At 39.0% G+C, this 144,179-nt stretch overlaps 3 protein-coding genes across 4 annotated transcripts; all 3 read left to right on the forward strand.

The window, feature by feature from the left end:
- The first annotated feature begins 231 nt into the window (after nt 1-231).
- enah (ENAH actin regulator) lies at nt 232-76,254 on the forward strand. Of its 2 annotated transcripts, XM_066676957.1 has the most exons (14): nt 232-487; nt 16,980-17,145; nt 25,400-25,577; nt 42,663-42,735; nt 56,159-56,520; nt 63,906-64,007; nt 65,655-65,989; nt 66,986-67,122; nt 67,339-67,387; nt 67,809-67,860; nt 68,031-68,097; nt 72,530-72,614; nt 73,016-73,073; nt 73,446-76,254. In XM_066676957.1, exons 1-14 carry the CDS (start codon nt 399-401, stop codon nt 73,481-73,483), a joined length of 1,791 nt encoding a protein of 596 aa, XP_066533054.1. In that variant the 5' UTR covers nt 232-398; the 3' UTR covers nt 73,484-76,254. The 2 variants fall into 2 exon arrangements, with proteins under 2 accessions (XP_066533054.1, XP_066533053.1); XM_066676956.1 differs by lacking the exon at nt 63,906-64,007 and having other exon boundaries at nt 299-487.
- A 3,583-nt stretch (nt 76,255-79,837) lies between these two features.
- Nucleotides 79,838-91,391, forward strand: lbr (lamin B receptor). Its single transcript, XM_066676825.1, has 14 exons — nt 79,838-79,982; nt 82,172-82,343; nt 82,472-82,657; nt 83,855-83,932; nt 85,187-85,361; nt 85,654-85,850; nt 87,458-87,512; nt 87,664-87,858; nt 88,273-88,376; nt 88,597-88,722; nt 88,828-88,996; nt 89,365-89,445; nt 89,546-89,668; nt 89,758-91,391. The coding sequence occupies exons 2-14, from the start codon at nt 82,179-82,181 to the stop codon at nt 89,916-89,918; spliced, it is 1,815 nt and encodes a 604-aa protein (XP_066532922.1). The 5' UTR covers nt 79,838-79,982; nt 82,172-82,178; the 3' UTR covers nt 89,919-91,391.
- A 16,698-nt stretch (nt 91,392-108,089) lies between these two features.
- si:dkey-1j5.4 (leucine-rich repeat-containing protein 15) lies at nt 108,090-110,304 on the forward strand. Its single transcript, XM_066677873.1, has 2 exons — nt 108,090-108,660; nt 110,114-110,304. Exons 1-2 carry the CDS (start codon nt 108,090-108,092, stop codon nt 110,302-110,304), a joined length of 762 nt encoding a protein of 253 aa, XP_066533970.1.
- The last annotated feature ends 33,875 nt before the right edge of the window (nt 110,305-144,179 follow it).

Below are 144,179 nucleotides of genomic sequence, written 5' to 3' on the forward strand. Positions count from 1 at the left end.
AGCGGGGGTGGGAAGGAAAAAGAGCAAGGGAGAGGGAGGGAGTGCTTGGAGGGAGAGAGAAGAAATATAAAAAAAAGAAAAGAAGAATGGGGGGGGGGTAACTTGCTCAGTTGAGCAGTAATAACACAGCGTAGCGATTTCATCTTCCCCAAACGTGATCTTCCTCAACAACTGGGAGAGCTCAAATGCCTGTTGCCAGGTTACCATCCGACACTGTGAAAAGCGGGATTGTGTGTGCGAGCAGCATGGAGAAGCGCCATTGACTCGCGCCCTTCTCTAAATAATGAATCACCGATGCGTTGGGAGCGGGCGAAGGCGATGAATAGGCGAGCGTGATCAGGATAGAATCTGCAGCGTCCGAGGAGTCACCCTGGGGGGGTTTCTTGGGGGAGAGAGCCATGCAGCTCCAGTCTGCGACGCACTGCAAGTTGTCTGGCTTCATCCTGGGTGAAAGATGCACCGCATCTTCGAAAATGGAAGTGCACCGGTACGTAGGCGCTGGGTTTCCGTGGGCTTCCGTCTGGCTGGGGGGGGAGGTGTGCGTGGATCAAAGCAATCTGTTGCATATTTGGAAGGGGAGCATCTGGCTCATTGCATCCTTAATGCTGCTCCAGTGCTGGAGCTCTAATGTTGCGTAATGTGCTTGCAAAACACATCCATATGATACAGGGCTGCAGGAACAGCAGCACTGCCATTAACACTGGTTTCATTGTAGCTGTGGATTTGTTTAATAGTGCCACCATTCTGTCGTAAATATGGTTTATGGAGGACGAGATTGCTAATGGAACTGCAGCTGATGATTTTCCTCAGTGAGATTATTATTGCATTTTCTCTAATAGCTCCCCATGGTGTGATCGTAATTGGCCTTCGAACCATTAGGCGAGCTATAAACATTTGTGTGCTGCGGAATCCTCTCGTCAAACATTGATCAACATTTGAACAATTTTCAACCACCTACTCGGCAGAACACTCTGCAATATCAGTTGTCATATTCGTTTCACTGCACAAGAATGAAGTGGGAATAAAAAGAAACACAGGTCAAAACACCAAGCAAAATAACAACAAATGTTACTAAGTCCTATATGAGTCCTATATAAAAACCTTCATCCAGCAGCAACAATGCTGCCACTTGCAGGCTTGATCAACAGGAAACATTTAGGATTTTCCTCAAGGGGAACCTTCAGTAACGAGTGTTAAATGTGATGGATGTCTATGGGAGAATCATGAAAACGTATGTCTATATGTGTGTGTATGTTGGTGGGGGTGTGAATGGGTGCTCAATGGAGGCTTCAGTAAAGCGCCTGCTCAGGGGGGGCTGGTCTCAGTCAGCACTCAACTGCCACTTTCTCATTGCCCTGCCACTCTGTAAAAGTGGAAATTGGGCTGACTTCCACAAACAAGGTAGCACTGTCAAACCATTCCCAACGTCAGTTGTTTGCCTCAGGCCGTGTCCACTGCTGCCGCTTTGAGTGGTCATCTTGATGAGGGCACTTTAAATGTGTGTGAAGGACTGTAGTTCTTCGGTACCTAAGTATATGTGGCATTTCATATTTCAGTTGAGAACTGGTAAACTAGTATGTTTTCTTGAGAATGGAATATTTTGTGTCTTCCAGTGTTGGCTGAAGATGACACTACAGCCTGGTGTTACAACAGATTATTTCAGTTATATAATAAACTGACTGATATTCTTAATCGGTAAACTAAAAACTTGATAATAAACCAAAATGTTTGCTACTACATCATAAATTAAACACCTGCGTAAATCATGTGCAAATTATTAGAGCTAACCAGTATTAGCTTATGGTTAATAAAACACTTGTTTTGCTGTAAATACCTTGTTGCTACATAATATTTGCTGTGATTATGGAGATTACAAATGCTTAAATTAAATTATGCAAGCTTGTAGCAAGTTACAGTTGAGCAAGCCCAGATTATCTGATAAAGGCATTGCTGTTAGTCCTCTTTATGACTTGTAACTATAGTGTCTGCAATAAACTTTGCCAGAGATAGTAAATGTAAAAGCTTATCTTCAGTGATGCAAGTGAAATTATAAATCAGAAGTGGTTTTGTTCAGATTTGCTGTTTGAATCTAAGCGCTTATAACTAAGCATACAATAACATTGTTACTCCTCATTGGCTTAGTGTCTGCACTGATAAATATACAATTGAAACAAAAGTTTACAAAATGAAGTATTCGCACTAGGGTTGGATGATATGGCTCTAAAATAATATCACGATGTTTCAGGGTTTTTTGGCAATAACGAGATTCCTGGCGATATGAAAAAACAATTTTATTAATTTCAATAACACACTATTTCAACAAAATAAATGTTATTTTATTTATATTAATTGAAAAATACATAATAATAATTTACACATTTAAATTAAGGGCGGCACGGTGGCGCAGCAGGTAGTGTCGCAGTCACACAGCTCCAGGGACCTGGAGGTTGTGGGTTCAATTCCCGCTCCGGGTGACTGTCTGTGAGGAGTTGGTGTGTTCTCCCCGTGTCCGCGTGGGTTTCCTCCGGGTGCTCCGGTTTCCTCCCACAGTCTAAAAACACACATTGGTAGGTGGTTTGGCAGCTCAAAAGTGTCCGTAGGTGTGAGTGCATGTGTGTGTGTGTGTGTGTGTGTGTGTGTGTGTGTGTCTGTGTTGCCCTGTGAAGGACTGGCGCCCCCTCCAGGGTGTATTCCCACCTTGCGCCTGGAGCCACCGCGACCCTGAACTGGATAAGCGCTTACAGATAATGAATGAAAATGAATGAACATTTAAATTATATGTATTTACATTTTATTGTAGTACAAATCTAACAGTTTAAAAAAATTGAAACATTTAAACCACACTTGGGGAACAATCACACCAGGGTCTATTTCAATTGCACCATATTAGCAGTTTCTCTTGATGAAAATATTCCATTCCCGTAGTGGTGTTATGAAAGAATGCTGTTCTGTTAGACTACTATGTAAAAACAAAATCAAATGTCTTTTTCGAACCAGCAGTTGTGCTACAAAAGCACTTTTGCATTTGACGACTCATTGCTTGTGAACGTTCTCATTGTTTCAGTTTTACAGTGCTGCTGAAGCATAATTGCAGGCCCTGCCGCAGAGACCTCCATCTTTTATATCTGTTTTTTAGTCAAGAGAATGTGAGACGTAACCTGATGGTTTAATTCGTTAAAGGTTTGAGGCTGTTTACTGCTAATTTGAGGGTGCTTCTGTTGTGGTGATGATGCTTGTCAAATGGCTGCCTTCTCTAGTCTTTAAGGCTGTACACAGTAACAACAGCATGTTGTTTGCTAATGAACCGAAGAAAAGTGTGCACGTGCACACATGCTGACTGGCAGCAGCAGTGGCTTGAGGCAGGTGAGACAGCAAGGTGCTTCTCTCAAGGGGGTTTGTGGTTGCCATGCTAGTGTGTTAGGTCAGGCTAATTACTGTCAGTTGTGGAAAGGGGACCCTCCTTTTTATATATAGCTGCTTTAAGAAATGTTAAATTCAATGCAGCACAATGAAAGCCTTCCAGAGTGTATGTTGCAATATCAATGTGTTTAAAAATCATATCATTGTTATTGAAACATTTTAAATTGCTCTACACACATAAATTTGCCTAATGCTTACTTCCTTTTTAGACCCCTTCTTTGTGAATTGTTCATACTTCAGTTCATTTTGCAGGGAGAGAGCGTTATATAGTGTTTGTGACTGTGTCTGAATGAAAATAATACCATGGTAGTATCTGGGATAACAAAATGTTGTCTCTGCATTATTATTATTATTATTATTATTATTATGTCCAAAATGTTAACTTCAGCTGAGACCTTTGTGACTGTGTCTGAGCTTTTGGTCGTAAGAAGGCGAATCATAATTTCAAACATATTAGCTCTTGGTTCATTTAGTCTGTGGCCCATTTAAGGGCGTTCTTGTCTCCTTGCCAAGAGCCGAGAGCCGGCAGGTCTCACAAATGGCAGAGGATGTCACCAGAGCTGTTTTCACAGCAGTGATGTATCACATTGTCCTGCAAAGCATGGCATGAATGAATGTGTGCTAGGCTTCTACCAGATCGGCACTTGTGTGTGACTCATGGTCTGTGAGTGGAGTGTATTTTTGAGCCCTATTTGCTGTTGCTGTGGAGGAGGTGAGGTGCTTGCAGCACAGGGGACCCTCCGTAACTGTAATTATCGCAGACGACCAGCTCCTAATGTAGTCTTCTGATCTGGCCCAGTGCAGGGTTCTCCAAGATTGAGTGGAAAACTCAATGCCCAGTCTGAGACTGAGTTTGCAGCCAGTAGAAATAAGGATATTCTTTGGTGTGATATTGGAATTTTACTCCTGATTTACTCCTTATCAGTTTTTCTTCAGAGCTTTAAAATCTTATGAGTGTTAAAATTGATACTCACAATTTAAAATTCAATACACATGAAATTTCGCGATTGTTTCCTCAACATTTGCTAGTTCTCAGGTCTATTTGCAGCCTGGTAAAAAGGTCCAGTGTTTGTACGCATCAGTGGCTTTGTAAATGGGGAAATAAGCATCTCGGTGTGAAATGGCTCAGACGTTCTCTCTGTGCGTTGCTGGAATCTTGAGGTCGTAAGAACTCAGAACGTTGAAAAACATTAAAAGAAATGAGGATGATGCTCTATTTCTGCTCTATAGGTGGGTAAAATTAACATTTTTTTTCTGTTACAGGTTACTTAAAACGGAACTAACTCCAGCTTCAGGAGCCCACTAATAGCCTGAAAGTAAACACACATTGAAAATGCTGTAACTGAACAGCTCGAGTTACAAATGAGTTTTTGTGGTAATTCAAACAGTGAATTAATATCTTATAGAAAAATTAAAGCTTCAGCTTAAGACAAATTAAACTTCATGAACAAGCACAAGAAGTGCACGGCAACATCAACATCCACGCATCCCACATTGAGTGTGTGCTGTTTGTCACAGGATTGGATCAGTTTCATTTATGGTTTGGTCCCTCTGGTATTTAATTGGTATTATCTTCTGATCTATAATAACTCATCTGCAACCCATTGCATTGCAACCCGTGATGATAAAGGTCATTAGAGTGCTAAATGTGGTTCCCTGCTTTTGTTTGATTGTTTGCTAGTGCATGCTGTACACACATGCAATCACTTGTCTTAGGAATTTCCATTTTATACAGTTAATTATGAAATATGCCACAGTGGATCTAATGTCCAGCCTGCAAGCAATTTAGTCTAGGCAGAATCATCCACGCTTTAACGCTGGGCAACGCTAATGATACTATTACCTGTGACAGCAAGTAGACATGTTGAAGAGGGTCTGCTTAAGTTTTGGAGAAATAAAAATGTACTATTCATACTAATGTTAATCAGTGACCTACCACTAGTGGTGGGTCGATATGGACCTAAAATAATATTGTGATATTTTAGGGTATTTTGTTGGTATGGCAAAATGTTGAATAATAATTTTATTAAGTCCAAGACCACACAATTAATAATGTTAAATCTTACTGTACAGTAATAATGTTAAAACTTTGTTAAGTTTTATTTTACTACAAATGTAACATTCAATCATTCAGAAGTGACATTTGCTTATTTTGTAAGCAGTAATATACCAAGATTTTAATTTGTAATATTAATTTGTTAATATACCAAGAGTTTAATTTTTTTTCTGTACAAAAGTAGCGTATAAATCTAACACACAACCAAAGTGTAGAAAATATAGTGTGCATATAAACAGCAAACACAAACAATTATAAAAAAGTAACCTTAATGCTTCACAGTAAATAATAAAACTAAATACAGAATAGTTGCTGAGTCAGTGTAGTTTACCTGATTGGGTCCGAGCTAATTGGCTATTGGACGATTCTAACGGCATTCAGGTGCTTCTGTTTGAGGTGGTGAAATGGATTACTGGTGTTTCCCCATTTTGTTTTTTTTACATAAAACCATGGTTTATTTTACATCTAATATTTTGTAACCAAACAACTTCCACACAGCTGAAGCCACCCCCTCTTTTTTGTTTTGTTTTTATTTATTTATTTTTTTATTTTTTTATTTTTTGAGCAAATTCCTCCTCCTCAGAGCCACTTTCCACCGTACTTCACTGTGTCTAAATTACTCTTGTGAAGACCATATGCCGTGTTATTGGTAACTGCATGACGTCATTACGTTAAAAAGTTTGAATATCACTATTATCACAATTGTTTTAAAAATGATGATGATTAACACTAAAGATATATCGCACAGCCCTACCTACCACTTCAGTTCATATTTTTTTAAATCATGAACTTGTTTTAAATTGCAATAATGTTATTTAAGCCTTAATTATTGTGATATTTAGATTTTCTGAGGCTTGAAACATGAGTCGATGCTATGAATACATTGATCATTTAATGTTTCACATACTGCTATGTATACTATATCTAATCAAGCGGGGCCTAATAATGCAGTCTGTGTAGTGAAACCTACAGTTTGGTCAGTGTTTCTTAATTAGAGAGTATATCTATATATCGATATTGTGATTATATTTAGATTTGGATGTAATCTAACACAGTTTACTATAATAAAAATAGTCATACAGCCCACTCTTACATTTTCACACCAGCTGCCAACTCTGATTGGACTTGGATGCTCTTCCAGGCCTCCTCTGACCCTGGTTGAAGCTTGAGGTCTCAAGAAGTACATATGCCATTTGGATGTCTGCATTCTCAGTATGTGTTAGAGGTGAGGATGGTGGACAGAAGAGGGGGTGAAGGGCGATTGTTTGTTGTTGTTGATGTTTTTTTTTTTGGTCCTCATGCAATATCTCTCTCCCAGTATTACGGAGGAGCCCCACACAAAACCTGCCCACGCACACAGTGTTGCTAAGGTGATGGCTGTAATTCCTCAGCCTATAAAAAGACTGGAGGAGAGCGAGGACTCTCCACTTGAAGGCTTGTGACTTCTGAGGAAGCATCTCATGGCCTTCGTGTCGCAAATCAATTCTTGGCATTGTCAAACTGCTACTAGCATAATTATCCTGCAGGGCTAATTCCAGGACTGTGCCGTAGCGTGTATGATGTTTAATGAATTTTCTGGGTCTGTTTTAAGGTACCACCTCTCCCACCCTCTAGATGAGCTATGTATGTTGTCTCTGCGGTCTTATCCAAGCCTTATCATGGCTAATCTAATGCAATATTCATACATTCCAGCCTTTTCCAGTTTCCGTCCCCAGTGCGCCTGCACATTCAATGTATTAAACGTCTTTAAATTACAGTTTAAACAGTTTGGGAGCTGTTTGAGGGTCGTGTCACATGAAAATGCACCTCAAGGGTTTTTTTTATGGTCAAACTTTGTGTGTACAGCAAGAGCTGTGTATTTGAGCCATATATAATGGAGCAGTTGTGGATCGGCATGTATCTCACAGTGGGAGTCTGAGCCTATTTCAAGCTGCATGCAACACCTACACCATACCCCATACCCTCCCTGTGAGCAGTCATCATTCTGCTGGAGCCATCTCTGTGTTACAGGAGTGTGGTTTTAAAATAGCTCTCGTCTGCTTTCTCACGCTCCCGTGGCTAGTGGAGTAGGTAAAAAAGCCTCACAAGTGTTCATTCAGAAGGTCCAAATCTCTGCTTCAAGCGTTCACAGAACATTTCAAATGGAGGAAAACACGTTTGACCCACCACTCGAGTTCTGCTGCTTGCTAATCCTCTGTCTTAAAGCAAGATGAAAGTAATTTTTTGTAAACGTTTGTCTCCCCCATGTAATTTCTGGGCCATGACGTGTCCTGCAGAAGTTCTGTGACAACGTGTGACTGAGCTGCTTGCCGAGTTGCCGCCTTTCCTCTGATTTTTGTTTTATCTCCTCCAGTTTTTAATGAATGCCTTGTGCCATGTTGGTCTTCACAAACATGTGCTTAACATGTAATTGTGTCAACTGGAGTAATGAGTAAGAAAATCCATAATTCATTATGAAGACTATTATTAGAGCTTGTATTTTCAGCAAGGGCTTGGATGCGAATTATTATTATTATTATTATCACATGCCTGGTTTATTACTCATGTTATATCAGCTAATTTATGACTTTTTCTTATGAAATGATTTAGCATGTAATGTCTTGGGTTGGGTCTGCCATGGAAGTAGCTAGAGGTGTATGATACTCTTAGCCAATGATTCGTGTTTTGATATTGGGTTCATGGATATATTTCTTGAACTAAAATCAAATTAATAAAAATAATAACAGTAACTGAGACTGTTTCACTGAAACCAAAAGACCTGAGGAGTGCAGCCAATCGAATGGCCATTGTTCATAACACTTCACAACACTGTTCATTCTCTGTGCAGAAGGTCAAAGTTCACTGTCAGTTTCCTTATGCTATTTCACAGTGTTACTGTACATTGATAAACCACTAGAAATAACCCTATATTTCTAAGCAGTTTAACTAACTCTTTTGAAGAGGGCCTTTATCCCAAATTCTATCCCTGTTATGTTTATATTGAAGCTTTTGCAGTGAATAATAGAAGTGTGGAGATGTAGGCACAAAATTCAAACTTTTAATTCATCACATTTCAGCTTTATTTATTGATTTAGAGTGAAAATGGAAGCAAGTATATTTGTTTTTTATTTTGCATTTCAGCCATTCGCTGAAATAAGAATTGATCATCAACCTGGACTGACTAGTTTAGGAATTCTAAACTTAAGATTATACCTCTGTTCACTATGAATTTCCAAGTTCCTGTTAAATGACTAGTTAATGTTTTGATCTGTGGTTGAAATGTGATGTCTTGATCTAAACAGACTCTACTTCAATCATTGCAGTCTTCTACCCCTCCAAAAGCTTGCATTTTTTTTACCCTGCACTACATTTTGGGTTGTAAATCTATTAAAGGGGATGGAGAAGACGTGGGTGGTTTTGGCTCTGTCCCTGCTCTCCACACCCTAAAACACGCAGAGGGTAGGATTGATGCGGTCCTCAAGGCTTCCTCCGTCAAACCCAGGCTCTTGCCGATATCCCACATTGTCGTCCATGGAAATACCATCTCCTCCACAGTGCTGATTCATCGACTTAATTGACCATGTTCTTCACGGACCTTGCAAACAGGGGTTTGCAGGAATGCTGAGCCGGAGCCCATTTCTGCTTATATGTTTCTATCAGAGTTTAGAAAGCGGCTTGGCTTGCGGTGATAAAACCCAACCCATAAAGGTTAAGAATAGCTTCAGCTTGACCTATTTGTTTTTATTCTCCCAAGGGTCAATTTCCATAGTTACCTTTGTTTTGTGAACAACAGCCATGTGGAATATTGAGCTGGAGCTGCAAGCTCCTCTCTGGTCGGCCCACAAGAACACTGTGAAGGGCTGAGACAAATGTGTTTTTAGGAAGAAAACTGATCAGTGAATTCATATTCTTCTGTTGTAGTAGCATTGTTCTGCTTTTGTTCCTGCTGACACTGATACTCTACTCTTCTGGGAAGGATTTGTGCTGGATATGGGGGAATTTTCTGTGCAGATTTGATTGCATGCTGTCACAAAGTCATTAGCGGCATCAGCTACTGATGTTGATGGATTAGTCCTGGATCAGAAAAGTCACACCATCTCATCCCAGAGACTTTGGATGTAGTTCTGTCCCTTCACAGAATACAGTTCCACTCCTCACAGCCCAGTGCTAGGTGGCTATATACCCCTCTGAGGCTGGTTGTTGTGCATGAATGGTTTTAGGCTCATTTTTCAAAGCACACCATTGTTGAAATTTAGATTTAATATATAAAAAGACTCCTGAGTCTGTAATGCATGTATTACTAAAGTAGCTGGGCTCATTAATTAAAGGCGGTCTTTGGACATAGTGTATTTTTAAGTTCTACACTTCCAGCCTGTGATTTTGCTTGGCTTGTGGATTTATTCTTCAGTAGTGGAGGAGAAACGTGTGTGGATGTACTTTTGTGTGCAATGACATTCAGGTGTTTTTGAGTATAAACACAGCCTAAACCGAAGGGCATTGCTTTTCCTGCCTCTGCCAGCTAGAGCATGACTTATGTTAAAAATAATAATAATAATAAATTCCTTATGTTTGCTTAAGCTTTGTAAATCGCGTTTAATGAATCCTAAATCTGAATGTTGATTTAGTGAATCTTTCATGAAGTCTGGTGTCTTTTTTTTTTTTTTTCCGCTCCAGATTTCATGTGCAAATCCATGTTTGTTTGAGGCTTTAATTGTTCTTGGAAAAGTCCATAGAAAACTTGCATGACGTATATGTATATAATGTAGTACAGCACATGTCAAAATAATCCTTTTTCCTGTCTTAGTTTTCCATGTCAGAGAGAGAATTGAGAGGTTTTCTAGCAGTGGCAGGGAAACTGTCATGGAGAACAGACGCATAAAGAAGATATTCCCCACAATGTTCCTGCGCTGGATTGCATAACAATACGCTGCTTTTCTGTGCTTTCCCTGCAGCATTTTGCATTCAGAAAGCTCCTAAATGCTGCTAAATTTTGAATGTTAGTCTTATGATTATTATTATTATTATTATTATCAAGATCTGTGTAATAAATCAGGGAATGTCCTATTCATCCACAGCAATAATTTTCTCAGTGTGTGAAACTGTCCGATATTGAGAATTATTTAATTTGTGAAGTCCTCTAAACAATAAGCAAGGCCAGTCGGTGGTCACCTGCTGCTTTTAACCTCATGGGCAAAGCAAGCAAGGAGTTGATTTTCATGAGCATTATGGAATATACAATAACTGCTTAGGTACATTGAATGCTGTTCATTTCCTCATAGTAAGCCTATGGTTAGCATTTAGCTAATGATGTAGCTTTGATTTTTATTAGAAACTTTCCCTGTGTTTCTCTGTGCACTGTAGAGGTGCTATCTATAAGATTAACAACAATTTCCAGTGGCTTGACACCATTTTAATATTAAAATGCTTTTGAGAAAGGAGTGTTTTAATTGTTCAGAATGCAGGAATAGCATTAGCAAATACTGTTGTTTCATTGCACCATTTCATATTGTTGCTGCTTGTACTAAACCTTGTACCTATTATAAAGGAGCTTTGCAATGTCCACTTCAGTACATTCACCTTTATTGTCCTTAAGCCATTTTGTCACACCTTTGTAGGAGTGTTTTGGATTAATGTCCTGCTAGAAGAAGTTCTCAAGGTGTCTCAAGATTTTGGCTGATGCCTCCAGACGTTGCTTCAGTATATCACTTTGCCTAGCGCCATCCTTGCACTAGGGCCATCTATCATGCAACTTTTCAGGCTATAGCAATATAAAACTCTTGTGTATGTAGACACCTTGGTACCTGATGCCTACGGTTATGTTAAATCAGAGACATCCAGTGCTAGTCATGGAAGGACAGTCCTGCTTCCCTTGTAAAACACTCCTGTTAATTGTAATCAGCAGAGATATCTCCAAACTCGGTTTGACTAACGCCTTCCAGAGTCAGAGCTGGAATTGTTGGGTACAATGGGATCGTGGATCTGGGAATCTTTATTCATCTGGGAAATTTGCCACATGTATTTGTGTTTAAATAAACGAGAAAAAACAATTGCAGAGCATCACTTTTGTGATGCAGGTAGTGCATTGGCTATTGGGGTCATGGATATAGTCCTCACTGCCTGTGAGGAGTGGGTTTTCATCCAAGTGCTCTAATTTCTTTCCATAGCCCAAAAACACATGTCAGAAGGTGGCTTGGCTATGCAGGATTGTCCTCGGGTGCGTTTTAGTGTGTGACTGACTGGGCAAGTGTGAGATGCCTGGTGATCGACTGGCACCCTGTCCAGGTTGTTTTCCTGCCCTTGTGTCTAAATATTCTAGGCAGAATTCTAGGTAGAGTTTCTATAGAAATCTCACACTAAATAACATATGACAAGGAAGGAATAATGCACGCATTATGAAGATGAACACTGGATTTTATTCAGTCTCTGTGTGGTTGTCTTTTTGGTCATGATTCATTTGGACTGATCACCCTTGTCATGTGTCGATGAAGTACGGCTCATAACAGGCATCAGCATCCAGGGGGCATTTAATATTCATGAACTCCTACTGATGTGTCCGTTTTTTTTTTTGCTGATGTCACTCTCCATGGTAATGCCATGGAAACCTTATCCGCTGTCTGTGATTGTCTCTGCTTTCTGCTGAGACAGATGAGGAAATGATGCTTCTTCTGAAGTTTAGCCCTTGGTTTTTACTCGGAGGATGAGCTTATGTGTCATATTTTAGATATTGGCCATTGCCTTGCTTCATTAATGTAAACCACAAATGTTAGAAACCACTTTTGTTTCGAATAACTCATTTCTAAAAATTAGTTTGTTTGTTTCAGTAATGAAAATACTGTTATTTGATATGCAATGAATAAAACAGTCTGGATTGGGAAATATGACGCTAGACTATAAAATGTATGTTAAATATTTTCAAGAATTTCAATAATTCTTGGAAATTCTGACTTTAATCAATAACAGCATTTCCATATTTTTTTTTCAGAATGCATCCCAAATCTTTGTATAAAAAATTAAATTGTTTGTTAAAAAATTTAACAAATTTTTATGCACTGTTGACATGAATGTGTCTAGTTTATTTAAAAAAGCTTAATACTAGTACAGTCCAAAATGCACACATTGTTTTTGGCAGTGCTTGCTGAGCTGTCAGATTCCTTTGCTAAGCTAATAATAATTTCCAATCCATTTCTTGAAAATACATTTAATCATTTTCATTGCACATTTATTCCTCCTTCTCTGTGCAGGAGAACAAGTACCCACTGTACCAGCAATCTCATGATGATTGAATGCCTCAGCACTGGGACATCATGCATATTCAGCATCATAATCAGCATAGTCTTCTGATTTATACCGCATATTTATCTCTGGTACAATCATATATTTGATCTTACCTCCAGTGTCACAGCGCTTTGTCGTTCTGTATTAAATCTATTTTTCATGGGCTCAACCATCAGGAGGGATGCAGTGGCTCAGATGTGCTGGCAGAAGGCTTAAGCGTATAGAATTGTAAATGTTGATTAGGTTTAGTAGTTATACAACAGAAAATGGCATCGGACTTGATACAGTAGGTTTTGCTTCTAACGTCTCTGATATATTGCGTAACATTTCAGCTTTTCTTTTTCAAAGTTATTGTTGGTATCTTGTGTTTGTAGTGGGTGTGTATTTTGATTGCAGAAAAGTGTCAAAGAGAACGGGAGAGGCTAGATATCAGTTTGTTTTGAATCTTAGTGTGGAGAAACATACTATCTTCAAGGACGTTTTAGAAAAGTTTATTTTCTGTTATATTTTTGTTACATTTTGACTAAACCCAGAATTTGTCTACGTTGTTAAGATTGTAATGTAACTAATATCATCCTTGGGGCCACACTTTGGAGCGTCCTTCTAGTCATGCTTTAATGATGTCAAAATCATATCAATATCTGCAAGGGATGGGCAGTATCCACATATTTCATACTGTCATACTGTATCGAAATGTTGTTGCGGTATATGGTGTTACCGTGGTGGGTGCACTGGGCCTCATATCTGTGAGCACAAAGTTGAGTGAAGGGCTTTCTAAGTGTTTGTGCTGGGCAGTTTAGCTCAGCACAGCCAGATAGTGCACACCAACACACGTTTTGACAATAAAATACCCTTTCTGGGAGAGCAAATTTCAGCCACTGGTGCTGGAAAGTTAGAAAATAAGCAAAATAAGGCAGGTTCTACATTGTTTAGGAGCATATCTGCCCAGCTTACAGGCACTTGTGGTTTAGCACACCACAGCAGATGATTTTCCAGCCAACTGAGGCTCAAAACAAACATATATTGAGGATGTATCTGTGAGCACAAAGTCAACTGAAGGGTTTTTTGAGTATTTTGTCCGTTTTCAGCTTCCTTCCTCTCTTTTAACCCAAAATCAGTGATAAACCAACAACTGCGGTGGGCTACTGGGCCACCCATTTTTAGACTGTGACATCAGAAGTCATTGAGCTCTCACAGCGCCCCCTCCTTGTAGCTTTCTTAAATGCACATTAATGAACTTTTTAGCAGTGTTGTTAGTCACAGAACAGAAATTTGACTCAAAACACACACACACACGTGATAAATGTCCCTCTCGTGCTGTGTTTTATTGGGGCTTAACACAGCAGTATGCGATATTACCATCCCACATTACTTAATTCATCCTGATTCTAGTGTCAAGTGGAACTGGCCTGCTCCATGACTTGGTGCTGGAGGAGGCAGTTAGGCTTCAAAACTACATTTGGTTCTGCCAAATTGGGATTGCTGCCATTATGTCCATTTTATAAAACAGAGTGACACCCAGCCGTTCAGCTGCAGTTTAGATGCCAACAGTTGGGAAAAATTACACTCTTAATCTCATTCATTCATTCATTATCTGTTAGCGCTTATCCAGTTCAGGGTCGCGGTGGGTCCAGAGCCTACCTGGAATAATTGGGCGCAAGGCGGGAATACACCCTGGAGGGGGCGCCAGTCCTTCACAGGGCAACACAGACACACACACATTCACTCACACACACACCTACGGACACTTTTGAGTCGCCAATCCACCTACCAACGTGTGTTTTTGGACTGTGGGAGGAAACCGGAGCACCCGGAGGAAACCCACGCGGACACGGGGAGAACACACCAACTCCTCACAGATAGTCACCTGAAGCGGGAATTGAACCAACAACGTCCAGGCCCCTGGAGCTGTGTGACTGCGACACTACCTGCTGCGCCACCGTGCCGCCCACACTCTTAAACTATAAACTATTTTACGATTTTTTTATTTATTTTTTAAACATTTATTTAACATTCATTCCACCCAAAAATATAAAATGAGAAAGACCATGCAAAAAAAGGGAAAACATGTATACAATGCGGTGTAGGTTCTTGCCGTTCTTTACTGTTGGATGGTCAATAGCGCGGTAATACCATGTTGCGGTTATTGCGACAGCCCTATAATGCGGTATGCGGCATTATTGTGGTTTGCTTTAAAACCAAGGTCTATTGTTTAGATATAACTAATTTTAGTTATTAGAGCTCTGTTTAGGCTGTGCTGCTTTTTACAGTAAAATGTCTATTTAATTTACTTTACCATATTTGTAACCATAGGAAAATAAATTGTTTCTCTGTAATGCTAGACTATGCAAATACTATTTTTTTTTTTTTGTTGTTTTTTGTAAACATTCATTTTACCATCAATACAGACTTTGACAGATATTTACATGGAAAAAGAACCCATATTTTATGTTTCTTGTATGTGTTGTTTTGTTTCTAAGATATCCCCACACACATTTTGTGGGTTTATGTATCTATAACGATCCTATTTACATGAGGATTTTTCTTCTGACTTTTAAAGAGGTTGAGTTTTGTGATGAGGCTGAATAAACCTGCAGTGTTATGTTATGTAAATGTCCAGCTTTTAGTGACATGACAAACACAAGGAAATCAGTTTCTCTATATGTAGTGTATGGACAGGGGAATGTTTGGAAATATCTAATTTTAACATGGTTAGCATTACTCTGTATTTCAGTGTTATTTATCTGTGATGTGGGTCGTTAACATTTATTTCTGTGGCCATCCTGCCTCTGTTTATTTTTAATACTGAGATGCATGAGAACCCTGCTTTGAACTTTGCTGAGTCAGGGCCCTCCCCTCTTCTCAACACAAGGTTGTTTAAGAGAAATAGCTTTACTCAGTGACTGTGGCAGGGGGTCTCCTTTTGCAGTTTAATGGAGAGAGCAGATTCCAGAGCTCATGTTTATACAAAACTGTGGGAGCGATTTCACTTGTGAAAAAAGAAGGCATGTTTGCTTTAATGGGTGTCAGTATAGTAGTTATATCAGGAGAAAATCATGAGTGATGTTACCGTAGCTGTGCTTTATTAGTATCAGCAAATGTAAAAGTAAAACAAAAAGTCATGTTGTTGATACTTGTGAACACTTAAACTCTGTATGGTGTGTTTGTTCTAAGGAAACTCATTTGCGTCTTCAGCCACTGAACAAAATAGTCTGAGTGACAAGCTCTGATATATTTTTTTCTGATATATGACGGCTTGACAGGGATGGTTCCTCTCTCTGTGTGTCTGCTCTTTAATTAAAGTGCAGAGATTGGTCTCGGTGGACAATCCCGTTAGATTGGCCCTTATCTGCCAGGCGGCTGTTCTTAAGATCTCATCAGTGTCTGATTGATTTTTACTGAAAAGTGGAACAAAACAAAGCCCTCAGATTGATACAAGTCTAGAATGCTTTGTCATCACAGTGTGTTATGTATCTAGACTTGTGAACGTAGTTTTGCGTACGTGAATATTTGAAAATTACACTGTACCCCAGTTCTCTTTGATATATTAATGCCTTGTGACATTGGGTAATAAATTATATCACAGCTAATGGTCTGTAGTGAAGAACTGCTGCATGTCAGTCTGAATCTAACTGCAGATATTTCAAATTCTTACTCCTTGAGAATGAGTCAGCCTTTTGTCTTGAACAGCAACAAGGCCAAACAGTAATTACAGAGTGACACATTTATCAAAGCTGGTCAAGGTGACACATTACTGTGGTACGTGACGGTACCTTCCTGGGTTTCTGCAGCCTCCCTTTTCTTCTGCTTTACATTCAAGTAACAACAAAACAGAAAAACTAAAATGGTATTTACAATGGTTATGGTTCTAAATTTAGCCAGACTTACTGAGCCTAACAAACCAATAATGGTTACTGGTAGCAGGACAGTATCAGCTGGACAATTCCACTTTTGTATTGTAGGAGGGGGAAAAAGAATGAATCTGGTTCATTCCTTACTAGGAATGAAGTAGACACCATCAAACAAAGCAGTGTCATGTTAGCAGTTTATTTCTTGGCCACTAGCTTATTGCTTGTCACCTGAAGGTTTCTCTATTGTTATTGGAAAAAAGTGCCAGATGTGACAGTGTTATTTTCTATGAAACATATGAATACAGTATGGAAAATATTTGTGTTCACTAGTGTTTTTTAAAAGAAAATAAGTTTTCCATTTGCTGATTTTCCTTTCTTTATTTGTTGTTGTCTTTCAGTGAGCAGAGCATCTGTCAGGCGCGGGCTGCTGTCATGGTGTACGATGACGCCAACAAGAAATGGGTCCCGGCTGGTGGTTCCACGGGTTTCAGCAGAGTCCACATCTATCACCACACCGGCAACAACGCTTTCCGGGTGGTGGGCCGTAAAATTCAGGACCACCAAGTAAGCAAGACTTTTTTTTTTTTTAAACTCCCCCTTCCCTGCGTTATTTGGAAACTATTTTTAAATGCTTATCACTCAAATTCAAAGCAGTTCCATTGATTTCAGTTCCCCTTCTGTTGGGCTACATTAACAGATGGGTTTCACACCTACTTGACAGAGCCATTGACTATTTTTGCCACTGCAGGCCAGATCACCTTGTCACGTTCATATGACATTTCAGAATGTGCTGCTACTAAGGTCAAAGTGGAGAGAAAGTCTTTCCCGAAAGCCGAATGCTGTGTGTATACAAATACAGTGAAACCTTGACTTACATGTGAATCAATTTTTACATTATCCGAGATCCGAACCCTTGCCCGGTCGATATTTTAAAAAATGTTTTGGTTTATGGTGCGAACCTAGATCTGAGTTACGATCTTGCGAGCTTACACCACCTGTTACTAGGTAGCCCACTTGGTTATGTTGCCTTGCAAGCATCTCTGTCGTATCGTTTTTTATGTAGCATTAAATGTATAGCGAGTAAGCTAAGTGATAGAGCCTGAAAAGAAAAACTCCCCCAACCTCCTCCTCCAATCTCCTCCACCTCCGCCAGCGTCTTTGTCTGATCTTCAAGATAAATACACTTGATAGAACTAGTTTATTCCTTTACATTCACTTTTATTACGTATAATAACATTTTTGTTATTTAAAAAGTACATTTTTCTTATTTAAAAACACATAAAATAAAAAAAAATTGGTGTGGTTTTTGGGGGCTGGAACGGATTAATAGCATTTCAAATCATTTTAATCGGGAAATTTAATTTGATATGTGAGGAAATTGAGTTACGAGCTTGGTCACAGAACGAATTAAGTCAAGGTATTACTGTAATTTAATCTCAGTGGACAATATAAATTGTCTGTAGAAGAAGTGGAGTGGTGTTTGTGGAAGTATTAGGACCAGGGTTTTGTCACAGGTCACTTGTTTTGCCTGCAGAATTTTTTGTTTTGAAAGTCAACCGCTGCCTTCAGTTGAGCATTGCCATTGGCATGTTAAAACAATGATCCGATCAGACGATATGCCGACATTCTTGTGATTGGTGTCTTTGAATTCTTGGCAGCTTGTCACCCTCGTTACACTCTCTTTAGAAGGGTACTTTGATGCAGACGACTAAATAATGATGATGTTTGCCTTTGTTGCAGTGTCTAGATCTTGTTTGTTGTCACTTTGAACTTGGGTTCTCAGCCAGAATGTTTGAAATGACCCCACGTAAAGCGGCATTTCTCATTAAAAACCTTAGCCCCAAAAATTTAATTGATCCATGTTCACTTTTTATTTTTTCCCCCTCCCTCTACTTCTTAGTGTGTCAATTAAAAGTGTCTTGAAGACGCTTTCTTTATTTAAGCTGTCACAGGTCTATGTTATGGGTGCATTCCCTCCTCAATATCCCAAAAATAGGCTCCTTAAAGCCATGGAAAAAATAGGTTTTTGATCCTCCGTATCCAGTCTGTTACGGGCCTAGTCAGGAAAAGCCCACTTAAAAACGGTGCTGTTGATTTGCACCTCTCTAGGCACAGAAGCAATCAGCAGTGCTGCTCTTTGCTTTCTCTGCAGCAAAGGCTCATATTGCACTGCGATTCTGGTGACGATGCATTGGCACAGACACTCTGTAGGACAGTTTGGCACATAAACAGGTAAATAGAAAAGTTGACAAAACATAAACAGATGAACAGATACAGGAGTTTAACTATAGATAAGGTGTCGGCAAATGAAAGATCAGAAACTAAGCATTTTCAGAATTATACTGACATTTGTGTTAAAACCCTGTATTAAAAGCATTATATACTATAATGTTTAATACATTAATAGCCACGTTCCTACATGCATTCTGGTTATTATTCTTCTCTTAAACCCTGCTAGTGAAACATCAGCTTGGTTAAATATAATGCCTTTTCCATGAAGCCAGTATTGTGTGATGTGACTTGCACGGTATCACTGAAATGTTTCTTTAATAATTGCGTATCTTGTGGATGAGTGATGGCTTTTTTGCCCTTCTCTTGAAAGTGCTTTTATATCACTAGGTTTTTTTTTTTTTTTTTTAAGTGGAAATCTGGCACATAAGCGCTGACAAGGGCTTTATCTGTTGGACCTGGCAAATGTTTTAGTGGATGTCACACTTTGTTTAAATAAAAATCTTCATAACACAGTCTGTAAATACATTTCATAACATAAATATGTCAAATAAATCACACAGCGAAAGTACCTTGCGTCTACTTGCACATTTAGTGTTTGTATAGCGCTGGATATTATAATTAATAGTCTGCCCATCCTCCTCGATGCATTGTCATTCTCCAACATCAGTGCTGTATTTATCACTTTGGGATGCTTACACTGCTGATATGGTTGTTTGTTTCAGTCATTCCTTTAAGTTTAAATGTCTCAGAGAAAAAGCACTTAGTACATGCATATACTGTGCAAAAGGGCAGCATTACTGGTAAATATATGCATCATATATTTATATTTTTAACTAAATCTGTCGATCCTTGTTGCTCTGGAGTAACATAGTTTTCATTTGTTTGTTCATTTGTTGTCCGTATTTGTTTCAGGTGACTCCTGTAACTCCTGTACAGGATTGTATTGGACGCAAAGCAGAAACACACCCTAGGCAGGGCCCCAGTCCATTATAGGGCATCACACACTCTCACACACATAGTTAAAGACCATTTTGAATAGCCAGCCCACCTACCAGCCTGCATTAGAGCACCAGGAGGAAACACACAGGGACAGTCACCCGAGGCAGGGTTTGAACCCAGAACACTGGTGCTGTGACACTGACCCTACTTGTAACACAACTGTGTAGCCCACCTCATAGTTTTACATATTTCAGTTTGTTTGTGTTTTTAAGCTCTTAAAGATCTGCAGTACTGTGGTTTGTCTTATCTGAGACATCTCATAATGAGTGGGCTTAAGCTCAAAGCGTTCCGATGTCAAACATTACCCTTTGCAGTGCCTCTGTTGTATGAATTAATTGATGAATGACTGTGTATAGCATATAAGACTGAATTAATATTTGCATGTAAAACATTAACACAAGGCAACCCATGCAATCTGTTTAGCCCACCTGTTCTTTCCTCTTCTCAGATGTCTGAATAATTGCTTCTGGCACTGAGGAACGAGGGGAAAGACCCTGCATATAATTATCATGGAGCTTTGGTTATCTTTTGGTTACCTAAGTAAGTGTGTGTGTATGTATGTATGTAGGTATATATTAGCGCTTTGAGGGTTGTTTGAAATATAAAGTGCATTACAAATGTATTTTATATGGTGAGAATGGGTTAGATTTTACCTGGGACTGGAGGAAAAATCCTTCTTTAATTGAAAGAACATGTAAAATTATTTCAAACCATTTCATTACGTCCATCATGAGTTAGTCACATAATGTATGTATTTGCCTATGTAAATTGCACAGAAGCATTGTTCATAACTGGATCCATTAAAGTTTTAAAGAGTCTATGTTGAGGCACAGAAGTGATAAAAAAAATTGCAGGGAGACTAATATTCCAGAATTTCTCCAAAACCAATTTCTTCTAAAATTAAGTGTAAGGCTATTCCATCAAAGCTTGTCATGATAATAATTTTTGTGGTCGATATACAGTCCTAGAAATGATTGAGACAAACAATATTATTGCCAGGTTAAGGCCATTTTATGCCACTGATATAATGATAATAGCCTAATAATGCAATTACACACCTTTAAAGACTAATGAATTAGAGCAAAATTGTAGTTATTAAGAATAGTCAGACACTAGAATAGGAAATTAAATATAGAATATAAAGTTTTGCCCTGTGAAGGACTGGCGCCCCTTCTAGGGTGTATTCCTTCCTTACGCCCAATGATTCCAGGTAGACCCTGGACCCACCGCGACCCTGAACTGGATAAGCGGTTACAGATGAATGAATGAATGAATATAAAATTTTTAAATATCCTCAAAAAAAAAAAAAATAAATCCACATAACTGCCCCAGATTAGAGACAAAAGTGAACCTGAGGACAGAACGGCACAACAGGCTAAAGTGCTGGAGATATTAATTTTTATGTAAACAAACATGCCAGTAAACACAATTTCAAAAAGCAATATTTAGGTAAACAAAAATTGAGGAAATATCCATATAATTTGTGATAAGTAAATATAAAATTTTTGTGACAGGCCTAATTGCAACTTCTGAGAAAGCAGTTCCACTGTTTTCCAGCTCAACAGAGGCCTTTCTACTCCAGCTAATTGGACATTGGGCAGTACAGAAATGTAGGGATTTCTTTTATACCAACATTTTTGTGTTGCTTTATTTGCCTTAGAATAGGAGGGATGTGCTTTACATTAGTGAAAATGTGAGGGAGTGCGGTAGTGTGTAGCATGTGATTTTTTTATTTTTTTTTTTTTCCCTTCCCCCCTCTCTCCAAAGTCCTGTCTTGTTTATATGCTCCCTTTTTATGGAGGAGGGGCGTTCATTAGCTATGTGTGCACTTCACACCCTCTTTATAGCACATTTTAATGTTGTGAGTGAGACCCTTTAGATTAAAAAGGCCAGTTTTTTAACAAGCTTAACTTGTGTTATTGTCATTTCACTGAGATGCCTCATTAGGCTTTCCACTCAGTGAATCCACAGCTGATTGACAGCATTGCGTTAGCACTAGATTAATTTAGTCTCACATCCTCTGTGCAGATCTAAAATCTACAGAGATTTTATTTGGAGTAGTATTGTTTATTTATTTTCTTTTTTAAAAAATCCAGATTTTTAGAACTTAAGGTCTTGAATATTTGGGTTATTCAAATCTAATTAATTCAGCTTAGTTTCCAAGATGTTAAGGTGTCGCTGTAGCTTTTTTTCTGTCTTTTTTTTTTGTCTTAATTTTTTTTTTTTTACTTTCTTTTTTTTTCCCCTATTATTTCTTTTTGAAATAGTCTGTCTAGCCGGTAGCTTTCCAGACAGGTCTTACACAGTGAGAAAGACTGAGCGTCTCTGCTCTTCTTGGCAGAGATTGTGTTGACTACTGTTGGAAGTGGATTACCAATTTTTATGTTTATACCCCTTTCTACCTCTTAGCTGCACACATGAGAGCTTTAGTTTGCTTTCATTTCATGAATTAACCCTGGCATTAATTGAATGGATGTTCACTCATTAATGGTGAGACAGATCGTGAAATATTACTATAAATGATTGGCCTAATGCCAGAACTGTGGAATTTTGGATGCCCTCTTGATCAAGTTTCTTAAGATTTACACAGTTTAAAATCAAGGACAAAAATGCACCATCTCAGAGTCTGCAGTGTGTCGATGTAATTGACAGTTGAGAATCCAGAGACTATTTTAATGGGATATGAAGTAAAATGTCTGAAGCCACAGAAGGTGGCTTGGTTTACCAACTGTGTCTTAAAATTTTATTGCTCTTTAAAGGCCTGGAGTTGCATTATTGTGCTCTTAATCATTACATCAGTGGAATAAAATGGTTTTAAAATTACTATATTATTTAACGCAATTAGTTCTGAGACCATATATTGATCACCAGACAATGGCTATCGTGACAACCCTAGAAATGATTTGGTGCTCTTTAGTATAATAATTTTGTGCCAAAACTTTGAAGGTTTACGTCAACACAACATTCCTAACGAAATTCAGCTAGATGTCACCAGGTAAAATTGTCAAAAAGTCTTTATGACGCAGCATTGCCCTTAAAACAACATATTTCAGCATTGTCTAGCATTACTGTAACGTCAACACAGTCCGTGACTCATTTGCTTTTTTTTTTTTTTTTTTTTGGAGTGTTCAGTACTTTAACTATCTTGGTTTACAAAAGTCCATTTGTTTCCATTTTTCTTTGCTGTTCTTGCACTCCTGGCCTGATAGTATGTCAATGACATGCACATTCATTCTGATTGCTACTAGATAAGGCGTGCTAAGTCTAGTTTATTAGCCAAAAACAGCGAAGTGTTGAAACACAGCCAAGCATGCGTGTACACACGCCAGATGGTGACACATATTTCATGTTTGACACTATGACGAGAGTAGTCAGTTGACTGATAAACGACCTGACGTTCATACTTACATTGTGAGTTGATACAGAAATGATGTATTTGCAGATATCACCTGACATCTGAACAACTAGTCTTTATGGCTGAGATCATAGACCAAAATCCATGGATCCTGCTTTAAAAAAAAACAATCGATAAGTTAATTGGACTGTCCTTTGGGGGGCAAATGCAGTTGGGATTTAGCTCCCAAAGAAAATGCTTATAGCTTTGGAGGCCTAAACGAAGGAAAATGTGCTCACATTAAGAGAAGCGCTCTGCTCTTGTGATAGCATGGCACTGTGTCCAGTGTCTCATTAATAATATGTGATAATCACTTGCACCGCTCTTGTCAAAGGCTAGGGAAATTGGAATGGCTGGGATAGAAGCCAAGTACTGAAAGAGGTTCATAATGATGTTGGTCGGAAGCATGGGGAAAGTTCATAAAGTATTCCTGGATGTTTCATCCAGGGCCTCTAGCTACATTGCATTGCTACCAAATATAGAATTGATGAAGTTGTTATTCTAAAGAGAACCAGCTCTACTCTTGTATCGGTTACTGAGAACAAACTTGAGTCATCGCTGTCTCTAAAGATCCTTCCTAGAGGTGGAATACCGCTGAATGCAATGGGGTTTTTATTTGTAGCCAGTAGCTTTTAATCTATAGCTCCTAAGGGAGTTCTTCGGAGGCTCACATAAAGGATAAAGGGAGGCGTGGTGTGCGCGCATTGCAGACTGCACAGTGCTTTGTTTCTCTCAATGAAATGCGGAGTCATCTTTCATCGCTTGTTCTCTTCTGACCCTTCTACTCTTACGGTCACAAAATCCACACTGACCGTGAGGGCCCTCAGAGGCTTTAGCGAATAAATAAGCCTCTCTTACTCAGAGTACACTTCAACTTTTTGTGGTCTGAAGCCTTTGCTCCAAAGATGTTTTTGTTTGGACTTGAAGGTTAAACAGAAGGAGGACAGATGGAACAAACCCATTTTTTAATTCTGAAACTAGCCTAATGCTTTTCTATAAAATATTTTTCCTTCCCCAAGGACAATGCAAGCAATAAATCCTATCCAATCTTCTTCTTGTTTTTGTGTTATAAGAGCCTAATTTTGCATCTTAATTATAATAAGAAATTTTAAGATACTCCTGCTTTGTCATATTATTTAAATAAATAAAGCCTAGAAATGAACTATTAAAGGCAACTTGGATCAATTTGGGGAACTGCTCCTCTATCTGGTTTGTTAACATTCAGAAGCTCTGCATGTTTTAAGCTGGTGTGGTATGTTTGAGGAGAGAAACGACTGTCTGTACGTGGCTTAAGTTTAAGTTGTCTATGTTTTTCTTCTTCCCCCTCATTCTTTGAATTACCACAGAAGTTCCTTTGTAATTCCAGTTGTTCAATTTTGCAACACTTTTGGTCTGCGTTTACTTTCATGTCGTTAGTCAGTTCCACCTTAGGTTATCTGAAACAACACAGGCAATATTGCCCAAATTTGGAGGAAGAATGAAAATTTGGAGGTCTCTCCCTGCCGTCTAAACACCTCCAGATGCCAATTGTCTGCTGTGAGCAGAGAAAGAGAAAGACTAGCATACCAGACCCTAGCATACCCTTTTTTTTTTTTAAAGAACACTTTACTGAGAAGATGCCTTTGTAGGTATATATATATATATATATATATATATATATATATATATATATATATATATAGCACACAAACAGACAGTAGAGCTTGCCAATTGTGAGGAATATAGTGATATACTGATTTTAATATAGTGTTATTTGATTAATTGTAATTGTTTATTTCTATCAGGGAACTTATACTGAATGCAGTGACAAACTCTTCTCACTTGCCATTTTCAAACTGCTTTCAAAATGTCATTTTTTTGTATAAATTAACAATTGTCATATTTAATACTGCACAAGTTACAGTGATATGTCAAAAGAGCAAGAGAATGAATGAAGTAAAATTATACACTACAAAAAACCTAATTGTACAACTAATATTTTTAGTTTTGTGTCCATCTTCCTTTCAAAGAAATGGAAATGACTGTTGGGTGGTGTTGCCAAGTAAGCCTCAGAGTGGACAGGCTTTCATATATGAACCTTTTTGAACTGTGGCATCTCTAAAGAGTTATAAAAATATATTTCTGGGCATTTTCTGTCTGATCTTTTAAACCATGTCTGCAGTGTTCCTCATGTTCTCCTCCTGTTATCCACAGGTGGTGATAAACTGTGCCATTCCCAAGGGGCTGAAATATAACCAGGCCACTCAGACCTTCCACCAGTGGCGCGATGCACGGCAAGTGTACGGCCTTAACTTCGGCAGCAAGGAGGATGCTAATGTGTTTGCCAGTGCCATGATGCACGCCCTGGAGGTTCTCAACTCTCAGGATGCAGGTGAGCTGGGGGTTTTCAGCCCTCTCAATAGCTACAGGATCCATACTGTTTGTTATACTCCTCCCAGCGTAAGGGCTCCTCAAGCCTAGAGGAGGCTCTTAAAATGCGTACGAAAAGGGAATTACTCAAATTACCATGCAGTTCTTAATCCGTGAAAGGCTTCAAATTTGGGGGCGGTATAATAGAGGGTAGGCCTATTTATTATTTTTGTCATATTTGCACATTTATCATACAGGAAAGTAATTTGTTTACCTAGGAAATAATTTGCAACTGTTTGTGTTCTGCGCTGGTGCACCGTGCAGAGCAGAATTGCGCTTTTGTCTTCAATCAGTTTGTGAGGTCATGTGTTTAGTTTGAGCTTGGCTCAGCCTGTTGTGCTCAATTAACTGTAATTAGGCTGACTGGGCCTGGTCGCTGGGGATTTGCTGTGTATTTGTGTGTGTGTGGGCTACTTGTGCCAGTTTTGCATATGTGTAGAAGTCCTGTGTGTGTGTTTGTGCATGTGTTGCTGTTGTCTGTCCATCCAGTCTGAAACAGTGCAGTGGTCACAGCAGGGAATCGCAGCCATACTGGGCCCACTGTTCTCACCAGGCCAGTGGAGATCATTGCTGAAACTGCTGCTCTATCCGGAACAGATGAGGCTTTGTTTTGGTTCAGGGCACTTCCTCTCTGACAAGATGTGCTTCATCAGTGACTCCAGAGCTGATGAAACTGCTCATTTCTGTGTCTCCTACATCCCCAAACTAGCAACAATATGCAACTACTTCACACCACCATATGCTTCTGAACTTTGTGTGGTGGTGGTCAATAAAAGCACATCGTGTTGAGATTAGAGCCGAGCTGTGGGTGTTAACTAGCGCTCTTATTACCATCAACAGCTGTAGCAAGGGAAATATCAGAACCAGTGATTAATGTTATAGTAGGACTATACAAAATTAAACATTTGCCTTGCGTTTGTTTATTTCTTTGGCCAAAGGAAAAAAACAACATCCATGTCCTGGTTTAAATAGGTATAAATATGCAACACATTTTATTCCTTAAGTTTTCTTCAGTAATTGCTTTTAAAAATAGGGTTGGAATTTCTGTTGTTAAAATAATATTTAGATAGAGACAGTTCTTAAAGGAAACTTCTACGATTCCAGAGAACTGCTGTTGTCTCATTTGTTTATATTCAGAAGCTCTGTGTATTTTAAGGTGGAACGGTACATTTGAGAAAAGAAACTTTCGGTCTGTGTTTAAATTCATACGAGCGAAAGTAGAGTCAGTTCCACTTAAGTAATCTGAAGCAGCAACAATAATTCAGTAGTGCCCATTTATGGAGCAGGAATTAAGGAATATTTAAAATAATACTCAACATTTGGAGGTCTCTTAATCACCTTAACACATCCTGATGAGAAAAAAATAAAGGCTTATTCCTATAAATAATCAATCTCATAATTTGGATTTGAATTATTTGAAGTTGATTTTGAACTTGTTAAGCATTGAAGTGTGGCACGGTGGTGCAGCAGGTAGTGTCGCAGTCACACAGCTCCCGGGACCTGGAGGTTGTGGGTTTGATTCCCGCTCCGGGTGACTGAGGAGATTGTGTTCTCCCTGTGTACGCGTGGGTTTCCTCTGGGTGCTCCGGTTTCCTCCCACAGTCCAAAAACACACGTTGGTAGGTGGATTGGCCACTCAAGTGTCCTTAGGTGTGAATGTGTGAGTGTGTGTTGCCCTGTTAAGGACTGGCGCCCCCTCCAGGGTGTGTTGCCGCCTTGCGCCCAGTGATTCCGGGTAGGCTCTGGACCCACAGTGACCCTGAACTGGATAAGCGGTTACAGATAATGAATGAATGAATAAATAATCATTGAAGTCCAGCTATTAAAAATCTCAGTTTCTAATGTAAATGAATAATAGCTTAAGGTTTAGATTTCAGTAAAGTGCCTTGGCTTTGGCTAAAATATGGGTTCTGGGAACATACCAAACTCTTCTAACCATGATGAGTATCAAACCTGTAGGGCCTGGAGCTATGTGGCAGCAACACTACCTGCAGTACCACTGTGTATTAATGGTCAAACTTTTAATTTTGGCTGGAGTGGCCCTTTAACTTGGAAAACAACAGTGAAAATCGGACTGAACACAGTCTCAGTGCATTTCGGAATAAGGCGAGAAGACGCCATCATTTTTGTCATTTTTATCTGTTTAACAAGTACACAAGAGCTCTGATTTGTCAGTGTTAAACTTTTGGGTCTGTCATATGGGCATCCACAGGCAGCATCACGTACCCTTCTCTGTGCCCTTTAGCTCTTTGTCACTGTTCTCCGCTCAGAGTGATCCGCTCACACTGCTGGGCTTCTGTTATCGCCCCAGGATGCTGCTGATCCACACTCTTTATTGCCATCTATTAATTACCTGATAGTGATGTGCTTAATTATGCAAAGTGGTGTTAATTATGCCTTCTTCACTGATGTGCTGATTATCACACAATTGAAGCCCATAGGCATAAGACATCTCGGCTGGTTTAGAACGATCCGAGGTGCTTAGCTGTGGCCTTCTCTTATCTACAGCTGTCACATAATGAGAAGTGCAACTCTGTATCTCAGTGAGAACTTCAGCAATGTGTTGTTTTAATCTCGCCTTCTAAATCCCTCTGGGAAAGTGGGCGCTTGTCACGTCTCCCTTCCTTAAGGACATCTCTGCAGAAGTCTTTTTATTTTTTTATTCCCCCCCCCCTGGAGCTGTTTTCTCCTGGTCTTTCCATCTCAGTGGAACATACAACGTTGTTCCTCATTTCTCTCACTCTGTTTTTAGGTTTTAATGGCCTTAGTTTTAGAGCGTGTGGTGTGCTAGCAGTGCTGAGTTAGCGTAATGCCTTTGGGTTTCTGGAATGAAGAGGGTTTTTTTTTTTTTTTCCGGAAAGCATTGTTAAACTGGCCTAACCAGGCAGCAGGACGCTCCCAGCCTGTGTTGGACGACCTAATTGGCTCTCTCTCCTGCTTGCGCACCATTGTCTGCATTAAGCTGTGTACAGGCAGCAGTGGAGTTGGATGAATCCCAGTGCTGGAACCTTCCAAATGATTTCGGAAGTTAGGGAGTCAGTATGGAACCATGCCTAAGTTCCAAAAAGTTCCTTTTGATTAGCTCTTAGGCCTACAGGTTTTAGAAACCCACACACACCTTACATTTTCTAGAGATTATTATGCAGACCTGTATTTCTTAGAATTAGCTTTCTGGTTTAGACCATGACACACTGATGTAATGTTAAACAACTTAAAGAAAAAATGTAAACATGCTTGTATTATCATTGTACACAGTACAACGAAATTTGACTTGAAATAGTTTGACAGTGAAAACAAACAAACACATACACATACACCATTAGGGACTTTGCATACACACACTCCCAGTTTCAGCAGGTAGCTATTCCAGTGCCTAGCTCAAGAGAAGTTGAGGGAGGAGAATGCTGTTTCTTCACTCCTCCTGCCTCTAATTTTCCTACTGGTTGAGGGGATTAAACTGGTGACCATCCGGTACGAAGCCTTCTTCTCTAACCTTCAGGTTATGGCGGCTAGAAGTAAGATTAAATTATTTTAACAAGACGTGTTTATTTTTAGATTGATGATGTTACGCAAAATGGATATTTAGGCTTAAAACTTGTCTTTAACATGCTATTTCACATGTAAAATTAATATTGCATCCCACTGTCTGTTTAGTTTAACTAAATTTAATTTTATAACCTTATTAACCCCTACAATATCCAGCGTGTACCATGAAAACACATCGTTCAATTACTGGCAAATGCAGTGTCGTGTCACTGCAAGTTGCAGCGCAAGCATAGGTTGCAAAAGCTGTTTTAAGTATACTTATAAGCTTGTTCAGCTAGTTTGATTTTGTGTAGTTCCTTTATTAAATGAAGTACACTGCCAAGTTTATATGTTCAGGCATGATGTACACATTCATAGCAGTAACAGTGCCTCCCTGACTGACTTCTGCATTTGCTAGTGGGGTAAAATAAAAATGGCATGTCTAAACAAAACCACCTTATTTATCAGCCTCATAGCACTTTTAGGTTTTCAAAAGTTCCTCCCAGCTTCAAGATAAAACATCAAGTCAAGTCCTTTAACCTGTAGGTCATGCTCTTAATTATGGTACCATTGTTGGATGATTACACATGTGTAGCAATGGTTCTGTTTTTCGTTTAGACTGGGCTGCCTCTTTAATACAAAGATATTTTTTTGAGCAAGATTATGGCTCTCAAAACACTCGTTCACCGTGAATATGTACTTATGATGCCTTTTATAGACCAGTAATATAGCAAAGATGCCCTCAGAAACTATAAAAATATACAGGAGGGAGGTAAAAAATAAACATAGCAGAACAGATGCACTTTATATCATGGTGCATAATTGTTGACTGGATAATTGGTCCACAGTCTAAAGCCAGGGATGTTTTTTGAAGTCAGTCACCTGAGGTAGAGCCCTGAAAGGCTTTCATGAAGGAAACAACAAGAAGATATTTTTATTCTAGCATGTTTATACACTGACACAACAACAATGTGGTCAGTCACTGTTTTAAGGATGTAATCAGGTGGATGTATTTTGGTTTGTTGTGCCCTTTTCTCAGTGCCCTGTAGTCATGTGCTGATATATGTTTGGCTGCAGCTTGGCTAATGCTTGTAATCCTTTTTGTAGTGGTCCTCTGACTCTGGGCTATCTCTGGAGTGTAACACAGAAGGGGAGGGGAAGGAAAAAGAATGTTACCTTCATGTGTTGTATCTATGCAGCGTTTATGAATTTGTCATTCTTCCCATGTAGAGGACACGTGTGTCAGATGGGAGCTTGGAAGGGACGTCGTGCTGCTCATTTCCAAATCCTGTGTGTGTTTGTGTAACTAAGTTTAGTGGAGTTGAATGCTCAAAATACAGTCACATGTGTGGTGGTGTTGGTCTGACACCAGAGACACCAGCAGACTGGGATTTAAAGGAGTATTTAAAATAAATGCTGTTGCCAGGATGACACAAGACCTTTCTCACAACCTCTAGTTGTTGATGACAAGGCTCTTCTTGCGGTTGTAAATTACTGCTGGAGGGAGTAGAAGTCAGATGAAGCTCACCCTTAGGTCTCACTTGTGTACGTGTATTTTTTTTTTTTTTTTTTTAATGACCACACCTTGTTCTCAGGTAACCTGAATCAAACTATTGTTAGCTTTGTGTTTCCCCCAACCGTCCCAACCTTTCTTCCTCTGAATCAGGTGATAAAAATGTGTGAACAAAGGGCAATCTGTTAGTTGTCACAGAAGAGCAGGTGTTTGTGGTCTGCCACTGGGATGAGAAATACTGATGGCTGGTTTCAGTGTAACCCTTTGGCACCTGAACTTAACCATAGTTGTATGATTTCTCACAATGAGGACCTGGATTTGCATAAAATTGAACTGCGACACAAACCCACTTTTTTTTTAATTGTTGCTATTTTTTAATAAGGGAATGAGATTTTAAAATGTAGAGAAAGTATCTGAAAAAACAAAGAGGAAATATATTGTTAGGGTCTAAATATAATAACGTTCCTAAAATGAAATCACTACATGTGCTGTAAACACGGCTATATGTATACAACAGCGGTGCAGTAGTACTCCCCAGAGTGAGAATGAAAAGAAGGAAAATTGGCTTCAGAAGAAACTTTAAAAATGCTTTAGGGTGGGCTGTTTTTGGGGAATGGGCTGTTTTGCAGAAAAGCAGAAAACTAATGTTACTTCTGGGAAGTTGAATATCTAACGTTGCAAATAACACTGTAACTGTCCTCAAATCTTCGTTATAATGCAGAGAAGGGATTACGCAATCGGAATAACAAACTAGAAGCTAGGTGAACAAGGTAGTTACATGGTTATATACATCAACTAGTTTTACTTCCCTGACTAAAAGGGTAAAGCCTAGTTCTGTATCCATTTTGTGCCCAATGCTGTTTTCTTTTTTTTATGTATGAATGATATGCAAAACATAACACTAATATAGTTGCATTTATTAGCCTTAAGGGCTCCAGTAGTTGATGGATTTGTGTAATGCATGATGGCAGTTGTGCAGCACGGTAGCGCAGCAGGTAGTGTCGCAGACAGACAGCTCCAGGGACCTGGAGATTGTGGGTTTAAGTCCCAGTGTGTTCTCCCTGTGTCCAAGTGGGTTTCCTTCGGGTGATCCATTTTCCTCCCATGGTCCACGTGTTGGTAGGTGACTGACTGGTAGCTCAAAAGTGTCCATAGGTGTGAGTGGTGAAGCTCAGGGATATAACGTTGTACTAAAGCAGTTTTACCCACTTTTTCTGCAGCACCTCCTATGTTGCATTCAGACAACACTGGAATTTTTTAAAACATTGAAAGTCATAGAAAATTGCGACTTCTTTTGGAACAAACAAAATAAAGTCACAAATCACCTTCAAAGAGAATGATTAAACACGGCAGGCACTGTGTCTACTAAAGATTGCAACATAACACAAATGATATATTTAAAAGGTCACTTTAGGCTGCAATGCCCCAGTGAAACAACATTCAGTGATATCTGCTTGTGAGGCTAAAAGGCCCAGAGCTGAACTCATCATCTCACTGAGATTCTTATTTTTAGGAATCGGTCACTGGCTTTTGTCTATAGGCTTCTGCCTCGTGCGGATGGCTTGCCGCAGCTAATACATGCCATGTGTCAAGAGTTAGATTTATGTGCCACCTTTTGAGGTATAAATACACTGTTGTGATGGCCTGTTGACAGAAGAGAATAAGGGTCAAATATGTGAAATGGCATGACCTCATCTTGGAGGTGTTGAGACAAAGCAGTATGTCACTGTGGGCCGCTGTGGTGCTTGAGCCCTGCTGCGTCTAGAGGTCTGAGTGAATGTCATATTGCGATTTGAGACTTTTTACGGCATCTGGAGACAGGAGTTTGTTGAGTTTCCCTCTGAAGGGATACTTAGAAGTACCTATTCTTCAAAAACGATTGTATGTTGTTGTTTTGGTTTTTTTGGAGTGGGGGGGTGCTTAATCTGGGTGGTAAATAGATGGTGTAGGATACCCACTGTCTGGCATGTGTTTTTCTTGACTTGGGACACCACATGATCTCTACTGCAGCAACAAGCCATTTTGAGACTCTGATGGAGGGGAAGTGACGTCCTGCTGCAAGCTTTTTATTCATGAGATCATGCTCCTTGGACCCAGAGTCTCTCATTGCAGGGAGTTGCCCGGTTCTCCCCCCATGTGTCAAAACAGTTGAGAGAAGTTCAGAGAAGCTTGATATCGACACAGAGCTGGAGGTGTTCTTGTTTTTTGAAAGGACCGGCCTTAATTATAGTAGTCTTCAGCTCTGATTGAGGTGGTCTCCTGTGAAGCCACCTATTTTCTGTCTTATTTCTCTAAGAAGGACTGAAGGCAGGTAGTGTTGAGGAGGAGAATCAAAGCAGAGGCCACTGCCCATCATGCCATCGCCCAGAGTGAGCCGCTTCCAACAGCAGAAGATCAGCCATGCTAAGATCATCTTGAGGAGTGAGTCTGAGAAGGGAGCGGGGATTTAGCCTGTCACAATTATTACTTTATGGATCATAGTACAGTTATAGAGATGTTTCTTTAAATCATTTTTGCTGACCTCAGCATCTCCCATTGTGTTTGTGTGGTTGTGTATATAGCAATGTATGTCACCAGTATTTCAGCCTCCCACATTGTTTGATTCTCTGGATTTCCTTGGTCTCTCTTCTGGTGAGGTTATGTGGATTCATTTGAAAACAATAGTAAAAATAAATTATGTTCAGATTCCAATCTCTGAATATTCTCAACGTTTGTAAAAATAAAAAAAAAAAAACAACAAAAACTTATTTTAAAGGGTTGTAATTTGCATTACTATGGTATTATATTGTCATTGTATCAGTGGAATAGAATTGTCTTAAAATGACAATAATATCGTTTGTCAATTTTTGTGGGACGATATATCGGAAAATATATGGGACAATGTATCAACCGCGGCAGCTTGTTTCTGGAGTGTGACGTTAATTTTACCAGCAAATGTACCACAGATGTGGTCATTCTGAGTAGCAGGTCTCACTGAGTGATACTTAAATAACTTCTTAATGAGTGACCTTTCATGGATTTGATTGGCTGTTGAATCTGTGTGGTGTTTTTTTTTTTTTTTTTTTCCTCTCCCCCCAAACTTCTTTCTGTCTCTGTATCTCATCTTCGGTGGATGTTTGTTTGATTTAACTGTGTGCTGAGTCAGACGTCCTGCTTTTCGGAGCATGGACATTCTCTCACAGAATCTTGCTTATGCCTTGCATTTTCGTCCCTGTTGAAATTCTGTTTTTCAAATTCTCAACTACCCATTGCCAGAAAAAGTATACTGTGCACTTTCGGTCCAATTTTTTTTTCTCTCTCTCTTCTCTCCTCAGAAGCACAAACTTTTATTGATGAATTTATTGTAGCACTTCTGTCTAGAACTAACTTTGTGGACTGCTGCTATTGTAAAAACGTATCTTCATTTTTGTGGATTTTTGTTTACAATATCATTTAAACACTGCAGCTCTCTTTCACATTGTGTGAAACTGTCATTATGAATGGATCAATAGAATGCTCCAAAATTACTTGGAATAAAATTATTCTAATCAAACTACTGATTTCCGTAGTGGAAAGTTAAGAAGGTTTTTACTTTTTTCTTTTTTTCTTTCTCCGGTACAGTTACTATTTTGGAGATTTTTTCTTTAGACACTGACGATATGTAAATTGCTGATGTTGATGTAGACCAAGTTCAGAAATTTGAGAGTAACTGTGATTTATTATCCAGTCTCTGTTGACAGCCTGCCATGGGGCACCTTTGACCCACAAAATGACACGTTTTCTCATCTTGGGGGCAGTTTTCAGCCGCATTGTATCTAAGCAGATCTTCTTTTATTAGGTGACTTTGCATCAGCACCCCTCCTCCCTTCCTTTTACTCTCAGTGGGGCTGAGGCAGGATCAGGTGGTGCCTTGTTTACAGAGGTGGAAAATTCAGAACCAGAAAGTAAAGATCCTCCCCAGAATTTTTGTTCAAAATTCCCCCCAAAAAACAAAAATTACGTATCAAAAACTTAAGACTGGGTTTTTTTTTTTGTTAACTTCTCTTTTGTTGAGTGATCAAGATCTCTCATCCAGTAACTGGAACCTTACCCGCTTTGTAGAGGGTGACCTTAGTCCTGATACTTGCCCGACTCTGTGTCTCCCCTTGTAGCCCAGAAAAAGACCTGAGGTATGTGAGTTGTTACGGTGTAGAATGTGTATCCTGGGGTTCTGTCTCTGTTAGTAGAGATTTTCGAGATGCTTATGCTTCTGGTTGTCTCAAAAGTGAGACATGCTGTCTCCATATGCATAGTTGCATCCATCACACATGTTGACAAACAAATATATGGGAAATATTTTGGGTACATATTTGGTCTGAAAAAAAAAATAGGAAGGCAGGACATAAGATAGTTTATGATAGCTGACTTAGATGTAAATATCAGTCTTATATCAGTTTTTTTAAAAAAAAGTTTGTCTCGATTTGCTGCAATAACAGTCTGTACTCTTCTGGGAAATTCCTGTTGCTTTTCTGTGAGGATTTAATGACAGTCAACTGTGATAACATTAGAGAGACCATGCACAGATGCTGAACCATAAGTTTTGGCCCACAAAAGCCCTCCAATTCACCCCAAATCTGTTCAATAAGGCTCGATCAGACCAGAGAAGATATTCACTGCTTCATGTCCTAAAGCTAAGGGATTGACATTGGGCTTTTTTTTCGTTTTCCCCGCAGTAGCAGAGCATTTCATTTCATTCTTAACTATTGGGATTGTTCAATTCACCATATGCACACTTCAATTAAATATATGCGTTTACAAACGTTTGTTCATGTAGAGTAAAATGTCCTTGGCATGCAGGCACAGTAGTCTCATCAAGATAAGATCAAATTGGAATAAAATGTGCAAAATTGCAGCCCTGGTTATATGCTTGATGTTTGTTTGGATGTGAATTATTAAAGAAATCTCTAATTATTAAGCATTTAAGATTCTGAGCTTTGCAGTGAGTTCTCTTTAGTTGAAGTGACTGTAAATAAGCTAATTGCTCTACCTTGGATAAGAACCTGAAACATTTTCACACTGTTGTTTTGACAAACTTACAAATTTTATCTGCTGAGGAGATGAGAATGTGTGTTGAAGGCCATAAACGTTTACAATGTAGCGCTGCAGCTTTTCTATTAACATTTGCAGAAGAGGCAGACATCTTTACTCTGTTTTAATCTGACATTGCTATCTACTGGGTTTGAATAATGAAAGGTTTTCCAATGCAGTTTATCATGTTAGAGTAGGGTCTCACTTTCACGTTAATCAATACTGACCAATCTGTTTTTATACATAATTGCACAGCAAAACGTATCTAAAATGGCTTTAGACTTTAGGTTTCTACTGTTTTAATTAAGTTGAAGTGAATGGAATAGGGCGGCATGGTGGCGCAGCAGGTAGTGTCGCAGTGGCACAGCTCCAGGGACCTGGAGGTTGTAGGTTCTGGTTTGGTGTGTTCTCCTTGTGTCCGTGTGGGTTTCCTCCCACAGTCCAAAAATACACGTTGGTAGGTGGATTGGTGACTCCAAACTGTCTGTAGGTGTGTGTGTGTTGCCCTGTGAAGAACTGGCGCCCCCTCCAGGGTGTATTCCTGCCTTGCGCCCAATGATTCCAGGTAGGCTCTGGACCTGCTGCGGCCCTGAACCGGATAAGCGCTTACAGATAATGAATGAATGGAATAGAAAAGGCTATTTATTAATTTAACACACTTTCTTTCCTTTTCCAGTTTTTGTTAAAATACAAAAATGTCTTTATATTATGAAAAGGGCTTATTAATTTGGGTGTATATAGATGTTTGACTCACTATATCAGAGAAAGTATAGATATAATAACTGTATCATATATTTATCAAATCTAATACACTGAGCAAGAAATGCAGTCAGAAATCCGACCATGGTGACACTGCCCAAACTGCGTCGTCGCCCTGAAATTGCACTCTTTCCACATCCCAGTCACTGAATTCATGGGGGGAGTTATTCAGAAGACACATCGGCATCTTCTAAGTGCCAAGATATGAGATTCATGCGAGCAATACAGGACTCATTTGCATGTAGTTCTTGCTGTGTGACAGCCTAAGGGTGTGGTAATGAGACAGTGTGCCAGAAGGTGTTACTGTCTCCCTGATTTGTTGTGTAACACTTGGGAGAATTAACACTTTCTCTGTGATTGTCATAAATCAGTCTGTCACTGCCCACTGCATGAGGCTTAGAAGCAAGTTTCAGACCACAGATCAAATCGTCACTCACGCTAATCGTTGTCTCATCAAGCGGAACAAGACCCATACTGCGTCAGGTGCAGGAATTTTACCATCATTTTTACGGTATGTTGTTGGATAGTCATTTTTTAAATTCCTTAGGCTCCTATTAACCGAAATAGCCTGCCATTTCAGAGGTTGTATACGCTGAGTAATGGATCCTTTTTGTTTGAACTATGGTCTCTCATAGCAGGTCTGGAATATAGGCGAAGTGCTCTTTCAGGACTTGACTTTTAAAATCATTGTGATCTTGCATATCGTGGACTTGTAATGGGCCATTTGTGAACAATATGTTTACAGAATAACCCCCTGTCGTTTTCTTCCCTGTCAACACCCACCTGTGAGTGAGGCCTTGCGGAGGGGAAAGTTAATGGATTGAAGGACTTCACTTGGTCCTTTCACTTCATTCTTTTCCCCAGAGACAAGAATCCTGACTCTCTACATATGGTTAAATTGCTCGATTTAACATCCATCTAGTGGTTGTGTTTTAGTTTTCAGTGTTTACCCTGGGCTAGCTTTGGCTGGAAGACGTTGAGATCCTCATGGAAAGGGGTCTGTTTCATTTTGCTGAAAGATTCAATATTTATCTTCATGGATCTTTAGTGATTTAATTCCCTGAAACTATTGCTGTTGATTATAGAACAATTATCCACAGTCTGGCCAAAACAAATAAAATACAGTGTATATATATATAATTTTACACAGAAATATTGTTCCTACATCTGTTGTCCTGCATATACATGATTGAAATGACAGGCAAATTAAAAAGCACAACAAGCTAAAATGCATAGTTAGCAATCTGGTGTTTTAGGGATCTAACTGAGGAACATGTTATTAGTTATTAGCTTAGAAATCAGTAAATAGCTTAACATTTTATGATTAGTTGACCCCACTGGGACTTCCTGTGGTTAATGTATGCGCATGATGGGAATTGTAGTAAATGTACATTGACCCCCCCCCCAAAAAAAAAAAAAAAAAACTTAAAACGAGACCTATATATTTTTATGCCATAATGCATCTTTAAGAAACCAGTTTGAATGTGTGTAGTATTGTCGTATGTCTCTCTCTTTCTACGTCTTCATCTGTCTGTCTCTGGACATGAATGAGTTAACCTCTCCAACAAGCACAAGCCCTACCAATGGAAAAAAGGCAGCATGGCTGATCTGATTTGAAGGGCGGCAGTATTTTGCCCTTCGCCCATCAAGCCATGAATAATTGATCAGGGCCGGAAAACGCAATGAGCAGTCCGCATCCTGCTCAGTAAACTCTGAACGTCACAGCACAGAAACCTGCCCATCAGCCTCGCGTTTCCAAGACGGGACAGTTTGGACACAATGCTGCTCTCCCTGAGGTCGCTTGGTGCCATAGAGGGTGGTCTGGGGGCTAGTGCTCGTGGTGCTAACGCGCTTGCTAATGGAGCTCCCAAAGACTGTCAGAATGGACTGCTACGCTACGTCTGCTGTCAGAAGAGGCTTGGTGTCTCCTTCCTCTCATGTAGGACTTGATTCCAGTTACAGAGCACTGAATGCATCCTATTGTTTTGTGATTGTTGTTGTTGCTGTGTTTTCTCTCAATCTACTGATTTTAAAGCAGCTGTAGGTTCGTTTTGGGATTTAATATTGTGAATGGCTTTGGTGTTTTATCTTAATACAATTTCTATATTCTAGGCTTTTTCATATTGCTTTTCTAAGCTGTAATATAAAGATACATATAAAGATTTATTTTGATATGCATGTGATCTAATAGAGGTGGGCTACCACACTGATGAGAAAAGCAGTGCCCCTAAGACTTGAAGCTGAGTGCTTTTTGGATTTGTGCCATTCTCAGAGTGCTCTTATCTCATTTGTCTGTGCTGAGCAGGTCAATTAAATAGCGCAGCAGTGTATATGAACATTACAACCTCATTGGACCTATAAAATGGTTAAAATACCAAGATGTTACTACTCGTTCTAGAGCGACCGGCCTGTATTAAGCGATTCTGCCGACTCATTAGTTGACTGCCATTTCCGAATGAGCTCTGTAATTAGTGGTTACCTTGTGACGTGGGTGTAATGTTTGTTTCTGGGCCGCAGAAGGATGAAAAATGCATAGCGGTTTGCTTGTAAGGCACAACAATTTAGACATAAAAGTTTACAAGTGTGTTTTAAATTCACAAACCATTACTGTAGGCCATAGTTTGCATAGTGAGTTGTGACAGTCGCCTGCTTCACATGAAAACTCAAAGAGGAGTACTCATGGGATTCAAGGGACCTAGGGCTGAACTGAGCATGCTCGGGTCAGACTTGACAGCTGACTTGATTAGTGTGTGGCTTATCCAGATGGCTCAGTTCTAACCTAATATTCTCATGTGGAGTCTATAGAGCTTGAGAATGGATTTGATGTCCAAGCCCGATTAATCCAATAAATGTATGCATCTCTGTGCTAGCACTACATTATGGGGATTATATGTGCATTTTATTTAAAGCTCTGCATTTTGAAAAACAGCGAGATGTGTATATATAATAATAATAAAAAAAAAAGTGTGTCACTTTACATGGGTTTGTAGAAATAGTGGGCACAGAGTTTTGTACCTTGAACTGCATTCTGTGAACAAATAGTTGTACTTGTGATTCAACAAATCATCCAACATCAGCTCCCCATCTCACAAAACCAATTGTGGCTGAATGCAATCAAATCTCACAAAGTATGTTCAAATATATTAGTGTAAACACATACCAGAAGAGTAGAGGGATTAGGCGGGCATCTATTTTTTATTAATACGTTTCCGTTCAAAAGAAAGGTTGCACTATTGCTTGGTCATATTGTGTAACGGGCCACTTTTTGTAGTTCTGGTTCTGTGTTCTAGCACAGTGGAGTTTCAAAACTTCTGCACGATCCCCCTCCCTGAAATTTTGAGGAAAACAGAAGTAATTGTGAAATAGGATAGTGACATTTTCCTGGCCTGCTGTCGCTTTCCATCATTATGCTAAAATAATGACAGTAAGTCAGGTCAAGTAAATCTTTATTTCTAAAGCATATATAAAATACCACAGATGCCAGCCAAGGTGCTGTATTATTAAATAACATATAGAAATAAATGCAATCAAAGGATCAAAAAGTAAAATACATTAAAATATACATTTCCAGTACATAGAACTAAATGCTATACAACATTGTCAGAGGAAAACCCTCAGAATATAAATACATTTTTATGTTTTATCCTGTGACCTCCTTATATAGCGTGGCAGGCCATTCCACAGTAATGGGGCAGCTACAGAGTCAGCTCTGTCACCTTTAGATTTTAGTCAAGAGTGAGGAGTGGTCAACAGCAACTGATTTGAGGATCTTGAAGTTGAATATGGGCTCAAAATGTCAGAGATGTGAGTCAGAGAGACACCATTTAGAGCTTTAAAAACCATCAAGAAAATCTTATTTAACCGGTGGCCAAGACAGGTGTTGAATCTTTCCCTTTTCCAGGTTCCTCTTAAAAGCCTTCTGGACAAACTGCAAGCATGACAGGACTATTAGAACGTTTCAAGATTATTGCAGTGAAACATGATATAAAGGGAAGAGCACAAAGTCATATAGACACAAAATAATCATGAAATGCCCATGTTAAACGTTATTGATTGTATATGTCTGAGGAAATGGGCCATTTCAATAATAAATAATTGTTTTAACGGTACAAAGGCACAAATTATTGCATTAGCATCTATGTAGGGCCAGACGTGGTGATATCTGATTACACTGCCATATTGCCCAAGGCTGAATCTTTACTGATAATGAGAAGCAGGACACTCATGCATCTTAACTGCTGAGATTGAACCAAAAGCCTTCACCTTGCATCAGGGCACCGCCCCTGAAACTGCTGTTAAAGCAACTGTGGAGTTTTTCAAGGCTGGAAAGTGGAATTTTCTTGACTGCCAATGAGTCACCCGAACTGAACCTCTATTGAGCATGCTTTTCACGTATTGAAGACTGAAGGCAGCAAGCCCCTAAAGCAATCAGTAACTGAAATTGGCATAACAGGCCTGGCAGAGCTTCGCCAGGGTAGATATCTGGAGCCTGATGATGTCTGTAGACCACAAATGTCAGGCAGTATGCAATTGAAATGGATTTTTAACCAAGTATTAATCGTGAATGTGATCTATTGCATGTGTTGTTTAATAATTCGTCAAATCACTCAATGTCCCTCAAAACTTAGGTTGGCGGTGTTGGGGGCTGTTTATGAAAATGAATGTAGTGCCTACATTTTATTTCCTACATGAACAGCTCTCTCTGGTCTAGTTATAACTGCAGTCAAGTGATCAAAGACTGACTTGTTGTGCTGGTGGTGTTTGGCCATGTTTGTGTGTTTTTTGACAGGAACAAGTCAAATAGGCCTTAGAGGTCATAGAGGTCTTGTTCTCACCAAGGCCTTGTCCCCTCATTGTGAAGAGTCCAAATTGGAAGTGGCAGAGGTTGCTGGTAGTCTGGTAATGAAGTGTGGAAGGAGCCTCACCTCCAGACTCCATAAACAGACCTCTCTCACCTGTTCAATACGGCATTGATCTTGTGTTTGGGTACAAGGCCGCCCTGTGGCCGTGTTCAGCTTTTATTAGCCCCGCTAGCACTCACGTCTCCGGCTCTGCTTTCCAACATGCAAGGTCAATAGTAGAACTGTGGATGAGAAATAGAAACACAATTATTTCAAATTTGTTTAATAGCAATGGGTGTTCGTTATCATGAATATACAAGATAAATATTTCTCTTAAACTGTGCCCCACCTGCACATTTAATATTAATTCTAACTTATGTTTGAGCGTGTAGTATATTTACAGGTGTCAAAGTTGAGTATACTAAAAAGATCCACAGTTCGTACCTGGAACCAGTGGATTTTTGAGTATGGTGATGGACGTTATTGTCCCACAATTCAGTGGGAAACAGAAAAGGAGGAGGTTTTCATGTTTGGAAAATTGGAGGCAACGTTACAGCTGCAGCTTGCTATAATGGGCGTAGTCATAGAAACAGTTTTATCACGTCTTGCTAGTGAGAAACAGTGTACTATGTTAATGTTTTGTGTACTAGCCTGCCGAATTTTTTTAGGGTTATTACATAGTATATACTCTTATGTTATGTTGTAGTACACAATTGGGACACAGCCTGAGAGTATTAGTATTTCTACAACACTGAACTACTACATATATATTATAGATTGGTTTAAAGAGGCCGTAACCAACGGTACCAGATATGAACAAATAAATGATCAGTATTCTGATTAGTTTTTCATAACATATGGTGTTTCATAGAGAAACCTCTCTTCCATCATTATCGTGTTGTCTTTTGGCTGTTTCACTCAAACCTGCAGAATACATTCCTATAGTTAGAAATGTGTTCTGGGCACAGCAGGCTTCACAGGTTGGTGTGATAAATTATTTCTCTGCGACTCTCAGCTTTATTCAGTTTCTTTCTTAACACTAACTCTTGTGTCAAGTCTGAACAAGCTTTGGCAATTCTCTTCATAAATAAATGCTCGACCACTTCCTCAAATCGAATGACCTCTTGCACTCTGCCAGTCTTGGAGCCACATTTTTGTTTCGTTATGAACTCTGAAACTAGCCGCTCTGCATAAATCATGTGTAAAATTGTTTTAGTTCTTAAGGTACTGTTGAATTTTTAAATATATATATATATATATATATATATATATATATATATATATATATATATATATATATATATATAATGTATGTATTTATGTATATGAATAATTTTTATTTCCTCCATTTCTCTTTGTGCAGGCCCCACGTTGCCAAGACAGAACCCTCAGGTGCAGAATGGTCCTTCACCAGAGGAGTTGGAAATGCAGAGAAGGTGAGTGTCAAATTTGTTTTTTATTGAAAAAGTTCATTTAAAGACTGCTAATATAGCAAAAGGCTTCAGTATGGAATTGAGCTCTGAACGATCAGTTTCTCAAAGTGTTTGCTTTGAAAATTTTCCAAAAAATCATAGTTATAGATGTGCATTTCTGGGTTTTGTTGAGTCAAGCATAGGCATAGGAAGACCAGACAGACCCACTACCACACACATACTTGTTTACTAATATAAATGTGTGTAATTATACAAAATTGTCTTGGCCATAAGCACTTGCTTACCACTGACATGTAGCTTTTAGCTTCTCAAAAAAAATTGTTGTAATTATTATTAGAAAACTTCTTTTATTATCAGTTTTAAATGCAAACTAGTATTTTTATTGTTTCAACAGCAGCCTTATTTGCCCGAATACAGAAAAGTTAACTGTTTATACTCCCAAGCTAAAATGCACATTGCATACAGATCTTAGGTTTCACCCACTAATGTCATTAATATATCCTCAGTACTCTACTACACCTTCAGCTTTCACCTGTTTTGCATTCTATACTGTTGATTTAAGAATTATTTTGTACAATAAGATGTTACACATAGGTCTTCTATTCCTTGAAATCACCTAACTGCTCTCATCTGTAACATGGAACCAAACAAGGGAAGCACCATTGGTGAGAACATGATCCAGCTGGAGTCTTTAAAAGTAAAATAAAAGAAGCTGTTTCCCTGATTATTACTGAAGCTGAGAATTCATGCACACTGGCCTTCGTTCAAAAGTACCACCTCTTTGAAGGCAATAACTTGTTTTTTTTTTTTCCTCTTTGGACTTCAAAGTAAAGGAAAGACTGATACTCACTAAGGTCTTGTTAACGAAAAGCCTTTCTGCAATGAGCTCCCTAAGGAGACCACAGTAAAAGGCTGGTGCTGAATCCCTAAATCGTGCAACTGAAGCTGATTACATTATTGCGTCCCCATTCACACAGAGCTGACGTGCATTCCTGCCCAAAAAAATTTGTTATTGCACTTGAAATGGTTATTTTTCCATTAGGCTGTTTTGAACCATGTTCAAAAGCCCAGTTAGAAAAGAGGTTCTTGATTCCTTTTTTCCTCTTCTTCCCCTTATTTCATCAGAAAGCATATTTACAGGAGGTTTTAGGGGGTTTTCATCTCTTCGCTCAGGTTAATGCCCACAGGTATTTTTTGTTTTGTTTTGTTTCCCCCACCCCTTTGCACTCTCCATGTTCCCAATTGTTTTTCATGATGTTCCATCATGGTACATTCTCATCAATGTATCCAGAACAATAATGGATTCATCCATGCCCTTTCTATGTGGCTTGGTAGCATGCTTGCCCTTCTTCCTCATCATGGAATAGAGGTCGGAACTCTTCACTCATTTCACCAACAGCACTTCAGAGCTGAGCTTGATTGAAGGGGAGGGAGAATGTGCACATTTACCGAGCTCTCAGCTGAGAGGCAGGGAAGGGCAGCCTCGGGCTGGAAGCTGTGTGGTGTGCACAACAAATGTGGGACCAGGGTTATCATCTTCATATGCAGTAGAGGTGCTCTAGCAGAAGAGCACTTAGCACCCAAATCCTCCCACTTGCATGAGACTCAATCACGCTAATTGACCTCTGTGCATTTACCGATTACTCACTGCACTGACCTTGTTGTGGATGGGCTTGCAATTGCATACAGGAGGGAAATAGTAGCCCATGTCCTTCATAGTGAGATCATGTGGAAAACTGAAAAGCCTTAGCATCGCTTTCCTGGAGCTGTTTTCAACATGACTATGCCTTCCATAATCCCTTTGTTTGTCCTCTTCTGTTCTATATTTTTAATGGTCTGGACAGAGCTGTCTTTTATCTAGGAGCCATCATGGCACTGATGGCTGGTTGCAGAAAAGAGGAGAGGAGTATTTGAGTGGTTTCTACTAAATGGGATTTAGGTTTATTACATGTCATAGTTACATTTAGCTTAACCCAGATGCAGTTTTTCTCTGCTTAGAAAAACCTATTATGATGGACATATACAAACTTTTGCCAGCAATAATTGTATGTTTTATAAGATTCAAATGAACTCTGTTTCTATATGCATTGTACTGTCTAGTTTTGCAGGTATTTATTTAGGTGGTCGATGATTTTTAGCACTGCGGTAGCACAAATGTGGTGTTATTAGGTGTTGTGCAGACACAGCAATGCACCTGGAGTTTTAAAGCACACCTGCCTCTCTGGTTGCCCTTGTTGGTTGGATATTTTTGGTTAGTAGATTATTCTCAGTCCAGCAGTGACCCTGAGGGCTTTTTAAAACTCCAGCAGAACTGCCGTATCTGATCCACCCGTACCAGCACAGCACACACTAACACAAAACCAGCACGTCAGCGTCACTGCAGTGCTGAGAATTGTCCACCACCCAAGTCATACCTGCTCCTTTGTGGCTCTTAGGGGTGGTCCTGACCGTTTGAAGAACAGGGTGAAAAGTGGCTAACAAGGTATGCAGAGCAACATAGAATACATCTATAGTTGTAAAACTACAAGGTGGAGCTGATAATACGGATAGGGACTGTAGAAACTAGGTCAGTTTAATGTTAAGGCTGATTGGTGTTTTAATAAATGAAAAAATATCTGACAAATGGCTACTTTTTATTTTTAATACATATATATGCCTACTAGCTAATGTAATCCACCTAGATTTGTGAAATTTGTGATACATACATGTGAATAGAGCTAAGATGTAATTGAAAGAAAATATGCTCTTATAGAAGTCTCCTCGTCAAGTATACAAGCATACACACCGGGTCCTCATAGACACCAAGCCATAAAACAAGGCCCTATCCCTGCATGGTGGATTTAATCGAAACTTATGGAATTGAGCGTCTAACTCTATTTTTGTGGATTTTTAGTTCATCATTTGAACCCAGTAGCTGTCTTTTACATTATGTAAAAATTCAATCATGAATGGAAATGGAATAAAGTTACTATTTTGGAGATTTCTTTCTTTGGACAATGACATTTTATAAGATAATATAATAAGATAATATCATAAAGTAACACTACATCATATATTTACCCTTGAAATTACAGCTTTGAAATCTTTGTGATGCTCCACTGATGGCTAATATTGAGAATAGAGCCTCTGTTGTTCCTACTCTGGGCTCAGCACAGCAGAAACTGCACTATGTAACATTTGGAGGAGGGTAGGAAACCATGACCCTCTCCTTGATTTCAGTGCGGTGCTTTAAAATGAATTGCAATCTACAACTGTAGGGGGAGCCCAGGAGTCAAGTTTAAAATCTTATCTAGTGTTTCTTTAAAAAAAGTAATAATGAACACTCACAATTGGAGGAGTTACTTTTTTCTTTTCTTCAAACTGCCCCCCCCCCCTTCAAACACACACTTTTTTTTTTTTTTTACTTTTCTTTTACTTTTCTTTGAAGTCTTATAAATCTCAGCTCAGAAAAACAATGTATAAAAGTTATCTGTTGAATATAAAGACAATTACATGTAATCCCAGTGTCACTTTGCAAATGATGTTATTTCATTAGAATGCTGATTACAGTCCTTAGGCTGTATGGGAAGTGCTTGTAAGACACTCTCCTGTTATGGAAGCAAAATGTTCCTTGCAGACTCCAGCAACAGCTTGTGCTCATCAGCCATGTCATGTTCTGCAGTGTAAACGTTCCGAAAAAGGATCCCTCGCCTAATCTACGGAGCATCTCCAAAAATGTGGCCAGCCTGAATTCTCTAAAAGAATGTCTTTGAGTGTGTGTAATGGAGCTGGCTTGAGCCTCCCACTCAGCCACACTCCCCCACGGCCCACTGCCATATTTAGCTATTGCAGTCAATGGAACCGGCTGAATGCTTGAGGCCTGATGTCATTCCGTGATGCAAACCCGATACAATGCCGGTGGAGAGGAGCGGAAAGGAATGGTAAGCAGGTTGCACACGTGGTTATAAATGGCCGTCAAGGGCCCTGCTTACTATCAAGGAATGCCTGAGTGTGGCTGCTACTTTGAGGATTCCTGGCTCTAATGACTGTGCTATAACTAGATGACAGACAAAGGCAGAAGGTCGCCTCTTACTTTAGTGTAATGTCAGAGAGGTTTTCAAAATATATTAACTTTTTAGAAACAAGGTACAAATATATGGTTCATCTTTATCTCTCAAATTCACTCTATTCTCAATCCCAAGGGATAGAGTGTTAATGTTTATGACGGCTAAAAATGAAGTTGCTGTCTGAGGGTATTAACTTATTTCACATGAGGAGTTGCTATACATTCTTCCACCAAAGTGTGAAAGGTCTCCAACATCCAGCAATGATAGATGCTACTGCAGTGGTTCCCAAACCTAATTCTGGAATATCCCTGCCTTTTATATTGTAAGGTGATACAACAACAGCTGCTCTGATATCTGGTTCCCATTTTTACTCAACATTTAGTTTTACATAAATTGTATTAGACAGACGTGTTGTGGTTAGGGTGACAAAGGGTGCAATTCTATATGATTCTGTATCATCACTCTCAGAAAAAAAAAGATACGGAGCAAGTTCATTGTCATCACTGAAGGTACAACAATGGTTTTAAAGTTCAGTTTTGTTCCCTAAAGGTACATTTTCTTTTTTTGTAAGATTTCATTATAGAACTCTGTAAAATGAAAGAAAAAAAGTCCTTGAGATGAAATGAGGTGCATCAAACCAACACAATTTTAATTTCTTTAATTATTATAGCGTCCTGAAAATACCTTTGAGGGCACCACAACAATGAGGTTTTTTTTTTTTGACAACAATGTAGGATTGCTTTATGGTTTATCATTTAGTTGCTGTATTTATTGATAGAGGATGAGGGGTGGGGGCGTAGGGGGAACACTCAGCAGACCAGAGAAAACTACACTACTTGGATGCCGGGCTGTCTGCTGACTCATTCTTTCATCTGTTCAAGTCAACAATGTTCTCACCGTTAAGCTATGGACACAGTCATCATGGTGGGGGGGCACTTTCTTTATAGAAGAGCGCTGAATTACAGTCCTTACTATGATGACCTTTGGGCTGCTGCTAGACGTTTGGGGAGTCAATGCACACTTTCTATTTCAAGTAGAAACTCACAGCACCCCCTAAGTGTGCTGTGAGAGGGGAGGGCATTTGTATTTCCATTCCTGGGTTATTACTGATCTTGCTATGCAGAGGATTATGGGGACAAAAGCAAGGATTTCAGTTTTTAGCATTCATTCTCCCTGCCTCTTCTCTGCTTTCCCAAATCCCTCTCTCTCTCCCTCTCCCTCCCTGCCTCCCTCCATATCCTTACAGGGCAGCCACAGCTCAGAAGACAGCTTGGGGATAGTCTATTTTTCAGTGAGCCAAAAATACCGTATTAGTGTTTGATTAAAAAGACATGAAGCGGCATAATGGGAAGGTAAAAATAGCTGGTTGGACGCTGATACAGGTTTGCTGCCCCGCTTGCCTCCAGCACATCTGTCAGGTGGAGAGACCAAAGCCCATTTCCCAATCATTTTTCTAGAGCAGGCACAGAATGGAGACACAGTCTGCCAACTTATCATTTAAAGATCATTGCTGTGTTTTTGAAGGTATTTCTTCGCACTCTAGCACACTAATGCCTCACTCTGCAACTCTGACCACCTGTCTCTAACACACTTTTGCTTTTAACAAAAGAGCTTTTATCATGTTAGGAGAATTCCTTTGGAACATTGGGAAATTGTCCTTTTTTTCCTCCCTCTCAAATATCAGCCCATACTTCTCTGATATATATTTTTAACAACGATAATATTGCCTGACATTTTATTTTATTTTCACTCATTCATTCATTGCCTGTAACCATTTATCCAGTTCAGGGTCCCTGTGGCACACTTCGTAGGGCGATACACACTCACACATTCACTCACTCACTGACACTTTTTATTTGTTTATTATTTTCTGGATCTCTCTGATGATTTGGCCATCAGGCACATTCTTGTGTTTCATTCTTACAATCTCATATTCAAAGCCCTTTTAATATTCTTGGTAATACACCACAATTAGATATTGCTCTAATATGCACACAGTAGCCGCCTCCTTTCTCTCAGTTCTTAGTAGAAAGCCAGAAGCAATATAACATATGGTGATGCACAGTAAAGCAGAACAATTTCCTAAATACATTCAATTTCTTTCCAGTTGCACCTCCTGTTTTGAAGTGAGCCAGCTTGTGCATTTTCAACAGTGCTGTGGTTAAAATAAGTCAGTATTTATTTTCTTATTGGAAGTAGTTCAACTCTAAAGATATTAGGACCACTTTGACAGCCTCAGAAAATTGTGCTTGAATGCTGCAGGTTGTGGATGATGTCAATTGGCACCACTAAGGAGGAAGTGTAAATGGAGTGCAAAAAAAAGCAGAGGATTGAAAAGAGGATGGGTCTTAATATAGGCAGTTGCCAGTCTATTAAAATATGCATGGATCAGCTCCTGAGAAAGGCACATAATGTCAAAACTCCTTTTTTCTATTCTTTTTTTTATTTTATTTTTTATTTTTTTTAAATTTTTTATGCAGTTCTGTTTTCCATGGAAGGGGAAGACAGCAAGCTGGGTCTGAAATCTGCTAGGATTCAAAGTCAGAAAGGCTCCATATGGGCCATCTTGGCTGGCATTCACGCAGACAGAAGCACTGGGCTTTTATGGCTGAGAGGAAAAGTGCATTGACCAAATGAGCCTTAAGTCACCACTCGGCAGCAGTCACCATTTTCACTTGTTCAGGCTCGACTACAGTTTTTAGTCAACACAATAAATTTGGTGTAGACACCCTGTAAAAAAAAAAAGGAATTAAATTAAATTAACCATGACTTTGCAGCTCCAAGTTTAATGTGATATTAACATGTACCTGTCACAGCATTGTCTGAGCTCATAGAACTTTGTCGTTTAGCTCACATTAGAAGACTGTTTTTGTGTTAAAGGAAGACACATTTACTTCAGGTAGTACACTTTTCCAAAACAAAATAAAGTAATTTTGTCTGTGTTGTAGTAAGTTGTTGGAAAGACGTTGTGATTCAGGCTCTGCGCCACCCCCACACTCCCATAGCTACTGTTTCCTTGGCAACGGATGTCAGGAACTGAGACGCCAGCAAATGGATCTGCTGCATGTTTCACATATTTGAAGTCCTTTCTCCTGGTGGGGAAAAATGATACATAAGCATATTCCTTATTTTTTTATGTCCTGTATACTTTAGTATAGTTTAGAAAAGGCTGTTCGTAAGTGCTTGAATCTAGCACTCCATGTTGCATTTGCCCAGTGTAACAGTGGACAGAATATAATTGACTTATTATGCTGTCCCTTTTCATTTTTATGAGAGGTTCAGTATTCAGATGAAACCAGAGTTTAAAGCTATGGCCTGAAATCAGAGTCTGGATCTAAACCCTGCAGGATTTAATAGGGCATAATTAAATAATTTAGTGACTGTTTTTGTTTTTCCATTTACAAATCCCAGCTTTGTAGGGAGCAGCAGTCGTCTGTTAATTGGTGGGGGAATCATTTAGCTAATTGCCTAATGTTACTGATGTTTGTTATATTTTATTTATTTATTTATATTTTGCACCTGAATACCAGACCTTTTTGTGTAGAGTTTGATAACAAATAAATGTTATGTAAAATTTGGAAGTTAAATCATTTGCAGTAGACCTCCTGAAGTTACCTCTATTAATTAATTCTACGTTAGCTCTCATTTTAACATTAAATTGTGTTTGGCGTGTGGCTCAGCCTGCTGTTATTTAAGTGTCAGACTGCATTGTACATACAAAATTGAGTCTACACTGTGCAGAATAGATTGCTTTTTAAATCTCACTTGGTCCTATCTTTGGACAGATCTTTTGTACATTTAACATGCATTGCTATGTTTATACTGTAACGGGTGAGTCTACAGTAACTCTTGCATTCATTTGGTCATATTAATGTGACAATTTCACGTTCACCCTTGGATCATTTTGCTTATTTGCTGTTGCATGAATAGGAGGATTGCACACAGATTGCATCATAACCCTCTACCCTTCCTTGACCCGGATGGAGGGGGCCACCCAAGCACTCCATCAGTGTTCAACACCATCCATCTAAAATTAAACAAGGGCCCACTAATATCAAATGTCTCTTCTGCCTCATGCAAGGTTTTTTATTCCAGTCTTCTGTCAGCACTCTCCCCTGTGGTTAGCAAGCTCTAATACCCAAATAAGAATGACTTATGGCTGGCTCCACCATGGCTGCCTTACTCTTTGCAGTAGCACATTTGTTGCTGATATCTACAAAGCTTCCTCTTCTGTTTAATTACTTCTCTGAGCATGTCTTTGAATTAGCAGATATCTGGGACTACGAGGCCCTTTTTTCAGCATTGCTTGTTGTAACAGTTTCAGAAAAAGAGCATCTCAGGAACAAGGATGTCCTCTGGGAGCCCAGGTACTGGGACAGCTCTAGCAGAAGGCAGCTGGATTGTGTGAATGTGGAGAAATGGGGCAGTAGACTAGGCTAAGGGAAGCCTGCTCGTATGGGGCTGGTGTCCACCTGTCCTGCACAGTTTAGGGTGTTTCTGTTTTAACACACACACTTCACATCATTAGGTGGGTCAGGTCTGTTGGAAAATATGCAAAACCAGGAGTACACTCACTGTGTTTGAAATGAGTCAGTTTGTAAGCAGGAATAAGCTTTTTCATCTAAAAAGTGTAATCTTCATTAAGCCTTTGATTTTTTTTTAATTGGCACTAGATTCTTCTTAAAGGGATTGACCAAATTATTTTTTTTATTATTATTAAAAATCTCTTTTACAAGTAAGCCCTGTCCAAGACAGCAGCACATAAACAAAAATTACACCCTAAACAACAACACAAAAATAAAATAAGTCAGAAAAGCTGTCACTGTTGTGATACCTATTGCTGTCTCTGAAATACCCTCATGTATTCATCTTCATTACCTTTAGTTCGGGAACAAAAATGTACCAAACTCTATTGCCGTTTTACACTGTGGTGTACTTGCACAACTCAACTCAACTCTACTTGCTTTTTGTTAATTGGTACCGTGGGCTTTGGAAAGCACAACGACAACATTCTTAAAATTAAGGGTTGTTTATTCATTTTGTATTCATCAGTTGTTTTCATGAGTGTGAACGCAGCATAGCAATGCATCAGTTAAATCAAGTTACATTCATTTCATAAATCCCATTTCAACTCCATGATTTTCTTTATGGTTTTCTGTTTAAAACAGCTCTATTATGAAAAGTTAAACATGTTCACCTTTCCACCTGGAGAAGGGAGTGTGATGTACCTTTAGGAAAGACAGCTGGACTCTAAGACCACAGCTCTACCATTTATAGGGACATTAACATTGTCTGTACCTTTAGGGAACAATACTGCACCAGTACAAGACCTTTTTTCCCCCTGAGAGAGTAGCATTCACTCTTCCAGTTTGGTGGCATTGTGGGGCTAGGGAAGGCCTAAATATTGGGTGGATTTGGACAGGCCTAGATTCCTGACCAAACCTGTCGTCTTTTTACGGCAGGTGCTTTTGTATTTAGGAAATATATCAGATCTTTGTGGTAGTTTGTTTGAAGTGAGATAAGGTGAAGATAAGGGAAGCAATTGTTTATTTGTAGCAGGTGACTTGCAAAGCATAACTGCCTCGGGCCTCATGAGCTCATTCTTCTACAGGGAGCTTTGACGTAGGAGGGCGTGTTTTTCCCATCTTTCTCAGTTCCTGAGAGCATGTGGCTGCATGGTGGTGTATCAACACCTCACCTGGGAAAGTTGTTTTGAATGGGTGGTGATGAATGGGAGTGATAATGCAGCGGTGGGTGTGCCTGGCAAGATCCCTGGATAAGACGCCCTATGCATCATGTTTTTTCACATAAACACTTGTTTCACAGATGTGTAATGCATTGTGATTTCCTCTGAATACACTTTGATGAATCTACATGTCTACAGATCATCTATCATATAACCACACGAGGCTAAATAAATATTGCACAATTTTACATTGCCTGAGATATAGATTGAGTGATATAATCAAGTTATCCTGATTTATTTTTCCAGGTATTATGCTATTTTTATTATGTATATTTCCTTACACATGTAAAATTTTAACTCCATATATGCAACACTGAGAATTACTGACTGGCTAATGTCCATATCACAGATTTGGCTACTCCCATTACATAGAGAGTAAAATGTACACATTGCCACCTAGTGTACAATTTGTTCTGGCCTTTGGTGTAATATTGTATTTAGGAAAGGAATAACGGTCATTTTAGCCATTTCCAGAGAAGTTGGTACATGTTATAAATGGCAATAAACACAAGAACTAGCTGTCAAAACTGTCAAAAGAAAAATATTTCTGAAGAACTTGATTGTATTTTGTAAATATAAACCCATTCATAAATTCATGTTTGCATCACACTCTGGAAAAAGTTAGGACAGAGGCATGTTTACCACTGTTACCTCACCTTTCCTATTAATTACAGGATTTAATAATTTTGGGCCTGCTGATGGCTGAATTTTTACCCATTCTTGATACTAGATTTTAACTGCTCAACAGTGTGTGGACGCCGTTGCCTGATTCTCCTCTTCGTGATGTATCATTTGAGACAGTTCTGGACTACAGAGGAGCCTGTGATGTAGGGGTGGGCGATATGGCCCTAAAATAATATCAGGATAGTTCAGAGTATTTTGGTAATAATGATATTCTTAGCGATATGACAAAACACTGAAAAATTATAACTAAATTATATTAAATATATTTATTATATATTAGTAATACTAAAGGCTTCTTTAATTTCTAACATTACACCATGTTTTTTTGTGCATCTGATATTTTGTACCCCAAACCCACCCCCACAAGTCAATCCAGTTTTTTGGAGCAAACCATTTTTCCACCCTACTAAACTTTGCCTAAAAGACTCATGAATGTATGCTGTGTTATGGGTAACTGCATGACGTCATTATGTAAACAAGTCAGAATATTTATTGCCAAAAAAAAAAAAAAAAAGTATGACAATATTATTGCGAACGATACAAAATGGCACAGCCCTACTGTGAAGCACATGCACTCTATGGGGGTTTTCACACTTGTCCCGAAAACTTGAGTCCGCACCCAGGACTGATTCTGGGCTCGTTTGTGGGAGGGGGCTCATTATCTCGGGTTTGCTTCCACAAACACGAATTTCACCCGATCCGTGAAAAGATTGCGCAGATTGTGCTTTCCTGTGTGTAGGCTCGCAAAACGTCGATAAGGACCTGCATCCATTTGCTGCTTTTGTTTATTTTTACTGTGCTGTAGCCCCTGCACATCTTAAAAGGGAAGTAAGCCGAGAAGTCGAAGCAGTCATGTTTGAAATGAACCAATCATGTAGCAGACCACACTGGTCAGTGCTCTGGACCACTCGTGGACTCAAACAGGTTTCACACTTGACCAAATGTACCAAACCTGCAGAGCAAGCGGACCTGAGTATGTAAGAAAAGTCTAGTATGAAAGCACCCTATATCTACGAAGCCATGTTTTTGTAACATACAGAATGAGACCTGGCATTGTCTTGCTTAAATAACTATGAACTTGCCAGGAATCTATGGCATTTTGATAGTAGATTAAGTCACTATAATAACCTAATGTTTGCGTCCATGTTGATGGACACTTTTCACTAGTCACCCATTGCTGTAGTCACGTATGCACCCCCCTTAACAAGAGATGTTGGCTTTTGCCACCTTTCTATGATAACAGTCTGGATGGTCACCTTTGTCGTTACCATGTAAAAACACTATGTTAATTGTTCATGAAAAAAGCTGAAACATGGAATCCTCTGACCACAGCATACTTTCTACTGTCTTTTGCCACCATCTAAGAGGAGCATTTTTCCTGACTAAAAACAAATGCTCAATTCATGGAAAATATTCCCCAAATTGTTTAACCATTGACGATATGCAGTTAAGGACAACTTGGCAACCATTTTGGTGCAGATTTAACCAAGAATTGGTCATTTTATAGCAGTTCAAATACAGAATTACTTATTGCAGAAAGATTACATAGTACCCTGTGCAGGCTTTTTCCCTATAAACTACTTCCCATGTACAGGTGTTAGAAAAAGGGATTTTCTTTGCCATTTAATGTTGAAATTAACTTTCTAGGTGAACGTATAAGCCTTTTGTTGTGCTGTAAACTCTTCAGGCACTCTTCATGCAGCTGGCTTCCGTGTGTGATGACCTCACACAGTCTGTGCTCCTCATAGAGAATACATGCAGGACAGGAAATGGTCATAAAGATGATCCGGTTCTGACCAAGTGAATATTTGTGGCTTAAAAAATTGACCAAATTAGAGCCGTTTGAAATTTTAGGTTAAATGATTACAGACACATTTCAATGCAGGCCGATTTGGGGTTTTGTCCCAAAAGAAATTCACTATAAAAATTGTTGCTGTATCCCAGCCAATGTCTCCTCAATAAACTGCAATAAAAAGTCAAAGTCGGAACAGCATCGGTCTCAAAACTTGCGAGCAGATTTAACCAAATGGTTTGCAAACATTTTAAAGCACAACTGTATTTGTCGGTAGCTTCAGAAAAATTGGTTCATAAGCCTCACCATTTTTACACAGATTAAGGTTTCATGATCAATGCTTCTTGCATTCTTTAACTCTGTTGTGCCTTCGATCCACTGTACACCCCAGACTTACACATCGCAGCTAATGATATTTCTGCAGATAAAGTCTTATCTGCAGATAGAGTCCTCAGTGTTACTGCACACTTGATAGTAATTTGTCATGAGGATACACTGATGTGGCTTTAGGATCAGGAGTACTGACGGGCTAATGCAGCCCTTTCAGGAGTCACATACAAAGCCAGTTATCCTCAGATGCTGAAGTGGGTAGTTTCTACTTGGTTATATTCACATGAGTATGCTGCCCTCTAGTGTATACACTTAACAACTGCAGTCATTATTTGCCAGAGCTTAATTTGCTCTTTGGCTCTTTTCAGCAAAAAATATAATTGAGTATCAGAATGTGTAGCACTTTTATATTTGCAAGAATGGTAACATTTTGTGTACAAGTGTTTGAAAGAAAAGAAAGCAAGACATTGGAAAAGAATGTACCTCTGACAATACAGTGTGCACAGTATTACTGAATAACTCCAAATTATTCTTTCTCAGACTACGTAACTGATGTGAACATTGCACTTGACAGCCTATATTTCACTACAGTAAACTATAATTTGAGATGACATTCGTATGGAGAAACAGAAATGTTGTTTGCTTCTATAATACTTAGCTATTTAGTTTGTGTAAATACTGATTACATAAGTTGATTATATAATAACAGTGGCTCACCTGCCTGCCTGTGCGGTGAGTGGTTATGGCACCATCTGCTTTTGTCTATGTGTGTGCTTTTGTACTGTTTTATTGCTGATGCTCATGAGTGCACTGTTTTGTGGTCCTCAGGCAGCTGCAGGAGCTGCAGCGTCAGAAAGAGCTGGAGCGCGAGCGTCTGGAACGTGAGCGTCAGGAACGAGAGCGTCTGGAGCACGAGATGCTAGAGCGCGAGCGTTTGGAGCGCGAGAGGCAAGAGCGTGAAAGGCTGGAGCGGGAGAGACAGGAGCGTGAGCGGCTGGAGAGGGAGCGCGCCGAGCAAGAGCGGCTGGAGCGAGAGAGACAGGAACAGGAGCAGCTGGAGCGCGAGAGGCAGGAACGTGAGCTGCTGGAGCGAGAGCGTGCCGAGAGGGACAAGCAAGAGCGAGAGCATCAGGAGCAGCTGGAGAGAGAGCAGATGGACTGGGAGAGAGGGCGACGAGTCTCCAACGCTGGTGAGCATCTCCGTAGAATCCTTTTCACCATCTTAGGTCAGTCAGGACAGGACACACTGGACCCAACAGGTAAAAGAGGCTTTAATGCTGAAACAGTGCAGGTTAACGTACGCTTTAGAGCAGAGAGAAGGGCATGAGGCTCAGAAGACCTGTTGTTATGCTGCTGTTTCCAAATTATGGACCAAAATACAGATCAAATTCAGCCACTATAGATGTTAGCTATGTCATTTTACCTATTTTTATACATATATTTAGTAGCATATGTTAGATACTTATTGATAGAACACTGTAAACAGAATTTGATTTGGCCATGCAGTTTGTATAATATTAAATGAGTAAATCATCAGTTTTCATTATTTGTAACGTTCAAGCTTGGTTGCTCTTTCACAATCTAGAGAAGCGTGTTTTGGGCACCAAATATCTTGCCTGATGGATTTAATTTGACTAAAGAAATTTATTTAATATATGTATATATGTATTCCCTTATTTATTTTTACATACAGCATTTTCTTGCTGTATTTGTTACACAGTTCTTTGAAGGAGCGGGTCATAATATAACAGACAGTCTCCTCCCGATATTCCCATCTGCTCATATGTTGGAACAGCTCACTCAAACAGCTTGAAACATGACAGAGCTTGGAGAATATGGAGCAGTCTGACCACATTTTTATTTATTTATTTATTTATTTATTTATTTATTTATTTATTTATTGTTTCCCCCCTCCCCAAGCTGTGCTGTTTTGACCCACTCAAACTAAGTGGTCTGCCAGACCTGTATCACATATAGTAAGGTTAGGTGGTCATTAGTTAAAGCCTCTAGTGACTGGAGCGCATGAGTGCCACATTCATCACATTAGATTGCCCAGCATTATGCCCTGGTTAAAAATATATCCGCAATAGGGGGGATGGGATTTGTTTCTTTCACACAGTGCGCATGAAGGGTCAGTCATCAGGCTGAGACATACTTGATTTTTTAAGTGGAAAAACATGGCATGCACTTGGTAGACATTTTTAGTTACATGTTCGTGTTACCTATATATGATGTATTTTGTTCCCCGTTTTACATTGTAAATGAGATAATGAGAGGATGATGATAGAGAGTCTGCTCACATGAGATATTGGCAATGAGATATTAAAAAATGTCATATGTACAAAAGGGATGTACGAACGCCTTGAAGGGTAGGAAGAAATATATTGAAAGCGTGCTCCTGAGCTTAAGCTTTACATTATTTATTTTTTCTGCCTCTATAACACACCAAAAATATTTGAAAAAATGATTGAATCTAAAATGGTTCGTTTTCTACAGCTGAGGTGAACCAGAAATTTGATATTAAAATAATAGTATGAATATGGCTAACACTTGCCTTTCAGCCTGTTTTTCCTGTTTTTTTTTTAAACAAGGTTCTTTTTGTCTTACCCTTCCAGGCTTTCTGAGGAGCTAAGTGCAAGCTCAGAATTTGTTTTCTCAGAATTGGTGTGTTATACAAACAGTAATAAAACAGTGGAATTTAGTCTCAGGAACATACTTTCAACTTTTTTATTTTTTAATCTTACCTTTCAGGGCTTCTATAGAGATACAATTTCCTTTTTGTAATCCATAGTTAAAGGCACCACTATATTGAACTATCCAAGACCTAAGATATATTTCTCAATATTGATTCAACAGGCATTTCAATGATAGCATCGCCTGCCACAATACATTTGTATCCACTTCATCCTGATAACGGTCGCACTGTATCCAGAGCCTACTTGAAATCTTCATGCACAAGGCAGGAACACACTCTGTATAGGGCGATCTATAAGCTTCATTTGATTGTTAAAGAACTTGTATGTCTGTGTTTCAAATGCACCAGCAGTCATTTTTGAGGGAAATCACTGTGTAAGGAGAACACTGAAAATGACCCAAAAAATGTATCCAAATCAAGCTATGCATGTATCCACAGTTACAAAATGGTACTTAAGTAGAGTCCCAAGTAGTCTTCTAAGGTCGTCTGGGAAACTAACAAAAAAAAAAACAGCTTCTGATATTAGCGTGGAGTCTAGTATAAACCACATTCAGCTGGTTGCCCAAGTTTGAGTGCATCATGTCCTTTCTTGTCTTTCCCTGTCAGTTCCCTATGGATATGAGCTATCAATTTTCCCCCGAACAGTCTCTTCTAGCTTTATAGCACATTCTTTATCACCCCCTACTCTATTATATTTTTCTATTTACTATTTCCTTGCCAGAGCTCTATCTTCACTAGCTAATTGTGCTTCAGCATGTTTTGAATTTGAAGCTGTAATATCCATGTGGAGCAGAAAGCATTTACTCCATTTTCACTTGGATCAAAAATCTATGCTGTGGAAGAGCTAGATCAACTCTGCAGGATTAGGTTTTGCCTTTGTGCTCATTTGTCACTCATGCTGCAGCAACTAATGATTTGAGAAGAGAAAAGAATGTGACAATCAGTAACACATCAGGAGCTTTGACATAACATGGGCATGCAAAGTGCCAAACCACTTCCTCCACAATTTCAAAGAATAACTAGCAAAATCTCTGCCGTTTAGCCACATTACCCATCAGCCACATGGCTAATCCTAATGATAGCCACCATGCTAATGCTGCCCATTGCAAAGCCCATCTCCATGATCATAGAATTTTGCTACATATTTGAGTTGCAGCTCAAACATGGGCAACAACCCAACCACTTATGCTTCAGGCTATGTAATCTGTTCAGAATCGTGGACAAGCCCTCCACTTATGGCACAGCCTTAGCACAGTGTGTGGCGTACAGTCTAGGATGTTGAATAATATTGGTCGACAAAGAACAAGAAAATAATATTTGTCACTGTGGAAAACCACCTAGCAGACGACTCTTTCTTTGGCTTTCCTAGTGTACCTTGACCTTGTGTCTTTAATGTAGTCTGCAACCTGCACCTCTTTAAAGTCAAATTTCCTTTAGTTCCCATGCTAGATATATTAATTTCTGTCATGTAAGCCTTGTCCTGTTTAGAACATTTGTCTCCTTTTGGAACTCAACTGAATGTACCCTTAAGGACCACAAGGCCAAAGAGTGTCCAGTTTTAATCCTATATTATCTCATGCACCTACCCCTCTTTCCCAGACAAAATTAAAATACCTACATGTGCCCTTTAGTGAGTAGCACACAAAAGCAGATTTTGCAGCAATCTATTACCCAATTATTATATATAATTCAATATCTATCTATATATATATATATATATATATATATATATATATATATATATATATATATATATATATATAATATAAATAGTATCAATAACAATTTTTTTAAAACACATTTTTAATATTTGAATATACATTATTTTTACTATCAGTCAATGACTGACATTCATTACAGGGCACTGCCATCAGTTCATTGCACTTGATTTTAAAGTTTAAAGTATTAATATTGGCAAAGCCAGGAGGTTTAGGTTTGTCTGTGATGTCATGTTTGTTTCTTCTTGGCAATTTTTCTGTGTCTTTTTTATTGTTCATATCAATATTGGAATTATATTGTATTGACAGAATTTAAGATATATATATATATATATATATATATATATATATATTGTGATATAAATGTTAGCCATATTGTCCAGCCCTACATGTTAGGATCACTTGACATGGATTGGAACAAGAAACAAGAGAGACGGTGACGTGATATCACAAGGTTCTGTACAGCTCCTAGCCTGAATATCAAACAAATCTGTCCTACACTATTATATTATTATTATTATAAATTATTATTATAAATTATTATTATAAATACACTATTTTGAACCTAGTACCCTTACAGTCCTGTTGTTGATATAATCAAAGTGGGGACATGAAGGTCTACTCTTACGCCTTTCCTTTCAGTTATGTTTCTGAACACCTTGGTCTGACCCAAAGTCTTTCAAATCCAGAAAATAGAACTAGTTTCAAATCCAGTGCTTTACATATTATTCAATTCATTTTACTGTTGATGTAAAGGTTTGGCCAACTACTCAGATACATACCAGTGAGGCGAAAATGCAGGAATAAAACTGGATTCAAGATCTGAATGTGATTTATTTATGACCTAACCTCTTCTAAAAGGATTTTTAGCATGGTACTTTGGAGACTGACAGTATTTTCAGTGATCATAGAATTTCTGCCTTGTCATTTTGAAAACACACAAAGCAAGACATTCAACCATTCATTGAATCATTTTCTGAAACCACGTATATTTATATTTACTTTTAAGTGAGTATACTTTTGATCAGTAGAAAAGGTTGGTGTCCAGAAAAGAGTGACTGAAAGGCTTTAAGAAATTGCAGTGCTGAACTCATGTAGTAATGCCAGTTTTCATATCATCAGAACGTGATATGATTGTTGCTAACAGAGGGAGGGAAAGCTTAGGAGATTGAGATTTAAAATAAAATAAATTAATCGAGTTAATTTGTGCCATGATGTACAGTCAAAAATAATGAAGAGAATAATAAACATGTTTGAAATATAGGGCAAAAAATATTCCTTAAATATGTGTGTGTCTGTATACCCAAATGCAAGTAACTGCCTCGTTGTGTTGGGAGGAATTACAAAGATGTAGTGGCAGGAGGAATGCTGTGTCTAGAGGCAGTGTGTGAGGGTCACTGGAGTGGAAAGATGCAGGCTTCTCTCAGCATATGACACACACACACACACACACACACAAACTCATGTTAATAATAAACACTGCTTTTACATTTGTTTGTAGACAGCCCTTATAATTAGTGAAATTAGCTATTTTAAGGTGCACTCATTATGGACACAGACTTTCCTTCAGTTGTGCACACACGCCTTGTACAATCTCCATAAAACAGCTTGAAATGAAAGGGAAGCTCTGGAGCAGCTGCATATGAGGTTTAGTCATCCTGCTGAATGCAAAGCACAGGCTCGAGAGACCTCAAGCCCCCAACATTGGGCTGTGGAGCAGTGCAACTGTTTTCAACAGTGATGGAACACCAGACAGTTTCTTTGGGATTAGTTAGAATGGCTTTTGTGATCCAGAACTAATCGTTCAACGTAAGTCTCTGATTAGAGTTTTCCTGTGTGAACGCGGTTCTGATCTTCAGTAATATTTCAACCGCTAGTTTAAAATCTTCCTAGAGAATACCCTTTCTTTCAAAGAAACACTTGTCCAAAATAATAAATCCTGAACGTCTGAAATAGAATGCCATATTTTAATGGCCAATTTTTTTTCTTTGGCTTTAAAGTAGGAGCAAAAGGTGCAAATTTAAGGCAGTGCTTAGTGGTTGCTACATATTTTGCTGTAGACATTGTTTTAATTTTAAAGTTGATTTACAGTTAATTGGGCAGCGTTTGTGACTTAAATGTGTTCAGGTTTATTGTTAGTTGTTAGGTTTGGTTTTTCTTTGTTTTCTATTTTTTTCCCTAAAAGGGAAACTGAAGAATTTGATCATTGCTACTTCTTTTGTAAACATGCTTGTTTAAATCCCATAGGTTTCCTTCTGATACATATAGAGTTGTGTGAGATTCATAATTATGAAAATCTGCTTTGTGTAGGGTGTGTTTTTTTTTTTTTTGCATGTAACATGTAAACAACCAGATAACTGTACAGCTTACAATGCAGAGAATGGGTTATAGCAGAAAATGACTGGTCTGCAGAGCCTGCATTTTCAAGATAGATACCTGCCTATTTGGATAACTCACCTCAATTTGGCATTATCACTGTTATATGTCTCTGTTTAGTACACTAGGTAGTATTTTTACCATACAAATACCTGTAATAGGGAGATTTAGGCCTTTGTTATTACTAGTCTGGGCTCAGCACTATGCAACTTAAAAAGGACAGCGCTGTAAAGGTCAGTTACTCTGTGCATCTGTAGGGGGAGCCCAGGAGCAAAAAGTTTTTTTTTGTTTTTTTTTTCCCCCCTTTTCCCTTCTTACCTGGTGTTCCTAGAAAGTTTTGTGCTGTGATGTCACTGGGTCAGGGATAATAACAATCCACATTTAAACCATCTGTATCTGAGATTACACAAACATACGCTACTGAGCAATGAACACAAATGAAACAATGAACACACAAATTCGTCTTTCACACACAAAAATACCAACGATCTAGATGCCATACAAGAGTATTTTATTTTATTTTTATTTATCAGCAGAGACAAAATACATCCCCCGGTCTCTTGAAAGTCCAAGGTGTGGCTAAGCGCTGGCTTTTGGCTCATTGCAAAAACAGAATTCTGTAGATTCATACAAACCAATCAAAGTTTTCTTATATCTGTAAACCTAAAAGTTCAGAGTCTGTTGGATCTTTGCCGTTTTGTTTGAGTGTTAGTGGCATGGAGTGAGTGGTGAACTGACAAGTAACCAGTGTGACTTGATTCCCCTAGCTCCACAGACACTAATCTAGACTGAGGTGTGCCTTCAAGAGTTAGGCCACCATTCCATTTGGGCCTTGGCTCCTGAAAGTACTGATTGAGACCCTCCATCTTACAGTAACTTGTTCGACCATGTGTGCTGGAATTGATCCAATGTTCACAAATACACATGATTTTATCCTCAGCTAACTGATTGATTGTACTAATTGTAGCGTGTCTCATGTCATAGGCAGGAGTAAAATATCAGCATAAGGGAGATGTAGGACTGTGCTGGTTTTTCCTGCTTCATTTGCTCCTTTCTGTCTTCCTCCTTTTTCCTCCCCTTTCTCTCTCTGTCTTTCGTGTTTCTTTCCCTCTGCACGGTTGCTGCTTCTTCTTCCCTCCTGCCCCGTTGTTGGGGTGTTCAGCATTTGAAAGCACCCTCCACACCCCTCCACCTCCAGACTACGCCAAGACGACCACCACCACATCCACCTCCTCCTCACCTGTTTCCCATTCCACACCCAACTACCACGCACCCACCACATCACCTTCCATAGCCACACCCCCCACTCCTCCCCTTCGCCACTCGGCCTCCCGATTCGCCACCTCGCTAGGCTCCGCCTTCCACCCAGTGCTCCCCCACTACGCCACCGTCCCTCGCCGTCAGCCAGCCCCCCCTCTGGCACCAGCTCATCCTCCTGCTCCTCCGGTCCCTCCTTCCAAACCTACAATCTGCAACTTCACACCTCTGCCACCTTCTCCTCCAGTCATGATCAGCAGCCCACCTGGCAAAGCCACTGGCCCACGGCCTGTCATCGCCATCCCAGCCCCTAGCCCACTTTGTCAAAAACCGCCTTCACCCACTGGCCCTACCCACTACCACTCATCCTGCTCCTCCTCGCCAATCTCAGGCCAGCCCCTCCCTTCACCCCCAACTCCACCTCCTCCTCCACCTTTGCCCCCCTTCTCTTTGTCGCAGTCACCCATCATGGCCCCCCTCGTGTCCTGTCCCTCACCCCAGCCTCCTGTTTTCCCTTCTCCTTCCACAGCCTCCCCTGCCTTTGCCGTGCACTCTATAAACTCTGTGCTGGGAGACCTCTCTGCTCCAGAGCCAGCCTCTCAGCCTGCTGCTGAACCCCCCAACCAGCCGGGTAAGGCCTCTTCTCTGTCTCTCCGCCTCCACTAACCCACTAAACGGGAAAGGGAAGGGTCCGGGGAGGGGCGGGGCTGGCTGTGCTATTCCAGGCCCTGTTCTTTGCCGCTTTCGCTGGATGGGAATGGTTCTTTTGCGCTTCAGGGGACCACAACACCTTGCACTTGTCCAGTTTTGCCATCCTGTTTGTCTGTGAGTGCACCGAGTTGAGCCAAATAATGCCTGCATGTGTGGTTTGGCATGCCATAAATGTTTGCTTTAATGAATGCACCCCTTTCTTAGCATCCTCAATGGACTTAGTCTCTGAAGTCACACTTGTGCCATCATTTTCTTAATTTTTAAGTTTATATCTGTATTAGTCAGTGTCCTGTGATTCATCTTTCATTCTTATATTTACACTTATGATCTACCTCACCTGCACAGTGTAGGCGTGGTCATGTACATTCAAAGGTCGATGATTTGGCACAGTAACCCAAGGTACATGCAAAAAAACAATGGCAGCAATGGTCATCATACTCATTTCTGCTAGTCATTTCTCTTCTCGCTTTTGTTTGAGGACTGTATTCCAATATCCAACACTGAAATGACAGCTTTGACCTGGTATTAAAACTTGCAATAGATACTGTGTTGAGCCAAGCTGTGCTTAAAGTGTTCTTAAAGTGACAACAATTCACTCTAGGGGTTTTCCAGCGATTATTTATTTTTTAAATATTTAAAAAATGTAAATATTTTTGGTATAGCATAGTGGCAACACAGGAAATCTCCATGTGTTATATTGAACTTTGCACCCTGCTATACCAGTAAATGTTTTTGAGCAAGACTTCTAACGCTGCATTGGCCTGCCTCAATTACAAGACTAAAACTATAAAGGTGTCTGTCAAATGTCATTGTATACTTTAGGACAGTGCATTTTTCACATTGTGTTATGATTTGCCATAACGAATAGTATGACAGAAATCACTTTCAGAGAGGCAGAGACCTGAAAAGCAAACACATGTCAAACTGTCAACAATGCATTAGCTCACTTGCTAGCCTGTAAAACTCTGTGCTGCTAGGCCAAGTATCAACTGGAAAAAGTCCTCCTCACATAACATATTTTGAAGCCAAAAAATGTATGTAGGGATTTAATACATTAAATTATTTGTTGGTAATTATAATTAGTAGCATCTCACTGATAGCAGACAAGACACAGCCTTTGAAAAGAGTAGGGTCTTGGTATTGAACCCATAGCTAATTGTTTGATATGGTCACATTCCATCATTGTGAAATATTGTCATGTGTCTTTCAGAATGAGCTTTACCTGTTGTTCATTGTGGGTATTTTATATTCATAATATTCATAAATTGTATTGTCGTTATCTTTTTTTTTCTTTCATTCTTAATCTATTCATTACATCTCAGAATTACTGTGGTTGTATATATTTAAACCTGTTGTTGCTAACATGCTTTTGTTTCATATAATGCAAAGAACAGAGCCTTTCATTGAAATATGATTGAATTGACTTGTTAAAGGGCTCTATTAGATTATAACAATGGCATTGTTGAGGAACTGCCTTCATGGAAGAGAAGACGCTGTGTAAATGAGTGACTCACAATTCACTGAGATGTGTTCTGACTGCTGCTTCTTTTCTCTCCCCCCCCTGCAGATTCAGTGCAGGGTTTGCCCACCCCACCTCCCCCACCACCTCTTCCACCCGGCTCCACTGTGACCCCCACTTCTGCCGGACCACCACCCCCTCCTGGACCCCCACCCCCTCCTCCTCCTCCCCTCCCCCCATCACTCACCCCAACAGGCCTGCCTACTCCACCCGGACCACCTCCACCCTCCTATGGCCAGGTGCCACCTCCTGCACCCCCACCACCCCCGGCCCCACCTCTGCCCTCTGGCCTCTTCACTCCCTCGCCCACCACGGATGAGAATAAGCCCCTCTCTGGCCTGGCGGCTGCCCTGGCAGGGGCCAAACTACGGAAAGTGCCAAGGGTAAGAATCTTGTGAAATCTCTTCTAATTATTCATGTGACCTCAAAAAATATCCCAAAACAGAGAACTGTGGGAGTGAACAAATGTGGAAAATAATTGCAAACTGCTGATTATGTAATAGTGCTGACAGACCTAGATGCCAGTATTACACTGAATCCAGAGATAAAATATGGGCTTAAGAAAAATCATCACTGACCACCTACTAAAGGATTTCAAATGTTTTAGAAGTGCATCTGTTTGTGTACAAATACATTTTAGATCATTTTTTTGTGTAACCTATAATTGTAATTAAAAATTACAACATTCTCCCACTCTTGTAATTGTTATGTAGTATTACAAATGACAATTACCATTTTATTCAACAAAGAATAACCTAAAAGTTAAGTCGCTTGAAAATGGAACTTGTGCATCGATTTGTTCTTTTCTTAGGGGTAATATTGTATCCAAATGTATGTGGTACTTTTGATTTATATGATTTTGATTGTAAATTGGCTTATACATTCCTTCATTGTCTTTAACCGCTTATCCAGTTCAGGGTTGTGATGAGTCCGGAGCCTACCCAAAATTATTGAGCGCAAGGCGCGAACACACCCTGGAGGGGGCACCAGTCCTTCACAGGGCGACACACTCTCACTCACACACACACACCTTCGGGCACTTTTGAGTAGCCAATCCACCTTCAAATATGTTTTTTTGGAGCGTGGGAGAAAACCGGGCACCTGGAAGAAACCCACACGACAATGGGAGAACACAATGGGAGACAGTCACCCGGAGTAGGACTCAAACGCACATCCCCAGGTCCCTGGAGCTGTGTGACTGTGACACTACCAGCTGCGCCACCATGCCATAGTACATCATTTTTTCACCGTTATACACGGACACCACAATCTGAAATCTTCTGGACTAATTTGGTCCACACAGACTTGACTATCCTCAAAACCTCTGATCAATGTCAGACACAGTTCTCTAGCCTCACTCCAGTTGTCTGTTGCTGCAGAGTGATGAACCCCCTAGCACAGCTGCTGGAGGCATGGTGGGCCCTGGAGCTGCCAAACCAGAAGCAGCCCGAGGGAATGGCCCTCTGCCTGGAGGAGGAGGACTCATGGAGGAGATGAGCGCCCTGCTGGCCAGGAGGTACTCACACACACACACACACATTGGTGTTATAGGCATTAGAAAATAAATGCAACTGGGGTGAACGTGGTAGATTAAATGCACCATGCTAGCAGTCATGTTATAGATCTAATAGTATAAATAGTAATGAAAGTGAAATATATTTCAGCGTGTAATAATTTCTATAATACAATCTGCTGAACACTATAATGAATGTATTTGTTTTACCTGATACAGAAGAAGAATTGCAGAGAAAGGATCATCCCCAGAGCCTGATCAGAAAACAGTAAGTAGACCAACCATGGCTCATAGACAAGACTAGGGCTGAAAGCATTTGGGGAAAATACAAAGTTGTTGTTTATGAATCAGTATTTAAAAAAAAAAAAAAAAAAACTTCATTCAATGTTTATTTAGACATGTGCCTTAAATGCCTTATGTGGCCCTTACTCTCGGTTTAGTGGCTCTATTAGATTAATTATACCCAGATAAAAACGGTTGAATAATGTATAATATAAGTAAACTTGTGACTGTTGCTGTTTGAAAACTGCAAGAGGATAAATTAGTCATTAAGCCGTAGACAAGATGTTCTTCTGTCTCCCTTCTGTCTGTATTAGATCTAGTACAAATCTCAGGTCTTTTGTGAATACTCTGCCATCAGAAACTCCTTTAAGCCTCTGACCTAAGAAATCATCCCATTTCTCCTACAGGATGAAATTGAAGCAACTACGACTCCAAAGGTGTCAGCCTGTAGCACACCAGGTATGATCTGCCACAGTGTGAAGCAAGCTTCCACAAAAGTTGTTGGTCAGCATTTTAGTGTATTTTGTTCATTCTTAGAATCCTTGCTTTAAAAACCTAAATAGAGTACATCTCACATGCTTTGTTTGTGTTTGAGTGGAACTATTTTCCATTTTTGTTTCCTTTTACAGATATGCCGAGAAAGCCTTGGGAAAGGACAAACACCATGAACGGTAGCAAATCACCAGTTATTGGAAGGTAATCATAAACAATACACTGTCAAGTATTTGTACTGTATCTTCAGTGAATTCCTATTACCTCTTTATAAGACTTTGATGCACATTTTCACACTCACTGCAGTGTGGGTGCAGAAACAAGGGCAGTTCTTACGTTCTCATTCCTCATGTGAACCACCGATTGCATCTACTGCTTTGACTCGTGCTGTTACGCGAGGGGCTCACAAGACCGCATGGCAGAATGCGGGGTGGGATGGGCTTGCTTCATCAGTAATCTTTAACAGTACTAAAGCAAAGTGCCGGTGCTTATTGCAGGCCTGTCTGTCCCCTTCACATCATTCCTCTCAGATGTGGCACTCGAAGTACTGTAATTGTATAGTTGATGAAAATTAAGAGAGAGTATCAGCTTCCAGGGTGGTAGACAAGAAATATGGCCCACTGTCTTCAAAACACAATACTTCCAAATATGTAAAATAAGAAATTGGATTAAATAATGTAATTGAAAGTTGTTTAAGGTTTTTTGCAAATAGTTTATTGTTTTATTAGTTTATAGTTTTATTTCTTACATCATATGTAAATAATCTGGAACATTATCCGGACTGGTGATCCAGTGGACCTTATGTATTTTCAAGTCCAGTGGTTTTAAGCCTGTGGTGTGCTGTAAATCCAATAGATTTGTCGCCCTTTCTTCACTCTGACCAGCTAGTCTCTTTACTCTCACAGACGAGACGTGCCATGGAGAAATCAGATGAGTACTGAAAAGTACTATGACTCCTTAAACAGGTATAAGGGCCTGTTGAGTTTGGAAGCTCTTAATTTTTTTCAAGCCTTTGCTGTGCTGCAAACATGGTTCATAGGTTTGGAGTTGGTGCTGCAAGTGTTTTTCTACAACCGTTTTCCCCTAATCATACAATGCTGTCCATTTTGCCAACAAGGTAATCACCATACTGTCACTACAAGGTAATATTAGGTGTACATTTTATTTAATATTACGTGCATGTTTTGTAATTCAAGTACAAACATTCTCCTGATCTTTTGTCATTTTATGGTAACTGTTGTATAGTATTAAAAGTTACAATATTAACAAAAAATAACCTAAAGATGAAGTAGTTTGGAAATGGGAAACTAATGCATTCGTAGCTGCATTTGTTATAAATTCCATCAAAGAAAAATGCTGCAAAATTCACAACTATTATATTATTTTATCAAAAAGTTAATGAGAGTTTTGGTTTAGATGATTTAAAGATGGTGATTTAGATGTTAGTGATGGGGAATGTAGCATTTTCATGTTTTGTTTTTTGTCCTTTTTTAATACTGTACAACAGTACCATAAATAATATATTTAATATATTCATGTTATAATTTTTAATAATATAATATAATTAGTACCTATTTAGGAGATGTTTCTCCTTAAATAATGATCTAAGATATTTCTGTTGCATAAAGGAGAAAATATGTGGTGCACAAATAAGAAAGACATTACTGAGAAAATCTGAAAAGAGAAAAAATATTGGACAAAACTTTGATTTGGTGAAAAATTAAATGGCCGCCTCAGAGTCCAGACTTCAACAACATTAAACATGTCTATGATTACTTGAATCACAAGAAGCAGTAAATTCAACTCATGTCTAAGACTGAATTTTGGACATGTGGATAAATGTCTCTGGAGCTTTAATAAAGCCAAAGGGTTGACATATTACATGGAAAAACTGGACATTAATTTAATTTGGCTCTCTGACTTTTGCACAGTATTGTAACTGTTGCATATTTTTATATTCTTATATTCTTTATATTTTTATGTCTTTATATAAAGTTTTGCATTATTATGTGAATAAGTGTGTATATAAAGGGGTAGGAATTCCACATTGTCGTCACATAGCAGTGACATTAGTGCAGGTGTTTCCTGATTAAATTTGCTGCATGTGGAGCGTCAGGCTGCACACTATCAGAAAGCTGGAGTGTCTCTCTTTAGCTTCTCTATGCCAACTTTCCCAGCCGGCCTCAAAGATAAGCCATATTCTGTCCTCCCTTGCGCTTATGCATATGGGCGTGTTTTAAATTCTCCTCATTAAAAGAAGGCTTAAAGTGAGCCTCACTGGAGGGCTATGCCTCCTGCCTCGAAACTCATGGCCCTTGTTGGGTTCATAGCATGAGCTGAGGTCAGTATTGTACATGATGGATGAAGAATAACTTCTAAATTAAGATGTTATTTCAAACGTCTGCATAGCACTGTTTTAAAAGCCAGAGAAAACACATGGAATATGTGTTTGTTTCTAGTAGAAGATCGGATACTGCTCCTTTTCATTAATTTTTTCCAGTGTGTGGTGATTACATTGTTGGCTGTGTACGGCAGGGAAGCATGGGAGTGAAAGGGCTGCTGGTGTGTGTGAGTGAGTGAGTGTGCGCATGCCTTTGCTGCTCTCTCTGCAGTGCTGCAGTTTGGATTGTCTTCCCCCTTCTTCATTAAAACTTTCTATTTTGGGATGTTTCAGAATGACTTTCTGCTCCTAAAGTGTGATGCCTAAATGAAGTGGTCATTATATACACCATACTATGTTAATGTATATAACCATTCTATGACCATGTGGAATGGAGGTGTATACAGTCATTTTAACTGTGAGAAATAAGTTAGATTTGTTGTTAGGTATTTTTCTGATTTCTTTTTTTATTTCTCATTTATAAAAATTAATATTGTTTTACTGTTGTTCACAGTTGACTGATAAAGGCTCCTTGGAATATGACAACCTAGAGGAGTACTACTAAAAATAACAAAAATAAGTGCCTTGTGATGTATTGTTGCCCTGTCCAGTGTGTGTTCACCCAGGACCCTGAACAGGATGAAGCGGTTACAAAAAAATAATTATAATTTATGTCTGTCTATACAAGCGCGCTTTACAAAGTCAGGGTTTTTATTTAATTTTTTTATCTATAACTAAATTATTTATAACTCAGGATTTCACACACACACACACACGTGCATATATATATATATACACACAGGGGTTGGACAATGAAACTGAAACACCTGTCATTTTAGTGTGGGAGGTTTCATGGCTAAATTGGACCAGCCTGGTGGCCAATCTTCATTAATTGCACATTGCACCAGTAAAAGCAGTGTGTGAAGGTTCAGTGAGCAGAGGGTAAGAGCACAGTTTTGCTCAAAATATTGCAATGCACACAACATTATGGGTGACATACCAGAGTTCAAAAGAGGACAAATTGTTGGTGCACGTCTTGCTGGCGCATCTGTGACCAAGACAGCAAGTCTTTGTGATGCATCAAGAGCCACGGTGTCCAGGGTAATGTCAGCATACCACCAAGAAGGACGAAACACATCCAACAGGATTAACTGTGGACGCAAGAGGAAGCTTTCTGAAAGGGATGTTCGGGTGCTGACCCGGATTGTAGCCAAAAAACATAAAACCACGGCTGCCCAAATCACAGCAGAATTAAATGTGCACCTCAACTCTCCTGTTTCCACCAGAACTGTCCTTCGAGAGCTCCACAGGGTCAATATACATGACCTGGCTGCTATAGCCAAACCTTTGCTCACTCATACCAATGCCAAAAGTCGTGTTCAATGGTGCAAGGAGCGCAAATCTTGTTCTCTGATGAGTCCACCTTTACTCTTTTCCCCACATCCGGGAGAGTTACGGTGTGGAGAAGCCCCAAAGAAGCGTACCACCCAGAGTGAAGCATGTGGGTGGATCAGTGATGGTTTGGGCTGCCGTATCATGGCATTCCCTTGGCCCAATACTTGTGCTAGATGGGCACGTCACTGCCAAGGACCTCCGATTCTGGAGGACCATGTGCATCCAATGGTTCAAACATTGTATCCTGAAGGCGGTGCTGTGTATCAGGATGACAATGCACCAGTACACACAGCAAGACTGGTGAAGGATTGGTTTGATGAACATGAAAGTGAAGTTCAACATCTCCCATGGCCTGCACAGTCACCAGATCTAAATATTATTGAGCCACTTTGGGGTGTTTTGGAGGAGCGAGTCAGGAAACGTTTTCCTCCACCAGCATCACGTAGTGACCTGGCCACTATCCTGCAAGAAGAATGGCTTAAAATCCCTCTGACCACTGTGCAGGACTTGTATAGGAGGCCCTACACCATACTAATGAATTATTGTGGTCTAAAACCAGGTGTTTCCGTTTCATAGTCCAACCCCTGTACATATATACATTTTATGAGTTTTTTATGCAATTGTAGGTTAAAATCTTTCTAACTTTGCATGTCAGCTGCCTGAAATCTCAAGCTATGTTGAGATTCCCATGCATTTTCTCCCAGCGTGTTAGTTTCAGTTATTACTCCTTACATTTTCAGTGGTGGTGTTTAACTACTGACACAGTTGTGTGTGTTAGCTGCTGTCTTAAACACCCTGTTGTGCTTCTGTGACTCACACTAGCTGCATATATTTGTCATATCCTTTTCAATTCCTCCTCAGACCGAGGTCTACACCCACTCCTACTGGATCCCTAAGTGCCAATGGAGTGCCAACAGAAGCTCTTGACTATGACAGATTGAAACAGGTAATGTAGTAAGTTTGTCAAAATATGTCAGTTCACAATTCAAATTTTAGGCCCGGTGGTTTTAAGGAGCCTTACAAGGTGCTTAAGTAGCTCTTGAGTTCACCTCTAAAAAGGAAAGCACCCTAAGTGTCACTGAGGGCCCTTTTCCCCTCATTCAGACTAAAAGCCTCTCTCTTCCCCAGAGTTAGATGGAGGAAGCACATGTAAAGTGCCCACTTTATCTAGCTCTTTCTGTTAATGAAATATTTTCATTTGAGTGATCAGTGCAGCAGCTCCATGATGAATGCTCTGTGCATAATGTGCTGTCTGGTTTCTGTTCAGTGTGCGTTTATCAGAACTAAGGGTGCCACTTAAAATATACCACATCATGGCATTAAAATTTGATATATTTTCTATTACAGGACATTCTGGAAGAGATGAGGAAGGAATTGTCAAAGCTGAAAGAAGAACTTATTGATGGTAATGCTACTTTCAGAATTAATGGTCTATTACATTTTATTCAATGGTTTTAATTAACTTTATCTGGGGCTATGTGTTTATGAACTATTGTATATGCACAAAAGTGTGCCATCATCTGTGTGGACATTTGTCTGCAAGTGTGCAAGCACAGTTAGTGTAGTCTCACTAGAATAGGATGAAATGACATGGACAGTTCTGGAGCGGATGCACAAGAGTCTAAGATCACAATGTCACAAAGCAAGTCAGAGGCGAGTCGTGTATAAACCCCCTCAGTATTTACATTTAGAGGTGTATAACTGCTTTTTCTGCATGTGTAAGTATGTTTTGTGTTCTTTGAAATGTTTACTGAAAACATGTTTTTCTCTGTTTCAGCGATCAGAGAGGAGTTGGGCAAGTCCAACTCGGCGTAAAAGAACACGCCGTGTCTGGATGTTCCAACTTTGGCCCGTTACTAGAGGCCAGCATCAAGTTCTGACATATTCTCAAAAGCAACAAAAATGGAGATTTTACAAAAGAGTCTAAAACCAGTGGTGATAACAATAGCCGTATTAATTCTGAGGAACTGATTCGAGGGTGACTCTGTTCGGGGCTAACAGACACACAGTTTGAGCGTGGGATGTGTGCAGCTATAGGCTGGGGGTGACACCTCTTTTTCCTCCCCAATGCTCCACCCAGTTGGCAGGATGCCAGCTTAAAGAGAAATGACTGTCAATATGCAATGGATGACTTTGTAGTAGAACAATGGAATAATCGTGAAGAGGGAGAAAAAAAAAAAGAAAACACAAACTATTACTGAACTACATACTGTATTAACCATCGAAGAGTGACACTGTATATCCAGCAGATGACATTCATTCTTTGGCACATTGCTTAGCAAAAGGGCAGGCTTATTTGGTCGGATGGCACTGAGAGGACAAAGTGAAGTAGCGCTTAGCTTGCTTTGCTTGGTTGAAGGGATAAAAAAAAAAAGATTTAGAACCAGACCAAACGACTGACTGAAGGACTGGGTAGAGTTTTTTGCTGCAGGACTTTGTAAAGCTTGTCTTCCTGATACAGTTTTAACCTGAATATGTACATTAAAGACAAATAGATACCTGCAACTCATTTAATTATGTCTGATCTAATGTACACCATGGCCATATCAAGTAGCTTAGTCACGTAACCTTGGGATAAAGTCTCAGTCAGTTGTTGGGAATTATCCGGATACCTTTTTCTTTTGGGAGGCAAACGCTCAAAAAGTCTCTTATGAGCCACTGTAATACGTATATTTTCTGTCTTGAAAGTTTGCGAATTGTTTTGAGAAGATCAGGTGGGACAATGCCTTTCTACTGTAATTCATTGTAGCTCTTTACCAAAATCCTCTCAGTCACAACAATGGTGAAATGCCAATATCAACAAGACCGCATCTGTAGATAGTGCTAATGAGAACTAGTTTATGAACCGTTTCTTTTTCTTTATTCTTTTCTTTTTTCTTTTTTATTATTATTATTTTTTTGGGGGTGGGGGTTCATAGCAGGCTTTTCTCTTATTCCTTTTGATTTTAGTGCATGTCTTGTTCTGAATGAAATGGGAAACTTTGCTGCCACGAAAAATAAATTGACTCTTGTTTTCAGTTTATAAGCAATAAGTGTAGCACTGACACTCTGTTTCCCCCATGTGCGTTTCCCTGTTTGCTGTAATCACTCACTCTGTCCACCAATCTGTGGGTGATGAATTATTTCTACACTGCATACTTTTATCCCCCACCTTAATTTGCTAGGTGCAGTTCTTGATGAACGCCTCTTTATAGCCATAATGAATTCATAGAGGTACAACATTTACTCAACAGTCCCTTTTACTGTGTTTTTATTTCCAAAATCATGGGTGCAAAGATCTCAGACTGTAAATCACCATTTTCTGTATTGGATTTCCAAAAAAAAGGGTAGAAAAAGATTAGAAGAGTTTTCTAAAGTTTATCCAAGTGAAAGATTTCCAGAAAGCTTTGGGCCAGGAAGAGTGCTTGTTTTTGTACGTCAATCCATTTTTGCTTTTTTTGGCCTTGTTTTCACATTGCCGTTTCACCAATATAGGGCACCCTGGGGTGGTTCTCCATCAAGCATGATTTTGTTAGAACAAATTTATTCTTCAAACTGAAAGCTGTTTTAAGCCTAAAGCTCTATGTACAATCAATGGTGGGAAACAAATGATCGGTGTAAGACTGGATTGACTAGACATATTTGATCATGGTTGAATGTTTGTGAATTTGAAGATCTGTGTTTTTCTTTACTTTTTTTTTCATGTTATTGCTGTCTGCTTGTCACCTAACGCCCTTCGTACTTCTTGATAAATAAGTCACTTTTTAATCCCATTTTAAAAGTCATCCAACATAAACTCTCAAGGATTCAGAAAGCTTGTATAGTGTGTTTACAGCATTGATTGCACTTTATAACTCCATAGAAATTCAAATCACGATGATACTGCTAACAAGCCGACGTCATCACCTTTGTGTGTGTGGCAATCTCACCAAAGTTCAACAGTAACAATCTCCTGAACATCACACTGTCCTGAGCCACCGTTGTTTTTTTGTCAGGAAAGAATCAGTGGTGGGGGTCCTTTGGTTAGGTTCAAGGTTGATTTCATACATGGATAAATCTGTTTGTGATCTTCATGGTTTGTGCCTTGTTCTGAAGTTGCATTTAATATGTCAAAGATTTTAAAAAGTAAAAAAAAAAAGTAATAATAATTATACGGCCTGTCATAACCTCTTTCATGTTTTGCATCCTGCTTTAGTAAAGTACAAAAGGGAGATTTTAAGATGTTAGTTTGGAAAAAGAAAAACACACGCATTTACTCATCATGCCACGTTCTATTTTGTTACAGTATGGTTTGTGTTAAGTGGTTAACCTCGAGTGTTTCTGAGGTCTGAAGATGGGAGATTTTCTGCAGTGGGAATCAGTTGAATAATGACAATACTGAAACATTGTTTGTCTTTATGTATCCATCTTCAGAAGCGGCTGTGAATAGTGGACTATTCAAGTGTGTGCTGGACAAGGTTTAAATGAATGTCCCTGAAATGCATTTATCAATTTCTTTTCTCTTTTTTTTCTATTTTATCATTCACATTGTACCATACTGTTTTCATGTTAAGTAGAAGTTTCTTACATGCTAACATTGTTTTGTTTGAGCAAATGAAATAAAAATTGCAATACATTATTTTTGTGTGAATCTCTCAGTAAAGGAGATGGTGGATATAGCTGTCTGCTGAGACGATTAGAATCAAGATGGGATGTATTTTTGTTTAAATAATACATTAATTAACCAGGGGGTTCTACATATGTGTTGCAACTTCTACATACTTCAGTCATTTAAGATAAGTCATTCAGCATGGCTTTATGTGTGAAATGGTTCATAGTAGAGTAACTTACAGAAACATTGCTTTACAGTGGTAATGAAGGGAACCAGAAGTCATGACGTGTACACCTGAAATATAGTTACTATATAGTATCCACAACAAAGAAGTCTACATATATGTTCTGAATTTTATATACCATGTTGATAATGAGAAACCATTGGTAAACCTCAAAGTGTGTGCTCAATTAAAGAGTGCCCCCCTAAAGCAGCTGAATTCACTAGGGCTCTACAAACCTTAGAGTTACATCCTGAGTTAAGACACTACAAATGAAAATGTTTGTGTTCTAGAACTTACACCCAGAAATCCATCCTACCTCACATGCATGCATCCATGTGTAGTCTTAACTCAAAATGTAAATTACTGGTTTCAGTATACCCACAACACAATTGTTTATTGACTTCTTTATGTATAGATTTAAATGTGGAATCCCACTCACTCTCCAGGATTTCATTCCAACTTCCTGGATTCTGTTTCAAAGTAGCTTCAGTAGCGTCAGGGCAGTTGAACCTGGCCCTGAATTAGCTACATCTGCTCACTGTCAAACACTTCTTATAAAGCAGTTTTTATAAATCATGTGTTGCATGACATCACCCTGTTCGCACCTCGTCTACCATTGCCTTTTTTTTTTTTTCTTCTTTTTTTTTTTGGGCTCTATGCAGCCACAGTTCAAGTGAAGCAAACAGGAAGGAGGGCAAGTTTGACTGCAACAGTTGCAGAAAGCAACCACTCTCTGTTGCACTTCGTAGAGAGCACTCCCTCAGCAGCTCTTCAGCCAGTCAAACCTTTACATTAACACTGGAAAAAGTAGACTGAGGACAGCAATCCAATAGTATTTCTCACAATTGCTCATGGAGCAGTCTCTGTTAAATGTTTCCATCTGCAGTTCACTTCAGGTCAAAAGGAGGGCACACAGTGTCAACCCTTGTAAGGCAGGAAGCAAGGCCTCAGTTGCACCATTATCTAAAGCAAATGATGGTTGGGATTAAACTTTGCAGAACTTTTTTTGAATAAGGCTGCAGTTATGTAGTTGTGTGCAATTAAAAAAAATCATGCGACCTATTAACATTTTTGGTAATTTTTTATTTTATTTTTTTAATTTTTTTTATTTGAAGGTCTATATAACTTTACACATTCCTATAAAGTGCAAGCTAAACAAGACAACCTCCTTGCCTGGGTACAGTCAGATACCCATTAATTCTGCTGTGCCATTGGGAATTTTGTCCCACCAAAAGCTAACTTTTATATCCATATTTGGTCATGAGGCAGAAACACACACTGGGCGGTGTCAGTCAATCGCAGGGCATCACACATTCACACCTGTGAACAATTATGCATAATTAATTGACTTGACACAGACACAGGGAGAACATACTCCTCACAAATAAAGACCTTGAATTGAGGATCCCCAGGACATGAATTCTGTGGCTGCTATTTATTATTATATTTGGGGCCACCGTGCTACCCGTAAACATATTACAAAATGGTTAAACCTTAAATATGTTGTGTGCTCAAGATTCGACACAATTTTGATAAATCAGTTTGTTAAAAAGCTTATTTGGCCTTAATCCAAGCCTGTTGTAGACAATCACGGTGTATTAATTTAGGTGCACTTTAAAGCTTGCACAATAAATGAACATTTTATGAACTGTTAAATATGTTAATGAGTCTATTGCTTTATGTTTGTCAGTGCTGGGGTATAGAGGAAGGAAAGCATTTTACTAAGCATCGACAAATCCATGTAGCAAACGACCTCCAGTCAATAAATAAACTGATAATAAGAAGCTATATTCCATCAAGGATCCAAAAGATCAAAATCCAATACATCAAAATCAAGCTTCAATGACATCCAGGAAGCAGTTTAAACTTCTGAAATGGTCTTCACATTCACTCACACCTAAATATTGGGAATTATGTTATTAGATTTTGTGTCATCGATGTCCAATGAAAAACATATATCTCCCAAAATAGCAACTTTACAGGAGAAGGAAAAAAAACTTTTTTTTTTTTAACTTTCAATGGACGTTAATGTAAAAAGGCTGTATTCCTAGTCATTCTGGAGCATTTCTATTAGGGTGTTCATTGTGAAATTTTCACACAGTGTTAAGGACAGCTGCTGTGTTCAAATGATATGTTAAACTAAAATTCCACAAAAATGTAGGTATGTTTTAATTATACAGTGATGATATGTGTATTAGTATTAGTGAACAATAAACATTTTGTGGAGGATTGTGGGAATCCTAAATCATAGAAATGCTTTTAGCTGACTATACATTTTAGCGTCATTTTCACTAAGGTTGTCTTTTGAAAAGGTATCTACCTCATGCTACATTTTTCCAATATTTCTCATTCAGTCTAATCAGCAGGCTGCAGGCTGCCATAGCCTTGTGTGCAATTATTCCAAATAGGCTCCAGACCCACCATGACCTTGATCAGGATAAAAGGGTTATGGGATATGAATGAAAGAATAATTGGCAGAACTTTAACATCTTGTCATGTAGGAAATCCAAAATTCATCATCTGGGAAAAAAAAAAACTTTTGGAAGTTTGTGTGCTGAGAATGTTTCCACAGATATAAGTGTATTAGTGACTGTAATTGACTTGGTGTGCCTAGCGAGTGATGCCCTGTGATGAAGTGGCACCTTGCTTTTTCTGCTTGTGCCCAATGTGGTGATCTGGACCCTCTGCAACCCTGATCAGGAAGAATTAAATAATTGTTTTCCCACTATCAACTGAAAATAAACCATTTCTGTTTTAGTAGTATATTTACTTAAACATAAAAGCTTCAGCATTAAGGTGCTTTTTTTTTCAAAATAATTCAGTTTTGCCATGTAGCTATAAAAATAATTTACCCAAAGTTATAACTATGTTTCTTACATTTTTTACTTTGAAAATTCGTTTGCACCTCAATAATGACTTAACATCTTTAGTAGCTTTTATTACTGAGAAACTACACTATTATTAACTGGCTGAATGGCTTTGTATTTCGGGTGGGAGCCCATGTAAAACTGATAAAAGTTTTTAAAAATCGTCAGTAATATAAAACTGTAAAAATTTTGTTGAAATAAACTTAATTCGTGAAACTTCACAAGATTTTTGCATCTATCGTTAAAAGAACGGCTCTCCTTCTTCCTTCTCCTCCTTTCTCTGTTCCAGCTGTCTCTCTCTGCGTTCTCCGGTTACGGAGCACAGACTCCATTTTGTGAAACGCTAACTGACACCAAAGAGAGTAAATGCAGATCTGAGAGGAAGGCGCTGATTGGCTGTTTACCGATCAACAAACATTTAAAATCCTCCGTCAACCAATCAGATAAAGAGGCCGTTCAAAAACATATCGTAGCGAGCCAATCGTTGGGCTTCGCGCCATCATCGCCGCTGGCAGGCTGCGTCAGCCGAGAGGGAGGAACAGACGCTGCGCCGGGGGGACGGTGCTGTTTTTGAAAAATATTTAATTAATTTCATAAAGTTTAGGAGAAAAGTATTTGGTGAACGCATTAAACGCTTGTGTTAATCGCCTACAGGTAGGAGCTGCTGTGTTTCTGAATATAAGCAGAGCGCTGAATGTGTTATTTGTAAATGTCTTTGTTGTGAAACTGAGTTAACGGTACTTAAACACAGTTCTCTTCCAGAGCTGCGTTACTGCGAACTTTAGCTAATGTTACACGGCCGCTGGTTACTTTTGGTTTCGAACTCTTTAACTGAATTAAATTTTAAAATGTTTCATACCTGCAGCAACTCTTAGAGATATGTGCTGGGATATTTTACATTTGTGATTAAGACGGGTAACTAAGTTCTTAAGGGCGCCAGGATGTAACTGCTGCTTCGTTTTAAGGTGGAGCGGAAAATTCCAATAGAAGAATAGCACAGCCTCCGCTTTAGCGCTGCTAACCCTTCTCAAAGTGAATTTGTAATCCAAATATTTGTGTGGATTTTATTACGTTAACGCAAACTGTGGTGTATGCCTGCAAGAACAGCATTTCTGTGCTGTATAAGGACTTTATTCAACGTAAGCAAACGAACAATGTAGTTAGGTTGGTTGAACTTAGTTGTTTTTTTTTTCGGCTAACAGAAACCGGTTCCCGCGCGTCTTCTCCGCCGGTTTCTTACGGGTGTAAAGTCTTTTGGGGCCTTAAGTCACTACATTGCAGTAGTTTAAAGGTTTAAATAGGCTTTAAGTTAGTTTGTATGCATTTAAGCCATAAGCGTTGTATTCTCATCCTTTAAACCCTTCTTTGTTAACGCAAGCTAAACATTTGGTGATGATAAGCAATGTAGCTAGCTAATAAATAATGCTGTGTGGCTCTGTGTGTCATTTCTGACTTGCATCTGCGGGCAGTTTTTAAAGAAAGGTGGATTTAATGTGTTTGATAACTGCTCTGTTGTAGAGCTGCGCAGAAAGCTGTGAGTAGAAGATACAGTGTTTGAATAAATGACGTTTTCCCTCCATTCAGTTTGTCACTTGAACCCTTTGTTAAAGGAGCAGCATCTTTCATTTGGCATTTCCTTTATCACCGTGTATTTTTTTTTAAACCTAAACGTATTCTTTATTACCCACACGTACGATGTATATTTTAACAGAATAACTATTCAGCTATAACATTTCTATATCGCACAATTTTCTTTGTAGACATTAATTTTATAACTTATGTTGTCTTTAACACCTGGAGAAAGTTGTGTATACTGTTTATAACCAATGTTATGACAAAAACGTTAATATTTTTTTTCCTGTTTTGGCCGATTTGTTTAAGCTTGGTATATGTGTGCCCCACCCCTCTAAAGTCACGAAGTGAATCTTTGACATGACTGAGATGATTACGGGCAATGTTTACCATGGTGGTGTCACTTTACTGAAGGAAACGGGGATTTACCCTAACTCAGGATTCGCCTCTTAAATGAAGTATGTTTGGAATGTGCTTGTGTAAGATTGGATGCAGATTGTGGCAGCATATGGTCTCCTCCACCCATCCTTTGCATCTGGATTTCATTTAGGACTGTACATTGAAAACCTCTAATATTGACAGATCTTTTAAACTTGAGTTCTTCAATCGTTTGGTGTTATGTCCTACAAAAATTTAACTAGTTTATACACCCTTAAACAAATTGTAAAAGTATACGTGTGTAGCCATTTTGATAGAATCAAAGATTTGGTTTAACATACAATTTTTAATGATTTAAAAGGTTTTGAAATGCTGAAGTAAAACTTTTGTATATTGCAAAGCATCCATGTTATGTATCAAGATGAACTGGATTGCACCATGTGGAGAAAGCTTCAGCTAGAAGAAGCATTTACCTGTCTGCTACCAGAATCTCCTATACAAAGAGTAGTTTAGTGGCAACAAAAGAGCTTGTGCAGAGACTACAGTGTGAACGTACTCACAGTAATTCAGCCCAGTGGGGACAGGCCTGTCAGCACTTCTGAGGTTTGCAAGCACTGCTGACATCACAGCTTCATTGTCATCAGGCCATGTGCATCTGTGGTTTGCCATACATTTTCTTCATGAGTGGGGTTTTTTTAATGTAATGAGTAACAAAACCTGACAACTCTGAATGGCAAAATATCTGATTTAAGGTATGTGTATATTAAATATTTTCGTGCTCCACATTAGGTGTGTTTTGAAATAGTTTAAGCTGTTGTGATGCATATACACCCATGTGATTTAAGCACTCTGTAGTGTGCTTACTGACGTTTGTTTTCTGTATTGCACTGTAGGTAAAAGATGCCGGTTGCAAGGTTTCAGGTTGGAGATACTGTAATGGGCCGCTGGCCTGGCAGTAGTCTCTATTATGAGGTCAAGGTACTGAGCTACGACGCAAAAACTCAGCTCTTTACTGTTATCTACAAAGATGGCACAGAGCTGGAGCTGAAAGATGCTGATATCAAGGTAAACTACTGGTCATTTCCTTTGTTTTTACCAAAGTAAAATGAGATTTTGTGTGTGTGATTTGTATTGAATCTAGCAGCTTTACTGTATGTGGTTAACGTTCTAATAATTTTCTGTTTTTTTTGCAGAGTCTCACAGGATTCAAGCAGGCCCCTGGACGCTCTCGTTCCCGCTCTCGTTCTCGCTCACCAGCTCGTACTCGCAGAAGTCGCTCTCGTTCTCCGGCTAGGACATCCCGTCGCTCTTCATCTCGTACCACAGAGGCACGCAAGGAGAAATTAAAAGAGGTGCTAGAAGTGCGCCTAATTCCTGTGGTAAGGACTCCCACTCAGTTTAAGAGTGCTGTTCTTTGCTGTATGTTTTGCCACCAAATTTCCTTTGTGAAAGTGTGTCTGAGCAAAATTAAAAGAAGTATATTTCTTGATTATGACTTAAACGCATTCATTAGTGTGGAATTTTGATGGTTTGGAATCATTCTGTCTATTTTTATGCATGATTTAAGCCAGTCAGAAATTGGAGCACGATGTGAACTGATGAGTACTAGATTAGTAACAGATCAGTTTACAGCCGTATAGTTTCTCTGAAGGCAGCTACAATTGCAGGGTGTGTGCGGATCCAAAACTCTTAAATTTGTTTATTTAGAAAAAGGCATTTAAGACTTTTGGATCCGCACACGCCCTGCATTTGTAGCTGCTTTGACAGTAACTTTACTTTGGGAAATGGGTTTAAGACATTTAAGACAGATTAAGCCCTTTAAATTCATTTCCCAAAGGGCTTAAAAATGCCATGAACATTAATTTGCATAATTTCAGGTTCCATGTTTTGTGTGCAAGTTAGCTTAGTGTTTTAATAGCAGGTTGACCTAAGGGGAATCGATGCCATTTTTTATGGCCCTGACGATGCTATTTTCAGCTACCCTTGCTTTTAGCCTTTAGAGATGGTACTGTAGGCATGGAGAAGTGTAAATGTAATGAAAGCTGATTTGTATAACCACAATTTTGCACCATGGTTAAACCAAGTTCAAGGCTATCAGTATAAAGTGTTTGTTTGAAGTATTGGTTCATCAGATAATACAAGAATTACACTTAAGTCCATAAACACAGCATTGTTGTTGTGAGTTTTGCCTTTTTGTTATTGCGAAAATGGTCTTAAATTATTAAAATTAGGCGTGCACTGATATGGGTGCCTGTCTGTGGAGTATGGTGTATTTTCCCTATGTCCTTGTGGTTTTCCTCCTGGTACTCTGGTGTCTTCCCACAGTCTGAAAAACACATTTTGGCAGGTGGATTGTGTTCCCACCTTGTGCTCAATGATTCCTGGTAGGCTCCAGACACACCCATCCTGAACTGGATATCGTCAGAAAGTTGCATTTTGAAATATCTGCTTTACTTGTTTCTATTCAGTTACTATATATGTGTTTTGATATTTGTCTTCAAGTCAATGTGGTGAACAGAAATCATTTCTTACTCTTTTTCCCTCACATGTTTGCTATGTGTCCCCAATTGTTTCAGGCTGTGCCCATTGAGAATAATAGCAACAATAAGCATGACAAGAAAGAAGAAAATGATACATCTAAAAAAGTAATTGAGGTGAGGTTTCATCACCGGTCTTGGCCGTATCACTTGATATGTTTACTTTTTATTATGTTTTTTTTTCTGATTTGTTTTGTCATATTTATTTGTCCATGTTTTTCTTGTCTATTGTTTTATTATTCATTTCCCTTTATTTTAAAAGTATCAATGTTTTTGTTTACTTTAGTGCATATTACATTTTCTTCTTTTTTAACCTAATGTTTAAGCGCTCTGAGCTGTTGGAGGGTGTGCTTTGTTGTTGTTGTTGTTGTTATTATAATATTGGAAATGGCAGCGTAAATGTAGAGGCTGGTATGTTGTTCATTGTGTGAGACAGTCCTGTGTGTTTTTGAGCACAGAGCTGCAGCCGACTAGAAAATTGCAGTGGACATTAAGAGAGACGCATCTTTTAAATGTGGTTAATGTTGATTCAATACATTTTTATATTTTTGATTGTAAACATACTCTAAGTCTTAAATACATTTATATAATGTACTAAAAAATCTCAACTATTTTTGTTTTTTTCCTTAGTGTTTTTTATTATATATATATATATATATATATATATATTAGATTTCTCTTCATTCTGTCAATTCAAATGCTTTAAAATTGAACGTTTAAAGTTGATATTCACAGTTGTAATAAAAAAATTTCTATGAAGTTCAGAAGATGTTTCCTCACCATTTGCTAACTCTCCAGTCTGTTTGCATGCTGAAAACCTGTCTAATGTGTTAACAAAGCCCCAGTGTAAAGTTTAAAAAAAAAAAAAGTCCATGGTTGGCTTCCTCTCTCTCTTTGCTTATGGCAGAGAAATGGCTGGGACCTCCAGACATTGAAAGTTAGGGAAAGATATGAGGATATTGCTTTATTTGTACTCCATAGGTGGGCACTATTGACTTATTTTTGCTGTTTTAAATTTTGGTAGGATCCCGCTCTAACTACTAACTACATTAAAGTAACAAAGTGTTACAAAACTAAGCAACTCGAGTAACAAATGAGTTCTGTGGTGATTCAGATAAAAACTTACAAGTTAAACTTCAGCCATGTATAAACAAAAGTATCCTCAAACATACCATTCCACCTTAAAACACATGGCGCTTTTAAACATAAACAGCCTACAGAGAACTTCGGTTCCCCACAATTCTAGACTTCTAGACATTGCCTTTAAGGATAGCCAAATGTGCACAACTTGGGATCTTTTTTTTTTTTATTATGATTTTTTTTTTTCTTCCTCTGCCTAAATGTTCATATTTTATATATGTTTTCTTATAGAAAACTGAGGAAGAATCTGAGAACCAGGTTGGTGGTCGCTATAACCTTCGCCGCAGGAAGGAACAGGGTGACGGCCAACCTGTAGAGGTAGTGAAAAAGTTAGAGCTAAACTTGCCACAAGCCACACCACAGGAGGTCAGAAGGACTACAGAGCTGGAGTTTGGAGGGAGGATTGGTAAGCAACCTGCATGAATAGCGTCAGTTTACACTTACGTAAACATCTGTTTGAGTTTACCCTTTGGAACTTTGAAAACTTTTGTCCTCCCTTCTCTCAACACACTCCTCCTCAAATTAAAAAGCTAAATTATAGTTGGATTAGGTTTGTAGGGAGCAGGAAGATCACCTTATTGTACAGTCGATCAGGTATACAAAGCATGGGAACCACTGCTTCAGAAGAAGTAACATTTGGTAAGTTGTTGTGTAGATGTCTTATATGACTCTTATTCACTCCTCTTTTTAAATTCTAGGTGTGGTCTTTTGGCTGCTGATTCTGCCTGTGATGGTGCTGGCCCTGCTTGTTCTTTGTACCCAGAAGGATGCTAGTCTCCTTAGCTTCCCCCTTACCCCTCTTCCACTCCACTCTCTTTGGGATTGGCAAGTCTTTGGCATTGTGCTCCTCTGGCTGCTCTTCCAGGCTGTTCTCTCTCTGCTCCCCATCGGCAAGGTATTTCCAAATCACATGACGCTCGTGACCTGGGGCCCAGTCGCATGACTACACTACCCACTGCCTCTTATTTCTGCATTGCTTTTTGGCTTCATTGGGGCAGGATAAATTGGATTACTCATCAGCAACAGGCTAAAAGCTGTTAAAATGTCTACATTCATCTCTTGATTCAAGCTAATTCTAAAAATTCTAAATAAATATTATCTGGCCAATACACACCTTTCATATTCGTGGAATTGATGGACACCCTTGAATAAAGCTGCAACTACTAATTAACAAAATAGATAATTGATTATTGATCTCTGGGCAGGCCAGATGTTTGATGTATAGACACAGTTTGGGAGGTATAAACAATCAGGTTGCAAAGAGGGCATTCCCCTCTAAATAGTCAAGTCTACTGACTTGAAATTTGGATGGTTTATATTTTTGTTTCATCAACCTATCTCCATGGCATCAAGGAGCACCAAAGTAGTGTTAAGTCACTGGAGTCCCAAAACTTTTCTCTTAACTAATTCAAAGGCTTTGTACCCATGAGCATTTTTTAAATGTTCCTTTTTTTTTTTGCATTTTGAACTTTCTTCTACATGTAAAGGCATTTTTACGTCACTGAAGATAAACCTATCTGGTGTGAAAATGTTTAGAATCTGAGTGTTGTGTAGACAGGGAAAAACTGTTTAGGGCTGTGGTGTCAAGAATGCTTTGCTTATGAGGTGATTATGTGCATGGCAGACACAGCCAAAATATTGCTGGTTTTATAAGGCTTCTTTTTGGCCAACATAGTTGTATGGTTATTGTGGCCTGCTGGTTTGGCAAACCCTTGAGAGAGCTCAACATGTTTTTACATTTTCATGTGGACAGAGATATTGGAAACAGTACTGTTGTGAATGGGGTGATTAAAAATAAATAAATATACACTAGATGCTGAATAATATGCCCACGGTATGCAGAGTTTACTTTAAAAGATGCAATGTGATTATTTTTTTTTATAAAATGCTGCAAGCTTGCTTTTTTCCCCCAGATAAACCAATACATAGACATTTCCTGCTAAGTCCTACTTGTGTACCCCTGGGACCTCATCACCTGTTTAGTGCCTGTTCTCTAAAGCAGCCAATATAGCTTTAAAAAAGCAAGCCAGGTTTAGCCCAGAACATGGAAAAATCTTTGCTTTGTAATGAATAATCCTGTAGAAAGAGGAAGGGGTGGGTGAGGGTAGGTTTTAAAAAGGGGCAATATTCATTACATTTCATTGTAATGCTACTAAAAGCTTTTGTATTTATATACGTTTACAAATAAAAAGCTAATTATCAGCAAAATAATCAGCAATGTATTGCTTATTTAAAAAAAAAATGTGTAATGTGGTAGTCGCAGCCCTACTCCCCAAGTATTTATATTAAAAAAAAAGCCTGGGATGGGCAAGAATTTCTGTTGGGAATCATTAATTTAATTATAACATATACACTTTTTTTTTTTTTCACTTTACTTCTGACTTAACAAAAATAAATAAAATCCTGATGTGTCAACAGACTCACGAATTTTCCCAAATGTAAAAATAGACTTTTATAATTACTCGGGGTCATGCATAGGTTAATCTTTCTCTCCCTCCTAAGGTTGTTGAAGGAGTGCCACTGAAAAATGGGAAAACATTAAAATATAGGATTAATGGTGAGTCGTCTTTTTTTTTTTTATTATTATTTATAATTATTTTAAAGTTCTAGTCTAATCTAGTATATATAAATCTAGTATAAGAAAATTTGCTTTGAAGATTAACAAAATGATAGGACTCTTGGAAATTGATCTCTGACCTTTTTCTCAGGCTTCTATGCACTGATCATCAGTGTGATTGCAGTTGGTACAGCCATATATAATGAGGTGGATCTCAGCTATGTCCACACTCACTTCCTGCAGTTCTACACCTCTGCCCTGCTAATCTCCATTCTTCTCAGTATTTACCTGTTCATTCGGTCTCGTCTGGCTTCTGATGATCAGCGCTCTCCTGCTGGCAATTCGGGTAAGTGTCTGTGTGTGGTACAGTATTGTGAAGTCTGCCAGGGAGTATTTATATGTAAATTACGGCTGAACAATTTGGGGAAAATATAAAATTGTTATATTTCTAACCACATTTTAAACTGAATTTTATTTCTATAAATTATGATTCAGGGCTGTTTTATTTAAAAAAATGTTTTTAAACAAGACCAAGATGATCAGGCTTTACTTTTGAACACTGAATGTATCGTTCACCTGTTTAGTTGCTGTTACTAGCATGTAGGTAATTAAACCATTAAAATATTAAAATATTGTGCTTGATGATGTAGTCTGGTGATCTGAAAAACTGGACCTTTTCAAACTGCATTTCTGATATAAAAATATCATCAGATTTAATGTGAATACTGTTCAAATGTATTTCGTAATTGTTTTTGGACAGGTTATGCAATCTATGACTTCTTTATGGGGCGGGAGTTGAACCCACGAATCAAAAGCTTTGATATCAAATTCTTCTGTGAAATGCGTCCAGGCCTGATTGGTTGGGTAAGTAGTCTAAAGAGAACCGTTATTTTAAATCTATTTTCAGCTTGAGTTCTGGAAGCTGGTGATAGTTGCATCCTCTGTTGATCAATATTTGCATTTTGTAATCAGACAGATATGCATATTTGAATGGCAATATATCTATTTTCATTTTAATATGTTCCCTTGTGTTTTTAAAAAAAAATAAAAAGTAACTGCATCTATCTATCTATTTATTTTGTAGCTCGTGATTAACTTTGCTATGCTACAAGCTGAAATGAAGCACCAGAATCTTGACTTCCCCTCATCAGCTATGATCCTTGTGAACGTCTTTCAAATGCTCTGGGTGGCAGATGGCCTTTGGCATGAGGTACACTCATTCTGATGCCCTGATATACGTGCCTAGCTGTACCTCTCAAAAATCTGTGTGGAACAATTGATTATTAAATGCTGCATGAATCTGTTTACGTTTCAGGAGAAACTTCTAACCATGGTGGATATAGTGTATGATGGCTTTGGGTTCATGCTGGCATTTGGAGATCTGGCCTGGGTTCCTTTTACTTTCACTAGTCAGGCATACTACCTTGTTAATCATCCCAACGACCTCTCTGTGTTCTGGATTGTAGCCATTGTCTTAATAAACAGTGAGTGTCTATTTTGCTTACGGAAATAGATATTTGTTAGAGAATGCAAAGTTCCCTTTATCATTCAAGGCTGGGTGTTGAATGGGGATGCCCCCCCCCCCCCAAGCTCAGTACTAACTGTGGTGAGTGTCTATTAGCTTATGTAACATCTGGGCTGTTGGCATTCTACTGCAGTCCAGCGGCTTTGCGGTAGTGGTTTAAAAGAGGTGGTGGCTGGTTTCATGTCTCAGAGGAAACATGTTCTTACCTTTACAATCACAGGATGGATGTTGTGTATGTGAGTTTATACCTATTGAGTTAAACTAATGACTGGAGAGAAAATATTATCCTTAAAATTAATTTATGATGATTTTTTTTTATCTCAACAGTTGTAGGTTATTATATTTTCCGGAAATCCAACTCTCAGAAATTTGCCTTTAAAAGAAATCCATCTGATCCTACCCTGTCTCGTAAGTGTCTTCATTTCTGCCCCTTTTTATTTATATATAGAAATAAGATTGTGATAGTGACTTTCTTTTTCAACTAATAATCATTCTCTATTTGCTTTAGATCTGAAAACAATTCAAACTGCAACTGGAAAGCGTCTCATTGTCTCTGGTCTTTGGGGTTTTGTCCGCCATCCAAATTACCTTGGTGATATTGTTATGGCATTGGCCTGGTCCTTATCATGTGGTAAGGGTTGTTTTTATCCCATGTAGTTTTACAGTTTATTTGCATTTGTGCCATGTTCTCTTATGTTACTTTTCTCTGATCTTCTACAGGTTTCACTCATGTGATTCCATATTTTTACTTGATCTACCTTATTCTCCTGCTGGTCCATCGCAATGCACGAGTTGAGCACCAATGTAGGAAAAACTATGGCGTAGCGTGGCAGGAATACTGCAATGTAGTGCGTTACCGCATTTTTCCTGGTATATACTGAGTGTCTTAGTGGACTTTTGGGGCACTCTAAATTTCCTGTGGAGAACATGGGAGGAAAGTTGGATCAATTTGGATGATACCAAAAGAGCTGATGATAAATTAAGCTGTTTTCGTTGAGCAGCTTGGCAGCTATACAAAATGAACCAAACATTGCATTGATGTAATTCAATTATAAAATTTTGTAAATGATGATTTCTTAAAACCTACATTTCTGAAGTTGCCCCAATTTTAGTTATGTATATTATTGTACATACGTATTTTTCTACTCCATTTCTGCCGCAACAATTCATAGCATATTCTTTTAGAGTACCAAATATTTGAAGTATTACAGCATTTGCTTTGCTTTTTAATTTCTTGAAATATTTTCTAAGAATACAGTTTTGGTATAATGCTTTTGTATATTATGTATGATGCTGATCATATAAATAATTTTTAATTTGTATAGTATGAGCAGGCAGTTATGCTCACTCTCAGGACCAGTGCTTTATGAGAAGAAAACAAAATTAAATAGCTAGGTTTTGTTCATTTTTGTATATATTTTAACAATAAATTCTTTTTGTTTTTAATATTATTAGGCATGGCATGCACTATTGTAGACGTGTTTTCCAAAGTTTAAAATTGAGTTTTGCTACCTCAGGTTTGTTGTCAGTTTCTTTCTCCTCCTGGAAAAGATTTTTTTATGAAGTCTTCATTGTAATGCATTTGCTATACATCTGCATGTCTTTAATGCAGTTCCAATATTGTAACTACTTAATTGATGACTGAACAACTGTATTCTATCAGGGTTTTCACAGAAAAACTAGGGGCTGCTTTGTAATTTGTCGTTGTACAGAAGGTCAGAGTTGTACTCTTGATATATAAAGCAGATAAAAGCTGAATTAATATAGAAATTATAAAGGTGTTGCTTATAAACTTTTTCGAGAATTTATGCAAAACACCTGGTGGAAACGGCAACCTTTTTTCCTTTAGTAGCAAACTTTTTTTTTTTTTTTTTTAAGGAAATTGGTAATTTATCCAATATTTACAAAAAAAAAAAATGTAATTGTCAGGTTTTCAGCATGTGAAGTCTTCTCTGTTCAAATGCCACTGTAGAGTACAGCAGACAAGAGTTTAAACTATCAAAACTTTCTCCACAGAATGCATGTACTTTTTTCAGTTTTTCCTTATGATTTCAAGTAGGTTTAGTTGTGTTGATAGCTATTTAATGTTGCAAATGATTATGGATTATTTTTATTTAACTTTTTTTTATGGTTGAGCCTGAAATTACATTATTATTTGTTTTAACATTTTCTTGTGATGTCTTTTTCTTCTATCCAGCTAGTACGTTTTTTTTTTGTTTTTTTTTTGTCAATTGGTGCATTTTTCCATTGAAATGGAAGGATTTAGCTGACTGAAGCAATATTACATATTACTCCTGAAAATATGTTTGCATCAAAATCTGTGGCCTACAGATCTGACCTTGCATTGTACAAAATGTTTTGTGAAAAATAAAAGTTTTCAGTATTTTGTCCTTTTTTTGTGTTGCCTGCTGTTTTATTCTGGGTAAGGATATGGTACAGCATTTTTTGACACTGTAGGATTACAGCATCCTTTTCAACCGGCACATTGGGTGAAATGCCAATTAAAACAAACCTATCGCAGTCAGTTCTGTTAAGTTGTTATTAAAATTAGAAAAAGCACTTGATATATTTCTTATGCAACATTTTTGGGGTCATTAGTGTTACTTGGCTTTTAATAGTAATCTTCATAATTATTTTGAGACTTGGAAAATGCATTAATCCAATAGTGGTTTGCCTTTCTGCTGTTATAGAAGTCTTAAGCTGTGCAATGCTATAAGTCACTGCACATATGTGACAGTCAACCACCTGCACTTTCCCATTCCACATGGGTTCCTCCTAAATGTATAATGTTCTGTGTTATTGGTGCCTTCTCCAGATGCAAGTTAAATTTGTCATTTGCCACTAATGCACCTTCAAGCCATCACAGACAAACTAGTAACACTGGTATGGACATTTCTTTGGCCTGGAGAATAAGCTGGTTGTTTCTGAAAGGTTGACACGTCAGATCACAGTCCATGTTTACAAGGAACATTGGCCTGTTTCAGATGAGCTGAGAATTCTAGGGTTTCTGGACAATTTGGAATTTTGCTTTCCTCTGTTCATAGTAAACGTTTGTGGGTATAGTGTCACAATATAAATATTGAGAATGTATTATACATACAGGTAAGTATTCTGGAGCTTGTGGTGATCAGCACTGCAGGAATTCATTCATTCATTCATTGTAACCCCTTATCCAGTTCAGGGTCGCGGTGGGTCCAGAGCCTACCCAGAATCATTGGGCACCAGGCAGGAACACACCCTGGAGGGGGCACCAGTCCTTCACAGGGTGACACACACCTACAGACACTTGAGGCGCCAATCCACCTACCAACGTGTGTTTGTGGACCGTGTGAGGAAACCCACACAGACACAGGGAGAACAACTACTCAGTCACCCAGAGTGGGACTTGAACCCACAACCTCCAGGTCCCTGGAGCTGTGTGACTGCTACACTACCTGCTGCCCACCACTGCAGAAGTTGTGGGAGTGTAACAGCATACAGTTGTCTATGGGAGGCCGTCTAGGGCAAATACTCTGAAACACTTGCACAACACACTGAAACACTTGCGCACACTACACTGAAACACGTGCGCGCACTACACTGAAACACGTCCAAAACGCGTTTTATACAAGTAATTTATTTCGGGACCAATTAATAACGTCAATGGACGTCCAAAATACGTCTAATAGTCTTTTCAATGTCTGTGTTTGGACGTCTTTTCAACTTTCATTTTCAACCTTAAGAGAACGTTGATTAGACGGCAGTCATTACGTTATTACAACGTTGAATCAACGGCTAATTGTTTATTGGATAGGCAAAGCAACACACGTATTTGTGTGTTTATGTGTGGGGGGCTGGGTGTATGGATATGCCACAATCATAAAAAAATTAGCTAATAGCTGAAATGACCACATTCACAGTGTGTCCACTTAATTTTAAATGTTGGAACATTACAGTGAGTGTTTGATAGCATTCAGCCACAAGGACTTGGGTTAGATCAAATACTAATGTTTGATGTTTAGTCCTGGATCAGAAAATCCGACTCGTCACATACACCAGTCAGCCATAACACCGAAGTGACTTGTTTTTTACACTCATTGTCCATTTAAGCTCCACTTCCTTTGTTCTTTGTAGTTTACATTTACAGAATGTAGTCCGCTGTATTACACTTTCATCTTGTAATTCTGCATCAGGACCACTACAAAGCAGGTGTTTTTAAGGTGGTGGTGCATTCTCAGCACTGCAGTGACACTTACATATCTGTGATGTGTTAGTGTGTGTCGCACTGGTACGAGGACATCAGACAATACTCCATCCCGCAGTAACACTGATGGGTTTAAATATGTAATGGCTGGTCAGTCTACGCGCTGTATTTTACTGCTGCTGTTGCAGTACTGAGACACTAGATGTCAGTAGTGAGCTGTGGTTGAGTGGCTATAGTGGCATCGACACCACGGAAATTTAAATATGGTTGAGCAATGAAGTATAAAATCAATATTTTATAAATTATACAATAAATGACTGTACTTCCGCGGGATTGAAGCAGCAGGCTGCTCGTTTTCTCGTGTATTTACCTCACCGCCGGGGATATCTGTCTCTCTATGACTTTAAAATAAGTTTTCTCTAAAAGGGGACACTTCTGAGTTAGCGTAAATTTAACCGTCGAGTTGTAAAAGTGTAGAAATGCGTTTCACAACCATTTCAATTTTTACAGGTCTGAGTGTTTGAGCCACCGTGTTAACAGCCGTTTATGACTTTCTGTTGAAGGTGAGAAGAGTAAAATGGAGGAGAACGTTGAGGGACGGTGATACTCTGTTTACTGTTGAAGACCAGTGATATATTCCTCAAAGAGAGAGAGGGAGGCCTGTAATAACAGACAGGGAGAGACCAACAAAACTAGCGAACAGCATTTGTTATAATTATTATTTTTTGGTTACATTTTTTTTCTATAAAGTGCAGTTCGTATGACAAGAATAATCAAACGGCTTTGTAGATTTACATCAATTAATGCTGGATCTCTGCCAAGTCCAACCACTAGGTGACAGTGTCTTGGCTGTTTTATAATGTGAGAGGAATCACTGGCGAAAATGATTGATTGCGTTTGAAAAGGAGACATAATATACATTTCACCCTCCCACAAATGAACACAGTTTTCTAGACCCTTATTAAAACGTCTGTAATATGCTTTGGTCAAAATATCACAAGGATCCAATGACAGCACTTTTCTCACATTGTCTTAATGATAATGGCGTTTTTCCACTGCATGATACCTGCTCGGCATGTTTTTTTTACTTTCCCTTCAGGCAAATCCAATCCCTGGAACAGGTACTTTTTAGTCCCTGCTCACTGTCAGTTCCAAGCAAGCAGACTAAGAACTAAATGTGACGTGTTAACCTTGCTGAGCACTGATTGGCCTGAGAAACTTTCAATCACAGTAAAATGCAGACCTCCAATACAAACTAGTCATCTGTAAAATCTTCAGTTTACAGCAATGATCACATTTGTTTTTATCTGACTCAGAACAGCACCTCGTAACATTACACTGTTGTCTTTTGTAGAGGTTCATTTGCTTCTTGAATTAATGGACAACAAAATACTTTTGCGAGAGGTGGACTTAAAAGAAGGAAAGAAAAACTGCTGATCTGTGACAACTGGGCTGTGTTAAAAAAAAAAATCAACCCCCCCCCAGGAAAAGTAAAATAGCTAAAAGAAAAAAAACAAACAAACAGCAAATATACTTAATATTACTGCCGCCATTGTTATGATTTTCAAAGCCTACGGTTCCTGTTAGAAATTTTTTCTAATGTCACCAGCTACATTTCGCGGGGGAGCTGTGGTACTGGAAAAGCTACCAGGGGACCAGGTAATTGATCATGGCTGTAAAGCATGTTTTTTTTGTTTTGTTTATTGTTTACTCCAAATGTAAAGTGCCCAGGATTGCAGTGTTAGGAGCAGAAATCCTGGCATTTGCGTTGTTCTTCTCTGTTCTCATGTTTGCCACACTTGATTTAATCAGTGCACTTCATGAGTGTTATGAGTCTTTGAGTTCTCATATAAATTCAGGTTCAGCACTGTGAAGGAGTCTGGACATCTCTAAATTGCCTGCTATCTACATGAGACACAGCATAAAATCAGAATGACTTGTTTTATCTCATGTTTTTTAGAGTAGATCACAAAAAAACTGACTGGGTTGTTTTATAGACCAATGTTTCTGTGTTGGTAGGCTCTAGATTCACTAATTAATGCACAAATGCACTGAAAAAGAGATTATATATTTCCATTATATGTCCCTATTAAAGCTTTTCTGTTACTCCATCACCCTGCTGTTTGCTGCTGGAGACAGTTCACAGTTATAAATGAAGCCATGCTGTGGCTTTCACAGTTGTGTTTATTCACTCTGTGGCACTGTTCCAATTCTTTCAGTTCTTTTTTGTGTTGTGAAAGGTGACATTGTGAAGGGTGAACAACAGGGGTATAAGAGTTCAAGACGTCAAAACCTTGAAAACTGAATTGGGACACACTCAGCTCATGCCTTATTTAGCTGTATAGTAACACAGTTGTGTTAATATAAATAAAGATCTTGAAAAACGCAGGGTTTTCAGATATATGAGAATGAAAGATACATGTACTCAGTCTTGAAGAAAAACGTACCAATCATTCATTCATTATCTGTAACCCCTTATCCAGTTCAGGGTCGCAGTGGGTCCAGAGCCTACCTGGAATCCTTGGGCGCAAGGTGGGAATACACCCTGGAGGGGGCGCCAGTCCTTCACAGGGCAACACACACACTCACTCACACCTACGGACACTTTTGAGTTGCCAATCCACCTACCACCATGTGTTTTTGGACTTTGGGAGGAAACCAGAGCACCCGGAGGAAATCCACGCAGACACAGGGAGAACACACCAAATCCTCACAGACAGTCACCCGGAGCGGGACTGGAACCCACAACCTCCAGGCCCATGGAGCTGTGTGACTCCAACACTACCTGCTGTACCACCATGCCGCCGAAAAACTTACCAGTTTAATTTTATTAATTAATTCATTACATGACCACAGTGGATTGTAGGTAATAGGCTTTAACAAACTGTGCACTGAAGTGCTCAAGGAGCGCTCATGAAGATGCTTCTGGGGAAAATTGAAGAAAATGAATCGAGCTGCATGCAAATAAATACATAAATAAATAAGATAAATGTATAAAAATGTGTAGCTAGAAGTATGAGAATACCAAAAGTTTACTATATGGGCAGTATGGAACTGTGGGACTTCTGGAAATGTGCCTAACCCCTCTGTTGGACATGTTGTTCACTGTTTGATTTCAGGAGCCAGTATTGTAAGACAGGCATAGAGTACTATGTAGGGAGCCTGGAAGAGCTGCACATAGCACCCGTGTCTTGGGCTATGTAGTAATGGAGCCCCCATGGTTTATTGGGTTTGGTGAGTGGCATTTAAAATGCAGAAATAATCAGTCTGCATCTTATAACTCAACTCATTAACGGAACACAAGGTATTATTTTTACCTTAAATATACAGCTTCAAAATCAATGTGATGCTTCCCTGATCTGTAATAGTGATCCCCCTGGACTGCGCTGTAAGAGTGAAATTTAATCTGCATCACTCTGTACAGGGGTTATGGGGCAAAAATACTAAAGCAGGGTGAAATGAGTATAAGAATGTATGCAATGAAACAAGTATACTACAGTCTGAAATTGTAGAGCTGTAGTGATGCAGAGTACAATTCACAAATAATCGACAATGGTCCAGGGACAGACAAAAACAAAGAAACATCAATCAATAATCAGGCTATATTTAAATTTAAATAATGAATTAATTAATAGGCTGAATTAAAGAATGAATTAATAAGCTATTGTAACTGAATATATAAAATAAAAACGAACATGCAGATATTAGGAACTATTATGAAACGTTAAAAAAATGACGAATTACTAAACAGATAAAAAAAATTTGTAAAGAAATGCTAAAATGTGATACTGATTTATAAGTGCACTGAAGTTGAGTTGTGCAGTTCACTCCACAGCAGAGCAAGGGGTGGTGAGCAGGGGGATTCATCCATGTTGAAACAAATCAATGGTGGAGATTTTACAGGCATCTACTGAACACACTCTTCTAGATCACACACATGCACGTGGCTGAGTACAGACTTGGTGTGCTGCCTGAATGCATCACCCAAAACAACATTTGAAAAACAGGTCTTAAAAAGTGCCAGCCATGCTTTTGGCTTGGATGCAGCCTTCTCTAAACGTCCTTGAGATTTTATCTGGCTCATCAGGTTGGTATAGCAGTTGGTTTAGTGTAGTGGGTAACACTGTTGTCCTCCAAATGGCAAACTAGAGTTTTATAGGCCATATGTACAGGGGGTCTGTGTTTCTGTTTAAAACATAGCCAGCTTGTTTATTTCCGGTCTGTCGTTTTCAGTATTATCTAGCTCATTCATCAGATTTAAAATGTGGATTTTGAAGATTAAACAGGAAAATTGCATTATATTCAACTATACATGTGTGTTGCCAGTATTTCTTGAAAAATTAAGTAATAACTGATTTTGAAGACTTTGCTAGGAGGTTGTCCCAGTCCTGTTTCAGTGGAACAACTACAGTATTTTAGCACCAAGGCTGAGCATATGGAGGAAGAGGAAAGGCCTTCTTAAAAATCTCTTATTAATGATGAGCCTAAGGAAAAAGTATTACCTGCTTGGCCATTATTACAGTGCTGTCCCTGATCCCTCTTTTATCAATCTGTGAGCGGTTCTAATCTCAAATGGGTGTTTACTATTTTTCTCCCGAAAAAAAAAAAAAAACTCCTTCTGTTTATAGAAATATGCATCTTCTGATGAACACACACATCTACACTGTCGGAAGGCTAAGCAGAATGTAGCAGAATATTTACATGTACATTTTGTTGCAAACTAGGCAATATAATATCAATTAGAGCAAGTCGTTTAATGAGCCAACAATATTCTTTTAGACTGTTTAACACACACTTGCATTTGACATAGCTGTTGCCAGCTGATTCTATATTTAATATATACAACTCATTTACAAACTAGGGCACGTATACGCAGAACCACTCTGTTGGCGGCACTCTCATCTGAGTTGCTGTTCGACTCCACACAGGATCTGATAGTCTAATCCCCTGTAGTATACCTAAATGTAGTGAAAAGATCCTCTAGGAAAGTTTTTGATTTTAGAACTTTTGCAGGCTGTCTTCTTAAATTGTTGCATTTATTTCAGCAGTAAAAATATAAATGATATTCTCAGCAACCACTGAAGCAAAATCTTTTCTATAACCCACAGACTTACACTATACAGCCGTTTTATGTCATTTGGAGCTTTATAGAACCATGTAGTTCTAACATGTGGGTTATAACCAGAGCGAGGCCTACCATACAAAATGAATTATTTTTTATTTTATGCAGTACGATCAGAATCTAAATAAGATTAGAGATTAAAATGTTGATCGGTAGCTTGTGATTTATACTTTTTTAACTTTCACTTGTTTTTCATACACTTCCAGTCAAGATCCCAGACATTCCACACTGAAAAAACACTTTTAAGGGAGGAAGCCCCACCAACCCTGCTGTCTGCAACCATATCAACTGTCAAACGCCTGGACTTTGGCACCAGTCCTTCAAGGTTTGCATTTACATTTTGTTTTAAAGAAAGATGCTTTGACAGATACATTTGAAGTACTCTGCATATTTACTGCTAATTGTTTCTTTTCATGCTATATACATATATCCAATCTATGAACATGCTTTCACAAAGATACACCATTCCAGCCCTGAGATCCGCAGCTGACTATAAAAGGTATGCAAGTGTTTTGCAAGTAGCGGCATCATTTCCGGTACCATTTCCAATCCGCCTACATCAGCGGTTCTCAACTGGTGGGTCGCAACACGTTCTGGGCGGGTCACGGACATTTTGTAATAATAATATTTATTATTTAAAATACATAATAATAATAATTAACGTCCGCGTGGGTTTCCTCCGGGTGCTCCGGTTTCCTCCGTGTCCGTAGGTGTGAGTGTGTGAGTGAATGTGTGTGTGTGTCTGTGTTGCCCTGTGAAGGACTGGCGCCTTCTCCAGAGTGTGTTCCCGCCTTGCGCCCAATGATTCCAGGTAGGCTCTGGACCCACCGCGACCCTGAATTGGATAAGCGCTTACAGACAATGAATGAATGAATAATTAACGTCCATATGATTTTGTACTTGTCTTTTATCTTGACAAAAGAGATGGAGAGGGCCACGCGTCAAATGCACATAGCATTCTCATTGCCATGGTAACCACCATTCGTTTGCCGCTTCTCTTTAAATTAGCGAGATAATGTTCGGAGGCAAGATGGCGACACGCAAATATAACCCGGAGTATTTGAAATGTGGATTTTCGTTCATTGAGGACAAACATGGACAGAAATAAAAGTAGTTGCCAAATTGCTCTTAAATTTATTTGCATGCATATGTATGTTTAAATGTGTTTTTGAAGGCTAGTTTTCAAAAATAAATTTGTTTGGTTTGTGTTCTACAAAAGTGGGTAGAGACCTAATGACCATGAGAAAATGTTGAGAACCCCTGGTCTACATAGCTCATGGGCTTTTAATTTCAAGGGGGTTATATTTGTACTCTCTTGGATCTTTTTTGAAACTGTTAGAAGAAGCACAAAGCCGATAAACAGCTGGATGTATGAAGATACCACAGTGTGAGTAGTTAACATATTACAGGCCACGGTACTGTTCCATAGCAGCAGTCTCAATGGCTAGCTGCAGCCTCATGTCAGCTGTCCAGTCAGTGCCTCTCAAGATTTTTTCAGTACAATTCTTTACTGAACTCTGTTCCATGACATGATATGCAGAACCTATCTGAAGATTGAAGCAGTCACCCGCATTCTTTCCAGAGTTCATGCCACTTTTGCAATGAATTCTGCACCCTTGTTTCCTTTTCAACTCTAAGAACCCTCTCTGTGGTTACTGCCAATGAAGTCAGTGAAACAGCTTCTGCTCACTGTTCACACACATGCTCTGAGATTACTGAAGTTGGTCATCCTTTAGTGACAAAAGTGGTGGTGCAGGAGAATTCTTATGACATGTGAAGTGAGATTTCTTTGTTGGATGAAGAAAGTACTACCCCTTTGAATTTGACAAAAGGCTGCACCAAACAGTGAACCTGGGGGACATGTCCTTTATTTCAACCAACGGTGAATCATCTTATTCAAAAATCACCAGATACCTATGCCTTCAGAGCACAGAAAGACCAGGCAGGAGCCCTCTCACAGATTTGAATAATTTATTTACTTGCTCAAAACACAAGCACTGCAAGTATAAATTGAATGCAATAATACATTCTATTCTACATTTAAAACAAACAAACAAAACAACCAAAAAAACAACAACTAAGTAAGTACTTTTAAAAATCGCATAGAGAAAATAATCTCCAATCCCCAAATGTACACACACACCATAATTTGAAGCTTGTGTCAAGAGGGTGCCCTCACTGTGCAGGTATGGACCAGGGGAACTGCAGGTGTCCCAAGTTGATATATCTCACTGTGCATGAATCCAGCTTCATAGCTGCCTAAAATAGGCAATGGCAGTAAGTCAAAACTACAGGCTTATAATCCTTTAACATAATCTACAATAGGATGTTGTTGTAAATCATTTTTTCTATAGTTGGATTAAACCAACTGGCACGGTGGCGGAGCAGGTTGTGTCACATTCTCACAGCTCCAGGGACCTGTTCAAGTTCCGCTCTGGGCGACTGTTTGTGAGGAGTCTGGTGTGTTCTCCCCGTTTCTAATTGGCTTTCCTCCAGGTGCTCTGGTTTCCTCCCACCATCAAAAGTGTCCATAGGTGTGAGTGTGTGTGTGTGGTGTGTGTGTGTGTGTGTGTGTGTGTGTGTCGCCCTGTGAAGGACTGGCACCCCTCCAGGGTGTGTTCCCACCTTGTGCCCAATGATTCCAGGTAGGCTCTGGACCCACCATGACCCTGACTTGGATAAGCAGTTACAGATAATGCATGGATGGATGGATTAAACCACTCTTCTTAACATCTAACAAATTTTGAAAGGTCATACACTCCCTAAACAGAATATACCTCTAAACATAGTCAGACAAATCTGGTAAACTCTAAGACATCTTATGTCTTACAACAGATGAATCAATTTCAGATTCTGCCTTTGTTTCACGACAGTGTACATGTAAAGTCATACCATGGTTTATTTAAGTAGATGCCCCTTTGTTTTCAATTCAGACCTTTGAGATCTTTGAGGCCTTTGAGTCTGTTGAGACCTTCTAGATCTCCTAGACCTCACCCTGGAACCTGAATGCTCAATAAAGAAATTCATTGCATCCAGACTGGTCTTTATTTATTTTATTATTTTTATTATTCATTTATTTTGATACTGCTAGAAGAAAAGGTTTCAACAACGTTAAAACAATAACTATAATAACACATATTGCAAACTAGTGATATCAACTGACTGAGTCATACCGATGACATAACATTATGTAAAAAAAAAAAAAAAACATAAATCAGTTTTTTGAAGATTAAGGTTTTAAAGTCACTGCCCAGAAAGCTAGCAACACCTGAGAAGTTACAAAAAAAATAAATAAAAAAATAAAAGGATATTTTGAAATGCTTAACTGGAAAAAAAGCTTGTAATGTGTTATCTTGAAGACAGAGCTTTAGTAGTGTCTAGCATATTCTGGGGACATTTTGAAACACTTAATATGAAAAAAAGCTTAACAGGGCTTAATGCAGCAAAACAACAACCAAATCACACTAAACCTTATGGAGTATTAACTTGTCATAAAAATTCACTACCCGAAGAAGAAAAAAACTCCGCAAACAATAGCACTGTCATATTCACATTGTCTTTTTATATTATCCCATATAAAGAAACAGTAAAATGTGCTTTAGTGTATTACTTATCAAAACCTACATTCTACTGCTATTAATTAATGAATGTAATTCATCATAAATAAAATATAAAGTATAGGATTAAACAATAAAAATATAAGATTTTTGTAGAAGTCTTTAATCCTACTCTCAAACGGTGTGATTTCTCCCTATTACTGGAGGAGGCAATAGATGTAACTCTGACAGTCCAGTGAATGTCATTTAAAGCGAAATGTGTAAACAAATTAGTTTTTAATAGGTTTAGAGATGCAATAGCTGGTGGCAACTAGTAGAGGGTTTACCATCCTGGTTGTCTGGGATTTGTTGTATTGGCTTAAACCTGGAAATCTTTTTGCTTATTAACTGTTCCGAGCTTGGACAGGAATATCGCAAAAATAAAAATAAGTCTCATATAGTCACATAAACCTACATCTGTAGCTTTATTGCAGCATTTAAAGTCATATGTTAAAATTCCAGCTCTCCAACTTTTGCCATCTCTTCTTTGTAGTGTCTATTGCTGCTGTGATGTTACTGACTAATGGAGCCCAGAAATAAGTATCAGGACATTTATTTTTTTTTAGGCAGATCTTTTTCACTGGGAGTTGGCGAAATGATAATTGCTCCGCTCCAGATGGCTCACATATTGTGTTGCTCTTGGCAAGGCATGAAAGAGCTTCTCGACTTCATCTCACAATGAAATCATCTCAGTGAGCAGACATGTCAATCTGTGGCTATTCTTAAACATGCACCCCTGTAATCACAGTCACTGGAGGTCCGGGCCTCGCTGGGAAAAGGCCTGGGCCGAGCGAGTGCCAGTGACACTGATGACAGTCGGCGAGAAAGTGCCTCCGCCTCACTTCCTTGTCTCAGAGGACCAGGATGAGAAAGAGAGACTGAAGAGAGAGGAAAAAAGCAGGGTTTGTTTTCTCAGTGGCTCACTATTGGAAGTGTGTGTGTGTTTGTTTGGTGATGTACGTGCCGTTCACCTTCATGCAACTGTCAACGTTCACACATTCTGATGTGACAGTGACATCGCTGTTCTCATACACTCTCACATCTCATCTTGCTCGGCCTGTTTGCGTGGTTGCATAAGTTCAAATATCATGGAAGTGTATAAATGTCCTGTCAGATAGAGTGCAAAATTTGGAAGTGGCTTTAATTAACGTAGTAGAGTGCTGACATATTATATCCATCTTGCTATTTGGATTTTTGCCTGAGGAAGAACTCTCAGACCCGACCAGGCTTTGGGAGAAAAACTAATAATTGAGAAAAAGCTGTTCATCTTTTTTTTTGGCATCACTGATCAGAGGTAGTTAAGTTCAACCTCAAATGTCTGCAAGAACGTAAGCTTCCTAATTCCCTGCCCACACCAGCTGCCACACACCCAGCAAAACACACACAAACACACAACACAGAAATTACCCCAACAAAACACTAATCCCCAGAAGAACCCCTAAACACTTAATGGTGGAGCCACTAATAAGCTCTGCGTTGAGCCCCAGCTACCCCCAGATCGCGCTTTCTTAAAACCATAGTTAGATACAAAAAAATGATAGACAGGTCCTTCACACATTTGATTTGCTGATGCAAGAAAATAAATTGGTGATGTGTGTTTTTGAAGCCATATTGTTGTAGCATTTACAGAAAGAGGCCTGCTGGTCTTGCTGAAATAACCATGGACTCCCCAGTATAAGACATTTTCTTGATGGCAGCATATGTCTCTCTCAAAATCTCTCACCTCCACATCGGTCAAAACTTGCCACATATGCAAGTCACCTATGCAGTGATCACTGATGCTCCCCATACCATGAGAGATGTTGATTTTTGCACCAATCATTAATAACAGCATGGTTGGTTCCTTTCATCAATATCATAGAAAAAAACATCCATTAAAAAAAATGAACAAGCTGAAACCTGGATGTATCTGACCACAACACACTTTTCTTTGGGTCTTTTTCTTTTCTTTTGGATCATCTGAGATGAGCTTGGGCTCAGAGAGTTCATTAGCACATAGAAATGATGGGTGGCTTTTTCCTCTCTGTTCAGGTTGCATTTCTTGATTTAGCAGTGGACTGTGTTTCTCATGACCACCCATCTGAGGGCTCAAATGTCATGCACAGAAAGATTTCTTTGGATTACTTCAAACATCTTCAAAATTATATTCAAATATAATTTTTAAACTGTCTGACAACTCTCCCACAAAGTTTGACATAAAGTGATGCACCACAACCCATTTTTTGCTTGCAGAGTGAGCCTTTGGTAGAAGTTCCCTTTGTACCATTCATGATACCATCACTTCTTAAAAATCCACTTGCTTATTATGGAATGTATCAAGATTAAAATGAATCTGGAATATTCTATAAAATTTCCCTTTTCTTTACAAATTATGTACAATTTCTCTATATTGCCTCTGTTTTGGGAGTGTGTTTCAGGCTTCAAATTCTTAATTTTCCTTCCTTATGTGACTCAATTTTACATTTATGGTCAAAACTGGAGCCCTAGCTCTAGTAGTAAATGTAGTAATTAGTACATTGCTACTGTATATTACATACCTTCAAATTGGACAAAGCTTTAGTAAAAATACATTCAGAGATGTGGATATCTGTACTCATCAGTTACCTTATGTATAATTGCAGAAAGTTGTTAAAAACCATTTCACTATGAATAAGAATGGCCTTATAAAATGTCAGATTCCAGAGCTCTTTTCCCCATATATAGATCAAACCTAATCTAAATCAAAGGACAAATTTCCACTGGAAATCTCAATCTCAGTATGGGAAATTTAGACTGCCCCACAGGAATGTTAGAGGTCTTAAAGACAAGTGTCAAAGTTCAACACCTGCATTGTAGTCTTTTTTTGGTCCAAGTGGCCATTTTGTGTCGTACCAAATGGTAAATTTTCAAGAGATAAGAAGGAGGCTTATAGAGACTGCTAGTGTACAAGTTCCAGAAATGTGGTGATGGGTGTTGGCAGACAAGGGAGCGCACACACTGCACACTGGGGTGTCACTTTTCTCTTCCTCTCGGGAAGCTGGAGGCCAGTTGGCTGCGTATCTAATGGTGGAAGGGTGCCATAATGGGTGAATGTCATTTTTCTCAAGACATTGCGAGTTTACAGATGTGCTGTGTGTCCAAAGGGTACAACAGTGGTGGTAGACTTTGCTGTTGGGCAGACATCTTGGGTAATTCCCTCTGTTTCTACATTCTCTCTACTGTAGACACTCACCAGAGAGCACGGGCAGCGGCAGAAAGCCAGCTGGGGATGAAATAAGAGCACATTTAAGATTAGATACTATTAAAAACTTGCTGTCTTGAAGGTAAGTTTGCAAGGAAATATAACAGCAAACCAAAAAAAAAAGAAGAGAATGCTTGGAGCATTTATATTTTGACAGAATATTTATGGAAGCTTATTCCTAATACCCTTAATACATATCTCAATGGGATTATAATTGTCTTTTATCACTAACTTAGTTTTCTAATTGAATCTCTGGCTCAGGGCTAAAGATTTTTTTTTTTATATATACATAGAGTTATGAAGCTATTTGGAGTGTTTATACTGCTCTGGCTCTGGGTGGCAGAGGCCACGGAAGACTGCCCCGAAGCTTGCAGATGCTCACAGAGACCCGGCACTAACAAAACAGAGGTCAACTGCTATAGAAGAAGACTTATGCACTTTCCCTCCATGTTCCCGCCGGACACCTGGATCATAAAAATGGGTGAGCAAAGATGGTTGATGTGTGCAGATAGGATTTGAAAATGTCAGAAATGAAAATGAGCCCTTTTAAATGTCAAAAATTTTGATCTGTGACCCTTTCTGATTGGTTACTTTTTTATCTACACTATGTCACACAAACTCTCATCACACAGGCTCAGTGAGCCGCTACATTTGATTTTGGATTTACATTGTAGGCACACTGTGCTACACTATGGACAAAACCTTTTTGGGCACCTATTTTTATGAGGAAACACAGTGTCCACTACTGATGCAACTTAAAGTTGCTGAATTTACAAATTATGTGGAATTGTGGTAGTCCCCTTAAGGGAAAACATTTGTACCATATTCAATAATAACTGTAGATTTTAAAATTCTGTTGATTTCATATGCCCAGTTTCATCCCCATGACTTATGTTCTTTTATTGTACATAGTTCTAGAATGAAGGTTTACAAATATTCACCTCTCCTTCTGGAGAAGAGAATGTAATGTACCTTTAGGGGACACAGCTGGACTTTAAAAACTACTGTTGTACCTTAAAAAATTACATTTACACTGTTTGAACACGACTGTATGTTTTTTTGAGAGCATACAGTTGTGTATTGCTTGACCATGTTGCAGTTTTTTTTTTTACAAAAGCAACCTTCAGCTCATTTGGAAATAACTTAGATAGGAACACTGACTTATTATGCTCACTGGCCACTTTGATAAATACTCTTACTTTGTATCTATACATATTGTCCATTTTATCAGGACCCCTAGTGGACCACCAATGAGCAAGTAGAAGCTACTTTAGATAGTAGATTGACCATTATCAGATCTGCAGTGAATCTCACACAGCAGTGCTGCTGGAGTTTACATCTGCTATGCACACTAGTGATATGTCGTTTGTGACTAAGCCCATTTTTAAAAATTATTTATTTATTTGTATTTTTAAGGTGATCCTATGACACACTCACTTGGAATGCATCCAGTATTATTGCTACCATAGATTAGATTTAGACCCATGGTGAGATATTTGTTTAAATCCAAACAGTGTACAATCTAAGCAACATCAGCAGACTGCATTGCTGAAGCTAAGATGATATAGTGTAGTGCATGCAATAAACCAACTTGGTCCACACTAGGTCAATTACAGAATGTAGTCTGAATGTATAATAATGGTTGGCATAGTGCTGTGGATATACAAATGTGGTTTAATTCTCAATTTGGGCCAGAACTTACCAACATGACTCCTAACACTGTATAATCCTCCCTTTTATCATAATCAACTAAAGTGGATCTGGAAATTCACTTTAATTCCCCAGTCTTGTGCTTTGTATATGAGTGACAAGTCTTTATCATATGACAGCTATGCTTTAAATCGTGTCAAGTTTAAAATAGAGGTATTATAGACCCCCAGAAACATTAAATTAATGTTAAATATATAAAACATTTGAAAACTCAAGTATCTATAATATATATTTATAGTTATAAAATATTATTTACTCTGGATTTTAATCATCAATGGATATATGGCAATGAATATGTTTCCTGGATGGCCTCTGTACAAAAATCAGATTTTTAATTTTAGGTGCTAAAAGGAGCACCTGTAAAAGGAGGAAATACACAAGGACCCCATGTAAATCTATTCATATAAAAATAGGATTTAGATGATAAATAGACAAAAAGAAATAAACATGGGTTGTAATAATACTAACTTTGGCTGAGTCTGAAAAAACCTGCCAATGCTACTGGACAAGGAAGTAGTTGATATAACTCACTGATATGAGCCAGGAGCATGTTGTAGTTCTACAAATACAAACTGTAGTACATCTCTTTCTCTGCATATTTTGTTTGCTCCCTTTCACCCTATACTTCAATAGTCAGGACCCTGATAGGACAACCACTGAACAGGTAATATTTGGGTGGTGGATCATTCTCAGCACTGCAGAAACACTGACGTGGTGGTGGTGTGTTAGTGTGTGTTGCACTGATATGAGTGGATCAGACACAGCAGTGCTACTTAAGCTTTTAAACCCCTCAATGTCACTGTGGGACTGAGAATCGTCCACCAACCAAAAACACCCTGCTAAAGAGCATCCTGTGTCCGCTGATGAAGGACTAGAGGACGATCAACACAAACTGTGCAGCAACAGATGATCTACTGTCTCTGACTTTACATCTACAAGGTGGACCAACACAGTAGGTGTGTCTAACAGAGTGGACAGTGAGTGCACACAGTGTTTGAAAAATCCAGCAGCACGGTGAAGGTAGAAACAAGGAAGTGGTCATAATGTTATGATTGACCAAGAGAAACATTCTCTTCTTTTGTTTATTCATAAGGTGAGAACCTACTCCAGGATCTCCCAGCCAACATCATAACATCTCTTCCCAAACTTGAAAGCATAAACTTGGAGCGCAATTCAATCAAATCAATAAACCCCCAGGCTTTTTCTGAGGCTAGCAGACTGATGCTTCTGAACTTATATGGAAACCAGCTAACAAGCCTCCCCCCAAAGGGCTTCAAAGACCTCCTCAACCTCCGCTTCCTCATGCTGGGCCAGAATCAGATTGCCACTGTCAAGTCTGATATGTTCATGGGCATGAGAAACCTCTCTGATCTAGACCTGCCCATGAACTCCATCACCATGCTTCCCGCCAATGCATTCAAACCTCTCATTGCGCTCAAAGTGCTGGATCTTGCCTTGAACCACATCCAAAAGATCTCCCCAAAAGCCTTTGTTGGGCTTGAAGAGTTGCTTTTTCTCAACCTGGATAACAATGGTCTGAATAATATTCAACCTGGGACTTTCAAGCCTGTCACCAACCTGGAGATGCTGGTTCTGGATAATAACCTTCTTACTACATTGACGTCAACAATGCTGGAGGGACTCGTGAATCTACAGGAATTTTACGTGAGGAACAACCACATTGAGATGCTGCCAGCTGATGTGTTCCGTCACACACCCAAACTTAGCCAGTTGGCCTTGAGCAGGAATCGGTTGCACACTATTGATGGCAATATGTTGGCCAATATACAAGGTAAGAGTCAAAGTAATTTAGTCAATTACATTTTTATTTATTATTATTTTGTTTTATGTTGAAAGGGAAACAACATATTGTTTTTGAAAAATATTTGCCTATATTGAAGTTTGATGCCAGCACACATTTCAAGACTAATTGCTGCAGGTTTTACTCATTCTTGCTTGTTATAGGGGTTCAGTTGCTCATCAGCTTGTGGTCTCCTTTATATTGTTTTTTGTTTCAAAATGCACCAAATATTTTTAAATGAGTGACAGGTCTGGACTAGTTTATCACCTGGAGTCTGTTACTATAGAGCCATGCTGTTGTAATTCATGCAGAATGTGGATTGGCCTTGCCTTACTGAAATAAGCAAAGCCTTCCCAGAAAAAGACGTTGTCTTGATGGCAGAATGTTGCTCCAAATCCTGTAAATAACATTCAGCATTAACGGTGCTCATGCCATGTGCACTTATGCATCCCATACCTCTGTGCTTGTAACAATGTTCCCTCTCCACTTCAGCTTGAAGGATGCAACATACAGGATTTTCAAAAACAATTTAACATTTTTTTTAATTTTTCAGACTTTAAGACACGTTCCAACTTCACCTCTGTCTCTTTTAAATGATCTCAGGCCCAGAGAATGTGGCAGCATTTCTGGATTCTATTTGTATATGGTTTCTTCTTTGCATTTGTGGTTTTAACTCACATTTTTTAAAGCAGCAATGAATTGACATATTGCATGTGCAGTTATTTCCACTAGAAAAAAGGTGCCTGTCTTTAATGCAGTGCCACCTGAGGGCCTTCAGGTCACAGCCAGCCAATACTTTTTAGGTCTTGTCTATTGAATAAAGAGGTACACAGGTTCTTTATTGTTATAAGTTGATAAATGGTATTCTTGTATTGTAATATTTGCCCATGCAGTTAAACCCTGCCCTATCTTTACTTTTGAAAGACTATGAAGGGCTCTTTTTAAACCCAGTCTTGTCATTGACCATTTATTTATTCATTAATTTAAAAGCATTATACAGGTTTACCTGTCTTTTGTTGTCCTGTACCAGCTTTTTTGGAACATGTTGCTGTCATCAAAATAGATAGGGTCTTATGTTTTTTCAAAAACTATAAAAATTCCCCCAACCCCAAAATTCCCTTTGCATACACTCTAGCACAAGTAACTTTTTTCAGCTTGTTACCCAAATAAGAGGACTCTGGAGTAGGTCTACTAGAGCCAATGCTTTGCATTTTGTGTAATGTTCCAGTACAATACATAAAAAGGAGAAGGCCTTTGGCAAGTTCTGTAAAGTTTAGAAATGTGTTCACATCTCTGAGAAAACTCCTATAGGGAGAAAGAAGATGAAACAAGCAAACCAAAGGAATCTGTGGTAGAGAGTCTCTAGGCAGGCATGCTATGCCTATTCTTTCAGACAAATCTCAGAGATGGTTTCATACTTTGTGCCTATTTTCCCCCTTTTCAGGCCTGAAAGCTGTATATCTGCATGACAACCAATGGAAATGTGACTGCAACATCAATTCTCTGGTGTTTTACATTGCCCAGACCCAAGCTAATCATGCTGCCCTGCAAAGGCTGCGATGTGTAAGTCCAGAGGAACTTCGTGACAAACCTCTCCACCAACTCAAGTCTGAGGACCTTCCCTGCCTGGCCTAGACACACAACTTTAGGTTGATATCCTAACATAAAGGTCCTCTAAAAGTTTGAGAACAAGCAAGCAAAGTATAATAGCCTGGGCTTTTTCATAAATTGAATGGTAATGCCTTACATAAGTCAGCGCACAATGACTTTGACAAAACAATGATAGGGGAACCCTTGCTACAGATAATCGCCATAATTTCCCTCCCACACAGCGGTTATTTTCAGACCACCCGGAGAGACATATTACTATACAATATGCTCATTTCTGGTAGCTCATCTCTTTCTTTCGTGCAGTATAATCCATAGAATTGATACTTTCGTTTTGTTCCTCAGCAGCATCCTTGCACAAAACTTCATCAGCTAGAATGTCCAAAGCTGTCCAAATATTTGAAGTCACATACACTGAATTTCTGAGCACCAAATTTCATCTTATCTAACTTAAGGTTATTAGCCAAGTGAGTTATTCTCATGAAACCACTAATATTAGCACACAATCTGAAACTCAAATTTAAATGACTAGTATATTTTCTCATTTTATGATATAAAAATGGTGCCTGCATTACCTAAACATTTACAGTAGTAACAAATTCCAGCCTAACAACTTAAAAAAAGTCCTCATATCTGCCACATACTAATGTTTGAAGATAAACCATGTCATTACCCCACAAACTTTTAATAATATAATCTGTGTATCATTGCCTCACTATGTATTTTACAGCTAATTATTAAAAGATACCTATTAGAAGATACAGTATATGGTATCTCATTGTCACAGCTTATTTATAGCAAATGTTTTTCTCTTTATGTGTGCCACATAATATTTTTTGGTAGTTTTGTTTCACAGAAAAATACTAAAGGATTCAGCTGGTAAAAGTGGCATATTTTAAAAATGTTTTAAAATATATTTTTAATTAAAAATAATCATATTGACCTAACGTCACCATAACCAGTTCCAAGCATCAGCTAATTGGAGTGGTGCTTGGAGTTGGAGTGGTGCTTGTGATCGTCCAACATCTGTATCTGACCTCACTAATGTCTATGTGGCTGAATGCCATGAACTTTTCACAGCTCTGTTCTAATGTAAATAATTCTCAAGCTTCATTTCAAAAGAAATGTTGGATAAATGGGAATTTGCGACCATTTAGCCATATAGTGTATGTGCAAACCCCATTTCCAAAAAGTTAGCATGCTATGCAAAATGTAAATAAAATCAGAATGAGTAGCAAATATTTTAAGCTTTATGTTTAATTGAAAATAGTACAAAGTCAGCATATTTAATCATTAAACTGAGAAATGTTATTGCTTTTTAAGAAGTATGTGCTCATAAATGCTTTGCAAATGATTGCATTGTGTTTCTCATTACATTTTGCACAACATCCCAACCCTTCATGAAATGTGGTCGATATGATAATCATTAATGTTTTAGTGCCATGTTTATTGTTTGAGAATTACCCAAATAGTGAGATTTACACCATATTATCCCATACGATACTCATCTGATTAATTACAGCATATGATTCTGTATTTATTAAAAATATACAAAAGTCTTCACATAATCTGTTTATATAGTTGAAAATTCTGTCCTAGCCCTATGCAAATATGAAAGCAACACCACCTTGAAATTGTGGGTGGTTTTGCATAAGTCATTTTTGTAAGAGGCAATGAAGCTTAAGAAAATAAATAATAGGTTAGAAAATCCTCTGTGCTGCAAAAGTCCCGCCACCACCTGAGAAGGAATTCCTCATCAGATTGTTACAGCTGAATAAGCTCCCATTGAAATCATCATCCTCCCTCCAAATTCCACCTAGGGCGCTGAGGCAGCAGCCCAGCCGCTGTGATGGGATTTCAAACCCTAGAGAAGTGCTGGAGCTTGGGCTCCTTTTTATTTTCTCAAAAGTCTAGTTGCCCCAGGAGCCTTGAGAATAATGCAGATTTATAGACAGCAAATAGCAATCTTGCTTACATTTGAAGTGACTTATAAAAAGCATCTCATAAACAGTAGGCAGTACAGGGGAGAATATACACAACCTAACAGTAGCAATACAGCATCCTGAAAGATGTTTATAAACACACACACACACACACACACACACACACACATATATATATATATATATATATATGTATGTTGCAGAGCTAGCCCATTCCAAAAATTAAATGTTTTAAAATTGAAGCCACAAGTTAAAAATTAATGATTAGTGTCTGTTAAATACCCCCCAACACACACACCCAAAAAAAAAAAGAGAGAATAAATTAATAATGTGTTGTAATTTTCTGTCAAACATGGAACTCTTTTCTCCTTTGGTTGTTATGGAAACCGTTTGCTCAGTTGTGGAACTCCCGGGGTTCTGTTAAATTGTTTCCCCTCCAAAACAAGCTGTCGTTTTACCCAATGTCCTGCTTAATTAGGGTTTACTGACAAATATCCTTCACACCCAAACAGCTCAAATCCTCTCTAATGCACCACAAACCTACGAAAATTTGGGCATTTCAGTCTAATTTGATATTTCAATATGCATTGCCATAATCAGATATTAAACAGTATTAGCGGCGGCACAGTGGTGCAGCAGGTAGTGTCACACAGCTCCAGGGACCTGGAGGTTGTGGGTTCGAGTCCCGCTCCGGGTGACTGTCTGTGAGGAGTTTGGTGTGTTCTCCCTGTGTCTGCGTGGGTTTCCTCCGGTTGCTCCAGTTTCCTCCCACGGTCCAAAAACACTCGTTGGTAGGTGGATTGGCGACTCAAATGTGTCTGTAGGTGTGAATGTTTGAGAGTGTGTGTCACCCCCTCCAGAGTGTGTTCCCGCCTTGCGCCCAATGATTCCAGGTAGGCTCTGGACCCACCACGACTCTGAACTGGATAAGCAGTTACAGACGATGAATGAATGAATAAACAGTATTAACATAAAGAAACCTGACTGAAAATCTGACTGGCAAAAGAACTGCAGAGTTTAACCTGTTGATTCATAACCCTTTGACAAAGGATTCAATGAGTCATAAGTCAGTGAAGAATAGTATCTTAACTGAACAGAGAATATTTGCTCAGTTTAATGCTACTCAAAAAGAAAGTAAAGGTTTAATTCTGAATAAAACTATATGGCATCAGACAGGGGTGTTTCTAGACTGCTTGTACAGGGGCACACCCAGAATTTAGAGGGACCTCTGATTGCTGATCAGTCATACAGGCACCTCTGTGTATCTAGATGCCAGTTAAACATTATAGACTTGGATGAGAAAGTCATAACGTATTAACACTAAATATATTTTGTTAATTGCAGTGATTTTATTGCCGATTCATAAACGACACACTTTAAAATGAACATGTTCATGAGAAGTCATGGTGGGCGGTGTTACATGCTCTTTTATGCGTGGTCTGTTCTGTAGTTGGGTTCAGCAATCCAGGATCAAACTGAATTTTTACCACTGTGATATTAGCGAAGCAAAACAACGTTTTACTGAGGCACGTGCCCCAGTAAATTGGGTGCAGTGGTGCCCCTGGCATCATGAATGCGCATACTTGCTTGAGTTTTGCTTCATCTTGGTGAACCATACAGCCAGTGCAACCATGGATTAATGTGCGCTGAATTCACAGAGAAGAAAACACAATGTGCAGAGTTCAAAATTCTCAACAACCTTTAACTGTAGAAAGTTTCAACCAGGGTGCACAAATGGCACGTGTATCTAAGTGTTAGACTTATCATCAGGCGTTTGCGAATTTGATCAGTAGCGAAGCAGTCCAAGATCAGGAGTCCAAGAGGCCATGATATCCTTTGTTCTCTTGTAAGTTTCCCTTACTCTCCCCATCACTTAAACCAATGCTTGCCAGTGTGGATGCCTACTAGCTAAAATAATAAGCATGGAGAGTTAGAGTTATCCTGTCTAAATTGTTTTTAGACATCCAGTGGTATTGTGTTATTAGCAGTTGCTTCACACATCACAGATATTGCATGTGCTAACCATGTTTCAATGCAACTGACAGTGAGAACAAATCATGGAGAAATTGCATAAATTAGGTGAGATCAAAACCAACAACATGTTTAAAAAAAAAGGAGTGCACAACTTGTTCACCAACAGAAACTTACCTGTGAAACCTCTCATTATTTCTCAGGATTCTCCTGTATTAAATATATCACTTTAAATATTTTCCTACAAATCATCTGTATATTTAACCTTTCTAAATAAACTGGGGGTAATGTAATGCCATAATCAGCGATAACCACCAGAGTGATATAATCAAAATACTACCTACTGCTAAAGCAGTGTGTAGAACATTAGCACCTATCCAGTAGCTTCTCTTGTCCACATGAGAACGTGAAAAATATAATAATAATAATGTATGCTTTGTTGTTCCTTGCTTCCATCTTTGGATATGAAAGGCAGATATGAAACTCAGAGCAAGACACTGCTCACTAGTGGAGCGTAGAATTCAGATAGTTCTTAGTTATGAGCTGACAGTTTATAAACTAAGAAAGGTCATTTTTATATACAAGTTCCCATTAATCAAGTTCAACAATCAAGACTATTAAAATATTTAAACCTTCCATATACAATGTTTTTATACATCACTTTAGGCTAATACTAATCTGTTTCCAGTTTGTTATTAATGCTGCTAGGAGTAAAAATTAAAAAAAATATTTGGTCCATTGCTTTTCTGGTGGCAGCATTTTCTATACTCACTGTATGAGATATGCCACACTGAGCAGAAGACTGATGGTTCTCAAGTAAAGTAGAGCTGATTACAGCTGATGGAGTAAGATAGCTGCCACTAAAGGCCTTGTAAGAAATAAACCAGTTAATTTGATGAAGGTGAAAACTTGGATATTGAAAATTCAATTATGTGAGTGAGTGTTGTATTGCAAAGCTCAGAGCTCAGGGCACTGGCGGGTGTGTGTCATGTCAATAATGAGAAGAAATGTACTGTTCTGGTGGAGAATACATTTCAGAGATGAAGTCTTTTTTTCCCTTAATCATATTTTTTAAATCATATATTTTAAATCTAGGACAAGACATGATTTTTTTCAAGGGGAAACTGCTAGGATTGAATTTTGTGCAAAGTCATACCAACAGTAAGAGCATTTCTTAATATAGATGGTTACAGTGATGACCTGAAATCAAAAATTTTTAGGTCAAGTACTGATGGTTGATGGTTAATTCTGTTAACAAAAGCAGTCAGAACGGAATGTTCTCACCACAGAGAATGCAGTTACACTGCTCTAGAGCCTAATGTGTGCCTTCTACCCCTACAACAAATGCTTGCCATTGGGCATGGCGACCTTCGTAACATCTCGTTCAATCAACAATACATTTATATGGAAATTATACAAAATGTCAGTAATAGAATAACAAAGTACCTCTAGACCCTCCCTGTTACATTTTGAAATTAACATTCATTCATTCATTCATTATCTGTAACCACTTATCCAATTCAGGGTCGCGGTGGGTCCAGAGCCTACCTGGAATCATTGGGCGCAAGGCGGGAATACACCCTGGAGGGGGTGCCAGTCCTTCACAGGGCAACACAGACACACACATTCACTCACACCTATGGACACTTTCGAGACGCCAGTCCACCTACTGTGTGTTTTTAACTGTGGGAGGAAACTGGAGCACCCGGAGGAGCATTATTGGGTCAAAGCTCATCCCATACCCAAAATATTAGGTAGCTATGAGCTGATACCTACAATGGAGATTTAGGAACATGGTGTTGAGAAAAAAAAAAACAAGATTCTGAGAATAAAGTCAGAATTCTGAGAATATTCTCTGAATAATTCACTGCGTTTAATGGAGCAGACACAATGTAATTAGGAATAGGAATAAACACTCAGGTCTCTTCCACATCAGGACCACAGTGTGATTAGTATTTAAACCCTGAATCAGTGCACGAACCCATGGCATGTAGTTTCACATGATACAATTAATGATCACGAAAATGATGGATCCAGAGCGAGTGGAACGCGCACATTTTGGTTCCAGGTAGGCTACATTTATACAGAGTCCTATCTAATATCCTTTTAGTATGTTTAAGAGCTGTTAATGAATTCATTGTGCATGGGTGCTTTTTATTGAGTAAGCTTTATTGGCAAAACAGAAATGCATTAATAAATACAGGTATAAAAATGATTATTTCTTCCGACTCCTTGCGCCCCAGTTGCAATACCTACATAACCCACTAGTGGGGCATGTCCCACACTTTAAGAACCACTGTTGTAGTATGTTAGGCAGTTTTAGGCTTTGTTCAAGACTTTTATGTTTACAAGGCTGAATACATGTGGAGTGGAGGGTTGTTATTCATTCAGATTAACTAAATAACTACTGGTGATTGGGGGAACTTTCTGGTGGTAATCTAAATGTGTAATTGCAAGCAAAATGCCAAAGAATATGTAGTAATATGAGTTTTGCTTCTGACCCAGGAGTGGGCCTCATGGGCTTGGGCCCTCCCAAACCAGACCAAGGCCATAGCAATAGCTAATTCCCTGAGTATTCATGCACATGGAGATACTTCCTCCCTGTTTCATGCATGTGTCTGTGAGTCAGATTCGTAGCTAATGCTCTAAAGTGTGAGGGGAGTATGAGGCACATGAGACACTGCCCTTGCATTTTGTGAATTGCATAAAATGCACTCCTCTCAGTCCACAAAAATTGTGCCCACACAGTTTGGCCAAAGCCCACCCAACAATCAAATTCAGGCTATGCCTCTGTTGAGACCCCTTCCCTGAGTGGATGACTGTGATGATTGTGGATGAATCTGATGAATACAAGCTCATTTGAAGAGTTCTAAATAAACCTACATCAAAACCTGGTCTTCCAAGGATGTAAGTGAATGAGGTAGTTGTCCATCTTGTTGGTAGGTGGATTTTCTGTGTGAAATTATCCATTGCCTTCTCCAGGGTGTGTTCCCGCTTTGCTACCAGTGACTCCAGGTAGGTTCCAGACACTCCACGACCCTGAACTGGATAAGCGGTTACAGACAATGAATGAACGAATGAATTATCCACAGGTGTGTGTGTGACAGCCTGGGTGAATGCCTTGGGTTTCTGGACTCACTGTGACCCTGATTTGGTTGGAGTGGCTACAAAATTTGAATGACTGAAACTACTCACATATCCAGTCCATATTTCACTGCATTTTATTTTTCATCCAGACCCAAATAATCTTTTATTTTACTATTTTAACAAAACATCTTACATTGTACAAGTGTATAAGTTCTTTCTCCATCACTGCCACACCAGACATGGCTGGGAAATACACAGTAATCCAGCAGTGCTATTATTTATTTATGAGAACTTCATAATGGAAGAGAATAGTCAGTTGTAAATGGACTGTCTGTTACTGTATTGCCCAGTGTTCTGGGCCTTGTGGGGGAATTAATAACAGTTTAGTGGTTACTTATTAATAGTTTTTCTTACTAAACACTTTCAGAAAGTTTTTAGTGTCTCTTGATAGCGGACAAATTAATAGTGCTACCTAACCAGTGAGCTCAGTTCATGTTGCATGAATTACTAAATATTTTAAAGTCCATTAAAAATGCAGTGTTTAATTAGCATGGATATTAATGTGGTCAAAGGAAGGAGAGTATTATATGGTATATGAGAATGGCAGTATATTTTAATGGAACCTGGTCCTGTTGACCTAGAGTTTTGAGTATCACTCAGGAAAATACCTTCTTTATCTTAACGTTATGTATATCTGTTCATCCAACTGTTCTTCTGAAATAAATGCTGATTTATGCTATTAAATCCAACATCTCATGTGAAGAACAAAGGCTGTAAATGCGCGGTTACAGCTTCTGCTGGTTACACCAGATCAGAGGTAATTAAATCAAAAACTTGGATGCAGATTTTAAAATGGACAGCTGGTATGACTGCTAATGTTTATGACTGACCAGGTGTAGTGTTGTACCTGCTGGTCATTGTAGAATCCCCGTCTGAAACCGGATTTGAAAAACTCTCCACTAGATGTTAGGATGTCTGTGAGGATTCGATGGCATGTGGCCACCAGAACATTATTGCATTTGGCATGGTGGCCTAAGCTTATTCACAGCTGCTTATGCTTTTCTGTGGGATTACACAAGCTTGTATATATATGATGTAGTTGTATTACGATTCATTCTGACACTTAATGTACTAAAGTGTCTGTGGTTAAAATCCTACTTCCAAATCAAGTAATTGTGGCCTCTCTGTAATTGCAACATGAGCACTGGTCTTCTGTAACAATCACAGCCATCTCCTTACCACAACATTATCTTTAATTAATCCACCATCAAAGTTGCAGAGTTAACGATGATAATGCAGTCTCAGTGTCAGAGCTGGCATTTGGTCATTTTGATATTGTGGCATATCGCCACAAAATCTTAGCTCTTTTCCCCCATGGCAAAGGCATGCAGCTGTTATTGCTCTAACTTATGTGTGAGAGAGAAAAGCACACTTCTCGCCGCCTGCCTTCCCCATGAAGTGATATTTAATTTAGAAATTTTTGATAAGGCAAGCCGCTTGCCGAGGAAACGGGAGTAGAATAATAATGAAGGCTAGGATCCTCAGGGGCTGGCAGCAGAACTATCAGGCACATGTATGTGTGTGTGTGTGTGTGTCAGCACTTTCAGGGCTGCTTTGCTGTGTTTTATCCATGCTGGGACGGACTTGCCGGTGGAACTGCAGATAAGCTCCAGTTAAATGCCTAGTGCGATGTTTAATTGTAAGAAGCTCAAACCTACTCATTTCATTCTTAGACTTCATTAAACTTCTGATCAGCTAAAGGTACGTCTTACACAGCATTAATACAGATATTCCAAGCCTCTGTCACACTGAATGTTTTTCTAATCCATAGAGTAAAGTATTCATACTCTGCATAGCACTGTACTTCATGGTCTGATTCTGGGGCGGGTATGTATATATATATATATATATATATATATATATATATATATATATAATCCCCCAGACCTCAAATGCAGTACATCATGCAAGACATGTTTGGTGCCAAAAGTTCAGTTTTCTTTTCAGACTACACCAAGTTATTGAGTGATCTTTAATAGATCTGCTTTTGTTATCCTTGGTATGGGAACACTTACTTTACAAATGATGTGCACGTATTTTATTGAGCTCAGCTGTTGCAACTTCCTTCGACCTACACTGGCAGCAGAACAGGTCAAACTTAAGCCGTGGGTGAATTGGCACTGTCATAGGATTACACCTTTGCTACCTGTCAGCTGGTGAAATTCCTGCCATGAAAGATCTGTCTCGGTTCATGTAATGCTTGTCGTTTTGAATTTCTCAGATTGAAAAGCCCTGGACTAGAGAAAAAATAAAGAATGTGAAAGTGCAAGTGTGAGTCTCAATTATGGCATTTTATTTTGTGTTTTGGGATGATGGACTGTACCATTAACTCGGGGAAATACTGAGAAAATACGGTGTAAGGAAAATGGTATTAAGGCTTCTGCAAACAAGGGGTAGTGGTTCCCCCCAAAATTCAAAATTCAAAATCATAAGCACTACATGGGTCTATGGAACTGTCTTGCTCAACTAACTGTAAGTGCTATTCTAGTTAATTGGAAGCATGATATCAAACACATTGCGCCTACAGTTTTAAGCTTCAGTCATGTGGTTCTGGTGTCCAGTGAACAGTTGGTTATATACTTTACTCAAAAAAACACATTAACCCCAATGACTAATGAGCTGAATCAATTGTTTTTCAAACACTTTCATTATTTGTTAGCTTGATTAGCAGCATAGCTTATTAAATTTTATCTGATTTTGTGGCAGGTTTATTTTTATATTCCAATATAAATTGCAGAATTAAGTGAATAATGTGCACGAATCAGCCATATCATTAAAGTCAACTCTATATATCTACAGGCCAGTGGCGGATGCTGGTCTTTCAAGGAGGGGAAGCTCAATTTCGGCCTACATCATAAAATGTGTCGGTTTATTTATACGTAAATTCTACCCTCCGTTCCTTTTCAAGAAAATGATCTGTGACCCTGTCGTACCAACAAGGCGTCTTTTCCAGGGACTTGACTAGTGTCCTCTTAATGGTCAGCAGAGCTAGGCTGCTTAAACGGCCTTGGCCCATATGAAGTGTGTCCGCCTGTGAGTGCTTTGTGACGGTGGAGGGGTTCAGCAGCACCCGCTGGACAGAAACTGCGATAGAAGTCAGAAAGAGTGATAGAAGTCAGTCTCCAAACACAAAAAAAACCCCACCAGAAATAGAAACTCGATTTGTCGCTAGTCGTTTTTAACAAAGAAAATGCCGCTAAGAGGATTAAGAAAGTCTCCGGTTCAACTCAGAACAGAATGAAAATGTAATGCTCCCACGGATCTTTACACCAAAGGATCGTTGATTCGCTCATTTCGCTGTCAATCAAAAAGGGATTCAGCCTCAGACAGATCATCCAATCATCATGCAGAAGCTGAGCGTCCGGGCCAGCCGAGGCCAGCCCACTGCCCCATAGACCCCCAGAGACGCTGAGCGTCCGATGGGCGGGACAAAGCCCAGCATTTATCCAATGACTCGTCTCGTTTCGCTGCACTTCGCTGCTTCGCTATTGAACTCTGTGGACGCTCAGCGTCTGCACTGTTTAAAGCACTGTGAAGCTGCGTGAATGATTGAGAGGAAAGCCGCGTCTTTACCAGTGATAAGAAGCTGATTCTGAACAAAGGTTGAGCGCGTTGTAGTGCATATTTATTCAATGACATGTACACACAACAGTACATATTTGATCACTTATTTAACACTTATTTGACACTTTAGGGGAAGCTGAGCTTCCCTTGCAGTCTTAGAGCAATCGCCTCTGCTACAAACGTAGTTCAATCTATCAGCACCACTGTCCATATATATGCTCTTTGTTGTTCTGCAATTACAGAATTAACTCATCTGTTGCTCTGCATAAATTCTATGAACCCCACCCACAGTGCCAGAGCAGGTATGATTTGGGTGGTGGAGCATTCTCATCGCTGCAGTGACACTGATGTGGGGGTGGCATGCTAGTGTGTGTTGCATAGCTATGAGTGGATCAGACACAGCAATGCTGCTGGAGCCAAAGCTTGTTGTTGACTGGATAACCTAGTTCAGCGACAAGCAGTGACACTGAGGTGTTAAAAAATTCCACTGCTGTGTCTATTTCACTTGTACCAGAGCAACACATATTAACAAACCAACACCATGTCAGTGCAGTGCTGAGAATGATCCATCACTCAAATAACACCTCTGTGGTGGTCCTGTGAGGATAGGTGGTCTTATATGGTAACTGGAGCTCATAAAATGGACAATGAGCGTGGAAACAAGAAGGTCCATTTAATTTTATGGCTGATTGATGTATTGTGCACTCAAATAAAGCTTGTTGTCTTGGACTTAATAATGTGTGGATAAGGAAAACTTGGAAAACTGTATATGAGATCAACTGGAAGTTGCTATTGGGAAAGTAAGAAAGGTGTCCTCAACAGCAGAAAGTCTCAGTGTCAATTGGCCGCTGGATACCAAACATGCATTGGCTTATCAACTGACTATATTTGGAGTATGTGATTTTTAGCAGATCTATTGCTTTAATTTAAACCAATACTGCTCTGTTATGTGTGTTCTTTCCCTAGAGTGCCATCACATTCAGATGCAGTTGGTCCTCTGTTTCTTAACTGTGCTTCTACGAGCAGAGTCATTAAGACATATTTTGTCAGCTGTTGGGCAGGTGTGAGGGAATGGCGTCTGCTCTGGTGAATGTGGTGGGAGGCAGTGATTACGGAGCAGAAAACAAAGCAGTATGCTGAGCCTCTGGATACACATCTCGCTGTAGAGGACGCTAATGACGGTCCTCTTGTCCCAGGTGTAGGAAGGAAATAACATGCTGAAGAAAAACATCCACCCACTCCCTGTCACACAGAGCAGCTTCCTGAACTCTTCCACCTCAGGAAGACGGAGGAGGTGTTATTTGATCACGAAGCCTTTTACCTCGACATAGTATTACTGACATGCCGAGATTGCACAGTGACACTAACTAGCATTCCTAAATGTCTCTGGACTTGACAATTTGTTCATTCGAGAAGGCACAGTAAATTGCTTTAGAACACTGCGTAGAAGTTATTTTTATTCTAAAAAGGTTTTTCTCTGTACCCATATGGTTCAACTGTCTAAGGGCGTTTTCGCACCTGCACTGTTTAGTCTGGTTAAATCAAACTCTGGTGTCTTTCACCCATGGTGCGATTCATTTTGGCAGGTGTGAAAAAAATAAATGCAGTGTGATGTGGACAGAAACAATGGTACTGATACACCTGAGAGGGGTGGTCTTGGTCCAGTCCCAAACTGACTCATGCTGCTGTTTGTTTCTGGTAAGAACATGATCCGACCTTAATCTGACCAAACCGGCTCTTGTAGGCAGATGTGTTCTGCGTACTGGACGTAGCAGAGGATGTAACCAGACAACTGTTTAAAATGTAGCAGCTAATCAGAGAAATAGAACAGAAACATGTATTAGACCAGAACACAAGACCTTTTCCTGTGTTTACATTCTAGCTCCTGCCTCAGACAGGTCTGACCAGTCAGAAGTGAGAACATTCTTATGTGGTTTTTGTGCACTTGGATCTGGTCCGAATCAGATAATTACTTCATAATCATGGAGTATTTTCCTCTAGGTTTGGTTTGTTTTCAAACAGGAGAATCCAAGCGCACCAAAATGCATCAACGCAAACCAAGTGAGAATGTTGTGTAGATCTTGAGTGTCCCATTCTGCTCTCATCTCTCTGACCCCTTGAACTGATCACGCCCCTTTTGCTTATCCTTCGACAACATCATCAAAGTGCTCACTTCAAGGAAGGCCTTAAGGCAGGAACTGAGAAAGGTGACATATCTCCGATTAGCAGGTAACTTTAACCCGTTCTCTATTTACTTGCTCTGTTGCTTCAAATATGCAGTGCACTCATGGATTTTATCCTTCACACCTGTTCAAACAAACCGCAACAAGGGTGAAAACTGGATGAACTGGGAGACTACAAAATCCAGGATGGGTACTTCTGGATGGATAGGGATCTCACTCAATTCACTGTGTTAAGAAATGCAGGTGTCTTTTAACTATCATAACAAAACTTGGCAGTTAGTGCTCTCCTTCAAGCATGTTGAGCTGTCCAGTGACATTTTGTTAGCAGCTTTTATAAAAGAAGTTTTGGATGGTGCCACGTGCTTTGGAGGAAGCATGTCATTCATTCATTGTCTGTAACCACTTATCCAGTTCAAGGTCACGGTGTGTCCGGATCCTACCCGGAATCAGTGGGTGCAAGGCAGGAACACACACTGGAGGGGGGACTAATCCTTCAAAGGATGACACACACTCACATGTTCGCACACTCATACCTATGGACACTTTTGAATAGTCAATCCACCAACCAACATGTGGTTTTGGACTGTGGGAGGAAACTGGAGCACCCGGAGGAGTGGAGAACAAACCAAACTACTCACAGACAGTCACCTGGAGTGGGACTTGAACCTGACACTACCTGCTGTGCCAACGTGCCGCCCTGGAGGAAGAATGTGCTAGTCTCAAAAGCTATGTAGCATTATTTGAATGGGAAGTGCCCTGGCCAAAGCGTAGAACTGAAAGTTAAAAACTGGGCAAAAAAATTATTCACTGGCAAATTTTGTTCTTCAGAGCCTTTCACAAAACTTTGGGTGCATCAAGAAAATCCACAATGTTTAATAAGATCATAAGTGTTATGCCTTGACATCTGGCAAATAGTGACCTCTGGACTAGTCTGTAGCTACAGACTCATTGTCTTTAGATGTGAGAGGGTGTCAGACTTTTAAGAAACTTTTCAATGTGTTCTAGTCAGTATACGGTTAGCATTAGTGATCCAAAAGAAGTGCTTCTCTGGTATCACTCCAAAAAAAACCTGCTGTGCCACTTTATTTTTTAGAAAACCGCAGCATTCTGCTGCTGTCAGTATTCTTCTATTTTTGATTTGCACTGCTATATCTGACATCCCTGCATAACCCTTCACAAAATTCCTCCCCAAAGCTTCTTTTGCTGCCTTGTTTTGCATGATGCAGCTTAACAACGAAGCTAAGAAGCAACAAACAAATGGAAAAAAAAACCCAAACCAAAACAACCAATACAAAGGCATAAATTCTGAGTGGGAAGAAGAGAGGGAACGAGGGCGGCAGAACAGCACAGAGCCACTTTATTAAATTGGGGGAGTTCATGATGGATGGTTCAATGACTTAAGCCGTACACTGCTATTACATGAGCCACTGTCTGACTAACAGGAGCCGACAGTATAAACTCTGATGCCGTTTTGTTCCAGGGCTGTATGAAACAAAGGCCATCAGTGACAGTAATAGATGTACAGAAATGGCACTGCTACACGTCTAACTGTGACTCTGAAAATCCCCTGTGAGGCACTTGGCTTATGATTCATAATAGCTGTGTTCAAACCATGTCCTGTTCACTATATAGTTTGTCCAATTTGTGATGTTTGAAAACAGCAGGCAATATCCAGAACACTTGTACAGTCTGAAAATACTCTGAAAGTATTCCAACACTAAGACATAGGCCATTGTATGAAATGTTATATGGGACAACACTCGTTGAGCCATTTCGTGATCCTGCTTAGGTGTGATTCATTAAGTACAAGCAAAGCAGCAATCCTCAGCAATTTTGACTACTCAGAATATGTTGTAATTTTATCTTGCCAGTTCTTTTATCAGAGGAGACTGCCTGTATTCTTAAAGCAAGATACTTATTTTAAACTCCACAGGACAATTTATTTAGAACTCCAGTTTACCAAACACATATAAATTGGGCTAAAATTGCAACTTATACTTGATGATTCTTCAAAGACCCAAGGATTGAACCCAGGACCCTGTAGCTGCCACAACCTACACCAGAACAGTGGTATACCCCTTTTTTTTGACAAGGAACTTTTAAATGGCACAATGCTTTTGGTCTGCAGAAAATGCTGGATTGGAAATGGAAACGTTAACGACTTATTCATGTTCAATCCTGTAATAAATCTGTCTTGAGAAAGTATGTATTCCTGCTATGTAATATGTAGCTCTGTATTTCTTTATTTCTTTTTTTATTAGAAGAAGAAATATCAGATTGCTTTGGCACTTGGCGATGCTCAAGGTTTCACTAGAGATATCAATATCTCAAAAGGGGTATTGTGCCACATTTAATGAAGATGTAAAAGTAGCAGTGTCAAACCCTGATACTCATTTTGCATTTGTATGGTAATTTTCAACACAATAGCTAATCAAAATTTGCAGTCATGATTCTGTTGCTTCATGGCATGCTGTCCATAAGCCTTCATTCACTGTGAGTTTGTGAGAGTATACCAAACACAATACATTTACGAACAGCAGAAATCAGAACGCACACTGACATTTCATTAAGAAGCTCATTAGACGCACACTGTGACGCTGCAGGTAAGAAGAAACTGCTTTATCCTATTCGTAATCATTTGATTTGCTGTCAGTTCTAACAGTTCAGTTTTTCCTTGTCTAACAATCATGTTTCAGTACTTTCTGATTTCAATGTTTCTGCCACACTCCCATTTATAAAGCCCAAATTTAGGCAGGTAGAGGAGAATATTGCAGGAGGGTTTGCCTCCCACTTCTGAAAACATCTTTTGTAACATGGAACAACAGATAGTATTTTTCAACAAAAATAAAACCCAAAAATATAAATCCCAATAAAGAATACGTGACCTCATATGGAAATGTGGTTTGGGAATGTTTTTGACTCTATATTTTTTAGAAGCTATTAGCACTGATTCAAACAATAGTGACATTCCTTTCTTTTATTCTTTTCTTTTTTTTTCTTTTGGGCTTGGCTTTATTTTTGTAGGTGGTAGGTGGATTGGCTACTCCAAAATGTCCATAAATGTGAGTGTGTGTCACCCTGCGAAGGACTGGCCAGTGTTCTCGCCTTGCGCCCAGTGCCCGGTTGGGCCCCGGACACCCCACGACCCTGAACTGGACAAATGTTTACAGACAATGAATGAATGAATATTACCATTATTTTTTACATTTATAAAAGAGAAAATGTACAGTACGGGTACAAACAGTGTACATTTATAAATTTACAAGTTACAACATTAGTTTTAAGATCTAAAGGTACATTACATTCTCTTCTCTAGAAGCAGAGGTAAATATTTGTAAGCTGTCATTATATAACTGTGCAAAATAAAATAATAAAATATATGTCCTGGAGATGCGCATGAGGGCACATGAAATGAACACAACTTAAAATCTACAATTAATTTAGAACATGGTGTAATTATGTTCCCTAAATGAAAGTGTGTGTGTGTCCTTGAGGGTAAGACAGTGACAGTTTTTCTGAGAGTGCATAGTGATTCAATCCCAAGCTGGGGCAAGAAAAACATTCTACACCAATCAAAACCATTGGACAAGACCCTTCACACTGAGTTTCCCTGCATGTGTAAATACTATACATTTAAATGAATGTGTATTCAGCAGATTTTTTTCTGCAGTATCTGCTTGGTGTATAGCAAGAGGCTGGCGATGAAGGCTCCAGCAGCTGTGTTTCTGCAGGGGTAGCCCTCCTCACATCTCCCCCTCTCCCTCTTTCTCTCTGCTTGTGTGGATCAATCAGAGTGTGGCAGCTTTCATGTGCTGGAGCAAAGCAGATGCAGGAAGGAGGAACACTGCAGCTCCAGAGCAGGGAGCTTCTTATTGGCCCAATTCTGCCTTTCTCTTGAGCTTTATAAAAGGGGAGGTGGGTAGGGGTGCAGTGGGGTGAGGGGGTTTCCAGCTGTCTGCCTCTTCCATGTGGCTGTAACCACAGGAGCATATATATAACGTGTTTACACACATACACATACTCAACTCCTGTGAGCAGTCAAGCAGTAATTATTTTGCAATGATCATAAGGGAGATGACTACAGCTTCTCTGCTGCCATTTGCGCTGAAATCTTATCATCAGCATTATTTTCCACTTCTAATTGTCTCTCTGTATCTCAGTGTCTGTCAGTCTGTCCGTCAATCTTTCTACAAAACTAAGCCAAAGGTTTTTAAACAGTCCTTATAAACATTGAATTTGCCTATGCAGGCTGGCACCCACTGTGGACACAAATGTTCAGTTTCACATACGTAGCCTGCATTATCTCAATATATATATAAGCAGCTGTACATGAGCCATGAATTTCAGCTGGGACAAGCATCATGCAGAGGTTTTAAAATCCACAGCACTGGGCTGCTGAGCATTGGAACCGGAGTGAATAAGCTCTGTTCAATTCCTCTAGGATAAGCAGTTGTGGTGTTTGTGATTCAGAACTTATCATCCAACATCAGTACCTGAAAGTTCATCTCGCTGAATGATGTCAGATTCTCAAAGCCTTCCCAGACATACATACATTAGTCACCAGCACGACCTCTAGCTCAACAAAGGATATAATGTTTGTGCCCCAACAACATCGCTTTTTGAAGTGCTTTATACTAACTAGCTTTTGATTATGTAGTACAGTCACAAGTGTCAAAGCTGAGATTACAGATTACAGTTTTGTAGCATTTTTGGTAATGCAGTTAGCCATCTCCCGAATTTTGAGACATTTCCACCTTATGTGATCAGAAACAGCAAAATAAAGTCTATATTAATCACCTATGGAGCAAAATCCTTTTCAACGTTTGGAGTTCTCTCAGTTTTCTCAAAATACTCCAGATACTCCAGAGAGCAAGAGAAAGACTAGCATACTGCACTTAGCCAGTTTGTGTTTTCACTCATTTACAGAGACTATATATATATATATATATATATATAGCAACAACAACAACAATAATAATAATAATAATAATAATAATAATAATAATAATAAATAATTATAATATAGCCCTGTGAAGGACTGGCACCCCCTCCAGGGTGTATTCCCGCATTGTGCCCAATGATTCCAGGTAGGCTCTGGACCCACCACGACCCTGAACTGGATAAGCGGTTACAGATAATGAATGAATGAATGAAAAATAATATTACGGTGGCGCAGCAGGTAGTGTTGCAGTCACACAGCTCCAGGACCTGGAGGTTGTGGGTTCAATTCCCGCTCCGGGTGACTGTCTGTGAGGAGTTTGGTGTGTTCTCCGCGTGTTTTTCCTTCCGGGTGCTCCGGTGTCCTCCCACAGTCTAAAAACACACGTTGGTAGGTGGATTGGTGACTCAAAAGTGTCCATAGGTGTGAGTGTGTGAGTGAGTGTGTGTGTGTGTGTTGCCCTGTGAAGGACTGGCGCCCCCTCCAGGGTGTATTCCCGCCTTATGCACAATGATTCCAGATAGGCTCTGGACCACCCGCGACCCTGAACTGGATAAGCGCTTACAGATAATGAATGAATGAATAAATATCAAAATTTAAAAAAATCTACATTACAGTTAACACAAGATTTACATTTGTTCCCTATAAAAGACATGTTAAGATATTTTTTATTAGAAACCTAATAAAACAATTTGATTGGGGTGTGGAAAGTTTCATATAATTATAATAATCAGCATATGAACACTCAATTATATGTTTGTGTATGAAATTCTAATAAAATAAAACCAAAGCATATTGTCGCTCCCCAGTCAAAAACATGTATCTCCATTTTTGTCCGTTTTTACTTTACTAAATCTTTTAAACACAGCAGCTGTCCTTTACGTCATGTAAAAATTTCATGATGAGTGGACGAATAGAAACGCTTGAAATTTACTTGGAATAAAATCTTTTTACATTGATTCCATTGAAAGTTACGTTTTTTTTCTTTCATCTATAAACTTACTAATTTTGGAGATACATGTTTTTCATTGGACAGCAACAATATATAACTTTTCATTGTTTGATAATAGCAGCATAGCCAGATTTCTAATAATATAACAATAAAAATCATGTTAAAGGTTAATAAATAAAACATCTCTCTTCTACAGGACTGTCTTTGCCATTTCAAAGCAGGGTGGTACAAGTTACATTATTGGGGATTTTTCATTTGTGTCAAAGTAAACCTCTGCCAAATCAGCCTTCAGTCACAGCTTGGTAAGACTGACATGCATTGTCATAGCAGCACTTAGTGTGAATATGAAATCTGTATGTTGGTTACAGTAATCTCAGAGATGGTTGTTGAGTCACAGTCATACTGCCAAAAAGCAACCTTTATTAAGTGCCCTAATAAGGGCATAACAGCAGAAACAAACAAATAAACAGGCAGCATTGTGGCTTTGTGATTTATAATGACTGGCAGAACCCCATCCACTGTACAAATCAAACCCTAAACATGGGGTTTATCCCAAAAATGACCCCACAACAGGCTCTGTGTGTCCCAGCCCCAACCAGTCTCTGGCCACCATCACAATATATAGTGAACTTCTCTGTCAAATGAATGCTATTAAAATTATTTATTATTTATATTAGTATTAGTGTGTATAACCATTGGGAACTAGAAAAAAAAAACAATCAATTGCCTCAGCCAATCAGGAGGTGTGTATAATTGCTTGTCAGACATTTTGTGCACACTCAGTAAGATGGGAACTCCTAGTCAAGGTTTAGCTACAGTAGTGAGCTGTGCTACAATCAGCAATAGGACAAGTTAAGACAAAATGGTGAATTTAAACAGCCAAAACAGTCCAGCTCCAGTTCTTATGTTGGCTTTAATGACAAAAAAGAGAAGAAAAAATTTGCTTGGAAATCAAAATGGCTGACCAAAAGGAAGAGGAAAGAGTGGATTCTGTGGGGGCTTACAGACACTATCCATCCATCCATCCATCCATTATCTGTAACCATCCATCCATCCATTTTCTGTAACCGCTTATCCAATTTAGGGTCGCGGGGGGTCCAGAGCCTACCTGGAATCATCGGGCGCAAGGCGGGAATACACCCTGGAGGGGACGCCAGTCCTTCACAGGGCAACACAGACACACACACATTCACTCACACACTCACCTTACAGACACTAGAGAAAACCAAATGAAGTGAAGATTACAACTTAGTGTTTTATCTTCTACACAGGTAATATTTTCCATTACCAACGCTAACAAAATGGGTTGTTATTATATTAATTTACATTATTTCAGAACCAGGACAATTGTTTGTCATGGCAACATATGTCAACATGTAACATTGCATCATGAGAACTAACTTTGCAACCCATCTGGGATCATGATATAATGACCAGGTTAAGAACCCCGGGCTATAGTTTTAACACTAGTTTTCTCTGTTGAAATAGTTCTTCCTAGATATCTGTGAAATGTATTTATTATAATAAAGTGGGAAATATATATATATTAATTACATTTATTTTTATTAATGTAATAAATTTCTCTCCCTTGTACAGAGTTGCCTCTGGCCTTTATTTTATGTAGAGCACATTGGTTCCTCAGCCCTCACAGGTGCTGTGCAGGTTCCTGCCAGTCATGCTGCATGAAGACATGCTCACAGACAAAAATTTAATTTCACACAGAAGCGCCAAACTGATTGGAAAATGTCTCCTTACATTAACTGTTAGCCTGTCTTTCCTCCACTATTCTACTTTTGCACTGCTTCTTGCCTGCTCTCTCTCTCATTCTCTCTGTTCCTTTCCCCCTGTTCTCTCGCTCTCTCCTTTTCTTTTTGTATGTATGTATCTTTACACTTATATAGCGTCTTTCTAGACACCCAAGGACTCTCTCCTTTTCTTTTTGCTCTTGCTCACTCTCTCAGTCTATATTCTTTCTCTGCCTGTCCTCTCTCTCTCTCTCTCTCTCTCTCTCTCTCTCTCTCTCTCTCACTCTCTCTCTCTCTCTCTCTGACACACACACACACACACTGCCTGAGATGAGGCTGCAAATTCATACGGGTTTAAATATGCTCTTTTTGAATTGTATATGAGGATTACCCAAGCTGTGGTGCAGCACCCTGTTTTATCAGCTGAAACAGCATCAGTGACCTCCATGCTCTCAAGACACACCACCAGAATACACTGAGTGAGAAATGTGCATTAGATTCAGGTCTATACTAATATATTGATGTAGGTGTGTTTATATGGATATTGAGGTGCACAAGATACACAAGAGATTGCAGTATGCTGAGATTAAATAAATAATTTAAAACTTTTAACTTTGTATTATAAAGTGTTATGTTTTTAATGCTAGATTCCTCCAAGTAGCTTGCCTTTGCTGTATTAAACATGTACATTTTGATTCTTGATTCTTGCAGTGGCATCTAATTGTAGTTTTGGCTCTCCATTTTGTATCCAATTATCATCTTATATCTTATATGATATATGCTTCTGTAAATTTCCACTTCACTAGGGATGGCGGTAATAAACACATTAGCAGTTCCAGGCAGGTTCACTGTGTTTAAAACACATGTCCAACCTTTATTTCTGTACAGAGGCTTCCAGTTTAATACAAAGTCAGCATCAAGAAAAGAAACATAAGGCATTTAACAGTAAATTACCCAAATAACTAAATGTAATACATTTGGAATTTTTTCGTGGATTTGTAACATGATCCACTTGAATGCTTTAAAACAAAGTGACTTGAAAATTAGAGCATTTTCTGTTTCACATATATGTTGTATCACAATTGACTGTTTTCACTGACCTTACATCTGTATAAACCTGTGGCCACTCATAAATGATGCAATAACATACACAAGCAAAAGAGGTGGCAAGCTGCAAGTTCCAAAGAAATTTGGAACTTGTAGCTGATATTCAGTGTAATCATGTCTCTATTTTACACATGCACACACTGAGGTTAAACTCTCTGACAGGAATTTGATAGTGAGATCTTTACAGGTTTGCTAGTTAAAACCTCCAGTTTGCTGCTGTCTAGCTTTTTCTTCATATCTGCCCTTTGCAGCTCCACATTGCTGGAGCTTATTGCCTTTTTTTCACTGCTTCCCCTTCTCCAAGCTTTGTGCAGCACCTCCTATACGAGTGTTCTCATTTTTAACTGTCCCCCATCCTGCTGTATGTATAGCTCTGGGGGTCTGTAAAGCTTTATTGTGGAGTTGTGGGCTGCTGACAGACACTGCAGTAGTATCAAATCTGTCCACCTTCTAACCTTATTGGATATAGAAAAGCTGAGCTGGAGGTGTTTTATGGCAGGCAGGTACACGTCTGATTGTAACTGTCCTGCAGTGGACACTTTAGCCGCTGGGATCTGCTGTCTGTAGCACAATAAGATTAAGTTGATAGATCATCACTTCTCAAAAGGCTAATACAAGACAGGCTTTGTTATTACTGTACCTGTTTCTAGCATAAAAAAAAACTCCACATACAGTTGAACTTGATTAAAAACAGTCAATCTGGCATGGCAGTCTTAATTATTTTGCTCTGTGAATCATATTATTTTTTTAAGCAATTTAAATAGCCAGTGTGTTTACTGCCCATTAGACATAGCTAAATATTTTAGTTCCTTGGAGATTACAGCTCCTTGTAATTTGTTTTTCTTTTCTTTTTTCCCTTTTAGCAATCTTTTATTTTTCATCAGTGGTTGGTTCACTGTATTTTTTTCAGTAGCCACTGTACATGTTTTTGGTAGCCCCTCTGTACCACATTAATCACTAGTCAGCTTCTGGACTTGTGTTAACTGATTTTTTTAAATTTGTTTTAAACATTGTTGAATATGACTAAAACAGCTGGGCCTTTTAAGTTGAGCTATTATTTTAAATATGTATTAATTTCTACTAGTGACTCGAAGACCACAGTAGTATGTTGTATCCACTCTAGATTAACCAGATGTTTGAAAAGGACCACCACAAAGCAGGTGTATTTGGGTGGTTATTCTCAGTGCTGCAGTGACACTGAACATTGTGATGGTAGTATTCTGGAGGTCCTTACCATTGGAGAAACAGGGCTAGAGTTTGGGCTAGAGTCTGTTATTGTAGAACTACAAGCTGCTTCTGTATGGTCAGTGAAGCTGAGAGAAAGAACAATGAGTATAGAAACATGGAGGTGATCATGATGTTATGATTGATAATTGTATGTTTTATATGTGACAAATGGGAGCTTCATGTAATGGGATGTATGCCATACATTTGAAATGCATATATTTCTGTATTTTACTGAGTTTACTTGAGCGGTTGTGGATAAGGAGAGCACAGACTAGTTGTGGAAATACACTGTAGAGGTGCTGTTGTGGTTGTTGATGTACTAAAGATCACATGGAACTGATGGCAATGGACATGCATTAACGGTGCCAGTGGGGCAAGGTATGGCCTTAGTCTCCGTGTGGCCTCAGTGTGGATTTATGTTTGTTGATGGTTAAGAGTAAGGAATGTCTGTAAAGCTAGTGAGGAGGAGGGTGGGTCTGTGATGCCAGACTTCATTGTTGAACCTTCTTGAGGTATTGTGGTCTTAATTCAGCAAAACGCTGAGGGGAGGTGCCTACATGATGACCCCTGTGAAGAGCTAGTGATGCAGTGGGTGGTTTTGGTACTCATGGGCTGGGCTCAGTGAGTAACCTTAGTTTTTAAGGGTAGCTGATTGCTGATTGGATCATAAATGGCCACAGCAACTTAGCGGGTAGGTGTAGGAACTATGGCTGATAGCAGGATTTTCTTGTGGCTGCAGGTAGGAAGAGAGTGGGGCAACTCTAAAGAATTGCCATAGGATATTTCACATCTTATCTTGTGTATGGTTATAATAATGAGCAATTGTAATCACTTTCCACATCTCCAGTCCAGTAGCAGCTTTCTGTAACAAGACGTGACAAACCAATATCTGTGCCAGCTTAAAATATTCCAGAAAACTGTTCTAATAGCAGCTTTTTATGCAATTTGCTCAAGTCTCACTCCATGGAGGCATCAGGATTTATGCATTCCATGTCAACCACAACAAGCTTTGAAATGCCTGAATCTCACAGCCCCGAGCTGCTTGTGGGCTGAGGCATTTTAGCTTAGCGGCAGGAACCAGACATCAGCGCCATAATTATATAAAAAATTATTGATTTGTACAAACTTCCGCACAACTGCACTATCTGGGGGAAAAAACCTCACTGGTTTTGGGGAGAAACACTAAGCTCGAGGAATTAATCAACAGCTGCTCTGGCCAAGCCATAGCTTTGGATGAGGAGGAGGATGTGTGGGGTGTATTTTCAGTTTCACACAAAAAGGAGGATTAATAGGTCACTGAGTGGTTAGTATGCGAGAATAATTATTCTCCATACTGCACACAATGCCTCATTCTCACCTCATGCTCCCAGCGAAATGAGTCTTTCAGCACTTGCCCTCTAAAGGCAGGTTTATGCTACAGTTGTTTTCCAAAATCAACCTATTTTAGAGGTTTGTAAAAATTTGTGGCCTCCATCTGTGCATTTTATAACCAAAGTTCTTGCAGTTGGAGTTTCATAACTTTTGTAGTGGTCACAGCATCCAGAGTATACTACATACTATACTACATATACACGATGTAAATACAATTTGAGACATGCTCATATATTTCTTCTAAAGTGTAAAGTAATAGATATGAAGCTGGTCTCCTTTGTTGCAATAAATTTGCTTCTATGTCAATAGCTTCTATTCCTAGATAGGCTTTGGAATACAGTCATGGATGAAAATGTTGGCACCCCTGAAGTTTTTCCTGAAAATTAAGTATTTCTCCAAGAAAATGATTGCAATTACACGTTTTGTTATGCACATGTCGCAGTGGGTCCAGAGCCTACCTGGAATGACTGGGTGTAAGGTGGGAATACACCCTGGAGGGGGCGCCAGTCCTTCACAGGGCAACATACACACTCTCACACATTCACTCACACCTACGGACACTTTTGAGTCATCAATCCATCTACCAGCGGAGCTAACAAAGGTCCCTGGAGCCGTATGACTGTGACACTACCTGCTGCGCCACCATGATGCCCTTTCAATAAATTAAAATTCAAAAAGTAAAACTCATAGATTCATAACAAACAGAATGCTCTATTTCAATCATTTATTATTTTTAATATTGATAAATGTGGCTTACAGCCTATGAAAACCCAAAAGTCATTATCTCTGAAAATTAGAATAATCAAAACACAACACTTGCAAAGGTTTCCTAAGCCTTTAAAATGGTCCTTTAGTCTGGTTCAGTAGGCTACACAATCATGTGGAAGACTGCTGACTTGACAGATGTCAAGAAGGCAGTCATTGACAGCCTCCTGCTGTATCCAAGCATATTAATGGAAAGTTGAGTGGAACTGTAGTAGAAAAAGGTGCACAAGCTACAGGGATAACCACAGCTTTGAAAGGATTGTCAAGAAAAGGCCATTCAAAAATTTGGTGGTGATTCACAAGGAGTGGACTGCTGCTGGAGTCAGTGCTTCAAGAGCCACCACACAGACGTATCCAGGACATGGGCCACAACTGTCGCTTTCCCTGTGTCAAGCCACTAATGACCCAGAAACAATGCCAGAAGAGTCTCACCTGGGCCAAGGAGATAAAGGACTGGACTGTTGCTCAGCGGTCCTAAGTTTTTTTTTCAGATGAAAGCAATTTTTGCATTTCATTTGGAAATGAAGGTCCCAGAGTCTGGAGGAAGAGTGGAGAGGCACACAATCCAAGCTGCTTGAGTCTAGTGTGAAGTTTCCACAGTCAGTGATGGTTTGGGGAGCTGTGTCATCTGCTGGTGTTGGTCTACTGTGTTATATCAAATTCGCAGTCAGTACAGCCATCTACCAGGAAATTTTAGAGCACTTCATACTTCCCTCTGCTGACAAGCTTCATGGAGATGCGGATTTCATTTTCCAGCAGGACTTGGCACCTGTCCACATAGCCAAAAGTTCCAATACCTGGGTTTTCATTAGCTATAAACCATAATCATCAACATAAAAAAAAAAAAACTTGAAATAGATCTTTCTGTTTGCAATGAATCTATATAAAGGCGTTCACTTCTTGAACTGAATTACTAAAATAAATGAACTTTTTAATGATATTTTAATTTACTGAAATGCACCTGTATGTGTGTGTTACTAGATAGTTGCATGAGGACCTCAAGATCACCTGACATAATTCAAATGATGCAATGTAAGGAGCAATGAATGCAATTAAACCTACAGTGACTAAGATGCTTAGCTGAAAATTGACTACATGTAAAAATCACATGTGCACAGGGCTGGTCAATAATTCAATATATTGCAATTTAAAATGTTTCAATAACAATTATGATTAAACACTTTCAATATTTTAATATATATTTGAAATTTTACAGCATCTGTCACTGAAGTTCATTACTGGGCATGGCCCAGTTCCCTCAATTTTAAATTTGATTTTAAAATATTAATATTGACAAAACCAAGAATTTTATGTGTGACAGTGATGGCATGTTTTGTTTGTTCTCAGCTGTTTTTCTGTGGCTTTTATGTTCTTTATATTGATATCAGAATTGTATCATATCCATTGAAAATCTAGAAATATATTGTGATATATAGACATATTGTCCAGCCCAACACGTACACAATTCCAGACAACAGTAGTGCAACAGCAATCTGCCACACAGCTCCATGATCTTGAATTCCTGGGTTTGATCCAGGTCACTGTCTGTGAGGTGACTGCTTCCTGTGTATGCATAAGTTTCCTGATGGTCAGGGGTGCACAGCTCTGGTCCTGGAGGACCTGTGTCCAGCAAAGTTAGGTTATTTATCCCTTGCTAAAATACACCCAGTAAAACTAACAAATGAACTGAATCATGTATGTGACTGGTAAAAATCACCTCACCTTGCTTGACATCAGCCCTCTAGGCATGGCATTGTTCATCCTGCTCTGGGTGCTCTGGTTTCCTGAATGGTCTCATGCCCTGTCCAGTGTATGTTGGTAGGCTCCAGACCCATCATGACCCTGATCAGGATGAAAGAGTTACAGGAAATTAATTTTAATTTTAAAGCAGCAGTAAATGAACTGCAGAGCAAAGTAACAGAATAAGTATGGTGTATATTTTAGTGTGTCCTCAGATATGAACATCAATTATCCATATTTAGCACCGTAATGACCTTTTATTAAACTGTTACATGGTCTTCTCCCAAAGTAACTGTGGCTGGCCAAAGTGTTTATTGATCATGAAACCCTGCTTGGATGGTCTGAATTTGACCTGAAACAAATGAGGCTACAAGACACATCTAAATAACACCCACCTAACAGTCAATGATACACAGCCCAACAACATGTTGCTAGTGAAAGGTGGAATAAAAAAAAAACCCTCTCTGGCCACATTTTTTTTCCCCAAGGCATTATTTCCTTTTTTTCAACACTTGTCAATATAATTGATGTCTCACTATCTGCCAAAGGATTTGGCCAAGGTATTCTTTGCAGCATTTTGTGCAGTGGTACATATAGATGACATATTAGACTGACATGACTGTGCAGTTTTGAAGAGGTTTACATTTCCCAGAGTTAAACCAATCCCTATATTCTCACAGTACAAATACTCTGGATGTTTGGATCAGAGTCTTGCTATAGTTGCCAATCCCCAATACACATACAAAACTGGCACTGGCATTTATGCAAATCCCATAACGGTCCTGGCAGAAATTAGCATTATATTTGTAGCGGTTATAATGATCACCACAAATTCAGAGAAAGAATGTTTTGTTTATGCCATCATTTTGAAACAACTTAACCATTCTGTTTAACCTGTAATTCAATCATGATCACATAATAAAACCCACTGATTATGAAACATTGTTTCATTACTGCACATTACACCACATTTTACAAGCTCTTACACATTTCAACAAGTGCTAGTAGTACCTTACAAAAATGGTAAAAAAATTACACATAGAATTTAGAGGTAATAGGATGTAGCACATGTACACTAGATATAAAATCAGGGGTAATATATATGAAGGATTTCTTCTATAACCAGATAAACTAAGCCTGAACAAACAAGACAACTCTCAATTTGGGCTTATGTTATCTGGCTAACTCTAAAATCCTGCTTTGTGGAATGCCCTCCTGGTTCTATTGGATTTTTTTTTTTCAGGAAAGCTGAATGCTTCAGTGAATGTTCATTAGTTTTGTAATGGCTTTTGCATTTTATACAAGTTCTGACAGTGATTTAATGACACACATCACTGAAACAGCCATTGCTCTGTTTGTTAATGTCAGTAAAGTTGATACACTTCTGCCTTGGGAGCATTTCTTCTGCTTCTATTGATTTAAGAAGACAAATAGCACTTTATCGATGGCTCCAGACACTAAGGGCTTGTGTAGTGAATGGTCATTGTGTATGTATATGGGCTACTCTTTGCATAATCCATCAGTCAAGCGCAGAACTCAGATTACCTGAGAAACACGATTAATTAGATGAATGTATTTTTAGTTAATGTACAATATTGCTAAACTTAATGAACTCTAGGGATTAAGGGGGTCCTGAAGTTTCCTCTTCTCCTCATTTTGCTAATAGGCTAATTACATACCTTCTCCTTTAGTCAATATCTATTTATTTCTGTGTCAAATCTATTGGACTACTGGACACATCCTAATGCTTTTTGTTGTTTCAGCCTTCACCTATTGCTTTCTCTTTCCTGTATTAGTTGAGTGTAGTTTTGCTGGACTGCCATCAGCGACAAAACCTTCTGTCACACAATTTAGTCAGAATTTTAAGCACTAGGCCACATAGTGCACTATGTTAGATATCAAGTTAATCAACTTTTTCCAAGCAAGGAGATGAAACAACTTTGTTACTTCTTGTCCAAGCAAGCGCGGGATCTTTGTTTTTATCTCAATGACTGTCGAGGGTATATATGTGGCAGTTGTCCAGATACACTCCTCACACATGGGGTTTAGGGGTTGAAGGTACCAGATGGACACCATTTTTTTTTTTTTTTTTTTTTTTTCGTTTCAAGCTCTGTTTCCTGAGGGAGTGGCATCAGCCAGAAGGAATGACAATCTACAGCGCACCAAATGAACCAACATTCACAGTAATATGTATGAAACTGCCAATCCAATTATATATTAATCACTTTTATTAAACACCATTCTGGATTGTTCTGGCCCACTTCAACCTGTGGGAATCACCCATAACTTCAGTGTAAATTTTAGCATCATAAAGTTACTTGACCTTTCAGTGGTCAGAGAAAGGTCAGTAGGCCTTTGAAGCTGATCACTGATTGACCTCACTATCGTTGGCTTCCTGAGATCAGCATGTTGCTTGGAGCTAGAGTGTTGTATGCAGAGCGATCAGACCATTAACTCACTGTGGTCTGGGGGAAAGCTTCATTAGATTGGCTAATTAGCAACTGGCTGTTATCGTGACTCAGTGGAAGCTAATTAGCAAGGAGGTAAAACACATTGGGAGCATGCTGATGATCGTAATGGACTGATCTCACACTGTGGACCTCGTATTTATCCTCCAGCAAAGGCCTTTCATAGAAGACTGCCACATGAAGATGGGGTCTGTGAGAATCATCTCTCAGTGGGAGGCCAAAAGGCTTCATGGGGGCTCAATTGGGGGTAGCTCAAAGAAGACTTCCCCAAAATCTAATATTCTAGATGCTCCCTTATCTATGAGCAAATATACTCTGTAAAGAATGAAGTAATGTTGATTGAGAAATGTTTTTCCTTTACTTTGTTGGACTATGTTTGCTAAGCTCTACAGAGTGTACACTATGTAAAATCCTTGTATTATCCTTGATGTGTGTGTTTTTGTGTGTGAGCGTCCAGGTATGAATGTACTGTCCTGGGTGAACCCTGTGCTCCAAGTGGACAACATGTCTGGTTTATAGGATGCTGTGTGTTTGGCTGCCACTTCAAAGTTTGGGTGTGTGTTGGTTGAATGACTGCTGAATGCATTAGTTTTATGTGCAGTGTTAATAGTGAAGCATCATTGGGAGTCTAGAAAGTTGCTATATAATTGTAACTATAAATATATAAAAAATAAACTTTCATACACTCAAACATGTCCATTCACTCACTCACACTCTCATTCACATCCTCACATCGCTCATTTTTATTAGTAGCACCACATGATTGGATATTTCTTACATACTAACTAACAGTTAAGAATTCATGCAAATGCTGTTGTGCTTTTCATCAGTGAAACTTGGTGTACTTGTTTAACGAAAAAGTCTCCCAGTGGATTAAACAATAGTGACTGAAACACTTGTTCTTTGGGCATTCCAGGATTTTCTACTAAATTAAAAAGTATTGTTCTCTGATGTTTTTTTTATTATTAAAAAAAATGAATGCAATAGTCATTTCAAATAAACAAACATATATATATATATATATATAAACACTATAGGTGCGTCAGCCCAGATAAGTGCATTTGGTACTTGATAAGCCCAGCATGGTGCATTATTCTGAAGACTGGCTCTAAAACTATACCTCATGTGAGTCATGTTTTAAATTATTTTGTTAAGTTAAAACATAAACAGTCGTTCCCCACAATCATAGATGTTGCCTTTAAGTATTCATGTAAATATATACAAATAAAGGGTTTTGTCCTGCAGTTTTAATGTATCCTTTTTGGAGATGGTTTTGTTCTAACAATGATATGTTCACTTGGGATACAATGCATCAGAGGCATCTAAAAGGATTCTGTTTACTCCTGTCATACATGCATGAGTGACATACTGCTGATGTAAAACCCTGCAGTTTTCCTTTCCCATCATTCCATGTTGCTCTGGTCAGCAGATCACTGCGGTTCTGAGCTGAAACTCCAGGTGCTCTGGGTTTCTCAAGCTCGGCAGTCTGCCTCCTTCTCATTTTTCCTCTTTGGCTGAGAACTCTTCCTTGGATTAAATGGTTCCTGACGGGTCTGGACTCAAAGTCTGTTATCAACAAAACACAGAACATTTGAAGGATTGCCTGGTTGCACCCTGTCAGCTGGTTGTTTTATCCTTTTACTTTTTGATTGCTTCGTAATTTGAGAATGTCTTTTTCTGTTTCTTTTTTTTCCTTTTTCTTTTTCTTATTTAGAAAAGTTAATTCTCTCTGAACTTTCACTGGCTGCGTGCAGGGAGAAATTTATGTTCATTACGTAGCACATTATGGGGGAAAAAAAGGGAGGTTTTGAGTTCATTGCTTAGTGGTTTGAAGCGGCATTATGCTGTAACTACAAATCTTGTAAGAAGTATATCATTAAGAAGACATTTCAAGGCAAAAAAACAAAAACAAAAAACATAACAGCAGAAGATTGGGATGCAATGGTTTAATTCTTATACACGAATCAACCTGACATTAAAATGACTTATTTGTTTCTACACCTACTGTTCATTTAATCAGATTCATCAACCATATAAGTGCACATGATACACTGTTAAATAAAGGTGCTGCAAAGGTTTCTTCGAGAGATGCCCTAGAAGAACCATTTTGTGGTCCATAAGGAACCCCCCCCCCCATTTATTTATTTATTTTTTTAAAACTAATTTAAATGGGTAAAAGATTTTGAAGGGTGGCGCAGCAGGAAGTGTCGCAGTCACACAGCTCCAGGGACCTGGAGGTTGTGGGTTCGATTCCCGCTCCGGGTGACTGTCTGTGAGGAGTTGGTGTGTTCTCCGTGTGTCTGCATGGGTTTCCTCCGGGTGCTCTGGTTTCCTCCCACAGTCCAAAAACACACATTGGTAGGTGGATGTGCAACTCAAGAGTCCGTAGGTGTGAGTGTGTGAGTGACTGTGTGAGTGTGTGTCACCCTGTGAAGGACTGGCGCCCCTTCCAGGGTGTAATTCTGCCTTGCGCCCAGTGATTCCGGGTAGGCTCTGGAACCACCGTGACCCTGAATCGGATAAGCGGGTTACAGATAATGAATGAAGGAATTAAAAGATTTTGAGTGATGGACGGGTCCTTCTATGGTATAGCTCAAGACCACCTTTGTAGCAACTTTTTTTCTTACGTGTAGTTGTACAATTATATGTTAAATGTAGTTGTACTATTGAAGCGACATATATATAATGTCGCTTGAATAGTTTCTGGTATCCTAAAAAGAACTGCAAGGGTTTCCCCCAGGTGCCCTGGATTCGTCCCAAACATCCAAAAACATGTTGGTAGGTGAAGTGGATACTGAAGTGTCCAAAGGTGTGACTATTTATTTTAAAGTTCATATTTATGTTTATTTTAAGCCATGATCATGATTAAACAACTAATCCAATTTTCCATGTAAACTTCCATCAGACTGCAATGACTTTTAACACCTAAAACAGCACAACTGACACAGGAAAAAGTATTAAGCAAGAATGTTTCACTGCCTCCTCCTGTCATGTTTCGAAATGCTTATGCAACTCAGATCCTCATAGATGTAATTATTCATTCGATAGATAGGTCATGATATATTAGGAACATTTCAAAAGTGCTAAATCTCAGGCTCATTTGGTCATAAAAGAAATGTTGTCATGTTTGAAATTTGAATATTACTGGAGATGAAAACAGGAGAGTAGTTTTCTACAATGATGAAATGTAGAACTCTGTAGTTCAAGCTCTGTGAAAGGATTTGAATACTGGGTTGAACCCTTATAACACTTTTGGTCTGTACTGTTTATATTGCTAGGTTTACTTTGAAAATGAACACAGACAATGGATAAAATCTTTTTTAAATTAGTTGGAGGCAACAAATGGCATTTGCTAGAGGATTTAAGCATGATCTGTTATAAATTTCTGTATATTGAATATTAAAATAAATGGTATGCTCCTGAGGATGATGCTATGACGCAAGAGGAGAAGTCACTGAGCAAATGCTTTGAATAGGAGGTGTTTAATTTAAAATATGAGCAGTGCTGGGTTACCTCCGGACCAGTCTCCACATCATTAGCATTTCAAACAATTTCATCATGCATAGTGTATTATTACAGGAGCAGCTTAACTGAGAGTTCACAATGGAAAAAGAATCAGGACGAGGGCCTACTGCTGGGAAATGATAAACAAAACTCCATCACATCAAAACAATGGAGTTTTTGGGGACAATTTCTATATTGTTGATGCCTTAACTTTAATAAGTAGGTGAAATACATTGAACTGTGATAATGTGTGGTAAATGATCAAGTGGAGGGAGTAAAATAACTCATAAGACATATAGACTCATAAGAGTCAAAATCTTAAAGGTCAAAGACAGAAACCTTGGCTGAATGAGCATGATCATCAAACCCTCAGATGGTGGTGCTGGAGAAACCATCATGCTGCTGTGATAAACTTAACAACATGGGCTCGGAAACACTCTGGAAAGTCATGGTCATTGAATACAATCTGCCTCTGCATCAAGAAATGCGGAAACTATTATGCCAAGAGGAAGCCATATATTCATTTTGCACAGAGCCTCAAGCGAGGTTCTGGGCCCCACATCATCTGAGATGTGACGGCATGGCATGGGTGACATGCATGTGGGAATGTACCATTAATGCAGCTGAATATATAAATATTTAACACTGTCATCAGGATGACATCTTTCCCAATGAACTCAATGTCTCTTTCAACAGGGCAAAACCAGGCCTTATGCAGCATGAATTACAGCAGTATGGCTTTGTAGAAATGGTCTCTTACATGAAATGCGTTATGAAGAAGAAAAAGTCAAACAGGGACCACAGACTGTTGAGCAGCTCAAGTGTTGTATACAGCACGCATGGGCAAAAATGTCTCAGACTGTTCCTATTCATTATCTAATCAATACTGATGTTCATGTGCCTTTCTTTTTATATGTAACCCACAGTCAGTCCCAACCTACAACCCCTGAAAGAGGTGGAATTTAGGCATGTAAATAACACTAATTTTAGCACATATAGTTTATAAGTAAAATAAGCAGTGCTGACTCTGTTTCATTTCTTCATTCGTTGTGCAGGTTTTAGGTTTAAATTTTTTGGGGGGATAAATGTGGCAGATCCTAAATACATTCCACCCATATTCAGGATCTACAGCAGTACAGAACCCTCCCAGAATATCAGAATAATTGCCCGATATTACAGCTGACAGTCCAAATGTTATTCGGGACAGCCCTAAAATGTGTGTGCCTTGGTTGTGTCTTAAACACACTTAAAATGAATGCAATAAACTTTTAAGAAT

Source organism: Hoplias malabaricus, chromosome 7 (genome assembly GCF_029633855.1).
Source record: "Hoplias malabaricus isolate fHopMal1 chromosome 7, fHopMal1.hap1, whole genome shotgun sequence".
Classification (NCBI taxonomy): Eukaryota; Metazoa; Chordata; class Actinopteri; order Characiformes; family Erythrinidae; genus Hoplias; species Hoplias malabaricus.

Coding starts and splice junctions, on each gene's coding strand:
- enah (XM_066676957.1), top strand. CDS start 399: ATGCAGCTCCAGTCTGCGACGCACTGCAAGTTGTCTGGCTTCATCCTG. Junction 25,578..42,662: donor TCTCAACTCTCAGGATGCAG/GTGAGCTGGGGG, acceptor CTCTTTGTGCAG/GCCCCACGTTGCCAAGACAG. Junction 67,861..68,030: donor GTCAGCCTGTAGCACACCAG/GTATGATCTGCC, acceptor TTCCTTTTACAG/ATATGCCGAGAAAGCCTTGG.
- lbr (XM_066676825.1), top strand. CDS start 82,179: ATGCCGGTTGCAAGGTTTCAGGTTGGAGATACTGTAATGGGCCGCTGG. Junction 83,933..85,186: donor CATCTAAAAAAGTAATTGAG/GTGAGGTTTCAT, acceptor GTTTTCTTATAG/AAAACTGAGGAAGAATCTGA. Junction 89,669..89,757: donor GGCCTGGTCCTTATCATGTG/GTAAGGGTTGTT, acceptor GATCTTCTACAG/GTTTCACTCATGTGATTCCA.
- si:dkey-1j5.4 (XM_066677873.1), top strand. CDS start 108,090: ATGCTTCTGAACTTATATGGAAACCAGCTAACAAGCCTCCCCCCAAAG. Junction 108,661..110,113: donor TATGTTGGCCAATATACAAG/GTAAGAGTCAAA, acceptor CCCCCTTTTCAG/GCCTGAAAGCTGTATATCTG.